This window comes from Microtus oregoni, unplaced genomic scaffold (genome assembly GCF_018167655.1).
Source record: "Microtus oregoni isolate MIOR12 unplaced genomic scaffold, Mior012 000035F_ref0000213, whole genome shotgun sequence".
NCBI lineage: Eukaryota > Metazoa > Chordata > Mammalia > Rodentia > Cricetidae > Microtus > Microtus oregoni.
Window position 1 is genome coordinate 11,237,576 of NW_024543094.1, and position 144,179 is coordinate 11,381,754.

Below are 144,179 nucleotides of genomic sequence, written 5' to 3' on the forward strand. Positions count from 1 at the left end.
CTCAGAAATATATGCTATCTAGTCTTTTACACTTCTAGAAAGACTAAATGGACAGACTTGAAATAGCAACGCAGTGTGATTTTCTTTCATGTTTTTAGCAGCAAAACTCACCAAGTGTTCCTCAAGATTCTTTCCGCTCACAAAACGTTATATATTTTCACAAAATTCAGCAACATCTCGTTTATCACATGTTTGAATATTTTAGAAAGATTAGATTCAAATTAAAACTCCTTTGATAAAATCATGTACAAATTCTTTTACAGAGATAGAATAAGTGGACACGAACACACACACACACACACACACACATACAAACAAACACACAGATCTCATACAATATTTTATGGAACGGGGAAGCCCATGAATTTACAACTTCATGATGCTCTCACATCTGACACTTCATTGCACAGCCCCTTTCGAACTCCTAATCCTTTGGGGGAGGTGACGGTTGCACACAGAGACAGGTTTAGCTAACCTTTGGGGAAAAGCCCACAAATCTAGTTTTTCATTTTTAATTTTCATGTGTTCTCTACATGACTGTGTTGAAGAGCCACCAGACTCACATTGTAATTTTGTTTTCCAGATGTTGTCTTATTAGAATGGCTTTGCTATTATTTGTGGATGTTCTTCACCCAAGTGGTCCTTGGATTGAGTTCCTATGACTCCCAAGGATGCAGAAAAATGGGTTTGTGCTATTTTAAATAAAATGTGCTTTCTTATCGCTTCTTTAGTGGTGAGTTTTTGAAGTGGAATTAGGGACATTTATTAAGTTTACAACAGTGTAATAACTGCTTTCCTTGGAAAGTTTAGCACATTTTATTGTGTAATCAGTCCCTTGAGGGTGACTTAATCTCATATCCTCCTTTCTCTTTCATTTCTTAGGCCATATCTGGGCTAAGGAAACATCATTAGGAAAATCAACTCTTTGGACTGTCCATTTGTCCTGCTACTGGGATAGCCATGTTATGATGAAATGCTGGCATTCAGAGGAGGAGATTAATGTCACTTTGTCAAGTAACCCATTGCTATGACTTGCGCAATACAAAATGTTGGATTATCAGATTTTTTAAGTTCAAAGTTGGTAGGTACTCCTTAATTCTCCAACAGAGATCTATTTGCGCCAATGCTTCAAATGTTGTATACACGCTGTGTTTCTCTCCTCCCAACTTATCCACAGGAATACTCAGGACAGTGCCAAGTTATTCTGATGACTATTACTAGCTGAAAAATCTTACAATAACATGTTCATTATTAGCAAAATTTCTTCTTCTTTCAGGCTACAGGCTTTCAGTGCCGTGTGCCTGAGCTGATTGGCACAGTGTGGAAATGCAACAAATTTTATGACTAGCATTCACCTTTTCCAGTTAATTTTCTTATTGTAAATAATGCTTCGAGGTAGGATGGCCTTACGTAGTCTTTTACCTTGTAATATCATACTGATCTTTAGCTTACTTTGAATTTGATAGAGATGAACCATAACTAGAAAGAATGGACAATTTCCCACTTTTAAGTATGTATGGGAGAGAGCAATCTTCTATGTAGAAAACACTGACTTATCATGTAACTTAAATGTATGCACTAGCTATGGTACTATTTTATCAACCTGTTTCTCTTATGCTTTCTATAATTTTAGCTATCTTGAGTCAATTGTGGTCCGGAAATGTTAAATAGAAAATTCTAGAAACAAATTATTAATGTATTATATAGTCAGGGTTCTCTAGAGGAAGAGAAATTATAGAATAAATACACATACATATATGTGGGATATATTAGAATGGCTGATACTGTGACCTAGCTAGTCCGACAATGACTGTTTATCAGCGGAAGGTCCAAGAATCCAGAACTTGTTCAGTCTGTGGGGCTGGCTGTCTCAGCTGGTCTTCAGTATATCCCAGAGTCCCAATCAAGTTGATTGTAATTCCAATGAAGGAATGAACTTACTAGCAAGATCAAGAACAAGCAGGCAGAGGAAGGGAGCGGGGAGGAGGTAGAGAGAGAGAGAGAGAGAGAGAGAGAGAGAGAGAGAGCACTTCCTTCTTCCATATCCTTTATATAGGATTCTAGCAGAAGGCATGACCTAGATTATAGATGGGTCTTCCCACCTCAAAAGATCTGAATTACAGGTGGGACCTCCTGCTTCAAATGATTTAATTAAGAAAAAAAATTCCTTTACGTGGTGTCCAGTCATTTGGGTTTCAGTTACTTATAGGTGTAACCATGGAGACAATCAAGAATAGTCATCACACATTTTTTATGGTTTTATATCATATGTGTGTGCATTTGTATGTCTGTATGTATATATGTATGTATGTGGTTCTTTATATACTATATATATATATATACTTTATATACTATATATATATAGTGGCTTAATATACTAAAGAGTCTTGAAACATCCTCACACATGGAGCAGAGTATGCATGATCTGACTATCTTTAAGCATTGTATAAGTTACTTAATAAAACATTTCTAAAAAGCCGATTGTAGAATTTGGATTGAGAATTTGAATGGCCGTGCCCCTGTTACCTCTTAAGACTCCATTATTTACCATGAATTTGCATCTTGGCCTGCACAGATGAACTGTAATTCCTTTTACAGCAAAGACCAGTATCTTGCACAAGGAATTCGTTGTTCAGCACTGTGCCTAGAGTGTGGAAGTGTGTAGTGGTTTTTAAACTTTCTCTTTAATTTAAAATTTCTATGTGCATATTTGTATACCTTCTTGTCTGTCTGTGCACCGCTTGTTTGCAGGTATGCAGGAAGCCAGAGGCAGGAATCAGATCCCTTGGAACTGGAGGTACAGGCCATTGTGAACTGCTCCATGTGGTGCTAAGAACAGATGGTCCTATGCAAACGTAACAAGTGCTTTTGACCTCTAGCTCTCCTTCTAGCCTGCAGAGCACTGTTCTGATACTCATGATGGTACCAAAATCATCCAGCAATGCACTGCTTTCCTAGTTAGGTTTAGAATGGAAAAGATAAAACATCAAGTGTTTCCTTTTCACAGTGTTTTTAAAATGGAACGTAATGAAGCCTCTTTGTCCAGCATGAGTTAATGATCTGAGGATTCATAAGTCTAAGCACATATTGTGTTTGTTTTGTGGATGGTTTTGGATCTCTGGTGTATTTCCCCTCCTGTACTTAATTGCATTTCCCATTTAAAATCCTGCTAAAAACTGTGCTCTTAAGGTAAAGGGAAGCTAAGTCTAAGCTCTGAACTAGCTTTATACAACTATTGAGTGATTCACAAATTTGGATTGTGTCCTCGGGATGTAAAACTCTCTCTCTGTGTGTGTGTACATGCATATGTGTATATGAAAGCCTAGATTGATGGAAAGTGGCTACCTGGGACATTAGTTGCCTCTCACTGATGTGGGATTTTCTTCTGTGTGCTGTGAATGTTTTATTACCATTAGTTAATAAAGAAACTGCTTAGGCCTATGGCAGGGCAGAAAATCTGAACAGAGATATCTATAGAGAGAGTAGGCAGAGTCAGAGAGGCTCCATGCAGCTTCCAAATGAGGACACTGCCAGAACATTACTAGTAGGCCACAGCCTCATCATGATACACAGATTAGTAGAAATGGGTTAGTTTAAGATGTAAAAGCTAGCCAGAAAGGCACCTAAGTCATTGGCCAAACAGTGTTGTAATTAATATAGTTTCTTTGTCATTATTCATGTCTGGGTAGCTGGGAAACACAAAACAAGTCTCTGCTTACAAAATCTCACCTTCATTATCGTTTCAACCTAGATTCTAGTTTTTACAGAACTCTTAGACCTTGATTACATAGGCTCTGTGTGCTTCAGAAAACAAACAGCGTTGGATCTTATTCAGAGTAAACGGCTACAGTTTAAAATAGGAATGACCCAATAGAAGTAAATCTTGGAGTAAATCCTTGCCTCTGCACCCTTTTGATATTGAGATGTTTGAAAAGGGATTGATCATCACCACACATCCTAAATTTGTTGAAGAAATGATTGTATGATATTTAACTGTGTCTCAGTTCTCAGAATGGCTGAAAGATCTTTCTTAAAACAGAGAATGACAGTTATTCTGACTTGAATTCCAGAGTTTTTTAAAAGCCTGCAAACTCCTTCTCTTACACATGTAAACCACATGCCACATCCATTGAGAATTTGAAATCCCACTTAAAAGCAAGATACAGAGATGGGCATGGTGTTACACACCTCTAATTCAACCACTGAGGCTGAAGAGGCAGGAGAAGGCTTCAAGCTTGAGACCACACACATCTACATAGTGGATTTAAGGCTAGCCAGGACTACATGGTGAAAACTCTGGAAAACAACCACAAACGAATAAACAAAAACAGTACAAGAGCAAGATACTGAAGACTTACATGTACATATAAATTTATTTAATAAATAAAATATTATTAACATACATGAAGTAGAAGACTTCTTTCTGTGGAGTGGTCCTGGCAGTTTCTTTGAAACATGGAAAGTAAGTTAGTTATAATATTTTGTGGGATGCTTGTGCTGAAGGACAATAAAATCAGAAAAAGTATTGCTCTTCTTGTTAATAATGGTCACATCTCTTTTCATGGCCTCCCAGTTTGATCAGAGGCCATGACTGCTAAGACTTTTGTTTCCTTGAGAAGAATGATTGAATTTATACCATTTGGTGGAAGAAAGCTATTATATAAATAACATATGTGATCTGATTGATTTGCTTGTATAAGAAACTTCATATCTATCTATTCATACCCCACTAATCTGAAAAAAATCCTGCCAAATATTTAATCACATTTTGATTCTAAATAATAATTTATATTTTTTTAGACAAACAAAGCAGCTGAATAACTCTGTTTAAGTCCCGTGGCCTTTGGGGGATCCTCCTGCCTCCTCATACCAGGCTCCTTCTTTTTTAATTGTTCAAAGAGCTATTGCATTTCTTGTGTTGATAATGTACTTAGGAGGAGTGTAAGTCTTGAGAACTTGTGTTTGAACAAATTTTGGTAAAGAGATCTCCATAGGGGGAAATACTTTGTGCCCACAGTGAAATTTGGGGAAATAAGAACAGGGTGAACTAACTACCTATGAGATGGAGCAGGGCCAGTATAAGCAGAGGATCTGGGGTCCTGGAAGCTACCTCTGTCTGTACTTGACATACAAGCATGGGGATCTCATTTTGATTCCCAGAACCCATAAAAAGCACCAACTACGGTGCTCAACTCTTGTATTTCCAATGTTGGACAGAGAGCGAAATGAAGATCCCTGGGTCTTGCTGGTCAGTCAGGCAGCCCAAATGAGTCCAAGACTCATTGAGAAACTGTCTCAAAGGTCTCAAAGGGTTATAAGCCCTCAAAAGGAACCAAAACCTGAGGTTATCCTCTATCCTGCATAAAAATTTGTGTTGTTGGAAAAAGGAAAAACTGCTATTCTATGGCCCCCTTAACATAAAGGAGTCTGGGAAACTAATCTTGAATGGCAGACAGAATTTTCAAACGAGATTTAAGGGAAAAAATGAAGTTACAATGAGTACAGAAAAAGTTTCTTCTAATCCCCGTGCTGCTTCTGGCGGTGGGCAGGATGTACTATCACATTCCAATCCTTGACTTCCGCTTTTGAGATTGACAATGTTTCTGTGTTTTCTTAAGATTTCCCAGAAGTGAACAGGCAGTGCTGGAAAAAGGAAGTTAAACAACGATTTGCTCAATTTGAAAGCATCACTTCATCACATGAGCCTAAACCTTTCCCAAATGAAACACTCCTGCCTTGAACCACCACCACCCTCCCAAATGAATTCATCCAGAGGAGCAGTAAAGTCATCATAATTAATCACCGATTCTTTATTATTATTGGCTGGCTCTGTGATAAAATGAGTGATTAGGTTTCTGAGGACAGATTGCTATCTGTGTTACTGGCTGTGGAGGTTTCCTTAATACGCTTTCAGGACCAGTAACAGGTTAGGTAAACCATGATGTCACCCGGTTATGCTGCCTTCCTGACATTACATTTTAACACAGAGGTAAGGTCACTTGACTTGATCCATTTGGGTTTTTATATTTTGCCCTTTAAGGATCATTCTTAGGAAAATTGGATTTTTTTTGACACTTCATTTCTGCTATTATTTACAGTAGAAGTTATATTTGCTTCTTAAATAAACATAAGGGACCAGAAAGAAGGTGAGAAGATACTGATGGTCACGTTTCACACACACACACACACATGCACATACACACACGCATCCACACGCACCCCTTTAACATTTGTTCTTGATTTTGAAACGTGTTAAAATTCTTCTGCAGGTTCTTTTGGTGGGCCTCAAGGAACAGAGTTCTTGGGAGCTGTTGAGGTTTCAGCTCTACCAAACTTGGCAATCCTCAGTAGTTACTCAAGCCCGAAATATTTCAATTGAGTTAATCTTTAACCAGCCCTAGTGACTAGTTTATACACTGTAAAACTTTGTGGAGTTCTTTGTATGAGCAAATAGGACAAGCCCAGAATCCTGGAGCCTGCATTGCCTTTGTTATTCAGACGTAACAGGGTGTTTTTCCTCTAAGTATTTCAGCCGTGTTCTTCTTACTTGAAAGCTTTGCCTGTTACCCAAGGACTTCTGTATCTAAAGTATGTTAAAGATACATAGAAAAGGAATGACATCATGGATTTTGTCAACAGGGCTTTGTGTTTAGCTAACGCTGATGAGTCACAGTCTTGTGAGCAGCCAGGCACCTTTCCAAGCAGAGGCTGTTAAGATCCTTGACAACAGAACCTGTGGATGTTTTGAAGAGGAGATTTCAACAAGTGACCTGCCTGCTTGGTCATACCAGGTTCTGTGGGCAGGAAAAAAAAAAAAAGAAAGAAATGTTCTTAGTCCGGATGAATAACAAAACACCGAGCAGGGACTGGAGTTAGTAAAGCTGACTCACTTCCTGGTTTCCAGATGAAAGGAGTCGTCCAAGAAATGACTCTCACAAGGAAATACTTCCTTCAGTTGACTAGCTGTCTTTTTCAAGCACGGCTGCCTATCAGAGTGCCTTGTCAGTCGTTTGGAATGTTGAAAAGTAAAATTAAATTATGAAATAATTCTGTGCATTAAGAGGCAGACTGCTCAATCTGTGAGAACTGCTGACTTCAGATACCCCTCCGAAGAAACAGCTGTGTTGAATAAGCACGGACAACCCCCACTTCCCATTTAGGGAAATACGGCATTAATGTAGGTGTCCTTATTATCGCTTTAAAAAGCAAGCCTTATTTGGCAATCCTGTAATTGTTAGCCTGCCGCCTGTTTATCCGAGAGCCTCAACTGTGTCTTTTTTTTTTTTTTTTTTTTTTTTTTTTTTTTTTTTGTTTTTCGAGACAGGGTTTCTCTGTGGTTTTGGAGCCTGTCCTGGAACTAGCTCTTGTAGACCAGGCTGGTCTCGAACTCACAGAGATCCGCCTGCCTCTGCCTCCCGAGTGCTGGGATTCTAAACCCAGCTCACCTGCAGGGTGAATGTGGACCCTGGAGGCTGTGCAAGAGGAAGCTCGGAAGGGCGTGCTGGAGGTACACTCACCGCTAGTATCCGGAGAGGAGAGAGGGGAGAGGCACACAGGGCTGTGAAGTTTTCCCTGTGTCACGTTGACAAACTGACTCAGCAGGAGGTGCCTATATGGGAAAGAGACTGTCCATCTTCACTGCAGCTCCCACAAGGTCATTATGGGAAATCAGGAAACTTCTGCCTCCCTGACTTGCTGTGGCTTGCTCTATTCCCCTGGGTACCGAGCAGGCTGCATTCCTCAGGGCTAGTTGGGAACATATTTATTTTTTTAAAAAAAAATACAGGAAGCCAAACATGTTGAGAGAAATCTATCTACTCAGTTCCTCTGATAATCATCAAAAGTCACTACTAGTTTCCTCCGAAACTCAGTATTTGTTGTTATGCCTTGCTGTGTTTTGTTCTTTTGAAACAGGGTCTATCTCTGTAGCTCCGGCTGGCCTAGAATGCCCCACGTTGACCAGGCTGAAGCTCACAGAGATTTGTCTGCCTCTGCCCTCCCCCACACCTATCCAATTGCTGGGATTAAAGTCACGTGGCCACACTGAACCTAAACTCTGTTTCAATAGCACTTTCTAAGAGTGATAGTAGAATTCCATGAATAAGAATACCCCACTTTCATTCACGTCTAAAGCTCTGGTTGCCCTTCCTTGGCTCTCTTCCTACTTGGTCTGTCTGCTTCTGAAACCTCCTGTAATTCGAATAGTTGTCCAATTCTTGTTATTGAGAAATCCCAAATTGTGAAACATATTAAGCAGGGCACATTCAAAAATAACCGTCCTTCCTGCTGTTTGGGTAAAGCCACTTGCTTGTTTGGGGTTGCTAATGGGAATAAGTGAGTATGTGTGATTACCTCTAGAGCCAGCTTGTTTGCTCAGAGGGAAAATTCAAGGAACAGCCACAGGCTGCATTCCAGAGCATTAGCCAACTGCTCTGCAGACTTCTGCAGCTGGGTCCCGGGACTGTCTGTTACCGTGCCTGGAGAGATGCGCCTGTAAGGCAGAGGTCCTTGACTAGAGCTCTAATTAACTGGTCTTGTTTTCAGTATTGTTGTTTTTGAGACCGTCTTGCTTTGTAATTCAGGCTTGCCTCAGATTCCCTATGTAGCCTGGGCTGGCTCGACCTCCTAATTGCTGGGACTGTAAGAGGATGTCATCACACATGGCAACTGGAGGATTTTTGTTGAGATGGGTTCCTATGTAGTGCAGAATGGCTTCAAACTCTTTATACAGTCCAGGGTGACCTTGAACTTCTAAGCCCTTTGTCTTCATCTCCCAATGCTGAAATTAAAGTACCACCGTACCTGGTTTATGCCATGTTGGGGATAGAACATACAGCATTGTAAATGTTAGGCAAGCATTCTACCGAGCTTCATTCCTAGTCTTCAACAAGACATCCTAAGTGATTCCTTGCTTCTCTTGGGTTCTTGATAGAAAGTTCCTGATATTTTTAGTTTCTGGAAGTTAATGGGCGTTTCTTTTTTAAAGAAAAATACTTCTGAGGCTGGAGACATGACTCTGGTTAAAAGTATCGCTGCTCTTCCAGAGGACCCAGGTTCAATTTCCAGCAAAGTATGGTAGCTTTCAACTGACTGCAACTCCAGCTTTAGGGGACCCAATAACCTATTCTGGCCTCTGTGGGCATCAGGCTTGCAAATAGTGCACAGACATGCATGCAGACAAAACATGTGTGTGTATGTGTGTGTGTGGTGTGTGTCTGTGTGTGTGCATAAATGATTTTTTAAAACACTACTAAGAAAGTACTTCTAAGCTTAGCAATTGATTCTGCCAGTGATCGTGAATCTGAATGTTACGTTGCAGGACGGCAGTTGAGGAATAATTGCAAATATAACAGAGCCCAGAATATGCTGCTTCTTATTTCCCTTAACGGCTCTGAGACCCAGGGGTGTGGTTCCACAGTTGGAATCTGAGTCTCATTGATCATCAGTGAATGTAGTAGCTGGCATCGCAGGAGAATGCTGCCCCTGTTTACCTCTCCCAGAGGTGTTTATAAATTGGACACCTGTAATTAGATCTGTGTCACAGAGGGAGCTTTCAGGTGAGAGTGCATTAGAAGAAAAACAGTCTCTTGATTAGGTTTGATGAGAACTCAAAATTCACACCCCGAGGCGCTCACCCCTGCTTATCTGGAGCTGGAAATGAAGTCTTTGGGGAGGCAGCAAAGTGAAGCTTAAATAAGGTTGTAAAAATGAAGCCTTGATCCAGTGGACGAAGAAGGGCTCTCTCTCTTCCTCCTTGTAAGCAGAGGAAAGGGCTTGCGAGGAAGAGAAGGCATCCACCCTGCTAGCAACATGACCCTCGAGATCAGCAATCTAGAACTGTGAGGAAATCAGTTTCTGTCAAGGCAGGCAAGCAAAGGAGGCATTTTAGAACCTTGGCGCCTCCGTTAGGATTTTGAGCTATATACTCCCATAATAATGCACTTGCCAACCTAGTTCCTTCACCTACAGATGTTATGCATACACACCCCTCTCCAAACAACACACCCAGGAATTTCAGAGCCCCTCAAGCCACATATGCATTTGGCTCTAAGCCAATGGTCCCCAACCTTGCTAATGCTATGACCCTTTAATGCAGTTCTTCATGTTGTGGGAACCCCAACTATAAAATGGTTTTTATTGTTGCTTCGTAAGTGTAGTTTTGCTGCTGTTATGAATCGTAATGTCCTCTGTGTTTTCTGATGGTCTTAGGCAATCCCTGTGAAAAGGTCATTCGACCCCAAAGGAGCTGTGACCCACAGGTTGAGAACCACTGCAAAGTAGTCTCATCTTTGAACAATAACATGACTTTCTCCATCTCTAGCAGCAATCAAATTTTGACAGTTTCTATTCAAGTGTATTTCTGACATATCTGGATACAAAGAGTAGAAAAGGGCCTGAGCCAGTTTGGGGGCCTGTGCAGTAAAGTCCAGCTGTGTCTTCTATGGACTTTCTGGGGAAAGCCCACTATTTGTCATCTTATGCTTAGGTATAATTGGGAGCGCACATGATTCTACATACACAGCAGAGAAGTGATTATGTAATCTATCAATCAAAAGAGAGAACCACCCAAACTATGTCCTTGGAGACCATCTCCTCTTTTTCTCAGACCCCATAAAAAGAGACCCTAGGCTGTAACTTGCTTGGGTTTTTGAGTATCTTATGTGGTTCCCTGTCAACTGACTGTTACCGCTCTCTGATCTGTACTATTGCTTTGTTCCACATAAAATTATCTTGCTTCATCTCAAAATCTGCTAACTTTTATTTTGATGTTAGAACTAAGAGACTAAGGAATGGAAACACTGGGATTAGACCCTGACCGCCTCTAACAGAGGCACCCCACTTGTGGCATTTCGTTACAGCATCTTAAATGAGGGTGGCTTCTCAACTCCCTTAACAAAAGGGAAGGATGTCTTCTTCCTCCTTGAGGCTCTTGACAATGCTATTCCTTCTCTGCCTGAGAGACTAGAAGCAGTTTGCAGTTAGAATTAAGGATGTATCTCTTCTACTTCCTCTGAGTTTTTGGCAAATTACGGGTATGAGAGATACTTTGCCGGTTTGTACCTGAGTGCTGAAAGACTTTGTTTCTGGTTTTCTTTCAGAATCAGCAGGAAAAAAAAAAATAAGAATGATGCATAATATCCTGGCTGTTTTGAGATAGGTGGGTGGTGTTTATTTTTCTCTGGAATGCTCGAACTAATTATCTCAGATCTGACCTTCAACTTTCAAATCAAGATAAAATGGAATACTGACCTTCAGCTTCTACGAGGAACTCTCTAATTTTCCTCAAATGGAAGGTGTTTATTAACTTCGAATTCAAATCCCATCAAGTTCTCTGACACTGGACCAGCCTTCTTCATCCTGCCCTCTTTATTTACAATAGTCTAATCTCTTCATAGTAAAAATGGAAAAAACAAAGCCATTGATCCAGAGGATGCATCTGTACTTTCACAGATCTCATTTTCTCAGAATGGGATAAATTTATGGGGGAAGAACAGCATTATTTTCTTCTGTCTTCAAGATTTAATTTGTAATTGGATTTTCCAGTCAAGGCTGCACTCAGTGAGAGACTTGGGATGTAGCTCAGTTGGGTGAGTACCTGCCAAACAAGCACAAAGCCCTGGCTTCCATTCCCAACCTGGAGCTGAGCTAGCACCTGCCTCTCTTTCTAGCACCTGAAAGATGGAGGCAGGGGAATCTGAAGTTCAAAGTTGCTTTGGCTGCAGAGTTTGAGGGCAGTCTGGGGTACATGAGATTTATCTCCACAAAAAGATAACAATTTCAATATGATCAGCAAATAATACTGCAAGAGATTAACACATGGTGGTTGTGCTCCTAGAAAGGATTTCTCTATTGTAGAACAATTCAAAGAATTTGTAATTTGTGTTTCTAACCAAAAATGGTCCCGTGTGATTAAATTAAGGTTCTTCCTGGAGGCAACTGGATCATGAATTACTGTTTCTACTAAACTGTAAAAGCATGTGTTAGTTCACACTATGCATATGAACATTTTATGCTGATTCAACATTAATGTTCAGAAATTTATTATGCAAATTATTATCTACTGAGTCTGAGTTTTGCAAAGATTTAATTTAGTTTCTGTTATCATTTTATTAAGCCATAATTAGGATTGAAAAAACTTTATGACAGACATCTAGAAGACCTTGGATCATTGAGCCGAGGACATAGAGCCAGTCTCTGAAAGCAAAATCAAGTAAATACATTTACTATATGGGGTGGGTTGCAGCTCCAGTTACAGAGAACTTGATCAACAGCCATAAAACCCCATCATGGAACACTGGACCCTTTGGCTCATTCCTAAGATCCCAACTCTTGGGAAAAAGATACTGGAGGATGAAGAATTCAATGTCAGTTTGCATAGTGAATATTAGGCCAACCTGAGCTAGAAGAGAGAGACCCTGTGAAAGAGAGAAAGAGAAAGTGTGTGTGTGTCAGAGAGAGAAAGAGAGGGAGAGACATTGACAAACAGAGAGAAATGGGGAAAAAATGAGCCATGATCTGGATAATTTGACCACTCCCTTCTTCCTCAGAAAACAAAAATCATTATTTGAATAGTAATAAAAATATTTAACATTGCAAAAGTTTAGTTTGGGTAGTTTATTTTGTTAATTACTTAGCCATGAAATGACTTGTTTGAAACTACTCTGCATTTAACAAAATTGGTAGTGCATTCAGACAAAGAACAGAACACTCAACTCATAGATGAACATACACATGCACACACACAAGAGAAAATAAGAAAGAGATATAAGATTTTAAGGATGGGGCTGGAGAGATGGCTCAGTGGTTAAGAGCATTGCCTGCCCGTCCAAAGGCCCTGAGTTCAATTCCCAGCAACCACATGGTGGCTCACAACCATCTGTAATGAGGTCTGGTGCCCTCTTCTGGCCTGCAGACATATGCACAGACAGAATATTGTATACATAATAAATAAGTAAATATTTAAAAAAAAAGATTTTAAGGATGTCTCCTCAAATATATACATTTCCTGTTCACAGTTTTGAATGGAGGAAAACATTTCAATAGTGCATCTGAAGGTACACATACAGGCACACCCACACAAGGATGTATACATACACACAAACACACACACACTACACACACACACACACACACACACACACACACACATATATATATATATATATAATTTAACTGAGGACATAGATAATAAAATGGCAAAAATAAGTCCAAAGATATATGTCAAATTACTGGGCATTGCTGGTTTAAGCCATTCATTTTGGAAGTAGAATAATCTTCAGTGTTGATTCTGAGATGAATTGCAAGATGACCAGATCCATGACATGGAGGAAGCACTCAAAGTCTACTGGAGGGATGGCTCAGCAGTTAAAGGAACTTAGGGTTATTGCAAGAATGTGGGTTCTGCTCCAAACATGCAGGGAGGCTCCCAACCACCTGAAATTCCAGTCTTAGGGAATATAACCTCCTTTCCTTACCTCTGTGGGTAAAGTGCTCACATGCCCAAACCCACATGATCTCATACATACACACATAATAATTTTTAGAAAAAATATCTAAAATAGTCTTGTGATTTGTATTTTTCTCAATTGCAGAACAAAAATACATAAACATTCCTTGCTAACAAGGGATAGCAATAGAGGACACACACAAACACACAGACATTCACATTGACACACACAAGAACCTTAGAGTTCATGTTTTAAATGTAGATTTCAGCTAACATACTTAAAAACTCAAAAACATGTATTGCCATAAGCTGTAAATGAATAGCAAATGGCTGACTTCTTTAAAACATGTCAAATATCTGAGCGTTTAAGGAACCAGAGGGTCTGGGGAGCTAGACTAATGGGTGAAGTAAATCCCAAGTGAATATGAGGATATGAACACCCATACAGATAAAGTCTGGGTGTGCTCATTTATCACCCCCTTGTTGGGGAAGTAGAGAGAAGGAGAGCCCTGGAACTCCCTGGCCAGCCACTCTAGCCAATGGATGAACTCCACGTTCAGACAGGGACTGTGTCTCAAAATAATAAAATGGTAGGGCTGGAGATATGGCTCAGCATTTAAGAGTTTATACTGCTCTTCCACAGGACCCCAGTTTGAAGCCTCTGATCTCCAGAGGTATCTTCACTCGCTTGCATCCCTCCAGATGCATAGTTTAACATAACCTTCCAAGTGGAGAATGACTGAGGAAGAAGCCTGACATAGACCTTTTGGCCTCTGCAGGCCTGTGCATTCATGTGCATGCACACCTGTGCATCTGAGCATGTACATTAACACACAAATAAAAATAGAATGAATCATAAATTAATAGACATTTTTGGATAATTTCTCAGTCAGATGTATCTCCTGCTCAAGGACTTAAAGGAGAGAAACATTTCAGTAATGTTAATGCTAGTAGTGCAATTGACCTTTGACATTCCCAGACCACCTCTTCTGTGCCAGGCATAACAATAAGTACTGCACTCACAATGCCAGGTGTAATTCCAACCATAGCTCTATGAGCTAAGTTTTATCATATGCTGATCTTACAAAGACGGGAATAGAATGGCAGAAGCAAACACATCTCTTAATTTGTCCAACATTGCGCAACTGGTCAGTGATACGGGTGTAATTTGACCTCTGGTTCCCTAGACAACACTTAACCAGGAGGCTGGCAAGTGAATTCAATGTTTTCATACTCCGTGAAAAAGAAATCATTCTCCCATTGAAGAGAGTTAGCTTTTGTCATTGTTACAAGTCTAACTTAACCTAGATTTGCAAAAGACCCAAGGGAATATATTAACAGAATATTCTTTCAAAGATTGAAGGTGTGAAAAAGAATGAAAGCAGCGTGTGTGCTATTTACTACCTGCTAGGCACAGGTTACACTGTCCTATGTGTTCGTATGTGCTTACTGTTTTTTTCTCTCACAGGAGTATAGAGGGAAATGGCCCTATTATTTTTTTTTAATAATGTATAGTTACTAGAAATAGCTACCAAGAAGTTTAAGCCCATGTTCATAGATGTGAAAAATAATGAATAGGGATTTTGACACAGATTGACAGGTTCCAGATGCTGTGTTCTCATGCATGGTGCCACCCTCTCCCCACCATTGTGTGCTTCCTAAGCAGGAGCCCCTAAGAAGAAGAGATGTGTACAGACCCATAGCTCATCCTTCCAGCAAGCATTAACCTGCCACGTGTTTCCACACTAATCCTTACATTGTTCCTATGAAGTAGTCTGAACATTTTCCCCTTCATAAGCATGTTTCTGAAATCCAGATCATCAATGCCCATGACTCTACTTAAGGAGGAAGCTGGGATTTGAAGGCAGTCATTCTAGTATGGAAGGGCACTCCCTATAATGGGCTAATGTTTACAGCTCTGATTATATGTAATATAACTTTTACATACATGATGTTTCAGGAAAGAAATTGCTCTATCCAGCTGATTACATAAAGCAACTGTGTACAATGCACTCTCATATTTTGAGAAAAGCAGCTATGCCTGGCCTCTTTCTAATACTCCTCTATCCAGAAGCAAGTAGTTTTAAACCTTTTAAGTACCCTCTTGGTACTTCTAACAGAGCTATATCCGCCACCCTGCTATTGCTATTTGGTTTCCAGTTTCCAGTTCTAGGAATCATCTCTTGATTTCCCAGATGGAAAATAAGGCAGTATTATCTATTTGGCCTCGTGTTTCTGTATCGATGTCCTTCCTATAATTTTCCTGTTCTGCTCACTATTTCCTAGGCAGCTGATAATTACGTTTGTTTCTATATCACTTAGCTTTTCACTGTCTGTCAGCAGTTAACCTCTACACTCTCCTTGGTTAGTCAGTCTTCTTTTGATAACGTTCAACCATATCAATGACTCCAGTCTTGTTCATCTTCTGAAGGACATCTGTCCTGGCCAATGTGCTCTTATCAGTTCTATTTTGTTCTGTTTTGTGAGACTTCTGTAGAAGCTTTGGCTGGAATGTTCCTTGATTCTCACCATCAGAAGAAAACGTTACACCCTATGTGTGCTATTCATTTCTGGATTCAAGCTTCCTTTATTTTTGCTCCATCCTTGCAGTCTAGAGGAGCCTACCTATGCCAGTCTAGGGTCTCAAAGAAACAGAAACCAAGAAATATAGCTAAAGAAACACCTATGAGAAAACATAGACCGGAGATTTTGAGAGCGTATGAGGTGAAAACCCAAGTGTGGACCTGAGTGAATGAGGAAATAAAGGAAGGTAAAGAGAAGGAAGAGAGTGGAGAGATAGGAAGAAGAGAGGACAGCAGTCTCATCCAGCTTTGGCTGAGAGCAGCCTCTCTAGTAACACAGCAATGGTGTTTCAGGTGCAGAGCTTGAGCTGCTGGTTGTTGCACAGAACCTGGAAGGTTTTCTTCTGCTGCTGTAAATGGCCCTCACTTGCTTACCCCAATATATGATGATTTGTCCTGGATGATACAGTGAAATGCAGTGAATGACGTAGATGTAGTAATAGTCCATTATGTATGGCTTACCTGACAGCAAATACTTCCGTATGACATTCACCACTGAAACTGAGATGGTCACTAAGTGACTTTTGGGAGGGTAGCACAGACAGAGTGGGTACGGTGTCCTCGATGGGATGTACATGAGCTACTCATCATCAGCAATCAAACAGTTATGAATCCCTTAATTCGGGAGTTTTTCATTTCATAGTTTTGGACTGTGATTTAACAATGGTATCTGGAAATGAAGAAAGTGAAATTGCGTATTAGGGGATGCAACATAGAATTAGTCATATTTCCGAAGCTTGAAGGTAAAGAAACCCATTTATTGTTGTTCAGAATGTAACAGTGGCAGAGGTTCAACACAGTTCTGACTAGTATCAAGGTACCTGGATCATAAATGTATGAAAACCTAGACAGTCTTTCTAGGAACAGATAGATACACAGCACAGACTGGCTTGAGTTCTCCTTTCTCTTCACTCAGCATCCTGGATGCTGAGATGACAGGCATGTGTCACCACACCCACCCACATCTGTTCTTCTTACTCCTTTCCTTTAAGAGGTTTTAAAAATAACTGTGGTTCAAAAAACAAAAACATGCTTTCCTCTGTAAAATTTCTCACCAGTTTTGCAAAAATCTGTAGTAGTAGTAATAAGTAAAATTGAATTTAAAATAGAAAAAAAAATTAATTAAGTGCATAGAACTGAGTATTTTTAATATAGTAAAATATGTTAATTTGTAGTTTGTCTTCCTGGAGAACACACACATGCCTGTGCACGTGTGTGCATGCACACACGCACACACACCCACACACACACACACACACACTTCTGCTCTCTTGCTTTTCGATGAAAAGACTTCTTCAAATCATCTTTAGAAATAAAGAATTATCTTTTTCTTGCTGTGTTTTCATTATGTACAAAGAAAAATAAGAAAGACTCAGTATATAACATACAAAGCACTGCATATATGTTATATATAAAGAATAAAGATTTATAAGTAAATTTAAGTTGGCATATTCCACCACTTTCCATATACTATGCTTTATCATAGTTGGCATAGTATAAAGCAAACAATTAAAATAAAAATCCCATTTTAATAGATAATTTCTGAGTAATTATCTTGTGCTTTGTTTCTCTGGATTATATAAGGAATGTAGTATTGTTATCTTTATTTGATAACTCACACCAGACATCTCAAGTTAACAATCCAGTGGCTAATACAGCAGTAATTTTAGATGATTGTATCAGTACCATGGTTCATTTTTGTCAAAAGTTGAATGTATGTCTACATCCCATGGCAACTTTGATTTGAATCTGAATCTGAATTTTTTAGAAAATTTCAGAAAATCCGAGTCCCAGGTCAACTCTGGGTTCCTTGTGTAAAATCACCCGGATGCTCTGCAGTGTCTTCCAGCCTTCAGGACCTGTGAATTAATTGTGTTTGTTTGAGTTATGGCCTACAGAGCATTGTTAGTGGTAGCTGGTGATTAATCTGTGGAATGTTGACACTGGTTAAGAAAAAGAGAAAGCAAGTGTGAGTCTGAAGTCAGAAGCCCGTCTGTCTTGTTTGATTAATTATTCTGAAAGTATTTTCTAAGGAAGAAATGCTCAGTTTCATTGCATCTTTGGAATTCTAAACTATGCAATTTAATTTCTTTCCTTTATTAATATTATTTTTCCTTTGGATAAATTTCATGAGTATATCCAATATGTTGTGACTGTGTTCCCCTAGATTTACCTTTGGGTACCCCATTCTTTTCTCACTGAAACCCTTCTTCTTAACTAGTCCCACGCAGTGCCTACATCATTAAAGGAAATGACTCTCCACATACACAACAATTAACAGACGGTAGCCCCACAGGAATGGATGAAACACTGAAGGGTCCCGTCTCATGAGGTATCCATAACTGTCGTATGTTCGTGACTGCAATAACAATGTTACACCTCAATGGTAGCATGTTATGACACCCTTCCCCAACCTGTAGCTCTTCAGTTCTTCCTTCTGCAATGTTTGCTTGGTAGCTGCCATTTATTTTGCAGCACTTTGACCAGAGGAGTCTTGGTATTAATCATTGCTCTCTGCAAAAAATCAACTTCCGTGCTCTAGGCTGAGAGTGGTCACAATCTATGTGTATGAATATCAATAATTAAATGTCAGTTTGAAACATGTCCATCTAGGGAAACAAAGGCAATATGTTCCCCTTTGGGCCCATGACCTCTCTAGCTACTGGATTTTGAGCAGCTTTATAGGATGTGATTGTATTTATCATTCAACTAAAAACTTAAAAGAAAGACATTTTAAATATACACACGCACAGAGCTCTGCTTCATAGTATCGAGCAGAACACAGTTTTGGATAGGAGATGTTTACATGATCAAGACCATCATTCCTATTATTTGCAGTGCGCTGTAATTTTGGTGCCCATTCGTTCACATTCAGCACCATGAGCCCACTCTGCTAGGGACAATGATGTTTTTACATAGTGGAAGTGAGATGAATTTTCCTCATTCTCATAAGAATATGAGTCAAAATATGAGTCACAAACCACACTGTAGTTGGTTTTTTTCTTTTTTACTCTTTTTAGGGCCCCACCATACAGCTCCCAAACAAAAGACTTATCTTAATTACGAATGCCTGGCCTTAGCTTGACTTGTTTCTAGCCGGCTTTTCTTTTTCTTTTTTTTTTTTTTTTTGGTTTTTTGAGACAGGGTTTCTCTGTGGCTTTGGAGCCTGTCCTGGAACTAGCTCTGTAGACCAGGCTGGTCTCGAACTCACAGAGATCCGCCTGCCTCTGCCTCCCGAGTGCTGGGATTAAAGGCGTGCGCCACCACCGCCCGGCTTAGCCGGCTTTTCTAACTTAAAATATCTTATTTCTTTTCTTCTCTGTTTTGCCTCTGGGTTTTTCTTTTCTTTTTTTTTTAATTTATTTATTTATTAAGGATTTCTGCCTCCTCCCCACAACCGCTTCCCATTTCCCTCCCCCTCCCCCGATCAAGTCCCCCTCCCTCATCTGCTCGAAGAGCAATCCGGGTTCCCTGACCTGTGGGAAGCCCAAGGACTGCCCACCTCTATCCAGGTCTCTTAAGGTGAGCATTCAAACTGCCTAGGCTCCCACAAAGCCAGTACGTGCAGTTGGGTTTTTCTTAAACCTTTCTTTATTCTATATGTCTTTCTTCCCTTCTTACTCTGTGGCTGGTTGTGTGGCTGGGTGGCTGCCCCCCTGTAATCCTCTCTCCTTCTTTTCTTGCTCCTTGCTCTCCGGCCTAGATTTCTCCTCTTATTTATTTTCTTGGCCTGGCGGCTCCACCCATCCTTCTCTCCTGACAAACTTTTGGCTGCTCAGCTTTTTATGAGACCAGTCAGGTGTTTTAGTCAGGCAAAGTTAAAGAGTTTAAGAGTTGAAAAAAATGCAACATAAAAGAATGCAACACATGTTTGCATCATTAAACAAATGTTCCACAGCATAAACAAATGTAGCACATCTTAAACTAATATTCCACAACACCATGCCATCTCTATTCCATTCATAAATGTCACAGGCAGAGATGTTCTGGGTCCTACAAGAATTCAGCTCCTCCCATCTGCCCCACCCTCACTATTCACATTCACTCCAACAGAATATCTGGAGCCATTGATATAGCCCTGGAGCCCCTCCACCTCCCCAGGAAGCAGATGAAGCAGCATCTCCTCCAGCTTCATCACTCTCCCTTATCCAGTGAAGGATTCCTGATCCCTTTCCTTCTCTTTCTCTTGACACTACATTGATCACAGTTGATACCTGGAGCATGTTTTGTGGATGGGAGAGCATCTGCCTTGCCTTTTCCTGTCTCTGTAAGGACAGGCTGAAGGAATGATTCCTTATATTTGCCATTTTCTAGGAATGTCAGTCAGTGGACAGATGGCAACCATGGCTTTTATTGTCCTATATCCACTCCAGGCTGGAAGGTCATATTAAGTGCAAATCCCGAAGAAGTTTATGTTATCATCATTGACTATTAGTAATTTTATCTTTAAGTGACAGTCATAGATATATGATTATGATTTTAGTACAAATTGTCCCTGTTCTCTGAGAAGCATTTCTTAGGCTGAAATTTTAGTATGTTTTACAAATTTATTTAATCTAATGGCCTGTAACACTATGATTTAAAAAATCTTATTTCCCAGGTCTTTTGAGAACTGGCTATAACCTGAGATTATTTCCATAATGGTCTCTTTATATAATGGTACTTCTTAAAAGCTAAAAGATACTTAGCACTTCATTTTGCATGTTGAGTGACATTTTTAGCTTGGTATTAATAACCTAGTGTTATAATAAAAATAATAATAGTAAGGATTTAAAAATCCATTACAAATCTCCTTAAACCCAGGTGAACTCATTAACTCTTAGATAAAAGAAATTGAAATTAAAAGAAAAAAGGACTTGAATTTATTCTAGCAAATAATGTGACTTTGAGAGGGAATTTTTCTTTTTCTAAGACTTACTGGTTTTGGATTATAGTGGCCATTTTAAGTATGCTTTTAGATTTTTAAAGGAAAGACAAAAGCCAGAACTTTTTTAGTGCTTTATTTCTGCCAATATACAAACAAAAAAGAAAGGATTATGATTTCTGCCTTTGTAATCTTAGGAACATAGAATGAGTAAAGAGAAGAAAGAAAAATTATTAAAGGAACTATTAAGCCAAAACATAGATACCAATTGTAATTTTTCAAGGAGCTTGAGCCCTGTTAACATGCTGTATCATGTTCATTATCTAGAACGTTAGCATCTCAGCCAGTGAGGGGTCTGGGAACTCAAGTCAGCCATTGGTAGGAATGAGGTGCATGTTCTGGATTGGAGACTTTATTAGACATTGGGGATGAGCTGTGCCTCATGCATATGTTGAAGCCCCAACTCTAGATGTCAAACAATGTGACCATGTTTGTGAACAGGGTGTTTTCTGAGAAGTTTAGTCTAAAATGAAGTCCTTGTGCAAGCTGTTATCCACCATGACTGGTGGTTATATAAAGCAGAAGACTAAGACAGAGGCATGTACATAGAAAGAACAAAACATGTGCTTATGAAAGAAGAGATGGCGATGTTTCACCTGCCAGCCATGGGGTGCTGAAGTCCTCCAGCCAAACTTCAGAAACGAGGAAAGAGCTATAACACAGTCTTCGTAGCCTGAGAGAGATCGATCTAACTCCAGTGGGCACCTTGCTCTGACTTCTATAATTCAGAGCTGTGAGACAATAAATGTACACCATTAATAGCATACAGTTTGTGGAACTTTGTTACAGTGATCCTAGCAAAAGAATGGACCAGATATTCAACAAATCAAAGCCATGTCCTCCATAACTGATAATAAAACCTTGTGTGTATTTAGTGAGCGATCCTATGAGGCCCACCACAGCAGGACAAAGCAAATCATGGACTGGAGGCTCTAAGAATTGTTCAAATGATCCAAGCAACTAGCATTCAGACAGAAGCAAAGGAATATAAACTGAGAACTTCCTGGCAAGATCCAGGTGCCAAAATATGAACCCCAAGAAGGTATGTTTGGTCAAGGCTGTGTCCTCTGTGACAGTAAGATGAGATGTGACCTGCAGGAATGTGTGTGTTCTTGAGTAGAGCAGACATGTGTGAGTAGGTCAGTATATGTGTATGGTAGGAGTGGATAGAGTAATCAGGCTCAAAACTTTCAGCCAGGTCAGTGTTTACTCTGCTTTACATCCAAACTTAAACAACGGAAAAGTACAATACAAAATTTTACCATTGACTCTCTTATAACTCAATAATTAGCATAGACATGTAAATGTTCCATGCATGAAAATACCTTTGGGGAACTTCTGTTTGGTAATGACTTCGGGCTTTAAAAGTCATATTGAGGACAATTGTATTTTATTCAGGAGGAGGAACAATTTGCATTTGTGGAGTTTAATGTCAAATGCATTTTCAATGTTCAATCACAAAATATAGTGAAGCATTACATTTAGTAATTGAATTAGAGTTCTTCAAATGGTCTTTACTCATTTGGGCCCCTTTTTTCTATGAACTGACTATCAGTGAGCATAAGCTGATTGTTCATATTTTCAGTGCCACACTTTAGTTGTCTGTTCTGTGTGTCTAGCAACTCACTCAACTCTAATCTGATGGGACACAGTTCATCACCATGGTTTTATTTTCCACAGAGGGAATTCACAACATGTAAGTTAAAACTTCATAGATAGTAAGATGAAGCAACAGTGTCATACCACAATGGAACTATTGCTCATTTAGAAATTTTGAACACTGCAATGTGACACTAAAAATAATTAGTGATCTGTAGTGCTTTGCATAATCTCTTGGTCATTAACAACGATGAGAGACACCAGAATTATTCATTGTTTATTAAGTCCCTCCGTTTATACTGAACAAATGGTACTTAGAATTCTAGGTGTGATGTGTATGATCCCTAGAATGCTTCCTACAGATTATGTGTAGGAATTTTATCCTATGGGTGATGTATTAGATCCTTAGGATGTCATCCTACAGGTGATGTGTAGGATCTCTTATGCTACGCTATGGGTGAGATGTAGGAGCACCCTACTTACTCTATCCCTTCCTCATTCTTTTTAGACTCACCAAGGATTGAGGAGCTCTTCTAGCCTGTGTTTACTCTCAAAGATGCCAATTCTATACCTTCTCTTATTAAATTAAAAATTGACAGAAGAGGGACTGTGGAGTTGGCTCAGCAGGTAAAATACTGGTATATGTGTGAGGAGCTAAGTTTGAATCCCTAGAATACATTTAAAAAAACACAGAAGGGAGTATATATAACCTCAAAGGGATAGGTGGAGACAAGAGCTAGGCAGACTAGTGAAATCAGAGTTCTGAGTCCAGTGAGAGACTTTGTCAGGAAAAGAAAGGTAGGAAGACTGATGAGGAGGCTCAGTGATTTAAAGCATTTAGTGAGTGATCTTGCAGAGGACCAGAGCTTGTGATACACTCATGTTTGAGCCTCCCAACTGCTGTAACTCCAGCTCCAGGATACCTGATACCTTACTCTTCCCTTCAAGAGCACCTGCACACACACACACACGCACGCACGCACGCACGCACGCACGCACACACTTAAAGCTAAAAATAAACCTAAAAGTAAAGGTATAATATGATTGACCAAGACATCTTATATTCACCTCTGTCTTCTACATCTGTGCAACTGCCTATCCATGTGCACACATCCATATGAATGAAGCACATGCATATAACACACAAACACACAGAGTTGTCGGAGTGTTTCTACCATGTTAATGGGATAATTTAAAATAAATAGAAAGGTTGATACCAAAATTGGCCTTCAAATTAACAAGCATCTAACAGTGCCCACAAGAAGCCCAACGCTGTTTTGATGAGCAGCAGCAAGCTGCCACCTATTCTACGCTATTTTCTCCAGCTTGGCGGTTTGCACCAATTGTTCTCACATGTCTCCACTGTGCACTGGGAACCTGATTGACACAAATGAATGACTGATAGACTTTTCATGGCAAGTGTCATGCTGAAGATTCTCATGTGTCTCAGAAACACAAGGCAAGTATCTTACTTAATTTGCATATGTATTTGCTCTTAGACAAGATCTCCATCTATAACTGCAGGTTGGTCCTGTATTTGCAATCTTATGGCATTAGACTTCCCAGGGCTGAAATTACAGACTTTGCCCTCTTACCTGATATACATATGCTCCATATTGTGATATATTTTTTGAAGATTGACTTGCTATAAGTGGTTCCTTAAATGATCTAGAATTGGAAGAGAGCCTCAAGACCTCTTCTCTGTGAACAGCAGAGAAAGGTGCTATCCTAGGTCCCAGGACAACCTTCTGAGTCTTTGGCTCAGGAATAATTTTCCCTTGGTTTTTGCTCTAAGCCATTCACCCTCAGTGGTGACTATACAGATATGCTTTGTCTCAAAGAAAGGATGCCTCTTATCTGTAATTTTGAAATAGTCTTCAAACCCATCTACTTTATCACATACCTTTTTTTTCTTTTCTTCCATTTTTTTCTTTTTTGTGAAACTCACTTGTAATCTGGGAAACTCAATTGGTTTCAGTTCCTGTAATGAGCAAGTGTCAGCTACAATTTTAACTTCACTCATGATCTATGGCAGAGTTCTCCAAATGGTTTCAGAAACTTACACTACCATAAAAAGTTCTTGCTCATCAACTTCAAAAGGCATTTTTATTCCTGTAGAAATTATGGATATCTGTATCTATAAAACAGAAGACTTGTAATATATCTTCTATTGTGTTCTGAACTTATGAAAGACACCCCAAAACATTAGCTCAATGAATCAAATCAAAATGTTTGTAAGATTTTAATATTTCCCCTTACATTCCAAAGGATCCCTCTGTTCAGATTTTGGAGAGCATGACACAATGTTTGAAGTCTTTGGTATGAGACCCGATGTGTTAATAGATTGCTTAGGGTGAGAATGACATTCCTTCCCCTTCTTATGACCCTGACTAAGTGAAGATGTTTCCTCTGTCTCAAAAAAAAAAATCAAACTAGCTAACAGTAACTTTTAAATATTCATTTGCATGCTTAATTTTAATGCTTATTGCTTAGTGAGCCTAAAGGATGGATGAGTTTCTTCTTGAGGCACCACAGTTACAAGAACAAATTTGTCATAGACAAGAAGAAGGGAAATGATAGCTAAGACCACAGAAGCAGCCATGAATCTCCTCTGCTTGGTGAAAAAAAAATCAAACAGGAAAAGATTTGATGATTACCTTCCTTTTGCCAGGCATGGTGCCAAGTGGTAAATATATGTTAAAGGAGTTAGAATTTCATATGCATGGCCCAATCTCTGTATCTATAAAACAGAAGACAATGCTTTATATGCAGCAAATAAGAGAGAGAGAGAGAGAGAGAGAGAGAGAGAATGCGTGTGTGCACTTCAGTTTTTCACAAAATGGCTGCCTATGGAGAGAGAACCTTGATTGAGAAATTGGTACCTTCAGATTGTTCTTGAGAGCATGTGTGTGGAGCTTGTTCTTACTTGATAACTGACACAAGAGGGTCCACCCTGCTGTGGGTGGTACATGCTTTAAGCAGATGGGCCTGGGCTACTTACTAAAGGTAACTGAACCAGCCAGAGGGAGCAAGTCAGTAAGCAGGCGTCTTCCATGTTTGCTGCTTGAGTTCCTACCCTGCCCTCTCTTGATGATGGACTAAGGTAAAATAAAGTCTTTACTACCCATGTTGCTTTGGGCCATGCTGCTCGGCATAGCAACAGAAAGCAAGCTGGACAATTATGCTTTGTATTTAATAGTAAAATAATCATCACGAGTTTTGTAGAATACTAATGCTACCTTCATATCAGGCAACTTTAATTTCTTGGTCACAGTTGCACTAGATCAATGGGTAGAATGGATATTTGATTTCATAGCTAAGCTTAGAATCTCTATTTATTAATTTATTTCACATTATTGCTTTTTAATAGTTCATGAGGAAATTTAGAGTACAGGCATCTCTCTCCCTGGTCAGTTGCTTCCATCACAGTTACACTGCCTGTCAAGCACAGTTATCTGCCAGCCCTTTAGATATTAGCATGGAATTGGAGAGTCTTCTATATGGCTTACCTGTGGCAAACAGATTCGTTGAGACAAAGTGATTAGGCTGAGAAGGAAGGACGAAGTCCTCAGGACATATAGAAAAGTCCTCAAATATCACACCCTATTTCTTCTGCCACATTCTACTTCTGAGAGGTAATTCATTTAGTTTAACCTACACTAAATGGAGAAGAATGAGACTTCACCTTTGGCAAATAGGGTTTCTGAGCCACCATGAAGAGGTTGTGAATACATTTTCAGTACATAGCCTCTGAAATAGTTCTTGTAAACGGAAAATAACTGGGCAAGATCTGATATTGCTTGTTGGCTTACATAGTTACATGGATGCTGAACCATGTTGTGAATACTTTTGTTCAAAGACAGATAGGACTCTATGACTTCAGCAACAACAGGCAGAGTGTCAGCAACTTCAGTTCCCCTACTCCTCTTTCCTGAGGCATGACTCAGAGAAGGTCAAATGACATTAATTTGCACATGCAAAGGGTCACATTTCAGAAGATGGGCTTGTGGCATAGGATGCAGTCCTTAATATTGGCAGTAAGTGCATCTGTCCTTTGCGTTGAGAAACATACTGTAAGTGTCCTCCAAGAGTGTTCACTTTATAGAAGATTAAAAAGGGTAGTCTGGAATGAAGAGGAAAATGTCTATCCCTACTGGTGAAATGAAAGATGGAGGGTGAATTCTTCAAGATATAAAAATACTGTTTTTTTTTATAAGAAGTGTAGATTCATCAATTGAGATGATAGATAAATGGACAGATACTTTGTAAGTTGATAGACATCTGCATAGACAGATAACTAGATTGTAAGTAGATGATAGAAAGGGATATGCAGATAGAATGATAAATCTTAGGTAGATGATAGGTAAAAGATTGATAATATATTGAATAGATAGATTATAGATGATAGGAAATGGATAGGTGAATAGATAGATAAATAGATCAGACATACATGCACACATAATTTTCATGACTTCACTCAGATGATTATGAAGCCTTTTTGAGTCAAAAATCTTCTAGAGAGGATGGGGACACGAAAGACACAGACATGAATAGTACTTTAAATGCAAACATAGGAAAAGACACTGCTGGGGAAGATCAAAGACTGTCTCTGGCCATTTCTTCTTGCTTTGAGAGGCCCATCCTTTTAATCTGTGCTCTTTCGCTGATTGGGATAGGTCTCTACTTGAATTATAAAGGATTTTATATTGTATCTAAAGGCCACCACCTTATATGCAAATCTCATTCCAAAGCATCTTATAGAAACATTGAAAATAATGTTTGATGATACATCTGAGCTCCACGGCCAGCCAATTTGAGACATAAAATTCATCATCTCCATGGTGACACAATTGCTTTCTTTTACTACCAAAACAAAATTGTATACTAAAAAGGCACTGTGGGGCCAGTAGCATGGCCCAGTGGGTAAAAACAAAAGTGTAAGTCTGGCCCTCTGAATTTGATTCCTCAGAATCCACATAAAACTTGAAAGAAAGAACCAACTCTGCAACATTTTCCTTGAGCTTAGGCCTTGGCGCATACGTGCTCCAGGACACACAGCCTCTATTTATTATAAAGTACTGTGTTCAGTTTTGAAGGCATTTATTTCTCTTACAAAGATATTTCTAAATTAAAGAGGATAATTTTGGTTAATACCCAATGCAATATTGGAGGTTCATGTTTTATAGTTTCAAAATGTTGCTTGGGAGGCTAACCCCAGGAAATAGAGTTAAATTGCCCTGAGGCAGGAGAAACCACTTCAGAACAGGTATTCCGGTGACTAAGAGCACAGTCATGCAGAGCAGGGTTCAGATCCCAATACCTAGATGCGGGAGCTCACGATACCTGTGCCTTAATCTGCAAGTGTCTGAGGTCCTCTACTGGCACTCACACACACCCGCATGTACATGTGCATATACATTCACATAGACATAAACATATGTACACATATTCTGTCTCTCCCTCAGACACACAGACAGATACAAATAAAAACAATATGTGCAGAAGAAAACTTTAATACTGACTTTTCAGCTACAAATCTCATAATTTGGTAAATTTTAAATTTATAAACCCAAGATACACATTTGCTAATTGAATAATTTGGAAAACATTTGACTTTGTGTTTATGTTATTCTTAAAAATGACAATAAATTTAATAGGATAATTAAAACTATTTTTCAATTAAAAATGGTTAAGTATTCATGGAAGAATACTGAAAAATGCGTATGTGCAGAAAGAAAAGCTGTCAAATAATCAGGCTCCTAATGACTACCTCTGTTAGGTGCTTTTATGAATTTAGTTTTGTCATTTTTCCTAAGCGTGTTCCATTTTTTCACATGGGCTTCAATAAAGTGTGTCCATGCGAACTATGTGTGAGTGTTCAGTTATCCCATTTAGAAAGCCTTTGCTATGTCATGTGAGAGTCACGAAACATTTAATAATGCATAAATATGTCAGTTCTCATTAACTACTTGCAATTTAATAATTTCTTCTTGTTTCTAGTTTTTGTAAATCATATAAATAAAAAATAGACTAAAATTTTAGTAGATTTAATTGTTTTACTTCCAAATTCATGTATTCAATCTCTAGGGTAGTGACATGAGGAAAGAAGTAGTTATGGTTAAAAGAAGCCATACATCCTGGCCCAAAAAGATTTGTGTCCTTAGTGACCCCAAAGAAGGAGTCTGCTCTCTCTCTCCTACCCTGTCACCTGAGGATAGAGCTGGAAGGTGGTAGTACACAATCAGAGCAGAGAGATGTCCTGGAAATCGACTCAACTCTTTCCCTGATGTTTGATGAACTTCCAGACTCCTGAACTGCACTAATACAGCCCTGAGGTTCAAATTACCTGGTCTGGTATTTAACTACATCTGCTTATATCACCTAGGATGACATCCTGGGGTATGAGGGTCCCTCCAGCATCTTCCCTTCCCCTCCTTGCCTTCACTTAAAAACACAAGTTCAGCAGGGTGATGGTGACACATGCCTTTAATTCCAGCATTCTGGAGGCAGAGGCAAGTGGATCTCTGTGAGTTTGAGGCCCTCCTAGTTTACAAGTGCTAGTTTCAGGACAGGCTCCAAAGCTACAGAGAAACCCTGTCCAAAACAAAACAAAACAAAACAAAAATCCAACCAACCAACCAACCAACCAACCAAACAAACAAAGCAACAAAAGCAAACCAAGCTCATTGGTGACTGGCACTGACTACAGAGAATGGTAGCTAGCCATAAGAACATGGGCTCCTGGGACCGCACAGGCCATTTGCTTAGGGAGTCAACAAGAATACAGGCAACTCCTGTATTCTGATTATGGGGTTTTCGGGCCCCTTTTGTCCAGTTGATGAGAGTTCTAGACATATGACAGATATTTAGTAAATGCCTCATATTTTTAAACATATGGTGACTCTGCATTATGGATAGCTAATGTCCTCTGAAGAGGAGCACGGTTTTGCTATTATAGTTTTCATTTGTGTGTGTGTGTGTGTGTGTGTGTGTGTGTGTGTGTCTCAGTGTGCTTGTGCAGAGGCAAGAAGACACAATCTTGAATATCAGTTTTTACCTTCCACCCTATTCAGACAGTCTCTCTCCTTAGCTGCTGTAGATAGCAGGCTACCTGTTCTAAGAGCTTTCAGGCCTTCTCCTTTCTCTGCCTCCCACATTGAAAGGAGAACTGTTATTACTGACATGCATTACCTGTTAGTATCCTGGCATCCCTTGGGAACCTGGCACATTCACCCCTCTGCTTATAGCAAGCAGGTCTCGGTTTGGGCCCAACCTGCTATGGGACACCGCAAAGGTCCCTCTCGTGCCACATCGTAACACTACCCACATCTGGCTTTGCATGGGTTCTGAGAAGCCACACGCAGGAACTCGTACTTAGAAATGTGGAAAGGTTTTATTTACCAAGCCACTCCTTAGCTTCCTATTTTAAATGTATATCTTCGTGTAAAATAATGACATATGTAGATCTGGCTGCCTAGAAGCATGAATTTGAACTTTTGACCCTCTTGCCTCCACCCCTAGACTGCCAGAATTTCAGTGTTCCGGGCAACGGTGCGGAATGAACTCAGGGCTGCATGCATGCTAACCAAGCACTCTGCTAACTGAGTTATATCCCTAGTTCTTTAATTAGTTTAAAGTTCAATAATTATTGGAAAATAACCGGAGAACCATAGACCTGTAAAAGCTGGAAGAAAACACAGTTTAGTAACATACTATTTTTGTATTTTTTTTTTTTAAGACAGTGGGATTAACACTTTGAAAAAAGTAGGGCAGGTCTTATGGGGGCCCAGAGTGGGCAGCGGCTCCAGAGCCAATCCCCTGCTTTCCCTCTTTTTAAAACATCATTTGAAAACCCATGGTCTCTCTCAGTCTTTGCATTTCAAAATTACTTTACTTTTAAATGGAGTTATTTAAGTAAATAGCACCAGGCTGTATTAAAGGATCAAAAAAAAAAAAAAAACTGACAGATTTCCAAGTCAAAAGTAACAAAACAGAAAAAAAATCTTAGATAAAAAAACATAAAGCTAAGAAACATATTGTGTTTAACCTGAAAGAGACATTTGTCAAGATGTTAGAAGACTCTGCGAAATAACAATTTAGGAGTCAGTGTGGCTTTCAGCTCCCAGAGGTCTATTAGGTCCTTCTCTGTGGGACTCTTAACAGTGGAGCTAAAACACAAAAGGATGAAAGAGACGGAGAGCTTGAGATGCTGAGATTCTGCCAGGTGGACTGGAACCTGTATCTTCATCTGGTTGTCAAGGCCACACACCAGCTTTCTTTCCTTCCTCTACGATGTTTCACTCAGATTACAGTGCCGACATTACCACCCTCACTTACCTTTTCAAATGAAACGAGTATTCGTGCACTCAGAAGTGTGCAGATGGACTCTATATTTATTAATGCCAAGGGATTAGGCAGAATCACGTTTGGCTGTTTTTATGTGCATTGCTGTATTACATATTGTGTTCTTTAGTAACTTTCTTCACTCTACAATGTGCGGCACCATTTTCTCGGTGATAGCTGTCTTGGCCACATCAGAAGATGAAAGGAAAACAAGAAATAATAATTACCTTTCAGCCAGACATGACTTACTCAGGGAATCAAAGTCTTAAATCACTACAAGGTCACATGCATTCCAACAATGATGCCATATATTCACAGTGTAAAAGGAAACCTCGGTTTTGTTTTAGAGGCCATTGTCTCAACCACTTGGCCACCTTGTCCTATCCTAATTTTTATTTTAATAACCCAGCTTCCAGCAGTGTAGTGTTTGTTAACTGTAGATTTTAAAAAGCTATTGCTTTATACTCTTGAATTTTATTTAAGTTAAGCTTATACTTTCTGCAATATTGCCCACTTTAGAATTAGTAGGAAAAATGATTTGGCTGATAAAATGTTATCAGACTCACGTTGAATGAGAAAGCTTTTCAGTGAATTTTCACATTAAGTATATCTCGGCTTTGGATCATTAACAAGAAGTCAGTAACTGACAAGTTACTAAAGAATCAAATGCCAAACCTTTGATTAAAACTCCTATCATGAGAAAAAGAATATAACAGTGTGCTGTCCTTTTATAAGAAAATATACTTTTCCTTGCTCTGCAGCCCCACGCTTTTCTTTTTCTTAGAATGGACGGGCAACTTTGCAAGGTTCCCCTTTCAGTATCTTTATTTACAACACTCCGTTTCCATAGATATGCAGAGACTGTTTCCATAGCAACATTCTGGGTTTCCTAAACAAATAGTATCAGAGCGTTAATCTCGTTTCAGTATTATTGAACTATGTTATTAGATACAAAATTTCAAAAAAAAAATAATTTAAGCAGGGCTTGAAACTAGGTGGGTTCGTTTTTTTCGCTTGGTGCTTTCAATATTAAATTTCAATCTTATATTAAAATATATACATCCATTTGAAAAATAGCAGGGATTTTTGCATAGTAAACATGATACCAATTTTATTCACCGGTTATAAAACACTGTAATTTAATAAGAGGATACTCTAATACATGCGCAGAATTCGGGGAGAGGATTGCTATCTTCAGATGAAATGACTGCTTCTCAGTGCACTTGGAGGGTTTAGCCTCCCCAGATCTCCAGAGTCATTTGTAACAACCTACCGCAATAGCTCCCTTTGCTCTTTTTGCATTTTAAATAATTTCTGCCATTTTTTTCCTTTGATTTTTTCCACTGCTGAGGCACAGCTGTGAAATAGACTTCAAGAAAATCTTCATGAATTCCTTGTTTGCCAGCTTGCAACAAAAGAGAAAAGCGATTCTAGAAGGTTTGGGAAGGATTTTTCTCTATAAGGTTGCTTATCATTACCACTGATTTCTTTTCTGGGGAGAAAAAAATCTCTTGGATGCTTTTATAAATGAACTAGAACCTTTCCCTGAGCTCTCAAGACCTGTCTGGTATAATAGCTTTGTTTAATTGAATTGATAGTATTTGACTTCTATGGGTGAGGGTTAGCTCAGCCAGGGAAAGAAGATTGGCAACACATAAGTGAGAGGAAATGTTGATAGTGCTTTTTCTTAGAGGAGGAAGGGGTGTGTTGCTTTTTTCCTGCAAGATGTTCAGACAAAGACCTCTCGGTGGAGTGAAACTTGTTCTTTATATTCTGCTTTCTGACCAGTTTAACTCGTGGTTTCGGAAGCTACTTTTTACTTCCCTTTTGGATGGGTCTTCCTTTAAGAATGTATTTGAACCGGGCCTTCCCTTACTACACTTAGCACTGAAAGGGACTGGGATGTGCACTTACTATACTAATTTGCATGCATACAAAAAATCTGCTTAAGGGAGAGGATCCAATAACTGACTTAAGTTGACATTCAAATTCACAACCACCTTTGTGCAAGAGTCTGAGCTTGGAGCAGGCAGGTAAGGCTGTGGCTCTCAGCTCTATAATTTATCAGATGCTCCTGATATGTGTTAAAAATTTCCCTGAGTTTCACTTTCCTGTTCTATGAAATAAAAAATAAAATACCAGCTACTCTCCACATTATTTGGAAAATTAGTTGGATCCTTCGACAATAAAGAATAACAGTCCCAAGCCATAGCTTTCTGTTACACTGTTCATGTTTTTGCTTCTTTTCTCGTTTGTTCCGTGGGTACGGGTTGAGCCTGGTTTTTCTGTTGTCCTGCACAGAACTGCGTCCACAGAAGTCTCACACCTGGCCAAGGCGCTTTGGCTCTCTGCCACACTGCCTAACATCAGCTGACACTTCGTAGCAGACAGTTTTAATTCTCTCTGCCCACAAGTGGTAAGCATTTGGAGTTCCCCCAAACTACACTTTTTATGTGGGTCCCCTAAACGCCTGGCCATGGTAAAATATAGAAAGCCCCAGTGAGAGAGAGGTACCAAGTTTCCATCCTCACTATATAAGCTAAGCCGAATGACTCTCAACCTCTTTTCTGTGGAATAATTATCCAGGGACCTTACTGCAAGGCAGGTCTTGGCTCAGCAGCTGTGGATGCATACCAAGTTTCTTCATGGCTGGTAGTAAGACATGCCAAAACTGCTAGTTCACCAAGCTCACCTTGATTAGGAAGGGTCAGTACCAACACAAATCATAGATTTTCCCAAACCTGTCAAGACTAGTGAGAGGACAGTGCCTGTAACAATGGTCCCCAGGCCACTTTGTCCTGGGCATATTCCAGATCTCTGATAATATAAAACGAGAAAGATCCTGTCTTATTGAACTTGGCTTTTTTGGGAGATGCATCACTAAGATCCCTTTGATGATTGGATGTGGCACAAAGGACAAATCATGGCAGACATAGAGCTGCGTTCATATGGTCAGTCACTGAATTTTGTTCAGTTATTCTGAGACCTCTGTGTCTTTGGAACAGTATGATTCATTTGCATAAGAAAAATGTATAACAAAATTAAAATTGATTATCCAAACAGGTTAATATTCACATTAGCAAGACAATGTTTGATCTATGAATGAGTTGAGAGGCTGCCTATATGATGTAATCTTTACTTCTGACAATGTAATTAATACTTTAAAATTCTCCAAGAAAGTATACTGTCATTTTCTTTTGTTATGTTAATGTATAAAAAGACACTGAAGTTCTCAACTTCCTTAGAACACTTTTGGCACTTTAATACTTGTTGTTACAGCAATATTTCTTACATGGAAATCTTTTATTGGCAAATGACTTTTGTCTGAGATCATAATTATAAAGAGAAACATATCTAAAAGTTCTAAAACAAATATTTAGGACTTTCTCGGGGATTTTGCCTGTGGGATTTTCTTGTTTATGATCTCATTGTCTAGAGAATTATATAATATTCCAAGAATGAAATGAGTTGTGGTTTCTAATAGCTTTATGGAAACTATTATTTTCATTTTTCTTCTAATGCTGAATATCTCTTCTCAACGAGTATTGACCTCATAATAAATTATGATGTCTTTATTCTTCTCTTGAATTTTAAGGAAGTTGTAAGAAAGTCTGTTCATTCTGGAGAAGAAGCTAGCCAGTTTTCTAATCATGGCTTGGTTACCATGGAAGAGACTTTCAACTAACGTTAAAAACTCATATAAACACATATCAAGGGTGTGGGTAAAAGTAATGCCACCCTCATATAGTAAACAAAAAGAACTAGCAAGCATGAACTATACAGGCTAGTACCAAGTTTATTCCTCAAGCTCAATAAATAATTGGTATATTACTCCTGGCAGTGGCATGTGGTTGTTTAGGACAAGTCATATTTCAAAGGTGTTAATCTTTATTAAGTTCTATGGATGTGACCCAACAGACAGACAGAATTTTCATAAATAATAGTGATGGAGGAGGGTCATCTTTCTATCTGTTGTTTCATTGGTTAAATAATAAAGAAACTGCTTGGCCTCTGATAGGACAAAAAATTAGGTAGGCGGAGTAGACAGAACAGAATGCTGGGAGAAAGAAGCTGAGTCAAGGAGTTGCCATGGTTCTCCCACTCCAGACAGATGCAGGTTAAGATCTTCCCTGATAAGCCACCTCGTGGGCTAAACAGATTATTAGAAATGGGTTAGATCAATATGTAAGAGATAGCCAATAAGAGGCTGGAACTAATGGGCCAAGCAGTGTTTAAAAGAATATAGTTTCCATGTAATTATTTCGGGTGTAAAGCTAGCCATGCAGGCAGCCGGGTGGCGGGAAGCAGCCCCGCCGCTCCTACAACATAATAGTTTTAGGTATTTGCAGAACAATGTTCACGGTGCATTGGAATATGTGTTTGAATTATTCTATACTGAACTCCCAGTGCAAAATTATAATCCTCAATGCGCTCTGCTCAATGAATAGTATATAGAGGATTGGGGCACCTCAATGAAGAATAAAAATAGTTGCACCCATCACAGACATTTACAAATGAATATATATACACACATATATATGTATATATATACATATATATGTATGTGTATATATATGAATATATTTCTCTCTGACTCATATTGACTAAAAATTGAGGCTCAGAAGATAGTTCAGTTGGTAAAGTGCTAGTCATGCAAGAATGAGGACCTGAGTTCAAACTGTAGAACCCATATGGAAAGCTTGGTGTGGCAGAACATACTTACAATTTCACATTGGTGAGCTGAAGACAGGCAGCTTTCTGGGCTTCACTAGCCTATTAGCCTTGTGAAATAGGCCAATGACAGACCCTGTCTCAAAAACAAAAGGTTCTTAGTCACTGAAGAATGATGCCTAATGTTTATCTGCACCCTTACAGGCATACACGTGCACATACAAGTACACATAGAGGCACCCACAAAGCTAATATTATCTCATAGTACAACTGATAGTGTTGAAGCCTTGGCATGAAAGCTGTGTTTCAAAGAACAATGAGAGAGAGAAAAATAGCAAAGTCGGTTTAAGGAAATTGAACTACTAGTTCAAATTGCCTAAGACACACATTGTCTAGATTAGATGGTTCCCCCTGGTACTGATGGTTTAGAGCACACTTGAAGGAAGAAGCAAAAGAGATTTCCCAGTTTTTTTAGATGATTTCCAGAGTTTATTCATGTAACATGGCATTCATAGTATCTTCCCTGCATAAAGATAAATTGTAGTACCATGATACCATATCATGTGTAGCAAAGATACACAGCAACAACAAAACAACCTAACAGCCCTCCTAGAGTCTGGGAGGAAGATTAAGAAGCTAACTAGAATGTCATACCCCTCAGCTGCAAACTCACACTCAATCCTTTTAAAATAGTTTGAGCTTCAGAAATTTGCTTAACTTCTCTGTGCCTTGCATTATTAGTTTATCATTTTTCTTCCCTCCCCTCCCACCCCACCTGAGAGCAGAGAGAATGTAGATCTATTCAGTAAAAGCTAGAAAGAACTCCCAAGAGCTGGAGAGGCTCCATGGGAGGAATGTTTTAAGTTATCCTGGCACTGAAGATATTATAATGTCCATTTCCAAGAAGCAAGTGATGGCTGGGGAGATGGTTCTTACGACACAGCCATAAGGACCCGAGTTTAATCCTCTAGAAGCCATGTAAAAATGAAGATAGATCAGAGCAAGCCTATGATCCTGCTGCTGGGGAGACAGAAACAGGAGGATGCCCAGAAACCTCTAAGCTAGCCATCCTAAGTCAAGTTGGTGACTCCATGTTCACTGAGAGACCATGTTCTAAAAAATTAAGGTGGAGAACAATCAAGAAAGACATCAACTCCTGTTCACTGACACAATCACATATATATGCACACACCTACACACACAGGATACTATAAGGGTAAGCATATGTAAGAGCGTATTTTATGCACAATAGTTTATAAATAGTAAAAACAATGAACTTTCATCAGGCGATGAAAGGAGACAGAGACAGAGACCCACATGGGAGCACCGGACAGAAATCTCAAGGTCCAAATCAGGAGCAGAAGGAGAGGGAGCACGAGCAAGGAACTCAGGACCACGAGGGGTGCACCCACACACTAAGACAATGGGGATGTTCTATTGGGATCTCACCAAGGCCAGCTGGCCTAGGACTGAAAAAGCATGGGATAAATCCGGACTAGCTGAACATAGTGGACAATAGGAATACTGAGAATTCAAGAACAATTGCAGTGGGTTTTTGATCCTACTGCACGTACTGGTTTTGTGGAAGCCTAGGCAGTTTGGATGCTCACCTTACGAGACCTGGATAGAGGTGGGCAGTCCTTGGGCTTCCCACAGGTCAGGGAACCCTGATTGCTCTTCGAGCAGATGAGGGAGGGGGACTTGATCGGGGGAGGGGGAGGGAAATGGGAAGCGGTTGTGGGGACGAGGCAGAAATCCTTAATAAATAAATAAATTTAAATAAATAAAAAAAGGAAGTATTATTCACTATAGTAAGCATTACAATCATTCTATGTGTTTTAATTTTATGAGTTGATTCTTTTATTTTTTAATCAAAATTGTACACTTAGTTGGTTTAATCTTATAATATTTGCAAATTTAGCTAGTCTAAATTTCCAATTTCATGCTAAGATTCCAGACTTTACAGAAGACTTAGTAATCAAAGCCAGGTAGCATCTGTTTGATAAGATTCGTGAAGATCAAGAATTTGAAGACAGTGTCTGTAAGAACTGGTTAGGAAACAATGTTTAAACATACGGTTTAGCCATATAAACAGAACTATGACAAAACTGTTTTCCAGTTATCCTAATAGAAGGCTTGATTGCCATAGCAAGACATCACAGGCTGGGTGTTTTAAACAAGAACAATTCATTTCTCACAGTTTTGGAGTTTGTAAATACAAGCTTAAAGTTTCCTTAAGGTTTCTGATGAGAGTGTTCTTCCTTCTTTATTAATAACTGCATTTGTTTTTGTTTTTTTGACAGGGTTTCTCTGTTTCATGACTGTCCTGGAACTCGCTCTGTAGTCCAGGCTGGCCTCAAACTCATAGAGATCTGCCTGCCTCTGCTTTCCAAGTGATGGGATTAAAGGCGTGTGCTGCCACCGCCAGGCTTAAAGACTGCATTCTTAAAAGTGTCTTCAACATGGAGGAGAAAAAACAAGCTCTCTCTTGTCTCTTTTTACAAGGACACTAATCATTAGATCTGGGCCCCACCCATGGGACCTCATTTAGCCTTTATTACAAAAATGTTTGTCTCCAAATACAGCTATATTGAGAATCAGGGCTCTGATAAATTAACTGAAGCATGACAAATATATTTATTTCACACTGTCAAACCTTAACATTTTCTTTCTTTCTTTCTTTCTTTCTTTCTTTCTTTCTTTCTTTTTATTCTTAAGAGGCATCTTTTGTCTCTAGAATGATGTTGATTCCATCTCTCTCCCCCTAAATCCTTTCCAATCTCATACTCCACCATTCCATAGTTCTCTAGATAATGTCTCTCCATCTCGGGTCATGCTTTACCTTAGGGAAGCGTCTGAAAACTTTACTTCTGCTTTTTCCCCCCTTTTTCCTGTTAATTTTAGCAGCAAACATTTAGATTTTGGTTTGGCTTTTTATAAGGACTTTCATGTTGCTTGCTATGCAGCTACGTTTTGCTTTGTAGAACTTTGCTATGACTCATGGGGGTGAGGTTCTATGATCTCAGTTTTCCCTTCTGCTTTCTTTCTGGGTTTTAATGATTCCATCCATCCCCTTTCTCCTGCAGAGGGAACTACTGTTTGAGTCACAACATACAAGTTTAGAGTTAATATTTATCTAGCATACATGGCCTTGTTCTGCATGTCCCCCATGGCTGTATGATACAGAGGGAAAAGTGAATCTTGGGAACACCAATCACATATAGTGTATGTACAATGGGCGATGAGAATCAGGAAACCAGCAAGGAGACAGAGGTTTGTGGACATGTATTAAGGTACAGCTATAAATTATCAAAAGAACTGAATAATGATGCAGCTGCCATGATAGACTGAGCTGACATCATGAAGAGCTCAGAAACCAGATTGGTATGTCTCTGGCATTACCAGACATGACAAAGGAACCACAGCTTAGCATCCTTGAATGAATTCAGATGCTTGATGGAGGAAGGTCATTGGTTAATTATAATAAAGAAACTGCTTGGCCCCCATAGGTTAAAACATAGGTGGGAGGAGTAAACAGAACAGAATGCTGGGAGGAAGAGGAAGTGAGCTCAGAGGCCATGCTTCCCTCTCCCGGGCAGATGCATTGAAGCAAGCTGCCAGGTCAGACATGCTGAATCTTTCCAGGTAAAACTGATGCTACACAGATTATTAGAGATGGGTTGATTGGGATATGAGAATTAGCCTGTAAGGGCTAGAGTTAATGGGCCAAGCAGTGTTTAAAAGAATACAGTTTGTGTGTTGTTATTTCGGGGCATAAGCTAGCTGGCGGCCGGGGTGCCGGGGACGCAGCCCTGCCGCTCTTATTACAACAGATGCTGGGGAAAATGGTTTGCTACAAATCAGGACATTTGGAGCCAAAATCCTGCCCTAGAGAATGGTTGTCCCCCAGTGTATGCTTACTAGTGTGCCACTCATTGAAGCAGGAAGTCAACAGGAAATTCACAGACTGCAAGCAGGAACTAGTGTCCCCTTTCAGTTTGCAGCATCTTTCTAGTATCCCCTGATTAGGAAGATTTTACTGGACGCAGTTTGCAGAGTCCTGCTTCTACCTTTGCAGAGCTGAAGATAAAAGGCGGGATGCAGTTCTGAGGCAGGAGGTTGATAACCAGCACAGCAAAGACCATTCCTGTCTGAGGCCAACTTCTCAAACACACAGAGATACTTTGCTTTCATAGGATTATATGACTCAATCATTGTTCGCCTTTCAAAACATTGGCTAAATAATTATGATAAATTAGGCTAGTCTGATATAGAATAAAAACTAGAATGTCACTTTTGTGTTAACTGGAATCAATTAATAGTGTTTTGACTAAGGGATGCGACTGTGGCTCATGGCTTAGAAAGACTGAAAGGGAGGCAGCACTATTGAAATAAAATGTGGCTTCAGAAGAATTTTTTTTTGTTGTTCATAGAACTGATTGTCTTACAAAAAAATCATGCTACTCCTTACAACAATTACTAAAACTTGGAGGTGTGATTCTAATGTGTAGGCATACTAAATATAGAGAAGTGGAGATTATCATAATGTTGGGGAATTCCAAATACATCAAGTCCAGGAAAGAGCAATGTGGAAACCACCAGGGTAGTGGACTGAAGGTGAGGGTAGGATCTCACTGGAGAACTGGAAACAGTGTTTGGAGCTGGTGCCTTGGGAAGGAAGCAAAACCGACTGAACTTGGCAGAGGTGCTGAGGAGCTGCTGGGAGCAGAAACCATGGGTGCATACTGTTGCTTAAAGGGAACATAGAATTGAGGATAGAAATGGAAAAATGCTCACAAGGAAAACAAACAAATAAGCAAAAACAAGGAAACAACAACAAAGAAACCATTAGGTAAAAAAGGGTCAGCAATAATGAGGATATGGAGAAGTCAATAGACTTCCCTGTCCCTGAGATAAAAATGTTTCTCCTGTGAAGGATGAAGACAGCAAAGTGCAAGGGAAAAGGAATGACGTCACAAGGAAAGGGGGATTAAAATCAACCTGTGGCTTTTCAGGAGAAAGCAGGGGATGAAATCAATGGGATATGTTTAGGGGGGGAAGTAAAAGTAGAACTCTCAAAGTTACAGTATTTTGTGAGTAAGTAAAGAAGGCAAGAAAAAGGAAGCCAACAGCATCTCTTTCATATATCTACAAGGTTGTCATGGTAATTTTCTTGAGACTCTTACACTTAGATAAATGGTATCAGATGGGCTGGACCATCTCATTTGTAAAATGACCTGCATTCAGGTCACGAGTGTGCCTGTGGTTCCAATGTGGGTGGAGGTGGGAAGTAGGTGGAAATCACAGGACCTCTGGGGCTTGCTGGCCAACCAGCCCAAATAAAGAAGTAAGCTCTGCATTTACTGGGTTTAGTGAGAGACCAAGGCTCACAAGAGAACAAATGGGAGAAGCAGGTGACATGGACTCCAGGCCTTCTCCACAAATATCTGTGTGTACATGTGTGTGCGTGCATGCACACACACACACACACACACACACACACACATACAACGATGCTGATAGTTTTATAGAGAAGACTGAATGCAAACTGTGTGTCTTTTAAAGGAAAGATTTCTTCCACGTAGTTCTGCTCCCTTTGAAGTTAATACGCCCAGTCAGATTATCTCCAATGAAATAATATCTCAGCATACTGTTTCTGAATCATTCGGGTCATTTAGTTCTCTAAAGATCTATTTTTTTCTTCTCACACCTAGGAACATTGAAGTGACCTTGACTCCTGTGCTTCTTCTCATCTTGTTTTTATTTTGAAGTAGGATCTCACTACGTAGCCTTAGCTGATCTGGAACTCAGGAAGAACAACCTACCTCTTCCTCTTGAGTGCTCGGATTAAAGGCGTACACACCACACCTTTGTTTGCTTGTTAGTCTTCTTATGGTTATAGGACTCTTTAGAGAAATGACCCAGCTCTGCAGGAGGCCCTGATGGGCTCATCTTTAGAAGATCTTTGAACTAGCCCAAGCAGACTGATCCTTGCAGGCAGATTAGGTTCTTTTCTGCAATTAAACATAGTTCAAAGAAACTTCTTCTCCAAGTTGCTGCCCATCTTCCTTATCTGTCTGGTACCCACTCAGAAGAAAAACACCACATGCATGAGACAGTCTGGATTCTGCTCATCCTTCTGCTTTCTTCTTTTGTTTGAAGCTACCCAACAATCAGTTTCCCTTGGAGAGATAGGAGAAGCTGAGCCAGGCCACCTTATATATATGACGGCCACATTATATGACCACATTCTTACAAATGGTGTCCATGCTACCCTCAGGTAAGCATGCATTCAACAGGTGGATTGCTATTTTGTTTGCTTGTTTGTTTGTTTTTGATTCATCCCCATGACATCAGCATCAACTCCTGATGTGATCATCCCGACTGCAGCCCAGTATCCTTCTCTGTCATTACAGTTTTCCTTTTGTATTAGAGGATGTCTGGGCAGAGCTCTACCTGAACTAATGATGACTTTTGTCTCTCTGCCTCTAAATTGATGGGAGTCATGCCCAAACCATCAAAAATTGCCCATGCCTCCAAACTGTCTTATCTCCATGCTTCCATTTTCTCTTAGCTTCTAGGAGTTTCTTGCCTTCATCACAAACACTTGCTGAGTGTTTTCCCTTCAAATTTATCTCCATGTAAGTTAGAACTTGTGTTTTTCTTAAATTACACTGGTCCTCTTTGTTCAGACATCCTAAAGAAGTCCTGAGATTCTCTCCTTATATTGATTAGGACAAAGTTGCCTTGAGCTGTCTGCTCTTAGGGAGACAGAAAGGTCACATTTGTAATTTCTTTGAAAGTGGAGAAACTTCCAGAAACTTAGAAAAAGGATTTTTGACCTTAGGGTCTGAACAGTTAATGGAGTTGTTTGTGGATGAGATAATGTTTTGTTAACTCGGAGTCTGGACCTGTTATCCCTTGGTAACTTGCTGAGGCAGTCTTTAACTGAAGGTGTGTGTTAGCACTGAGAACATTTCTGATTATAAAAACATTGATCTGATGTAAGGGAGGCATTTCTAATTTTTTCAGTGAATTCCTAGACCGAGTGAGTCAGTTAACATAAAACCAGGTGTCTTCGAGGACTTTTCCCTCTGCCTTTCCACCTCTTTCTGGGTTGTTCCTCTTACTGATTATACACACAAGAAAGTGATGAATTTCCAATGCTCTTTCTTTTAAAATTTCTGCTTTCAGATCAGCCAGCAGCCGCAGGGGTAGAGATAAATAGGTGACTTATTACTGACGTCACAGGGAGCTCCGTGCAGGCCTCAGATGAACCAGGACAGAATTCGAACACTAAGATATGGAGTACTGTGATTAAAAATGTAAATACCCTTCACTTGCTTTGAATGACAGATTCTGGCAACAGGTGAGGAATGAGAATACGTGCTGAGGGTTTCTTTTTGAGACACATAATTTGGGTTGAAAGTGACTCATGCAGACTGGCTGGTGTGTGTAATGACCTTCATGGGGGTGGAGGACACATCCCACTTTGCTTATCAGTAAAGGCCAGGCCTCATTCCAAGATGCCTCACCTCACTGAGGGGTGTACCTCTCCTCAACCCTAACTGGTTAAACCAGACAAACCATGAAATACCTGGGATTACTTGGTGGGAAGCCATTATTACCAGATCATTATCACAGCCCCAAAGGGCTTTGCTGAATGCAGCCTCACATTCATTGCGTTTGTTTTCCACCTTCTCCAGCCACTCCAAAGCCTTTGGAGTAGAAGGGGAAGTTCCAATGAAGCCTCAGACAGTCTTCTCTCTAGGAGAATTTCCTGGTCATGTTGAGTCCCAGATGCCAGTGTCAGGTTAGAACTGATGAAGCTTCAAAGCTTAAGGTTTTCCAGGCGTGAGCTAACCTTCCCCACATTCTTCTTGGCATCTGCCTATCACTTCTATTCTGACTTTTGATGACGTCAGTTCCTTTACCCACCAACTCTGCAGTCTGCACAATGGGACTCGACCAGTGACTGAACACAGACATAAACAGTCTTGTTACTCAAACCAAGCTTGAGTCATAAAACATTAGATGAGAAGGTTTGTAATGTAGGCAGAAGGGAAAGCTGACTGTGGGCAAGATCGTGTATGAACACGGGTGGACAGGAAGGTTCTATGTTTATCACTGTGTCTGCCATATATAGTGGCCTCTTCATAAACACATGTGACTAAATTAAGTGAATCAATTTGAACATCTGGTTATTCTGGGTACTTAACTAGTGGCATAGTTAGCCTGACATAAGTCCAATAGTAGTATTAAGATATGTTTGAGGCAGTAAAACAGTAGTTGCTGAATTTTTAGAGGGCATGTACAAAAATGTGGGTGTGGAAAACGTCATCACTGTGTCATCTTTCCCACTCATGTTTGGATCTTTACACCATTTTTATAATTGCAAATATCTACTTGCCAACTGCAAGAATGCCTTTGCTGTAAGCCTTCCCATTTCTCCTTTACTTCTGTACCCACAGCTCATCTTGCTGAAAATGCATAACAGAAGCAAATGACTGTACTTTCAGTGGTTTATATGAAAAGAGTTGGTTTGTATGTTTCAAACCTGCAATATGTAATTACAATAGAGAAAAATGCCAAAAACAATCTATGTATTATTAACACTGCTAGCGTTGCTTCTTTTTCCCTGCACATTGGCCAGCCCTGTGTACAAATACAACACGGATTGACAGATTCTATTTTCATCGCTTTATTTATTGTTATTTCTAAGATATTGGCAAAAACAGTGAGGAATCTCCCTTGGAATGTTTCAGTGTTAGAGTGTTTGCCCATCATGTGAAAGGTCCTGGATTTGGGGTCCAATCTCTAGCATCACCTCCAAAAATAGGTAAATAAGAGATAGAGAAAAAATAGGAAAAAGATTAAAATTGTCATTCTCTGAGTAAACCAGTATTTTCTTTCCATAATCAAACATAATCTTTCTGTCAGTAGGATTTAATTTTGTTTTATAGTGCTGTTTATTTTTGTGCACACTGTTCCCTTTGTTATCAGAAACATCGTGAATACATTGTTGTAAAAATAGCAGAACTCAGCTGCACATTTATTTCTTTGGGAGAGTCTGGGGTCACAGTGGCTCAGCTGATCTTCGATGAATATGACCGTCAATATGCATTTCTCTATACTCATCTATTGTCCAAACTCCCTTAATATTGTGGACTCTGGTGAGAGTGACAGGTATCAGTTTCATATTGATGCATTAATGATTTGAGAAATGTTTAGCAAGTTGTTGAGGGGAAGGTGGGGCAAAGGTCATTTTCATAGAAAGAAAGATGATATCAGAGGTCATTTCCCATAAATGATCAGGGCTCAACTTGAGCTTTCTGTTTTCTTATGACTTCTGTCTCTGATAGCCTCAGAACACCCACATTCCACACAACTGACTTCATTTTAGCGAACATGGCACCAACTCAGCTCCAACTCTTGCATGCTCAGCTCATGGCTTCTTTCTCATTTTAGGAGAATCCATGCCCACAAACAAATCTGAATCCACACTTGTCTTACAAACTCCACTATTGGTACTGGATATATTTCAGTGTAAATATGAGTTCATGTCCAAAACTGATCTTAATTCTACTGTTGTTGGTATGTCCATCTATCCTTCCTCCTTCTATCTCTTCTCTGTCTCTGTCTCTCTGTCTCGGCCTCTCTCTCTCTCTCTCTCTCTACCTCTTTCTTCATTGATTCAGGATCTTACAGAGCCTAGGCTATCCTTGAACTCCCTTTGTAGTTGAGGATAACTGTGAACTTCTGCTTCTCCTGTCTCCACCCATTACGGGTTGGCTTTATAAGAACACACTACACCCCCCCCCAACCCCATGTTTGTGCCTGCTGGTGCTTGCTGGAGAGCAGACGTAGAGTTTTCTGCGTTCTAGGCAAATAGTCTACCAACCCCCTTAATTCCCAAAATAAAGAATTTGTATTCACATCTAGAGTCTATCTCATCATTCAAATATCAGGAATTAAGTAAGATTGATTCCAAAGTTCCCCTATGCGAAAAGTAGACAGATTAAACCTTCACAGTACCTCATTCTCCCACAGCCCCCAGTACTCCCTGCAGTCTCCCTCACAAGGGCGATGCTCCTTCTGACTGCTCTTAGGTTACTTACCTGCATGCTCTTTAGACTCCTTTTACTTTCAGCATTCAAATCTCAGGGCATCATCTACTTGGTCTGTTTCAGCGTTTAAGTTTTCAGCCTCTCCTAGAACTAGTTCTCACTTGGAGAATTTCTGTAGAGACAGTCTAATTAAATTAAATGACTTCCCTTTAACTGGTGTCACAATTAAATATGATTCTTTTCAGTGTGTTACTCAGAGTGATCTGGTGTTATTGGCCTCACCTTTGACACCTAACAGATGACCTTGAATGTAAAAGTCAGTCCAGTTATAGTACATGGAGAACACTTGCCTGAGGCCTCATATTTTACAAAGTGTTTTGATGTATGGGTTTTTTTAGTTCTTAAGACAGTTACAAAGGGAGCTTTTATTATCTTTAGGTTATGAATGGAGAACTCAAGTTCAAGAAAGTTAGTAAGTTGCCCTGTGTCATACAGTTAGGGGGAGAACTTGAGTTAGAATCAGATCATCTGGATCATTCCAAAATAAGAGCTCGTGTCCTCATTATGTCTGCTTGTAACAGTTTAAAGCCCCATTGTTTTATTGTGAAGTCAAATAATCAGAGAGATCGATTGCCTGCCCACTAGACTGAGCTTTAAATACTATGAACATTCACTAGCAAAACAAAGAGAAGAAATTAAAAAAAATAATGTTTGTTGAGTCTGGAGGATTTTCAAAGGATTGCTTAAGTTTTCTTTTTTTAATGAAAAATGTTTTAATAACACCCCTCAAGTGTGTGTGTGTGTGTGTGTGTGTGTGTGTGTGTACAAATGTGCACGTGGAGGCCAGAGGTCAATCTCAGATGTCCTACCTCAGGAGATGTCTAACTTGTTTCTTTTCAATAAACCCCAGGGATCCACTTAACTTCCTTTTCCAAAGCTGGGATTGCAAGTGCAGTCTCTCACCATGACATTTTCTCATTGGTGCTGGGAATCACACTTGAGACTTCAAACTTGTAGAAGAGTACTTTACGGACCAAGGCAACTGCTTACCCCCTGTTCATCTCTACATCTGTGTAAAGCTTGGGGTTTCCAAAAGAAAGCAGCAATGGATAGTTTGTCCTTAGTCTGGGACAGACGGAGCTCAAATGCTCTGTCAGGGTCCTGATGAAAAGCACCAGTCCAGCTTCACCTGGATAGCTTTTGGGAGTGGCGTCTCAACAGCAGCTTCTACTCTTACCCTACTTGACCAGCATAGATGCATTAAGTTCATCTTCAACACCTATGGCATCCCAGTTCAAGACGACTTTAGTCGTCTCCACATAGACCATGTCCTACCAAGACCTGCTGCTATTCTGTGTTTCTTCTTGCTCCCAAGTAACCCAGACACTCCCCTTTTTTACGATGTTTCAGAAATACTAGTTGATGCGTTTATAGACCTCGTTTGCTATGGCTGTTTAGGAACACTATGCTTCGTTTCAGTTTCTGCTTTCTCCTAGGCTACTGTTTACACAGTGGAAAGCTTTCTCCGTGCACATGCAGCCACCTTAATCTTTGTGACACACCATAAAAACAGCAATGCTTCAAGTTTATAAAAGTATATGTGAGTCCGTTTTTGGTTCCCATAAGTGAGCGTAATAGCCTGAGTAGTTTAAAGAGTAAAGGGTTATTTGGCTTCTGGTTTGGAGATTGGGAAGGTCAAAGGACATAAAGCCTGCCTTTGCTTGGTGTCTCCTGAGGGGCTTCTTGTAGTCACCCTAGAGGCAGATGGCATTACAAATCGAGGGGAAGCAGGTTTACTAGCTTGGAACATTCTTCCTCATCTTTTACAGTCAGTGGTGACATCATGGGGAGCCTACCTTTTCTAACCCTAGTTACATCTGAAAGTCCCTGCCTCCAAATGCCATTTGGTTGTGACTTAAGGGAATTCAATGTCTACCACATGAACTTTTTGGTGGATACATTCAAACTACAGTAAAGGCCTTTTCTAGAATAGAATAAATATGAACACTGATGAATTTTAAAGACTGATAATATATGTTTTATAAAATCTATTCATGATAAAGGGAAAAAGAGATTCATATGCTGTCCCTAAACCTGTTAGATTGTGACATACTTTTTAGATTCAAATCAAACAATAAGAAATCGTATAATCAGTGATGTAAATTTTTTTCTGAAAACAAAATTTTTACCAGTCAAAGCTCTACTGAAGACAGCAAGTTAGGGTTTCCTTATTTTTATTTATTTATTTATTTGGTAGGTTCTCTCTATATAGCCTTGTGCTAAAGCTCACTATGTAGACCAGCTGGTCTCAAACCCACAAAAATAGACCTCCCTTTGCATCCTGAGTGAGAAAGAATGCTTTTACATAAATATCCTTTCTTGACTTCAAGGCACATAGATGCTTCAACCCAGTCACCCATTCCAACATTCAAATGTGTTTCTCTGTCAAGAACCAGTGCATTCTGTTTCGTTTTCTCTATCATGTATCTGAACTGAAGCTTTGCATTTGGCATTAGTAGGTCTTTTGTGAGAGCAGTCTCAACAAATGCTAAATGTCTTAAGAAGTAGGAATGGAAAAACAAGAAGTGAGAATGGGAATACTTGGAAATGTGGAAAGGAGTTTTTCTTTTCTTTTCTTTTTTTTTTTTTTTGTAAAACTACATCAAGTCTATGAAACCTTATGATTTCAGGGAATTAGATTAAAATAACCTTGGACTGTTGGTTTCTATTTATGCTGGAAGTTATAATTCTGATTATCCACTAGAAAAGAGAACTTTAAAAAAGGAATGGAAAGTAGTTAAACCTGATATTCTATAGATGAAGCAAAGGTCAAACTTTTAGAAGATAGTGGGATGTGATTACCTTTCATTTAGATTATCGCTGCTTGTCCTCTCCCGTCCTTTCTTTAATCATCCTAGCTTAGTGCTAGCCTAATTAGCATTCTCCTGTTTGACTTCCATCTCTTACTGTCCCTCTTTAAAGCCCTGTGTGTTGCTATAGGATCAAGGAAACTTAAATAAGGAACCCAAAGACTGACTTGAGATGACTTCTGGCAGAAGAAGCCATGCATTTGCCTGTGTCCTTTGCTCTCACAAAACCCTTCTGCAAAACAGCACTTGGCCTCACACGGTGAATCTAGAACAAGGTTCTCAGGAGTTTCATTCATTCATCAAATAGTAACTATTAAAAAGTCAGTCACTGGCTGGTGGCATAGTGCAGTAATGTGCTTGTGACAGAAGCATGAGAACTGGGCATAATCCTCAGAATGCATGGAATAAAAACTCTGGAAGTGGTGTGTGCTTCTAATACCAGCACTCATGAAGTAGAAGCAGATCTACAGGACTCTCCCTTCCTGCAGTGTGTGTGTGTGTGTGTGTGTGCGCGCGCGCGCGCACACGTGTTAAATATTTAACTAGTTTTGAAGTCAATGGTTTTGCTTCTAACTTAATGGCCAGATTATTAGATAATGGGGGAAAAATCAATTCCCAATAGTCAGTTCTTGAAATTCAATAGAAAAATAAGCACAGCAGATTGTGTTTTTCAAAGCTGGCTAGAGTGTCATCATCCATTCACCATGTTCTTCCTTAACTGTGCCCCGAATACTGTTTATTAAGTGAGGGAGCCTGTATACTACCCTAGGATGTAGGACACTGCATGTTGTTTCTGACACTAACATCAGATGGGAGAAGAGATCTCATGAGAGCCTGTCACACTAGGCTAGGAGAAGAGAGACAAGGGAGACATGGATCTCTAGAACCCTTACCCAGGAATCCTGAGCAGGTATGTCATGGTCCCACTGTCCTAAAACAGTGTATTAGGAGATCCCAAATTAGTGTATTTTGAGAAACTATGTCAGAGGTCTGTCTTAGTTATTTTTGCCTTGCTTTGTCAAAATACTAGCTGGTGGCAACTTAAAGAGGAAGGATTTATTTTTGTTCATGGTTTTCAGATGGTTGAATCCACTATGGTAGGGAAAGTTTGATAGAACATCTCAGTTAATATCATGATGGACTAAGAAACAGAGAGAGACAAGAAGCATATGGGGATACTAACTACAAAGGAGCTGTTGGTCTGAGCCCTCCTCCTCCAGCTAGGTTCCACCTCCCACCATTGTCACAATTTCTCAAAGTAGTGCCACTAGCTGTAGACCAAGCAGGCAAATGCACGAGCCTGTGTGGTATGCACATCTCATGTTTGAAACAGAATAAGATCCTAAGTCTACATGAAAGGAGATGAGGAGACCTAGACAGAGAGATACAGATAAGATCTGGAGAGGGGTGCTTACCAGTTCTCAGTTGTTCTTTCAAGGATCCTGTTTCATTTGTCACCTGAAGGCAGTAGATGAGAGACCAGTTTAGACCACCCGCATGCTTCCAAAGTAGGTTCCCCAGGGTCTCAGGGTTATTTCAGATGCTGAGTGTTGGGGCATTTTTCTTCAAGGCAATAGATATCGAGATCAATATATTTGCTGCCTTAAGAAAAACACTTGGGAACCTAGAAGTGCTTTTCCTGTTATAATCTGGCACATAAATGCTTTCCTTCCCATGCATTTTATTTGTTATTCATAAGAAAACCATATCTGTTAGGATATTTTTTTTGCAGAATTATCATGATTTATTTCCAGTGAAATAATGTATTCCTAAGAAAAATAAATATTAGTAGGCAATGAAACAGTATTTTAAATTTCTACAGAAGAGAGAATAGAATGGAATGAAGGTGTTTTAGTAGAGGATTCCAGAAAAAAAGAAATGAAAATAAATTGTGGACTGCCTTGAAGAGAAAAGGATATGCTATTCACTAGTCTATATGCTAAAAATGTGTAATTATATATTATTATTCTGTTATGATTATTTCTATTGCTATTTTTAAAAAATGAGAACTAACTTTCCAATCATCCTGTCGTGTTTTTATCCTGACTCCACCATGAAGTTAGGAAACTTACCTCCAGAGTTAACTATTTGATAGATGCTAGGTATGGGCACCTTTATGCTACCTCTAAGTTTTATTCTTCTCTTCATATTTCCATCCACTTTTCTTTGACTACATTTGCTATTCTTGTCTTTGAGCACGTGGCTCAGACTTATTTTTGTCTGTTTTTTTTTTTTCAAATGTGCAACCTGTAACTTGCATGCCCCGAGTTAATACAATTAAGGGTATTTTTTTTTACAGCACTTATTTCAATGTGTTTTTGTCCTTTGTTGACTTGGTTGTCAGCCTGATTAGAGTGTGACCCAGGGGGGAGCAGCGTGTATCTTCTGTCTCTGTATGGCACTGTGTCATGCTAAGATGGTAGAGAATGGGGGGGGGGGGAAGGACAGACGAATCAGCAGATGAGTGAATTACGTATTTGCGTTAAACCACAAATAATGCAAAGTTGAAAAGGGTTTGGGGCAAAATGCTTCTGAGATGCTTCTATAGCACATAAATTATCCTTTTCCAGTGACGAATATGTCAGCTTCCTTGATTTGCCATGAATTTAAAAGAGAAATTGAAAAGGTCTGGAATTCTAATGGAACAATTTGTCATTTTTTTTTCTAACTTTTTTCATCTCAAGACTGTGGAATCTCAAATTTATAATTTAAATCCTATCCATTTAACTAGAGGTGGATTTTCCATGAAACATGGACTTCTTGGGGATCCCTCTGTGAAAGTTCACATGGTTGTGTGCTGTGTGTATCTTCTCATAAAGGGCATAACCTTACATATTGAGACATAATTGACTTCAACATCCCCAAGGTACCGATGTCCTGTGTCAGCTGGTGGTGCAAGCTATGGGGATTTTTGAAGCTTGTCTAAGGGGAAGTTAAGTCAATGTCACACACTATAAAGGCAGTTTTGAAGGTCATTTTGGAATGTTTCAACAAAGTAAAAAATTCTAAGCTTCCGACTTTGTGAATATACATGCTATCTATTCTTTACATCTTCACATTATTTATAGCAGTGTAAGATAAAAATCAAATAAAAAGAAATGTAATGTGAAGGAAATACAATTAAGTACTATAAATGACCTCAAAATGAATTATTCCAACATGACAACTACATTGCATAACAATGGTTCATAATAGTAATTTACTGTAACAGGTGTTTCTTAAGGAAATATTAAGTAGCAATTTATTGCTAGTTATAAGAAGGTGCAGCATTCTGTGAGAAATTTGAAATATATATATATATACACACACACACACACACACACACATCTGGAAGAAATTGAGAAATATTTCACCAAATTTGATTAGAAAGCTGAAAAATATTGGTTGTCAACAAGAGGTGAGTCAGGAGGACATTTGTCCAGTCACAATAAAATAAATTTGGTGTCATGAGATAAAGGGAAGATTAAACTCTCTCTTTTTTGACTCTTAAGTAATCATGTTGCAAAGTCATTGTGGTGAGAAAGCAAAGATTAGTCAACCAACCAACAAACCAGCCAGCCAAACAAACAAACCAACAAAAAAAGAATCTTATAACAAGAATGTACAATTAGGTTTATGTTTTGTTTTATTTTGAGACAGAGTTTCCCTACATAAGCCTGGCTGTCCTGGAACTCACTCTATAGACTAGGCTGCCTTTGAGCCCACAGAGATCTTCCTACCTCTGCCTCCAGATGCTGAGATTAAAGGTGCGCACCTCCACTCCTGGCCTTGCTCAGATCATGTATAAAGCTAGTTAGTATTAACTATCAATTTGACAAAATCTAGAATCACCTCTTTAAAAGTCTTAATAAGGAGTTACACAAATGGAGATGGTTTATGGGCATGAAAGGCAGGGTCTGTCTTGATTTTTAATTGATGTAAAAAAAATCAGTCCATTGTGGGTGGCACCATTCATTAGGAAGGGAGTCCTGATTGGCATAAAAAAGGAGAAAGCTAGTAGAGAGAAACTAAGCAAACTATTGTTTTTGTCTCTCTTTGCTCTTGACTAAAGCATGATGTGACTATTACTTGAGTTCCTGTCTTCACTTTCCCACAATGGTAGAATTGTAAACTAAACAAACCATTCTCTGCTAAGCTGTTTTTTTTGGGGGGGGGGTTGATCAGGGGGATTTCATCAAAGCAAGAGAAATGAAAGTAGAACAAAGGATACATCAGACAGGTAATCAAATATTGTATAATTCTCTCAAGATTTGTATTGCATATGGTACTTGTCAGTTTTATAATATTTACAATTTATTTTTATTTCTTTCCCAATGAACCTTGGTTTTTCTATTTGTATGTTGTATTATTGTTCAAAAAGTGTGACCTACAAATCTTAGACCTAGCACTCCTTGTGTAATTATTTTACTCACACAGCTTATTTCAGATTTCCAGCATCTGCGCCTTACTGTGCCATCTAATAGCTGTAAACTTGAGAGACTGCGCCATAGTCTGCAGTTAATGCATTGTTCCTTTTCACTTAAGCTTCTGTGGAAATAGCTTCCAATCCTCTTGTAAAGATTTCCACTTTTATTTCCATTGACTAACATTTAGAGGATGGCAATGTTCAAGGAAGTATGAAAGAAGTGGAGGGGGGGTGACATTTGGAAATGAGGTTAGTCCGTTCTTAAAACAATGCATAAATTATAGGAAACCACAAATAGTGTTTCAACAGGATGGCCAGTAGCAATAACAAAGCAAAGACCTTGCAAAATATGCTGTTCCTTCGTTTATCTGCTTATTTGGCAGAAATGAGTCCTGGGGTAGAAGGACCTAGAAGATATTTTTGTGTGCATCAAGAATGAAGAATGCAGTGGCTATTGTTTTGGAAGCTTAGTTCTTAATTTAGAAGGTTGATTCACGGAGCTCTGTATAGTAAGTCTATTTCAAATGGAAGGTTTTGTCTTCAAAGAATAGAACTTTTTTTTACATTTACTCATGTGCTTTGCAGGTAAAAAATGACTTAATCATAGTGGGGGAATATAGACACTATTTCTATTTGAAGGGACAACTTGAACTAGATTCTTACTCACACTTCATCTATCATGTTCAAGTTTTTTGTGGTCTCTGTGGATACTTTCACTGAGTTCCTTTCCTGCTGTTGAGCTGATTTATTCATGTGTCATCCAAAAGACACTGTCTTCTTGTAGCCCTCCTGTTTTATCATGCACCGTTTTCCCAGTGCTGAAACACCACTGTGTTCTAGGACTATTTACTACTCATGATTGTAAATGTTACATAATGTTTATAACCCCAGGTTTTTAACTCTATCTGGGTCTTGTTCCCTGAACACTTGGTTTTCATGTACAGCTATCTTTCCAATCCTTCTCCTTTACATGCTAAATAGACAATTTTTTACATAATGTTTATAACCCCAGGTTTTTAACTCTATCTGGGTCTTGTTCCCTGAACACTTGGTTTTCATGTACAGCTATCTTTCCAATCCTTCTCCTTTACATGCTAAATAGACAATTTTTTACATAATGTTTATAACCCCAGGTTTTTAACTCTATCTGGGTCTTGTTCCCTGAACACTTGGTTTTCATGTACAGCTATCTTTCCAATCCTTCTCCTTTACATGCTAAATAGACAATTTTTTAAAAAAAGCAAAACAACTGAGAAACAGTTCTGGAATCTCATCCCTTTCCCTGTATCTAAACTGGTTCGAGTCACGGATTTTCTGCTTGCCCACAACTGCCAGTCTTTTGTTTCCAGCTGCTCTGTTTTACATTAGTTATTCACTACCTCATAACAACCATCCGAAACTTAGTGCTAGAAAGCAACATCATTTGTTATCTCACAGTCTCTGGGGATCTAAATCTGAGTTTATCTAAGCCAAGTACTTGTGGCACAAGTCACACTGAAGGTGTCTGCCTGTTGAGTTTTCAACTGGGAAAATTTCCTTCTAATTTTGCCTTCATGATTGGCAGGTATGTTATTATTCTTGCAGACTGATGGACTGAGGGCCTTTTGTTTTGTTATAAGCTCTTAGTTAGAGATGAGATTCAGTTACACATAGCTGTGTTTTCTCAGAGCCAAGTCAGCAAGACAGTAAGAGATATCAATGCCACTCTAGATAGAAACATGGGCTTGTGCTCCCTGTTCTCAGCTGAGTTCCCATTAGGCTTCAGTATTCAGCTGCTTAAGAACAAGTCGACTACTTTAGCATACGCTCAAAGAGATAATACCAACAAACAAAACAAGCATGGATACCAAGAGGTGGGGCCACTGAGGGCTATGTTGTATGCTGCCTCCCATGCTTTTTTATATTAAGATCTTAAATGATCAGCATTACATCACAATAAAGTGCAAATCAAATAATTGATATGGGATTCCCCTCTGTATGCTATGAATGTGTCTTATTGCCATTTGTTAATAAGAAGCTGCTTTGGCCTATAGCAGGGCAGAATATACCCAGGTTGGAAGAGATATATAAAGTAGGCAGAGTCAGAGAAATGCCATGTAGTTGCTTAAGGAGAAAGACTCAGAACAGAACCTTACCTGGAAAGCCACAGCCTCGTGGTGATACACAGATTCATAAAAATGGGTTAATTTAACATGCAAGGGTTGGTTAATAAGAAGCCTGAGCTAATAGGTCAAACAGTGTTGTAATTAATATCGTTTCTGTGTGATTGTCTGGGTGGCCGGGAAACAAAAGAGCAGTCTCCCACTACAAGTAATATTTCATACAATGGATGTTCAGAAGCTGTCCCATCTCTCTCAAAACTTGAACAGTCAAAGAGCCCTTCCTGCATGGGAGTAATCTCACCTGGTCCTCTCTCATTATTCCTCTAATTTTCTTTGCTGCAATGCCGTCTTAACATATTTCTGCTTGAGGACGTGCCTGTGTCTGAGTACTCACCCCTTGGAGACTCCTCCACATATTTGCTCCCTTTTTGCACCCCTATGTGCATATTATTTGCATCCAGGGCAAATAGTAGGAGTCACAGGACAAGGTGGGGCATCCCACATGCTTTGTGTCTGAATGATAGTGAAAATGGGGACATTTGTATCAATTCGTGTCTGTTCAAGAGCCTGCAGAGAAGAGGCATGCAGCACATTTGTTTGTTTGAGAAAGGCATACTGTCTTGGCTTCTCTTAGAGCTCTTGAATGGAGTTCAATTTCTAAATATGTGAAACTACACATTTTTGCTTGTTTTCGTGCATAAATGTTTTATTTCTTCAACTTTTCAAACCTGTGAAGCCAGTTCTTTATTATCATTTCCTTCTTTTACACATTAGAAGTGTGAGGCTCAGAGAGGGAGTGACATTTGCACAGTTGAGATCTGGTGATGCCAGCAGAGATACGCCTGTTGTCATCACAGCGATTCTCCTCCGCCTTTCCACTCTGCTCTTTGGAACTCATCAATGGGATGACGTCAGCATTCGGACCTGCTCCACTGATGAAGAAACTTCACCGGGGAGCTAGGAACAATATTGACACAATTAACGAGGCAAATATAAAATTGAATCAGAGTTATCTTATGCCTAATCAAAAAGTACTTAATTCGGACAGAGACAGAGCAGGATTGCTGAAGGAGAATTCAGGATGCACAGTTTAAGGGTTACCTCTGTCTCCAACATAAGCTGTACAACATTGCAGTTTGTCATTTTCCTTAATGAACCCGTGCTCCTTCTCTGTAAAAGAGACATACTTTACAAAAGTGATTATATACGAAAAGAATGAGAAAAAGTTGTCATAAGTTCTATCCCTATAGGAATACAAGGCATGACTTCTGTAACTATGGGAAATTATCATTTTGCTTGAAACGTGAACTGAAAGAAATGTAAATTTTTAAATGACTGTATGTAAAATCCACCTATGTGAAGTCTACATAGACTGTAAAAGGCATTTAATGACTGAGTTGTATAGAAATTATTATTAACTAAATGCAGCTTGCACTATTCTATTATGAAGGACACACTAGTTTCTTCATTGAGAACTAAAAAAATATACATCATGGACCCTTCCTCCATAAAAAACTTTTGGGTACAACATATAAAAATACTTAGATATAAACAGTAATCAACATATGAAAGAATAATTTTTTATTTTATTAATTAGTCTAGCCAACTCTTAATGCATGCATTTTAAAGTCTATCTAGAGTTCCAAAAGGCTGCCATCCACTCAAGAATGTGATCTTAGATACCTCAGTCCCTAAACTGTTTTGGTTAATGTACTTCCGCAAACACCGGACAGGCACACAGAGAGCACCTGGAACTTTGCTTTTGAACCCATAGTTTAGCAGCCAGCTTTGTCCTAGAGGTAGTATAACCATACAGTCTGTCTCAAGCATATTATTTCCTTTCCATAACTCATTTTAAAATGCGAGGTAGACATAATTAATTTACAACTTCAAAAAAAACCTACTGTTTTTGGGTTTTTAGACAAGGAAGGTCTCACTGTGGAGCTCAGGCTGGCCTTGAACTCACCGTGCATCCTTGGCTTTCCTCAGAGGAACGGCATCCTACATTTTCTTCTCAAGTGCTTGGGTGATAGGCAGTGACCATTACATGTTGCTTATACTTTTAGATAACTTTGAAAGATTTATTTTATTTTTAATTTGCTTGTGTAAATAGGGTGTACATATTGTTTGAAGGTGTGCTTGCCAATGTGATGTGCAGACTGGCTGACACAAGCCCCCAGGATCTTTCTGTCTTTGACCCCAGTGCTGAGGTCACACGCATGTGCTTCCACACTGGGCTCTTTATGTGTTGTGATGAATTGTGAGTTTGATTCAACCTAGAGTTACCTTGGAAGGGAGTTTCAATAAAGGATGGTCTACAATGGGTTGGAGTGTGAGCATGTCTACGGGGGGTTATCTTGATTAAATTAATTGATGTGGAAGATCAAGTACATACTAGAGGTCACGATTCCCTAGGAAGGGAATCCTGAACGATGTGAGTGAAAAAAATCACTCAAGATGAGTACAAATCTCACAAACAAATGAACATGCATGTGTCTGCTTCCTTCCTCTGCGGACTGGAGTGAGGTGACCAGCTGCTTGAAGTCCCACCACCTTGATTTTGTGCTATGCTGGATTGTAACCTGGAATTGTGGGCTAAAAGCAAAGTTTTTTTCCCCCAAACTGCCCGTTGTCAGGGCAATTCATCACAGCAACAGACATGAAACCAAAACATGTAGATATGGAGGTCAGAATCCAGGTCCTCACTTGACTCAGCAAGAACTTTTGACTCACCAAGTTTTCTCGCTAGCTGTTTAAAGTACTGTTTGAAATACTGTTTAAAGTAATGAATCATTGTTCATACCAAGACCCAGAGAGGAATTAAGGCACAATTTTATTAGGACTGTTCATGATGGTTGCCATATTCTAAGCATCCTAATGCTGAATAAAATTGCTGTGCAGAATCTGTACCCGTTTAGAATGAGCCGTTAGCAGCATAATGACGCTTTGTTTTTGTTGCTGTTTAATTAGGTTATTGCTCATGTGTTTCTTTTCTTTATGATTCTATATTTTTTAATTTTTTCCCATTATCTGTCATGCCCCCCTTGTTTCTGTGTTTTGAATTTGAAGAGTTATGAAGAGCTTCAAAAGCTATTCCAAGAACAACTGAACATTTTTTCTTGCTTTACTCATCTGTATATTGTAAATCATTCTCTATGTAAGTGTACTATTGAAGCCCTAAGGGGCTACCCAGGCAATGTGGACACAGAGGACTGGCTACTGTAGCCAGGATTCCATGAAGTTACTCTGAAAGTCCTCTCGCGGAAACTCCCCGACTGTTCATTTCCCCTGATTCTTTTCTGTCCTCTTCTGTTTCTCAGTAAAAAAGAACCAGAAAGAAAGGCTTTAATAACCACAGCAGCATGTGGCACATAGACCTTTTTATAATGACAGTTCCCCCATGATTAGCTAACTTGGAAATATTTAAAAGGCAGAACATGAATTTCTGATAAAATAATTAGTGACAATATACAGTAAATATTTTCTGCAGGATTTCTTAGCAAGGTATGAATGGCCCCTAGCTTCTGATTTATCTTTTGCTGGCAACTCAAACTTAGTTGAAAATAACTTTGAAAGAACATTGAGATCAAAGAGCTCATGATTCACAAGCAAGAGCAAAGAGATTTTAACCAAACAGATTAGATCTTCAGAGATGACTGTGTTCTGGCATTATCAGGAAGCACACAGAAGCTGTAACCAAAAGGAAGAGAAAGAAACCAAGTTTCTAAAGAAAAGTGAAGGCACAGACAAGTGAAAAACCAGAAAGCAATGCAAGCTACCTTAGTCACCCACAGAATCCACAGCACGTCAAATGGCCACAATGACAAATTTGGTTTAAGAAAGCAATGGAATCAACTTACTAATCTGAGAAGTATGCACTAGGTGATTCCTGTGTGGCAGGAACTAGGGATGTGGAAGTAAGCACACCATATAACAATTCCTATCATCCTTGAGAGGGGTAAGCTACTGAAGAAAACGGACCAAATCCACAAACTAAATAACGAGAGACACAAATGTGGGAGGTGGACACATACTAAGATAGTAAGGGCCGTGGTTGTGATCATGTCTGTTTGCTTCTTAGTCTCAGTTGTTGCCATGCTGAAGGAATTGTAGGGCTTTGGTAGAAAGAAGCAGGACTCTCAGTTGGGGTCACTATTGTGGTGGGCTTAGTAAGAGACAGTAGAGGCATATCATCAAATGGTAGCAGGAAGGGAGAGAGAAGTGATGAGATCCAGGATTGAGAAGACTTTCTAGTGAGCCTGTGTGTGAGACAGAAGTCAGTGATGTCCTCAGCAACTGGAGTTGGAGTTGGAGAGACAAAAGAAAGGACACAGTGAGAACACAGCAAGAATTTGGTAATGTCAATTGACATTTGAACTCGCTATTAGGATACAAGCAGAGGTGACTTGTAGACATTTGGCTACAAATAAAACAGTCATTTTGAGTGTTGGGTGAAAATAAAGTATGCAAATAAGAATAAACGTGAACTCAGATCAAGCACTGAAATGGGAAGTGCTTCACACGGTCATGAGATTGCAGTGTGGTTAACAAGCGTTTACTGACTTTCTGCTGTTCTTAAAACATTCTCTTGAGCAGTAGTAGAAGACACAGGGAATGTTGTAGGGGACACACCTGTAAACAATTTTAGTGGCCCATATGGTAAGATGTGGTTTACAATAACAGGAAGACAGAATCCAAAAGGACCTCCTAAGGTATGATGGGAACAAGCCAGAGAGCTAGGTAGAAGAAAGGACAGGTTATTGCAAATGCAGTCACTTTAATGCATGGGAGCATGCTTCAGGGAGGGCAGGTGGACTGGTAAGGTAGCCAAGCTGAACCTGAGGATATGCAGCCAGAGAGAAGTCAGGAGGACAGGGCTGAGCACACTATGGTGTCAGATGACGACTTCAGATTTAATATTTGAATATCATTGGTATTTAAAGATAACTTTATGATTCAGAAAACATTGGGCAACAATTAGATCATTGTTTCAGAATATTTATGGATAAAAGCAAGATACTGTGTGAAATACATTGGACATAGTGGCTTGATCTTACTTGGATGGTTGATAACAAAGACTGTGGATATTAAATGGGACATTCTTCATCTTTATCTGACCCAGAAACAGGAAAGACAGGAGATAGTTTCCAGCTGCAAGTAGCAATAAAGCCATGAGGTTTGCGTGAGTAAAAGAGTCATTAAGGAAGTCACAGTAACAATATAAAGTGTGTGTGGTGTTGAGAACAGAGGAGACAAAGAAACCTTCTGCAGCAGGGAAATCCCAGTCCTCTGAAATGGGATGGAGAGAAAATATTTGAGGGGATCAAGGTGAGTAGAAATCAAAGTTGCTATCATCCACCTCCCCTGTGGTGGTTTAACAACATTACATAAAGGACACATGTCGGTACCATAGCCTCATTCTTGAGAGAATATCAAATAAGGGAGAATAGAACACATTCAATATTCTTAAATCTATTGACGGAACCTTTTAAGGTGTGGTGCTTGCATTTTGCAGCTGCCCTCTTACCTTTCTTTTTCTTTGTGTCAAATAAATATTGGATGCAATTATATTTAGATAGGAATAGATTCAATTTGGTACTGACAGCTGTTCTTTCAAATTGTCGGTCTTTGTTTGTCCTCAGATCTTTTGTATATAAAATTATCAACTTGGTGATCATTTATGGCCCCTTGAGAATAGAAGTTATTAAAGGACCACACACTTTGAAAACACACATTGTCATGAGAACCTCTCAGCTGTGGGTGGAGTCTGTTATTTTGGATAAAAGGGCCACATTAGAATATTCTCTCTCTGTCTCTCTGTCTCTCTCTGTCTCTCTGTCTCTCTCTCTCTCCAAGCTATTCTTTATTGAGACTCATTCAGTTAGGGAAGAAATGGAAAAAGAAGAGAGGGAATGCAGAAAGATACATAAGAATGAAGGAAGCACCATAGGGGAAGTGATGATGGAGAGTGGTACTTAGAGAGAGGAATGTGGACAAGTCACAAGAGGGATTTGTGAGTATTTGCATGTGAAAACATTCCAATGATAGTTGTTGGAGTGAAAAGTAAGAAAGTGCATGCTGTTTCTAATGAGATAGTTCAGAGAAAGAGAGGGAGAGAGACAGGAGACACACGCACGTGCGTGCGCGCACACACACACACACACACAGAGAGAGAGAGAGAGAGAGAGAGAGAGAGAGAAAGAGAGAGAGAGAGATTATTACAAGTTATTTCCCCATAGCTTCTGATGAACATATGCGCATTCAGATCTATTCTTTTCAGAAAGACGTGAGTGCACAACAACAGAGCAACATCATGGGAGAAATGCTTGCTATTCTGCTAAGGAATTCGCCTTGGACAATTTGAACAAGCACAGTCAGTGTGCAGAAACACTATGGGCTTCCTGCATTCATTCTCTCCAACGACCCTTTTGTAGTAACCCTTGTGTGACAAGAGTCCTACTGCAATGGTGGTATGTTTTCTATATTTTGCCTCTCTCCCTTTGGCTAGCTTGTTCGACACAATGTGTTCAAATTTCGTGTGTTGTTAAATCAATCAGGGTCCTTGAAGGGAAGAAAATTCATGCTAGATTCCAACTAATTTATCTCAATGAAGGGACCAATCCTGGATGTACAGACGTGTTGAGCTGTCTGGTTAACTTCAGAAAGGCAATTAACTGGGTCAAATACATTTCTTTTTGTATTTGTTTCGTTACAAATATTTTTTTTCAAAGAAATTTTTTTCTAAGCAGTCAAACACCAGTGGAAATTAACTTTATTATGAAAACTTCTATCATCAATATTTAACTAGGACGAGGGAGTTCCCATGACAGAGAGAGAGAATTCTTTCCCAGATGTTCTTAGAATATGTTTGTGGTAATTCTATAATGAAGCTAAGGTCTGTCAGAGGCTTAACTGTACGAGAACCGATGTTGTGGTAGAGAAAGCATCGTGCTCCCTAAGCCCAGGAATTTTGTTCTCACTGTTCTTCATCAACCAGCAGTGTTTTCTAACAACAGCGTAACAAGGAATGGCAGGATGGTGGGAGTCTCTAGAAGGTGATGGGACCATGAGACATCATTTCTTTGTTATTTTGTCAAAAGGATTACCACTAAGCAAATTAAATGACTAAATAATTTTTATTTATACTTTTGGTCAATACCGCCGTTCAAAGCCACTAAATTTGGGAATAATTTGTTATATAGTACTGGTGGTTTTAGCTTTATTGTGACTTAATAAAATTCGTCAGTGGTATGGGCATGTATTTTTCAAAGGCATAACTAATACAAGCATTCCTCATTGAATTGGAACACTGTTACCACCCCACCAATTTCCTTCAGCCCTATCCCCTAGACCAGAGTAACCATCACTCATGAAGTTTTTGCTTAAGCAAATTTGTATAGATTATTATAACCTGAAGATGAGGACTAGAAAAATTCACTTATATCGTGATTTTGCCATCATCATTAGAGTCTAGAAGGCTAGTGTGTTTTTCTTTCCATTCATTCTCTAATTACTATGTTAAGCAATTTTATCCCATTGGTTTTCTTATTTCCCATGAATTGAAGACTGAAAATAAAACATCTGAGTTCTCAACTGTAATCAAAGAGAGTGACAGCAACCCACAAAGGTCTACTCGACAGTTTTGATCCAAGTCCTTTGGGCAATGAAATGAATCAATGGAAAATAATAGTGTATTTCACAAGAGTAGCGTTTCCTAGGGATTCCCATCATTATTCTTCCACTTCTTATTATTTTGATATTTAAAAAAATAATGTTGAACATAATTTCTGGGTAATAATAGGTGATGACATTATCACTGGGATTATGAAATACCAAAACATCTCAAAATACATGAGCATAATATAGCTAAGATCCTAAAATAAAAATTGAATTTGTAAAAATAGCCAATGGAATGTTTCACATTTACACAAAATAATATTTGTTTTTATTAACATGTATTTTTTTCCCTTTGTCCTTTGGAAGAACTTAAAGAAAAAATATCTCATAAGATAACATTTAAAGTACTCTTTTAAACTAAAATCTAAAACTGTGTGCAGTGACTGTACACAAAACAAGACTTGAGACACTCACTCAGAATTAGCAATACAGAGAAATAGCCACATTTCAGATCAGGAGGACAATATGAAGAATGTGCTTTTGGGAAGGAGCTCAGAGATGAATAACAATGCAGCGAAGGCAGCTGAGATGCACTGTAATTCAGGAGGAATCCAACTACTGGCTTGGGGTTGTTATTTGCTTATTTGTTTTTATTTGTTCAGTACTGGAGATTGAACTCAAGACTTCATGCCATCAGCTGTACTAAAAAACCTCTGAGCCCCAACCCTTGTTTGCAATCATATATATTTTGGTCACATTTGCAAAGTAATCCATATGAAAACACACCATTCTTTGAAGCTAGTGAGGAAGATTAACCCTAAATTAACCATGATAGAGAGATCAGGAAAGAATCAACAATTCACCTGAGTCTTTAAGGATTTTGGGCATTGCATGGGATGACAAGATGGCTCAGTGAGCAATGACACTGTGGTCAAACCCGATGACCTAATTTTGATTCCTTGGGCCCACATATTGAGCTAAAGAATACTCATGAAAGTTGTTCCCTAACTTCCATATAGATACCATGGAATTCACACACACATACAGGCTAAAAATATATGTAATAAAAATAAATAGCATCATAAAATTTAATGGCTTGAATAATAAAGGTCCTAGGTCAGACAAAATGGGCCATATTTGGGTCTTACCCCATAGTGTGTGATTAACTCTCGGTTCAAGCCCTGGCTGCAGAATGTTTGTCATGGTTTGTTAGACGTATTAGAGTGTCAACAATGGTGTCTTGCCTGCAAGATATGCTGGTGCAATGATGGCAAAAGGATTGTAGGAATAACCAAGCAATATCTGATTTGACTTAAAACCCATTCCATGAGATAGAGGTCATACTCAACACTCTTGGGCTACCAAGAACCTGAGACTAGAAAACTCAGAGACCTAGGGCAAATCCAGATACTATTGTTTTATAAAAAACCAAAACCTAGTAGCAAAAAAAATGGGCTTCCTAATATTATTCTGCTGTACTCATTGATCAGTGTTTTGTCCAGCCATCATCAGAGAAGCTTCCTCCAGCAACAGATAGGAACAACTACAGAGACCTAGAGACAGTCGCTATGCAGAGAATGAGAGACCTTGAAATATTTAGCCATAAGTAGCCATTAAATCCCTCCCCTTAGGGCTCAGTGAACCCTGTAAAAGAGGAAGCAGAAAAAGTATAGGAGCCATAGGTCATGGAGGACACCAAGGAAGCAAGGCCCATTAAATCAACCTGAGCAAAGCACATATGAACTTAGAGAGAGTGAGGCGGCATGCACAAGGCTGCACAGGTCTACATCAAGCCCTTTGGGTACAGATTATGACTTCCAGCGTAGCGTTTTTTGTGAGATTGCTAGGAGTGCCAACAAGTGTGTCTCTGTTTCTTAAGCTTTGTCTTGGGCTCTGTTTCTTCTGTTTTTTTTTTTTTTATTCCAAAGTGTTAGGTTTTGCTTTATCTTTTTACATTACTTTTATTTTATTATTATTCTTTAAAAAATCATTGAGAAATTCTTGAACAGCAGCTTATGATAATCACATGCTATGCTGCCTGAATGACAGCAACACTACCATACACCCTGCTGGATCATAAACAACCCAGACACTTGTCAACTGTTGATCCAGATGTTAGTTCCTAACCGCATTTTATACACTTTAAAATGTGAAATTCAGGTGTAGCTGTCACAACATAAATGAACACTAGAATGTACCACATTTTCAATGAATTCTTTAAGATCTTAGGAAATTATTCAACAATATACAATTTTTAGTTTATAAATTTTGTTTAAAATAAATGTAGGTTTAGGGATATCTTAGAGCATTTGTTGTCAGATCCAGTATTATACAATTTATTTATTGAACCAAATCCAAAAGAACACACAGCTTTAACACAGCTGTAGTTGCCTAGAATGCTCTGTATACTTTATATTAAAAATGCTCTGCATTTCTTTCAGTACAAAAACAAATTATTTACATGTTTTCGAAAATACTCCACAGGGAAAAAATATTGATATTAGGAACTAAAACGACATGACTTTGGATTAAAGATTTAAAAAAAAAAAGAAATCTTAGCGTTTATCAGGAAAGAGGCTCTTTGATTATCAGAAAGCTTCCTTTAGTGGTAGGCACATATTGATATTAAATAAAGAAGTTAACTTAGCCGAGAAGGAGTATCAATCAATCATGCCATATTCAGAGATCTGTAACAATCATCTTGATAATTCTGAGCCACAAACCTGGTCCTTAGCAAGTGATTCTTTTAGTTTTAGATGCTCCACGTTGCTAGGCAGATTCCTTTAAATCACCATTTACATTCATTTTACTTTCAGAAGCCAAGGCTAAACACACTGTGCTATGTTCTATCATCTTATCCTAAATGGTAATCAGTTTATTTCTGAATGATCAGATTGACCTGAAATTGTTGTCCAGTGTAGCTTCAAACAAAAATATTAATTTTCACACCACAGAAATCGCTTCAATAGTATTGATTGCAATTCCTTCCTAGTTCTGCTTTCCATTCGGGATTCTGCAGGCCTCTTCCATCTCTGGCTTCATACACTGTGGCAAGTTATGAGACAACTGACTTGGTAAATGCCTCCAATATTGGAAGACTCTCTCTCCTGTCTATTCTGTGTCAAATACACATAAAACTGTAGGAGAAAAAAAAACATACTTCAATACAGAATTTTCATTATGCATTAGATGCCTGTAAAATTCTTTACTAAGTGCCATAATTGCACATATGCAGTTTGTCACCTGGCATATGTAAACATGAAATTATTTGATATTATTGCGTAGTTACATCAAAATGCCAAGCAGGAAAAAAAAATGGCATCCAATATTCACCCCGAGTTTAGACACGAGGCTTTTGTTTGATGGGCCAGCATTTATAATTCTATCACGAAACGTCTTTTTCCATAGTGCTCACAGATTGCCAGTAAAAGATAATTCTTCCCTTGTGAACGTGCTTTATATCATATGCTGTCCACGTGCTGATGAGATCTTTGCATGGGCGATGCCAAGAGAGTAGTTTATCTGTGCAGGGAGAGACGCCCATAAGTGATAATGAGCCATGTGTGTCTTCCAGCACTGGAAATAAGTTGCTGCAATTGAGGTTAATTTTGACTAGATCAAAAAAAAAAAATGGAGAATGACCAGTTCCTGGCTTAATTCTAAACTCAGAGAGACAGCTCAGTGGGTAAAGGCACTTCCAGCCAAGTCCAGCAATCGGAGTTCCACCCCTGGAAGTCACAGGAGAGAAGGTAGGAAGAGAGAAGCAATTCCTGCAAGCTGTCCTCTGACTTCCAGATGCATACCATGTCATAAATATGCCCATCCTCCTACAAAATAGATATATAAATGTTAAAAAGGCTATAAAATCAAACATTGCTTAATTGCATTTTATTTTACTCATTCTATTTTGTAGCCCCTTGGCTTACCCTCTGTGCCTGTGTTCAATGAGCTCTTTGGAAGTCTGATTCTCTCTATTTTAGGGGCTATGTTCATACTTCATTTGCTTTCCTCTGCTTCAAGACTATTTATCTCACTGTTGCCTTGCCCTCTGTTTTTTCTTGGTATGGAATAACCTGTGAGGAAATGCTGAAAGGGAGAGGAGGGAGCAGATTTTATAGGTGATGTGATGTTTGCCTTCTCTCAGCCAACTCCAGGAACTGCTTTAAATTGAGAGATAAACCACACCAACTCAAAGCATTTCCTTATGAATTCATGACCTTTCTGTGACTGAGCAAACGAACCAAGATGGATAGCTGAGTCATATTTCTTATTTTCCCTAAAAGTTTTGATTCTTCCTGATTAACTAACCAAAGATGATGACCTGAGTCAAGGGTTTTGGTGTTGCAACTGTTGCCTATGTACATGCGCAGTAGATATTGCAGTGGAGCCTGGTGGCAGTTGAGAGCTCTTTAGGGAGCTTCTCAGATGGCTTCTCTTGGTTGAGACCTTTCGTTTCTCTATTTCTTGACCTCCATTGGAAAGAGTCACAATGGCAGGTCTGCTGCTGCCTTTTATTCTCAAGGTTCTTTGGCTGCAGGAAGAAGCTTCCATTATCCCTGCATTCAAAAGATTCTCCTGAAAAGCAATGAGTCAAACCTTTAAAAAAAATGAAAAGGAAATTGATTTATTCTACCCCTCCCCACTACCTTTTAAAAAATCAAGAGCCTGGAGTTCTTGGAGAAAGAAAAGAGAGAGAAATAGAAATAAGATAAAGAGAAAGAAGAGTAGGATATGGGAGGGAGAGAGAGGGAGATTTAGAAGGGAAGAGAGAGAGAAAGAGAGAGAGGGAGAGAGAGAGAGAGAGAGCTCATTTGTGCCAGTTCTTGCCTGAACAGTGGCAGACAGGGACAGGCATGAATTGCTGGGAAGAGTCGGGGCTTCCAGTCATATCTCTGAGAAAGCTTTCTACCCACTAGTTTCTGTTTCCAGGACTTGTTTGTCTTTCATGTTCTGTTCTACAACAGGGGCAACACAAGATGCTGAGGGATTTTATCTGACTTACGTTGGTCCTCCCAGCCTCCAGCCTGCCATTTACTTCTTAGTTCTCAGAGGACATGTGGTCTTCAAGGGAAAAGACTGAGCCAACAGGTAAGTATAATTTTACCATTGAAACAAACACACGTGGACTCTGGGTCAATACACAAAAATAAAAATGCAAGGAAAGAACTTGGTTGGTGAAGATCCTGGAAGAACTGGGGATCAAAGAGGAAACTAACTAACGGAGTTGTAAGTGAAGTGCCCTGTAGAAGCAGTATACACAGGGGTGAAGTCAAAAGGACAGTCACAGACTCAGAGGTGGGGCTTCTTCAACAGGCTGCCTTTGTCAGAAGAGAGTGTATGGTGCTGATTGTTCTCTCTTCACCAACCTTGAAAAATGATGTACAGAAACCTCAGTTTTCCCAGAGAGATCTGCAAAACTGATGATGACCAGTGGTTGAGCAATAGACCACAAAAGCACCATAGCTTGAGAGTCAGAACACCCTGCCCTTGAGGAGCCTGAACTGGCTCTGACCTTCTCCCCTCTCCAAAGGACTGACAAGGAGGAAATAAGACAACATGAAGACTTTGTTAGACAGATTCTAGAAGAACCTTTAACCATTTGTACTAGAGCATTTAGCCGAATAATTCCTTAGAGGCAGAAACTTGAATTGAAGAATAGTAGGGTGTGCTTAAGATCTTGACGTCTTGAACAGTTTATCTAAGAAGAGGGTGCCATAAAGAATAAGGAGTGACAATCTGTAATAAATATACTAGCTGGAATTTAACACTTATAGATGCCAGGTACTGCAGTGTGAAAAAAAAAACTACTGTCATAACTTATAGAATCTTCTTAATGCAAGTTCCAGCATTTATTATTATTATCATGTCTTGTACATGAAGAACCTGAGAAATTCAAGGTTAGAGTCCTTCTTCAGTGTCAGATTATTGATGTATTAATGTAGAATTTACAGAGGAACCCGAAGAAGAGTAATGATATTGTTAGAACACAAAAGGAATTAGGAACCCATCATAACTCACTATTTATAGCTAGGCTTCTCTTCACCTACTATACAAGTATGGCTGTGAAATGTATCTACTCGATTGATTCACTCGTTATGTATCAAATTAGGAATATTGATGCTAGCCTAACACTATTTCATATTCACAATAGTGTGTTAGAATGTTTACTGGCAACAGATATCCAACATCTTCTGCCTAAAATCTAGAGTCTGCCAACTTTTAATTGAGACTTCAGTTTCCTTGGTCACATGGAAAAATCTCTATTGGTGTTCCCTCTGAAGAGGTAGCCCTGAATCCAAAGGCTAAGGAGAACGATACAGAGAAGGTTTGCACACGTGAGAGCAAAGATTCAGATCAAGAGTTTCTGGAGAAGCTTCCTATTTCTTCTGGCTTCTCTTCTATTGAGCCATAGCCTCCCATTGAGAAATACCTGAAGATGGGTTCAGACAAGACACAGGAATGGCTTGCAAGGTTCAGTCAAGCCTCACTTTCATTCCTGGCTGATAAGTCTCATCATTTAGCCATGCCCTGAGTCTACTTTGCTTTGGTTTGCTGGCTTCATCTCTTGTTTAGACTGCACCCATTGTTAAGTTAGAGTCTTTCTGTGTACTGTGCTCTTCTGAAACCTTGTTCCCTCTAACTACTCCTGAAGGTGACTCCTTATCATCTCTGTCTCACTGAAGTGACACCTTCTTGACTGTCAGTGTGATGTTATTGACAATTATCATGGAAACAAACCTTGGGGTATGTTTGTAAGAGATCTTCTACATTAGGTTTATTGAGGTGGGAGAACTCACCCCAAATGTGCTTGGCACCAGGCATGTGCTGTGGTCCTAGACTGAATAAAAGAGAGAAAGGCACCTAATTACCAGCATTCATCTCTCGCTCCTTTTCACTGTGGCTGCAATGTGACCAGCTGCTTCATTCTGACTCTATGCCTTGCCAGCCATGATTGACTGTACTCACAATTGTTTTTGTCAGGTGTTGTTTCCCAGGAGCCCCAAAATTAAATAACTGATAAACCTCTTCAGGGCCTTTTTCTAAGATGCAAAAATAATTTCTTTTAACTGGGTTACACTAATGCTTTATTCTTTTTGCTTCTGATTGCATTTTGAAGTCAAAAAAGAGCATCTACCTCAAGCCACAGAATCACCAACCCCATCGGATTTCTGATTCAAGTCACTCTGTGACATCTTCATGGTTGCCTTTCCCTTACTCTTTCACACAGATGTGTGCTCTGGGCATGGACACAGGTCATTGTATACAACAAAAGCCAATTCACTGCCTTCATCTGTGTCCTGGCTGCCTGGTCTCCTTACCTCTGATAAGCTTTACTCTGATTTTTCTAGCAAGGAATCCACCTGATACAGTCAATGAAGCTTAGTTCCTAGCCATGAACATGCTGGTCACCTTCCTCCTTGTTGCCCACAGCACCAAGAGGGAATTTATGGAGGCTCTGAAGAGCTTCTGTGTCTTAGGCTCAAGTGTAGGGTGTCTACACTTCACCTTGGCTAAATGCTTTGGTTGAAAAAAAGATATGAACTTTCTGCATGGATTCAGAGGAAAGGCACATTGCAGTAGGAGGAAGCTTAAGATTATGTGTCATAAAATATAGAAGCTCGGTGCTGTAGACACGGTTCAGCAGCTGAAAGCACTAGGAGCACTGGATATTCTGTCTGAGGTCCCAGGTTTAATTCCATGCACCCCCAGAGTATCTCATAACCATCTGTAAATTCAGTCCCTCTGGATCTAACCCTCCACCCCTTCCATCATTCATGGGTGAGAGGCATGCACATGGTACACATACATGCAAGCAGACAAAGCAACTATATACATAAAATTAATTAGTTAATAAATACAGATTCTGAAGGAAAGACTACTTCATTTTTATAGTCTAAAAGTAGGTCACAATACAAGATTCCTTCCTATGAGCTAATGATCTGATATCATCACTTTACTTATTTATGATCTACTACACTATTAGGGTTCTTGTGCAATGTTGACTAAATACCTGACAATAGCAACTTAAGTAGGAAAGGTTTGTGTTGATCTATGGCTGCAGAGGGATTTTACCAGTGTCTCCACTACAGAAGTTGTGGACATATAAAGAGATTCTATCCATGATGGAAAGAGCAAGACGTAGTGGCTGTGACACCAAACAGATCAGGAAACAGAAAAGAGGTGGGACTCAGAGATTCACCTTGTGGCCTAGTTCCATTAGCCTCACTCCATCTCCTAAAGATTCCCCAGTCTTCAAAATAGATCCCCAACTTGGGAGTTTACCATTAAAAGCTTTGCATTCATGTGTATGTGCATGCATATATGCATGCTTGTGGGGGGGATGTGGGTGTCTCACAGTTAAACCATGCACCTTCCGTTGAAATTGAAGCTTCAGGAAAGCAAACATTTTTCTTGTAGCTAGTCCATCCCTAAGGTTAAGAATGGGGTTTATTGACTAAATAAACTGTAGACCTTAAGAAAATGAATGACTGAACTGGTTGAAGAGGCTCTAGCTTAAAAATAATACATGGACGAGTGTACTGAGTGGAAACCTAGGAAGGTTCTGCTTAGTACTGTTCACCACTTTCTGTTGTGTTGTCTTATAACAGCCATTGATAGCATTAATGTGCCACGATGAGAGAGTTTACACTACGGAACACAGCCAATGCCATAAAAAAATGTGTTTAAATTTTTGTAGTTTAGAGGCTATTAAGTTAGAGTGAAGCAAAGAGGTGACTTGAGATTTCCAACATAGTCACACAATTGACACTTAGTAGGTATTTAGGATACAAGAGTATTAGGAGTGTAAAGCATTTCCAGTTTGTGACACAGTGTTTTAAGTACCACACGTAGATGATGTCTTTCATCTTCGCGAGCACTCAGAGAGTTAATATATTTTCCTAATTTTATGGCTGAGATCCTGTGACTCAGAGAGGAACTCGACTTGTACATCTCCTTGTGGTGAGCAGGGAATATGCCTGGAACTCTTGGGAAGCCTTGACCCAGGTCTAGATGGTCTAGATTTCTTAACTTTCATGAAGCTTAGATGTCAATCATGTAATCCTAACCCCTACCTGGAAGCTATGTGATTTGACTCAGTCTTCTGAATCCACAGCGTATGAAATCCTAATTGACAGGAAAATTTCTTCTTGGGAAACAGTCCAGCATGGTGAGAAGCCATGGAAGAGCTGGAGGTTCCCATCTGTATTTTATTACTTATTTTCCATTTTACACTGAGTGGTTTTGGGCAGGCATTTCAACCTCCTGGCAGCCTCCACTTTCTCTCATTTGTTATATGAAAATAATGTTGGTTTCTTTCTTCAAGGATTGATGTGGGAGCGATCGATAATATTAACAGTATCGGTCTCACACTAATTTCTAAATAAACGAGAACTCTTACAGAGAGTTAGGAAACTTGTTTTGTAACTGTGGTGTGTTCTTGGGCCACCATCTTAAGAACATTCTCTCCTAAAATAAAAATGATGCAGATTAATGGTTTCACTTATCTCTATTGCACCAGAAACCCCAACTGAGATTTGTTTGCTTTCCATATAAAACCAGGAACCACTTCAGAGGCACATTTGATGTCAGATGCATGTTATCATCCACAAAAATATTTTTTATGAAAATTCTGTTGGAAAATTATATTGGAAACACTCCAATATTTTCCAGTTTAACTAAATTCCAAGATTCCAAACAGAATTAATATGTGAGCAAACTTTCCATTACAAATTACCTTAAAATTTTAAGCTATAGGAGGAAAAATACAATTGAATCACAGCTTCAGACATCTCAGCCCATGGTCCTTTGACTCCACTGATTCTGGACCTTTGTTAGAAGAACATCCTGGGAGAAGTTTATCTCATGAAAACCAGGAGAGGAAGGGACTAGAAGAGAGATGGAAGATGAAAGACAGAGAATCGGTTAAAATATAACCTTCAAGGGCAGACCCCAATAATAGTTTTCTTCCAACTAGGTCCCACATTCTACAGTATCTGTCACCACTCAGTAGTCTATCAAGTTATATTTTATATTAGTCAAAAAGTCAAAATGAGTACCCATTAAATTATGAATCCATAAATGGATTAATCCATTCATGATGTGAAAGCTCTCGTGATAAGATTACATTCCCAAAGTCCCACTCCCAAACACTGTTGTTTTGGGGATCAAGCTTTAATACAACAGTTTTCAGTGGATGTTTCAAATTCTTTTGCCCCTTTTGCTCACTTTTAAGGGATAAGATGAAAATTTGCTCAGCATATTAACCCTTTTCCACATCCAAAGAACCAGCTACTAAGTTCATCTGCCTCCTACCAATGAAGCAGAATGAAACAAAAGTCCATGTCCAGTGCCTCATGGCTATACAACAATGAAATAACTGTGATCTTTCATTACTTCCAGCCCATATTTGGATCTATCTTCTGAAAATTATCTCTTACATTCCTTTATGGCAGGAAACTAGAAGACTAAAGAAGCGGTGTGTATATTGTGTCTCTCTTTGGATCTCATGCATTATTCTTTCCTAATAGTTGTTAAGAAGCTGTCCTGTGGCTAGAGAAGCGGCTCAGCTCTTACCAGCCCCTACTCCTCTTCTGGTGGACTCGAGTTTGGTTCCCCACATTCACATTGGCTCAGAGAGCTCACGGCTACATGCAGCTTTAACTCTCGGGAATCTAAGCCTCTTCTGGCTTGTGAAGTCACCTATACATATATGCTCCCCTCCCCACACACAGAGACATTCATACACATGTACATGCAAAGAAAAGAACAACCTTATTTTTCTCCACTGTCTTTATTTAGCAAGTTTTAAATGCTAATGAATAAGGTATAAAACCACATTTCTAAAAATTTGGTCTGGGGTGTAGCTTGGTTGGTTAAATGCTTGCATAATGTGCACATAAAGTCCTTGATTCAGTCCTCAGCAACATATGCACTGATATCACAAGATATACTTCCAATCTCAGAAATAGAAAGGAGGATCCAGAATTAAAGGGCATTCTTGAGAACATAGTAAGTCAGAAGTTTTAAAGTTTTGAAGGGAGGGAAAGCGAGGGGAAGAGGGAAAGTGAGAAAACAAAATATTGAGGCGAAGCTATGCTTTATTTTTATACTTGATGATCTTTGGGAAACTATCACTTTTATTTCTAGTTTAAAATCTCAAGAAAACTAACCAGGTTGCTATGTGAGCTGCGCAGAAGGCTTGTGTGCACTTGTCTTCGAATGTATGCGTTCCTCCCGAGTAGTCTGCTTAACCCGTACTTGTGGAAATCCACAAGTCCCTGGTCAATGTTGGTTTCTCCTTTCAAATTCCGTCCTTCCCCTTGACTTCCAAACATTTAGTTTCATTTCCAACAAGAGAAAATCCTGGAAATAGCAGCATTGTTTGTTGTTCTTTCTCACTAGCCTCCCCTGGCTTTTCAGAAATCCCTCTGCCTCATTCTAAACAGGAAGTTTCAGCAGGCAGTTGTACAAATGGCACTGTATTATGTGGGATGTCACCTATTGTTACTGGAACAAAGGTATCCTGAAATAAGGACAAAGACTTCAAATCCGCTATAGTCTGGGACCCTTCAGTAGCCTCTCATTGTATCTGGGGAGTGATTGAGTGAATTGGGTCACTCCAAGAATATACTTAAGCTTTGGAAGCTCTGCTATTATCAGGCTGCCAGAATGGAGCTACACACAGAATATGTAAATGACATTTGCAGTAAGCCTGCTCACCAATCTGCTTTGCATACACGTGAAGCAGGAACTTTCTAAATACATGTGTTTATCCATATCTGAACACACACATTAAAAGAGAAAAGGTGTAGAGAGTAGCCCATAGCTCAGTCCTCTGTGGTTTTGTTTCTGAGCCTGGGTTTTACAGTGTTGATAAGAATGATGTCAAATTTATATCCTGCCTTTTGTCTACCAAGTGCTAGGATTACAGGTGTGTGCTACCGTGCCTGGACATAACTCAGTTCTCTGCAGAAGTTCTAGGAAAAGCAAACTATGGGTTAATCACAGATACTACTAAATTTCCTCTTTTGCAATGCTGCCTATGAATCACATACTTCTGAAACTTTTAAGATCTAAATATGCAAGAGTATGTATGCATGTATATGCATAGATACGTATAGATACATATATACATGTATAATGTTATAAAGAAATTCTTTGCTAGGCTAGATTAACCAGCATTATCAGAAGATAAGCTGTTTAAAGACTCCCATTTAGCTGCAAGCAGTTTCACAGATGGCTCCTCATCTCAAAGAACTCTGAGTGAAGGGAAGTGTTTATAAAGTGCCCTGGTGCTCCATCTCCCGACATCGCCTGTAGCAACGCAACACTTTAATAGCAATTAGTAAGTCACTTCAATATTGCTACCTGGGATGATGATGCTACAAAGTTCATGTCCTCCATGTAAATTCTCTTCCTTTTTATGGTCATGTTGGACATTTCTCTACAATGAGCTGTTTTCTATATGACCATCCCACTTCCTCGATCTATCCTACCCTCCTGGGAATCTCGGTCATATGTACATTTCCATGTGTTTAGTTACCTGCTGGAGCTTTTGCTTCACGAATTTGCGTGTCATCCTTGCGCAGGGGCCATGCTAATCTTCTCTGTATCGTTCCAATTTTAGTATATGTGCTGCCGAAGCGAGCACCTGCTGGAGCTTTTGAATCATATTTTGATGTACAAAATGGCACAACAAGGTTTATAGAGAATTTCTTTTTAGTGGTTTTAATCAATACTGCCATTTCCCCCCTTTCTTTTCTCTTATCTTGGTAAGACCTTGTTCTTCTCTGGCCACACAATTCCTGCATTCTGTTTTCCTGATTCCACCTTCCTATTTTCTTAGCTTCTATGTGAGAGGAGGTCTTCTAACTCTGCCCACAGCCCTTTTCCACCAAGGTATTTGCAGCAGCTTCCAGATGATTTTATCTTCTAGTAGTGCTCTTTAGAAACCTTCACTTGAGATAGGTTGATCCCCCCACCCCTTTTTACACGGAATAATCTCTTGTTTCTGTGAAAATAAGCTGCTTGTCAGGGTTGGCATCCACCTGGGCATGGGAGACACACCTGTAGTCCTATCCCACTGGTGGCCAAGGAGAGGAGGATCATTCTTGGAGGTTCAGCCTCATCCTCAGTTGCATATTAAGTTGGAGACCAGCCTGGGATACATGAGATTCTGTTTCAAAACGAGAGCATAAAATAAAAACAACAGCAACAAAAACTCAATCAAACAAAAAACATAACCAACCAAATCAACAAAACAAAATCAAAACCTCAGACACCATTCTGGATGTCACAACATTCATATGTATAGATGCCACCTGTGAATTATAGAATATGATAGTTCTACCCTACAAATTTAGAGGTCCCATGCTGTATTTTTACTTAAAAAAGAAAACTCTAGATTTTCTGTCTAATTTTAAAAAAATTAATGCTTTAAAATGCATATCGACTTCTTGACAAATCAATGTGTTTCTGGCATTTTAATTAAACTGTATAATGATTTAATTAGAAGGCCCCCCTACAAGAACTCAAAGATATTTTAGAAAACAGGGCACTGATTTCCTGTGTGTGTGAATTTAAGGAGTAGTAAATGGATAAGAGGCCATTTTTGCATGATTGATATTGACCTTCTGTGAAAATAGCCTGCAGTTTTTGTTATTATGTGATTTCTACAACATGCTGTTTCATAAAAAAATCGTGGGGTGCTAATTGTAGGTCTTGGAGCTATGTGATAGAAATGCAGCTTAAACTAGAATAAATCAAAAAAGAACCGTTTGTGCCTTGTTAAAGAAGTGACTCTAGGAGTGGCGCATCCCCAGAGTCACAGAGCTAGCTACAGACGTTCAGCCACGTTAGAGTCACTTTCCCTGTATGAATTGCTGAATTCTGCTCTGTGGAACACAGGCTTTGCTGCCAAGTGTGATTTCTCTGTCAGTTGAAAAGGACGAGTGTGTTGTGCTTCCAGTCCCTCGGGAAAAGGTATTTCATACTTTCTTGTCAATTCTGACCCCTTGTACAGCTAATATTCCTTCACTGTGGGTCATAGGTTCACTTGTGGCTATATAGCTGACTGGAGGGGTGGGTGGCATACCCTTGACTGGCCATGATGCTTCACAAGCTTATCTTTATATCTAAGCAATGCTGTTGCTCATCTTTACTAGACCAAATAGAAGATGATCAGGTTCCAGAAGTTGAAAGTTGTTATTTTTAAAGGTCATGGGAACTTTAGTGTCCATCTTAGTTCTGCTATTTGTTTATTGGGAACTCTTGAAATTGTTATTCTGAGATGTGACATGGCATGGTCTCAGTGTGTATAGACCCTGTCCCTGATATCATCGTTCTGTGCTTGGTTATTCAGGATTTAGAGAGAGCACAGCCATTGCAGATTATTTTAGTCTTATCTAAATAAGAAAAGGAGAAGTTGAGAGAATTGGCCAAGACCCCAAACAGCAAACACAGTCATCTGTCATGGGTTCTTGAGGCATGTATGAGAGGAAGCTGCAGAGAAAGTGCATTTTTCTTTCTGATCAGCTCACTGGACTCAGGCCAAAATTCATCCCCTGATGAGCTGTCCTAGGCTCATGTTAACATTTAGGACCTACCTCCTCCCCTTTTATCCTCATTTCTTTCTTGAAATCTTGTCCTCATCTTCAGATATGAGAAAATGTCAACAAATTTTCTCCAAGAAATTCAGTTTGTCATATTCTTCCAGCCAAAGCTTCAGTGTCTAGGACCATGCGTGTCTAGCTGTTCCTTTGCCTGTCACTTCACTGTGTTGTTGTTGTTGTTGTTTTCTGAAGCAAAAAGACACAGCAGACAGACTAGATTCTGGCTAGATAGGATTGTGCCACCAATTGCACCCAGCTATCTCAGCTATGTCAAAAAGACAAAGTTATTCATCCAAATCAGTGACCTCAAAAAGGACTTTCAGAAACACATGGGACAATTAGATGTCTCTCAAAGTCACAGTTTAGTCCTTCTGATTTATCCAGGTCAAAGCATGGCTTGCCTTTGGGAAGTAGCCAGGTTCCTTAGCATTTATGGGTCAGAACAAATGGAATTATGTAGTATCTGTTGCATATGTATAAAATGATTGTACATTTCTACAGAGGTTAATTTACGAACAAACTTGTCTTTCTATGGGAGAAAGGTTTCCCAGGTCCCTGAGTTGTCAATGGTATGTAGGTTCTTGACTCTTGTTTATGGTGTAATAATAACTCAAGTGCTAGGATTACTGATACATGCCGCTAGGCCTGCCTGGCTATAGCTCAGATTTAGGTGTTAGGAAAAATAAAATATGTATTAATAATACCAATTTTTTGAAATGAATCTTATAAATCACATATTTCTCAAACTTGTAAGTTTTCATCTGCAAGACTGTGTGTTGGTGGAGACTGCTCTTTTGTTTCCCAGCCACTCACACCCAAAATAATCACACAGGAACTGTATTAATTACAACACTGCTTGACCTATTTGCTTATGCATATTCCTGGCTTCCTATTTCTATAAATCTGTGTATCGCCACATGGTTGTGGCCTATTGATAAGGTTCTGTCCGGCTTCCTGCTGTGGCTACATGGCATCTCTTTGACTTCACCTATTCTCTCCTCCTCCATCTACTTGGAACTCCTGCCTTGCCCTATTCTGCACTGCAATAGGCCCAAAGCAGCATCTTTATTAACCAATGATATTCACAGTATACAGAGGGGAATCTCACATTATCTTTGTGTTTGCGTGTGTGTGTATGAATAAAATATGCAGTATTATAGAGAAATACATTCTTAATGTCATATATTAAACTACAATATTGTAAATGCATAGGATTTCTTTAGTGGCATGACCTAAATGCCAAATGAAAACAGGTTATGTTTTTCACTTTAATGTGAAATTAGCTGGAATAAATTGACCTTTATGGTTTCCTCTTTCTGTTGAATTATCCTCCCTTCTATGTACACAAGGCTTGGTTTTCCGTAGCATAATCCTCAGTGTTGAATATGCAAATGGTCTACAGTTTCAGATTTTGAGGCAAAATTCCATAAATAGGGGTCTCTGAGAACAGGACTGCAAAGGAATTGTAAGTATCTGGGTGTGGAGCCGGGTGGAACTCGGCCAGAGTGATAGGAGTGGCTTTTAGTTTTGAGAATGTGGCATCCAGATGGGCCACATACTTGAGAAGTCACAAAGGTCTGAAAACCTAAGAAGGGGGTGGTAGTGGTGGGGTGGCTTGGACGCAGCAGGGTGCCTGGAATGCCCTGGGTTCTTGCCACTCAAGAGCTGGGGACAGACAGCTGCTGCACAGAGGACTTCAAGGGAAAGAAGGGAGTGAGTTCTGTGGAGGAAGCCAGCAAAAAGGGATTCTGAGTTCATTTATATGACTCCAGGGCTTCTCTTGGTGCCAAGAATTATGATATCGGTCAAAACTGAATCATAATTTGCATAAGTGGTTTTCTTATGAAATGGGTGGTTTTGTATAGTTTAATTACTTATCTCCATATTTTATTTGTTTTCATATCTATGAGTAGGTCTGAATTTTCATTCTTGCTTTGTGAGCCCTCTGGGAAGTTTCATGAATGGAAAAGAAATCTGGAAAGTGTTATGAAATGATTATAAATATGAATATACAAAGCAGTAGCTGGTAGTAGAATATGTTTTGAAATACCTGTACTGGTTTCTACAGCTTATCTTTTGCCCCCAAACCTTGTTAAATCTCAAATTATGAAGCAAAGAGGCTACTATTATGCCTGCTATTTTTGAAGAGAATTCTAGTTTTTTTACTACCAGACTGCTTTGTGACTTTTACCTGAATTCTTTATTTTTGGTTCCCAGGTATCTCTAGGAAGCGAGTATGGCTCTAACTATGAGTGGAAGATGGCTCTGCTGCTGTACAAAAATCATAATTCCCATCTCAAAATTCTGTATTCTGAGCAACAAGATGGTTCACTCACCTTCTTTTTAACAAAGAAAAAGATCTGAAGAGATTGATAGCCAAAGGATCATTAGCAGATTTAAGTGAGGAAATTGAAAATGTTGACAAACTGACATAATTGTGTCAAATAGTATGTGGTATTTTAAAAAAGATAGAACCTTCCTGAAATAATGAACCCTTGGGGCTTGAGAGACCGCTTAGCAGTTACGAGTGTTCACTGCCTTGTCGAGGATCAGAATTCAGTCTAAACACCCATGTTGGGATTTCAAAACCACCTGTAACTTTAGATTCAGGAATCTGACACTCTCTTTTCTCCTCTTTGGTCATCTTCACTTTTGCACACATAGAAACACGTACGCACACACACACACACACACACACAAACATAATATAAAATAAGTATAAATCTTTTTAAAAATTTAATTATCTCATCCTTCTGTTGCACTTTTCTGAAGTGTTCCCACACGAGGGGCTTCATTTGAAGAGAATGAAGATCTCATAAGATGTACTAAGTTCTTGTGACTGAAGCCATTAGAAAAGTCCTCAATTTTTTTAGTTCTGGGAATGCAATAAGGTTCCCAGGAAGCAATTGTTTCTTAAGATTAATTCCTCATTAAAATCTTGAAGGTACACCAGTGAGCATTTTCCTCCATTTGAGCATCTTTGAGCATCTTCCTGTTTTTCTTTTCTTTTTTTCTTTCCTTTCTTTTTTTCCACTCAGACAGGGTTTCTCTGTAGCTTTGGATCTGTTCTAGAACTAGCTCTAGCAGACCAGGATGACCCTAAACTCAAAGAGATCCACCTGCGTCTGCCTCCCAAGTGCTGGAATTAAAGGTGTGTGCCACCATCACCTGGCCTATTTTGCTTTTCAAAGTTTTTTTTTTTTTTTTGATAAAAAGAAAATTCAACTCGAAAAATTGAAGGTGCTCTGAGGATGAGATTGTCAAAAGGGTGACCACGACTTGGTGAAGCTTTAGTCTTTGTTTCCTGCAAGCGTTTTGCAAGTGATGACACCACAATGATGACTATAATTTTGGTGTGCTTGTCCCCCAAACTATATAACTACTCAGTGATAAGAACCTATTGAAAAGCCGGGTAATGGTGGCACACACCTTTAATCCCAGCACTCAGGAGGTAGAGGCAGGCGGATCTCTGTGAGTTCAAGGCCAGCCTGGTCTACAAGAGCTAGTTCCAGGACAGGCTCCCAAGCTACATAGAAACCCTGTCTCAAAAAAAAAAAAAAAAAAAATTAAAAACTACCGATTGAAGTGCTTTCAATGTGTTGTGATTCCTATTACACTGGAAACGGGGAGTCCTGCCTACCACATCCCTTTGTGAAGATGCTAAGGACCTCTCCATCAGCATAAACCATCTAAACCCGATGTGGCTTCTTCGCATCACACAACAATTTGCAAGTGAAATGGAGATAATGGTGGCGCTTGTCTAAAAAATAGTAAAAGGATGTTAAAATACTCGCATAAAACTTTGAGAACTTTATATGATTGGCAAAATGAAAGTAAACTCTATACATTTATCTATTGATCAAAGTCCAGAAAAAGTCATAACATAGTTATTTTTAAATCTCGGTTTTGTGTTTTCAATATAGAGTTAAAGACAAAAGTTGTTATTGATTGTACTAAGATAAATTCTGACATTTTTAACAATTAAGAATATGCACTGGCTGCTTGCTATTGCTGAGGACCTGAGTTCAATTCCCAGCACCCACATAGCAGCTCACACCATCTTTAACTCCAGTTTGAGGGTGTCTGACACCTGCTTTTGGCCTCTACAGATAACTAAGGGGAAAAAAAGAAACAAAAAGAAGGATAGAACTATAAAATGACCTCTCTTAAGACTCTTCCGAGATCTCCTGTAGTGCATGAGAAAGCAGCACACTAGAGCTGACCCAGCTTGTGGGGCTCAGGTGAGCCAACCCTGAGAGGCTGAGATCAGGAGAGCTGACACACCCTACAATAATCATAAGAGAGGGCCCTGCACCTTGCCTGGGCAAAAGAAAAGTGCTGGTCCTGGTGATGAGTTAGGGGGCCCCAGATCTGAGGGCCCAAGAGCAAGAGAACTGGTGGTACTTCTTGCTGTAGGCTGCATTGGGTGACCTAGCTGAGGCAGTGCTGGAGAGCTCACCTGGATGGTGATGATGAGGGACTTTCCTCAGCTACAGAACTGACCAATCCAGCTACCATCCAGGCCCAGAACCAGCGCTATGAGTTGGCCCAACCCAGCATCCACTGAATCTATGACCTGCTGGAACATGTGAAAGGGACAAACCTACAAATCTAGAAGAACAGGATCTTCATGACACAGCACAACAACCTGATATCCAAGAGGTGCCCCAGAGAAAGCCCATTAGCAGTGGTGTGGCAGAAACCAAAGGCCTCGAACCCGACCAATGACTCATAACAATGAACACTTACAAGTAATGATGTCTGAACTAAAAGGGACACTGTGTGACTCACTGGGCCACATTACAGCTTCCATGCATGACAAGATTTTTTTTTTTTAATTTTTGTGTTGGTTCTTTGTTTAGTTTGGTCTTTGGTTTTTCTTTTAAATTTGATTTTGTTTAGGGGGACGTAGCAAGGGCAGAGGGTACGAGCAGAGAGGGAGATGAGTGGGATCAGAAAGCATGATGTGAAATCCACAAAGAATCAATAAAGGTAAAAAAACGACTCTGCCTCTCAAAAGTATCAAACATTTACTATTTATTGAATTGTTTTTTCAGAAAATAAATACATACTTTACTGTTTTTGTGCCTACTTATATATATATGCATTGTGTAACCTTTTCAGTTTGTCAGTCCTTGCTTAGAACCCATCTTTATGTAACCTGATATGGCCTTTATATATCCAACCAAAAGCCATTTCTATGCTTGTGCTGCTATGCCAGGTACATTTTCTGTAGTTCCTATAATCCATTCGTTAGCACTCAAAGAAGAAAGTTTTGTTTTACTTTAACATCGGTTCTTTTAAGCTTTTGAATAAGTTTAAATGGAAGAAATAGTAACATGTGTGCATGTGTAAAATGTATACCACCTTCAAGGACAAAAGTAGCAATTCCATTAAATTAAAACAATCAAAAAGAAGCAATCAAAGTTCCTTACAGCAAAAGCAAGATTACTAGATGCATATTTCCAACTTTCAATAATTGTTCTGCATAACACTATATACTTGAGTGTAATTAGACTCCTTATGTATGTCACACATAATTATACATGCTTTAAAGATTTTTTCACAGTGTCCTTTAAATACATAATGCAATTCCCATCTCTTGACTTCTTCATGCTTCCTCTGCAAAGTATCTTGTGGATAACACATAAAAAAACATTGTGATTCTTGAAGATGTTATTCTAAGTGAAGAGAAAAAAATACTCACAGAAAAATACCAATCATGAATAATAAATACAGAGAGTGCCTTGCTAGCCATCAGATTTTTTTTTTTACAATTTGTAGGTTCACAAATAAATATGAAAGACCTATTTTCCTTCAAGAGGCTTCAGAGTAAAATGACCACTGAAAAAATATTGTCAAGATAATGTGCATACAAGAAGAAAAAAAAAAAGATGTTTACTCTAGAAGAACCTGAAAAGGACTCCCTTGAACTTGCAATGTTTGCTGAAAGCCACAAAGGTTGAGTGGCATCTTAGTATTTATATCAACAGAAGGACATCAGCGCTCTAGAGGAATGGGCAGTTCAGCTGATGACATACAGCTGAAATTCCAATAGCTTGGAGGTAGAAATGGAAGAAAAGATTAAAGGTTCAAAGTTATACTTTAATAAAGGATGGTCAGAAGCAAACTGGAACTATGAGAGGTCTTCTGTTAAAAAAACAAATGAACACACAAACAAACAAAAAACAGGCTGAAGTAAACGGAGGCACGAATTATAAGGCAGGTATGACATTGCTACTGGGGAGCAGAATGATGGCGATGAGGGAGGGAAGGCCTTGTGCTCAACTGCAGAGGCACTTCAATAGCCCATTCATACTTTTCACCAGAAAATTCACTCATATTCCTAAGCATATGTGGTCCCCCACCCCCTTGACTTGGCTCTTATCAAGAGACAAATGAGTTGCTATCTTCAGAGAGTCTTCTCTGAGATTGTGATGTAGCTCTTCTTGGGCTTTTCTTCTACATACAAAAACCTAAATCAGAATCATCTGCACATGGTATTTACCAGCATCCTGAGGAATTAGATCTGCTCCATGGGGCCAACACAAGGACTCTGAGATGTCTGCAACCAGGAACTGCATGGGATTTAGACTTGAAGTGGGCACATGGCATTCAAACTCTGCAGACTGTGCCATGTCACTGTGCAATGGGAATAATAATAACACCTATTCCATAGGGCTGATGTTTTGATTCATGCATCAAGGGTATACAGACAGCGAATGTCCATTATTCTCTTTGCCTACATGTCACTGACACAGGTAATTGCAGGCCTGCCTTGAGACTTATCATAAGTCCTTACTTGGTATTGTCTTATTATGAGTTATAATTTCCTGATCTATTAAAAAAAATTCAACCCTCATAGACTATTGGCAAGATGGGTGGCTTAAATATGGCACTGTTGGAAAGGTAACCAGGACACAGTAGATACCCACAGAGAAGTTAGACTTGACCATGTTGCCAGGAAACAAGATTCAAGGTATTATATATTCAACAGACTGAATCCTTTAGACATTGGTTCCAGCTCAGAGCATATATCTTCCCCTTTTGCATTTTGTCAGATGAAATGGAGTTACTTTCTAAGTGTCATTAATGTTCTCTGTTCTCCTACCCTGGCTTAGGTAGAGGTGGCACATTGTGACTGGGATTACACTCTTGTTATGCTCATTGCCTTTACCCCTATCAAAGGCCATCAAGGCAATAAGAGCAAGGGAGGCGGACTACATGTAAAGTCTAGGAATTAAATCAAAAGCAGATAATAGACCCAAATTCATCCTTCAGACAGCCAATAAAACACCTGCTTCATAATGCTCCCTCACAGCTGTGAGGCATGCCTTCTATGACCTTTGAAAATACCCAACTTTGCAAATTCAATTGTAATATATAATTTTCCCCTAAAATGCAATAAAATGTAAGTGACCTCTTCACATCATTAATGCTTTTATGCGAAAGGAAGAAAGTCATTTATAAAGCTGGGAAAATACGACCTTGCCGGAGCCTTGCTGAAACTCTCCACAAATCACTGTCATTGGTTTGAGCTGCTACCTGCCTACCAATGATCTGAGTCTTACAGTGGAGCCACTGTGGAACTCAACAGCTCATTCTCCACTCCTCATCTTTCTTCTGTCTAAACTAGCGTGTTATCTCAAAATTTACAGTGGGAAGATATGATTATCTTGAAATTACAAGCTCAGAGAGCAAATTGTTTTCCAGCAGCTTCCCAGCCCCCAGCACTGACCTATAGACAAAAGCTCCTACAGGCTCCCTACGCTGGCACACCTGTCTGTGAAGCAGGGTCCATACACCTGTGTGAGGCTCTGCTTTCCTACAAAAGACACTAACTAGTACTTCCTGGAAGTTTAAGAAAGTAGGGAGGTGGCTGGGTGGTGAAAGTGCAGTCTGTGCAAGCAGAGCTTGTGTTTGGATCACTAGGACCCATGCGAACTCAGAGCATGGGGGATACATCTGTAGCCCCAGAGCTTGGAATAGGGGGAGGTGGCAACAGAAGACCCAGGGGTCATCTAGGCCAGTCAGTCTAGTTAAAATGGCAAGTGCCATGTATAGTGAGAAGACTGTCTCCAACATTAAAAAAAAAAGTGAGAGAAGAAGATACTGAGCATTGACCTGTGGCTTCTTCATGTGCACACATGAGCTAGAGCACCCTCACACAAATGTGAAGAGAGAGAGAGAGAGAGAGAGAGAGAGAGAGAGAGAGAGAGAAGGGGGGATCTCATTACTCACTTGGATGTTCAGGAGAAACAAGAGAAGAAGTACGGGGAGGAGCCAGGAGAAGAAGAACACAGTCCAGGAAAGAGACAACTCTTAGAAGAATGGGGGTTGGGAAGTTACAGAGTTGTTAATTCTGATTCTACATAGATTGGGAAGGGGAAGTAGAATCTGACACAATTCCTGATAGAATAGATAGGTGCTGTAAGAGATGGGGTAAGGGGAGGAGAGGAGGGCTCATGACTAATTTTTGGCTGGAGGCATCCTGCGAATTGTCCAGGAGTTGGTATAAAGATCCTCATTTGACAGTTTACATTTTGGAGGCTCACACGGGATATACAATTTTCTCAAAGTGACAAGTCTTGCAAACACAGAAGAACATGAGCCCAGGTTTCTCTGGTTCCCAAACCTAAGTTATTTCTCTGTGTAACTTTTCTTCATTTTCAAGTTTGTTGCAAGACAAATATGGCAGTTAACTTTCTCTTTCATTTCCCAAGATGTGCTGTGCAACACTGGAGGACCACTAAAAAAAGTTCCTAAAAAGTCCCTTTGGAACTTTGATCTTGGGTCAGCCAAATTCTCTGTGGTTCCCATGCTCTGGGGTTGGACAGAGAGAATATAAACATAGGTACCAGTACATATTTGCCACATACTTGCACGTGGCCCATACTCGCAGGCCCACGGCTCTGGAGAACAAGTCACAGACTGCATCCTGCAGACTATGTCCAGATGCCGTTCTCTGGCCTTTGGCACTCTACATATCCCTCTCTATTCTTCTCAGCTTTACTTCCTAGCATTCAGTTTCAAATGTACACTCTCTCTTCTCATTATACAGAAGAGGTAGAATTCTTTTACAAGATAACTTCCACACCAGGATGGTTTCCTTCTGCAAATTTTCATTATTAATCACTTAATTGCTGTTAACTCCCTTTAACTCAGTGTCTACAGGAAATGTTTCTTCTTTTAACCTTGAAGTATTTAGCTGGAAAGCACACTGTCCTAGAAGCTCTCAAGTTATTAGTTCTCTCTGATCACGGTCTCTAAAAGTTTCTTCATTGAGCATATTGAAGTCTATGATCTATCTATCTATCTATCTATCTATCTATCTATCTATCTATCATCATCTATCTATCTATCTGCCTATCAAACATCTATTATCTACCATCTCTCACATATCTACCAATCATCTATTTACCTAACATCTATCTATCTATCTATCTATCTATCTATCTATCTTCCATCTGTCTTTCTATTACTCATCTGTTTATCTACTATCTATCATCTATTTACTAATCATTTCATTATGTATTAATCATCTATGTTATATCTCAACTATTATCTACTGATTTATCAATAGAGTTATATTCTCATCTATCAATATGTATTGATAATTTGATCTATTATTTATCTTTTTAATCATTATATGTGTATGTTCATATTTATATGTTTAGATTTATCTGTATGAAATTATTTTTGTTGACTCTTCATAATGTAATTTTGCTGCTGTCATGATAATATGAATATCTGACACTCAGGATATCTGATGTGCAACCCCTGGGAAAGGGTTGTTGAACTCCCCCAAAGGGGTTGTAACCCACAGGTTGAGAACCACTGTCCTAGAGCTTTATAAAGTTACACATCGTGGCACAGACCTGATTCTAGCACTTAAAGAATCAGAAGTTCAAGGTGATCTTAGACTGTATACAAAGTTCAAAGGGCTATGAAAGACCATTTTAAAATAAAAAAAAAATTGCAAGAAAAAAATCAACAAACAAGAACTCTAAACAAAGTCAAAACAAAGTATCCCTCTCTTCGTCCATGGACACAAATATCATAGCATCGACTGGACTCAGGATGTCACACCACAGCATCTCTTGCTGATTGCTCATTCATTCAACAGATGCTTACTGAAGCTCTGTTCAATATTAGGCACAGTGCTAGGACTTGAGAATTCAAAAGTGAATCCATTTTAGGACCTTGAAGAAGCCACGATTAGTTAGTTGAGGTGAAACATGAGTTTTTAAAATATAACGAGAACTAATTGCCAATTCTGAAAATTCTGACGGCCTTCCAGGCTCCATTCCAGGAAACCTATTATCTGCTGAGTAAGTGTTTATTCTCTGGTCTCTGGTGTCCAGATCACATTTTCTAGAACTTCTCCTTTATAGAAAATAACAGTCTCTAGGAACATGAATTATAAGCTCAATGTCCTAAATAAGAAGGTGAATCCAAAGACAAACACATAGGCATCCTCAGGAATATTAACCTTCATCAGGCGATGAAAGGAGACAGAGACAGAGACCCACACGGGAGCACCGGACAGAAATCTCAAGGTCCAAATCAGGAGCAGAAGGAGACGGAGCACGAGCAAGGAACTCAGGACCACGAGGGGTGTACCCACACACTAAGACAATGGGGATGTTCTATTGGGATCTCACCAAGGCCAGCTGGCCTAGGTCTGAAAAAGCATGGGATAAATCCGGACTAGCTGAACATAGTGGACAATGAGGAATACTGAGAATTCAAGAACAATTGCAGTGGGTTTTTGATCCTACTGCATGTACTGGCTTTGTGGGAGCCTAGGCAGTTTGAATGCTCACCTTACTAGACCTGGATAGAGGTGGGCAGTCCTTGGGCTTCCCACAGGTCAGGGAACCCTGATTGCTCTTCGAGCAGATGAGGGAGGGGGACTTGATCGGGGGAGGGGGAGGGAAATGGGAAGCGGTTGTGGGGACGAGGCAGAAATCCTTAATAAATAAATAAATTAAAAAAAAAGAAAATAACAGTCTCAAAGGGATTATCCTGTGTGTATATTTGTGCTTTTCAGTGTAGGCAATAGCACTATGTGGCTCTGTGATATAAACACTGATCTACAGATCATGTGATTTGGCCTGCTCAGAACCACAGCATTGTCATAGCAACAGTCTTGACAGTAGGATAAATAAACAGGTTTATAAACTTTATCTGAAGCAGCAAACACCAGGAACATCTTTCATATTCTAGCTGTAGTTGTAGATTAACTTGGCATAATCAGTTCAAAAGAGCCACAAGTTTACAGTGAGTCCCAGAGTGTTTTCAGCTTAAGTTGGCACTGAAGCATACTGATCCCATGTCCTGGGTTTAGTCTACAGGTTGTTAGGTCAAATCGATTATTGAATGGCATGATTCTATTTCTCCACCCAATGTGGCCAGAATCACATTTTGTAGAGGATACCAGAAGAATTTTACCTACAGATTTAACTGCCCCTGAGTTGAGCAGTAACAATAGCTCAACTCTCATTTGAAAAAAACAACCAAAGCAAGCTTGGGAAAACCCTTCCTTGCCCAAAGAGCGTGTGTTCCAGAACATGAGCCCCAGCAGACTGGCTGCATTCTTCTACAGTTGACATTCTTTCCCTGCTGACTTATTTTTACTTTCTGTTTGAGTTGGCTTGGCTTTATTTTTCCCTAAACGGTCTCTTCAGTCCTTCCTCCCCGGTAGGGTTTCCAGAGTGAAAGTCCTTTCTGCCCACACTTCGCAGAACTCAATGCGGACTCTTGTCCAGAGTCACTTGACGTCAAGGCTGACTTTTAAGTTTGCCAGAAAGACGTTCTTTGGGGAGCGGTTGACACCATCACTTTCTCCCTTTAGAATACAGCCGCAGGCTGGGGCAAATTATAGCCTACAAATTTCATTTCTAAGCTTAATTTAATAGAGGTAAGACAAGGGAAGGCTTCAAACACTGACAACTCTAAAAAAAAAACTTGTAACATCAACATGCTTTAATTCATTACTCATTTTCCTTCCTTCTCTCCTCGAGTTTTAAAATGCTTTTTACATATCATTGCTTTTAGAAAGCATACTTAAAATTCATTTGTTTCCATCCCCTAGGACCATTCTATATTATTTATCTTGTATGCCTGAATGAGCTGCCCCTTAGATCATAACAAAAATTACTTGCTTGTGTTTTGCTTATTTATACTTTTAGTTTGAGCCTGTGGTAATCTCTAAAGGTTTATAATCATTTAACAGTGATGTTCTTGACTCTGCTCTCTGATATAAAAAAAAAACACTCTTGAAACATTTCTATTTCCCCCTTCTTTTTAGTGTATCTCATTCCACCTTTTCCCCTCCTCCCTTCATTTTTTTAACAGCCTGTCAAGGAGTATTTGTTTACCAAATGTTACTTTTCTTGGATCAAATCTATTTTTGAGTCATGCAAAAGCAAACAACTGTTTGAAGCTGTCAGGCTTTGCCTTTATTTATTCATGAATAACATAAATAACTTGAAAATGACCTGAGCCTGTTTTTCTCGGATTTAGATAGAAAAAAAAATGCTTCCGGGAACATTTATGCCAAACTCTTCATGCCAACTTTCCAGTTTTGGTGCCAACTGGCATTTACAGCCAAGTTGTAAACCTTTGGTAAACATGACCTGTAATGAAAAGGCCAAGACAACCTGAACCAGGGCACCAGGGGATGGGTGTAAGTTTACTCTAGGAACAAAATTCTAACAGGAACAGGACGGGGAAATCAGCCAGCTATAAAGTGTTCTTTCCACCCACTGTAGCATAGAAAATACACAAATGATGGGGTTTGGCTGTTAGATCCTATTAGACCCATTTAGGCATTTTACTGATTTCCTTTGCTATTGCTTCAGAGACATCCAGTGCTAAATTTGAAGTACCATCCTTTTTATCTCCTAGTATTTCTTTTTTTTTTTTCCAGGATGTAAGCTCTAACTGGGAGAGGAGAAGAACCTTATCCTTGAAATTTCGATCTGATGGTATGTTTACAAGTATTGGCCAAAGTGCTTGTGAAAGAATCAAATAAGTCTTCTTAAAATCAATTCAGAAATAGCCATCCATGCCTGCATTCTCTTCAAGTATGCTGTACTCAGCAAGTAGTTTGTAAAACTAAAAGAAATGCTCTTTCCTTATTATGATTCTATTTATTCTCTTTTTCATGTGCATGCACGCAAGCACGTGTGTATGGGTGCACGCCTACATGCATGTGCATTTGGATATAAGCACAAGTGTGTGTATGTCTATGTGTCTATATGAGCACAGGGAGACCAGAAGTCTTTGTTGGGTGTCTTCTTGGCTACTCTTCCTTTATTGTTGGGAGACAGGGTCTCTCACTGAACGTGGAACTAGACTGACTGTCCAGAAAGCCCCAGAGATCCTCCTGCCTCAACCCTCCCAATGTTGGGGTTACAGACCCAAACAACCATGACTTTCTTTGTGGGTTCTGGATATCTAATACATGTCCTCATGCTTGAGGAAAGTGCTTTGCCCACTGATCCATTCATTTCCTCAGAGCCTTGTTTATGATTCTGTCTAAGTTGTCTTTTTCTTGGAGTGAGGCCCAGGCTTCTAATTCACCTCCAAAATTCAGCAAGTACATCTTCTGTTTATCAACTCCTCATCTCTCACTCCTTGCTGGATTCTAGGTCCTGTGACCTGGTTCACAGGTCCTGAGTTGATGGTTCTGGTCCTGGATACAAAGTTCTGGAACTGTATCCAATGTCAGTTTCTGGAACCTGGTCATGAGTCCCGGCCAGTGACCTGACTAGTTCTCAATCCTGGTCCTGCCCCTAGCCCATGGGTTCTGTTCTGTTCCTTGTATCCTGTCTAGTTTCTGGTCCTGTGTCTTGGTCCAGAAACTGTTCCTGTGTTCTGGACTTATTTCTGGCCCAGTGTCCTGCTTCTGTTTCTGGGTGCTCATCTGATTCTGATCTTGGGTTCTAGTTCCTAGTCCTGCGTCCCAGATACTGTACACCTGGATTCTGTCACCAGCCTTATCTGTCAAGACCTATCCCCTCACTCTTCTGCTCCTTCCAGCAGCTGGACAGAGCTACATAGGCTGCCTCTGCTCATGTGCCCTTTCTACTTCAAGTTCTATCCATCCTTCCACCGAGATGGAAATTTCTCCTTTCCCCGGCTTCATCTGTGTGGACTCATGAGTATTGCTATTGTATCATGTCTGTAGTCCTCAGTTAATCTGTGTAGAAAAAAAAATCCTAGCCATTTGATTCTTCACCACCTGGGGATTTTCACTCTGAAAAGACAGGATCAGCTTTTGCCTCTTTATTTCAGCTCTTCAGTCACCACATTCAGTGAACGCTGCCTGCTGTCCAGTGTGATGACCCTCTTGGTTCAAATTAGAGCCTGGCTCGTAATCTGTAGATCGGGACTCCAGGTGTCCTGGGTGAGAATGTAGAAGCGGTCTCCTTTGTTGCTAAAATATGACACAGTATGAGAAAAATGAAACAGTAAGGGGCTGATCTTTGGAGGTTCAATTGCCCTTTCTTGCTCAGAGTGGCATGGAAGTGACCTTATTTGCCCCTGAGTCCAAACAGCTGAGGGACAAAGAAAGCTGTGAGAGGCCTGTCATTGTTCATCCCACCCAGATTGGTCGGCGTTCTTCCTGTTGGAAAGTTTGGGGTTTACATACTACAGTGATAGATTATGAAGACACTTTCCTAGCAGTTCCGGAATGAGGAACAAATAGAATTGGTTGGCAAAGTGGCAACCCAGCAGACAAAAGTTGTGTGAGGGCCCAGGACTCCCTTCATTATAGGAACAAAGCGTGCAGTGCCCAGGACTCACTGCTGAAAAGCCCGATTTCCTTATCAACACAATGAAGTCTATGAGACAGCATGTATGTCCATGCTGTGCTCTGAGCTTCAGTGGGATTAGTGACCTATTTCAAACACGGAAATCATTTCAGAGGAACCCCGCAGCTGGCCCACCGAGGAGCGGATATATATGAATATAGAACAAAACAAAACAAACACATCTAATTTCTATTCACACTAATCCTTGTTTTTTTGTTTGTTGTTGTTGTTTTTTGTTTTAATTATCAGTAGCTTTAACTAGAGAGATGGCTTAGCTGTTAAAGGTTAGCTAGGCTCAGAACAAAAAATATATAATCAGTATCTTCATCTCTGTTTACCAACCTTCTCAACATGAAAAATAATTCTTAGGTATAAATCCTTTAGAGAATACATTTTCCTTTTGGTTGACATTTAGAAATGTTTTCTTATTGTAATGTCTACACATAGTAAAATAGTAATCAGTCTGACTAATGAAGGGAATTTTGTCATTTGTGATGACATTGGAGAGTCTTATCATTATGCAAGAGAAACAGGTCATGCATAGGGAGACAAATTCCAATTGGTTTTAGTCACATATTGAACTTAGCTTTCTAGAAATGAATCCATAGAAGCAGAATATAGAATGGTGGCTATCAAGATTTGGAAGGGGCGGATGGGGAGATGCTGATCACTAGGTAGGCATTTTAATTATAGGAAAAATATGTTGCAGAGTACTAATGTTCATGATACTGACCCTGGTGAATAATAGTATATGGGGGCCAGAGGAATGGCTCAGCGGGCAAAGGACATGCTGCACAAGTCTAATGACTTGAGCTTGATCCCAACATCCACTCCCACTGTGGGAGGAGAGAACCTACTCCCTAACGTTGCCCTCTGACCTCCATAAACATGCCCACACTCACACACATATATTAAACACTTCTTATAATAAAAACGAGCAAATACTATATGTTGTTCATGAAGTTTGCTAAAAGGCTGGATTTTAAGTGTTCTTGCTTTACACACAGATGCACACACACATTTGCGTGTGCCTCCACACAACATTAATAATATAGAACAACAGATGTATTTATTAGCTTGATTGCCTTAATCATTTCATGTGTGTATGCATACATATATATATCATAATATATATTGTGACTACATATAATTTCCATTAATTATATCTCAATAAAGATGAAAATGCAATAAATATTACTATCTTATACAGCTGGGTGCATTAATATTGTAACCCTGTAACCCAGCACTTGAGCGACTGAGACAGGAGAGTAGCAACTTTGAAGCCAGCCCAGGTCTGCTTTAACTTCAGTGGCGGGTGAAGGCAGCTAGAAAGTTTGACAAGATGGATGAGCGTTAGATGAAATGTCCTTAAGGATATGCAGCCCGAAGATGCAGCTGTCACTGTAATAAGGGAACTTTGCTGCTTTTTTTTTTTAAAACAAGAAGCAATCTTTCCATTTCTCTGCTGTATGTATCTCATAGTATGATACTGCCCCGTTAGTTCCAGGCTATGGAGGTGCTGGAGTGACTGATGCATATGTCCAAGAACAGAAAGACTTCAAAGGCAGAATGCTGATTCAGTCGGCAACAGACAGATGCTTCGCATGCCCTTTGCTGAGCTACTCGGAGTTTGAAGTCTCTGGGGCTGATTTAAAAGCTAGTTCCTGCGGAAAGAATCCAGCCGGAAAGTTCTCTGAAAACAGTAGTGGGAGCTAATCTCTAATAAAACAAAATGTTGCCATTCATCTGGAAAGATTTCATACATCAAATACAAGTTAAATAAAAGAGACAATGTGATTAACTGATGCTGATTTCTTTTTTAGTATTGACTTTGAAAAGAGTTCACAGCAATAAAAAGGCCCAGCACAAACTTGAAAGACCCAGACTCTAAAGATAGAACCGTCAATGCATTTACAAGGGCGATGCGTGTAATAAACATGTTTATAAAAATAAAATGAATGATTGTCCATGAATTTTAAATGCTAAATAGAGCAAAGGCACAATAAAGAGGACAATAAATTCAAGGTCCAAATTCCAGCATTGTGCATTCCTTGTAGCATTCATTAACAACTCATACAGGCCTGGCCATGTGGAGGGCGCTTTCCCTCTCTCTTCTAACTCTGCTTCTGAGGCATTTTTTTTGTTATATATAGTTTTGTTTTTTCTAGCTTCTGAGGCTCTGATAGGCTGCTCCTGCTCCATGTCTCTTCTCAGACCCAGGGACCCTCACAGCTGCACATCCTTCCTGTGCTCAGCATGTTGACCAATTTTGCCACGTTCATCTTATAGCTTCAGAAATGCTGGCAGGGCTGGGAATGTACAGGCCTTCACATTCAACGTGACATGCTTTGTAAGTTCACCAACTTCTTGCTCATCTTTAGGGAAATGTTGAGCACATACTAAACTCCTTCCTTCAGCTAAAGATGCTGGACAGGTGGGGGTGGGAGTATGCCAGAGCAACCCACCTCCTGGGGTGTTTATCTTCTAGGGAAGGGAGAGTAGAAAGAACAAACAGGAACTCTGGCAGGCATACATCTGCACAGATATGAAGCCTGTCCCGTTGTCCAGCAGAGAGGAATACCAGTGATTCAGAGTAAGGCAGAAAAGTATAGATAAGATGTGTGGTTTGACAATACTCAACTTTATGTGGAGAACCAAAAAACTCAGGATAGCCAAAACAATCCTGTACAATAAAGGAATTTCTGGGGGCATAACCATCCTGACACTGAGTTCTCCTATAGAGCTATAGTAATGAAAACAGCTTGGTATTGGCACAAAAATAGACAGGTGGACCAGCGGAATCAGATTGACGACCCTGATATTAATCCACACACCTATGAAGACCTGATGTTTGACAAAGAAGCTGAAATTATACAAAATAAAAAGCAAAAGCATCTTCAGCAAATGTTTCTGGTATAACTGGATGTCAACATGTAGAAAAATGCAAACAGATCCATATCTACCCCCATGCACAAAGCTCATGTTCAAATGGATCAAAGACCTCAATATAAATCCAACTACTCTGAACCTTACAGAACAGAAAGTGGGAAGTAGCCTTGAACACATTGGCACAGGAGACCACTTCCTGAATATAACACCAGTAGTTCAGACACTGAGAGAAATAATAAATGGGACTTCCTGAAACTGCGAAGTTTCTGTGAGGCAAAGGACACAATTAACAAGAAAAGGCAACCTACAGAATAGGAGACCTTACCAAACCCAGTGTGAGGCAATCCAGACCCAGAAAGACAAACACGACAGATACTCACTCATCAGTGGATATTAGACATAAAGCAAAGTATAACCAGCCTACCATCCACAACCCCAAAGAAGCCAGGAAACAAGGAGGACCCTAAGAGAGACATACATGAATGCCCCTGGGAAGGAAAGATAGACAAGATCTCCTGAGTAAAGTGGGAGAATAGGAGGAGGGGAGATGTTGAAAGAGGAGAGGAGAGGAAAGAAGGGAAGGGGGGGGAGAAGAAATGAGGGATTAGAAATGTTGAGTTGGGGTAAGGACAGAGAAGGAGAGCAATGTAAGGGATATCTTGATATAGGAAACCATTATGGGATAAGCAAGAAACCTGGCACTAATAAAATTCCTAGCAATCTGCAAGAGTAACCCCAGCTAAGAATCTAAGCAGTAATGAGGAAGGTGCCTTAAGTGCCCTCCCCTTGTAAGCAGATTGATTACCACTTTAATTGTCATCATAGAACCTTCATCCAATTACTGATGTAAGCAGACGCAGAGATCTACAGCCAAGCACTGAGCCGAGCTCTTGGAGTCCAATAGTAGAGAGGGTAGAGTGATAATATGAGCAAAAGTGTTAAGACCATGTTGGGCAAATCCACAGAAACAGCTGACCCAAGTTAGTGGGAGCTCACTGACTCTGGACTGACAGCTGGGGAACTTGCATAGGACTGAATTAGGCCCTCTGAATGTGGGTGACAGTCATGTGGCTTTGGCAATTTGTGGAGCCACTGTCAGTGGAACCATTGTTTATCACTATAACGTGAACTGGCTTTTTTGGAGCCCATTCACTATGGAGGAATACCTTGATCAGCCTAGCTACAGGGAGGAAGGACTTCTTCCTGCCTCAACTGATGTGCCAGACTTTGTTGACTCCCCATGGGGGCCTCACCCTCTCTGAGGAATGAATTGTGGTTAGGGTGGGGAGAAGGTGGGGCAGTGGGAGGAGCAGAGGAAGAAAGAACTAGGATTGGTATGCAACATAAAAAGGACTGTTTAAAAAATTTTAAAAAATACCTAAAAAAACCCCAACAAGATGTGTGGGTTGTTTACTGTGACTTTAGAATTCATAAAACTGTGTGAAATTTGAGCACTGAAACTTAGAAAGGAGGGTAAGTCAGGGAAATTAACTTTCTAGGACTGAAAACCGTGAAAGGAAGAAAATTGAAGAGAAGAAAAGGCATGGAAATGACAGGAAATGACAGATACGTGTAACAGATATGAAACCTGCAGGCTTGCAAAAGAGTATGGCTCTAGTGTCAGAACTCTGAAAAGCAGTGTGTTGGCAGCACGTGACTGAGAATAGGGACCCCTCAGTTGGAGTGGAAAACAGATGAGACAGAAACTCTGTCTGAAGCTTCTAATAGAAATTAAGACCACAAAGACAACTGGGAAACTAAGGAGTGGTCAGGGTAATGAAATTTCACAAAGCTGAAGTGTTTTATGAAAGAGATAGCTCCTGTCCTGTGAACCCAAGAACCAAAGAGTCACCAGTGGGTATATCACTAACTGAGGCTTGCCTGGGCTATGGAATGAGTTCAAATGTAAATGAAGAGTCCCTGCCATAGTAAAAACTGAACAGAGAGTTGCAGGTGTATCACTGGGGCAGGGTATGTACAAGGCCCTGGGATCAATCCCCAGGAGCATCATAAAGAAGTAAATTAAATAATTCATTGATTTAAAAAGAAAGAACCAGGCAAATGAAACAAACTTTTGTAGAGAGGCTGACTAAACTCAGGATAGAGATGCGGTCCTGGAAACTAGAAGCATGCTTTCTAGCTAAGAACACTTCCTGTCTGCCAGTGGGTATCAATTGTAGAAAGCTTCTTAGGGTGGGACCCCATGTCCATTTCCCTCTCTCAATGCTGGAACCCTTCAGTAGACTTTTTTGAGATAACTTATTGACCTCAGAACCCATTAAAAATGAATAGAATTAACTTATTTCAACAATATAGCCACTTTCCTGCCTGATCCCACCATTTACTATCTCTTTATGGGGATAAAATTTCACTTGAAATTTTATATGAGTTCCAAAGAAGGCCAAATGAGCCAACCATTTCAGACCACACCATAATAGGGGGGTTTTATTTTTGTGAAGATAGTACCAGTTATTTCATCTTAGTGAAACGCAGACAGTGATACAATGGAGTATAATCCCAAACAAATATTTCAATTTGCTCATCAAGTGTGAGGCTGGTTAGTCAGGTGTGTTGTGTATATGCATTCACTTTGGAAATGGCCCTTGAGAAAACTAGGCAAGAGCAGCATACATATATTTTATTCAGTAATAAGAGAACAGAGAGAATGTGACAAAACACTAATCTCACCTGAAAGTCCATCATCAGAGTTATGTGTTTCCTCAAAGTGATGATATTCTTTCAGCAGCGTGCTGAGACCCAGAAAAGAGTTTATTAGAAATAAATAGACTCATGACTCTTGACAGGATTTCATGTGAACTCAGAAAGGCCGAGTGTAGAAGGATCATTTTCTCCAAGCTGATGTGGTTTTAAAAGGGAAGGAATTTGAGATTCATGTCTGTCTGCAAATATCTGAAAACTGCAGTCAATCTCATCATGAATGCATGCAGTCAACCACTTTAGAGACATTTATGGAGTTCTAAATACTCCATTAATCCCCAAATCAGTTAATATGAGACTCCTCACCTCTATTTCTTAAGAGATGTCTCAGGTTAGTCAAACAGATGATTTCAACCTTATTCTTCAGACAGTAGCCAAGTCCTTGCTGAAAATACTTGCTGCAACAGTTGATATCAAAGTCAAACAGGTTCTCAGGTATCCAAGAGAAACACACAGACAATGTGTCTAACGCGTATGTGTATACTAGAGCTACTTGGTTGGGTCATACAAATGTCACAGTGTCAGTGGCTTATGATAGAACCTGACTCTGGGTCATGGAGGATGGAACAGATAGAAAAATATGCAGTTCACCCAACAACTGATTTATATTTTGGTTATTGTAGAGGTTTTAAACTGATGCATAATTCAAGTTAAAGGTTTTTAATTCTCTTGACTGGAAAGACTTGACTTCCCTTGCCTCTGAGAAGAAATGAGAGAAAGGTGCTCCTTTGAGTAGCAACAAACTTCAGACAACATTTTGGGGTAGGTTTTTCCTGCATTTACTCATTAGATTTATTTTGAACCTCTACTATCACTGTAGTTTCTAACTTGGGAGAAAAAGTTCTATCTATCAAGCAAGTCACTGTAGAATAGAAATATACATAATTAATATTAAGGCTGTTTGGTTTCCGTAGTGACCACAAACCAACTGAACCAGGCTTTTGTCTAAGTTGGTTTTAGTCCAAAATGCCAGTTGCAACATTGTGTGGATTCTCTCATTAAAGGCACATTGGTTTTTTAAAAAAAAGCATATATTGTTAACATAGTGGATTTCAAAATTGTCTGTTAAAAATGAACTAAAACATCAAGTATTAAGATATGTACATTATATAACATAACTGAACAGGTTGAAATGAAATAGAAAATATGAGAGAATATAATTTGTATTAATAATGTATGTAAGAGAGGATCTGTGAACAATGTATATAGTTAAAGTTCTTAATAGAGGCTGGAGATAGCTTATATTATAAATTATCTTATATATTATTTTATAAGACAATTTGAATTTCCCCCATCCTTTCTTCTTCCCTCCCTTCCTACTTTCTTATGTCTCTCTTTTCCTCTCTTCTTCCATTTCTTCCTCCTTCCCTCCTTCCCAATATTTGAAATATAGATTCAAATAGACTTTCATTTAGTTAGAAAAAACATTTTTAGCTTCAAAACTTCCAATTCCCTATCCTTAGCATCTACTACCTTTATCAATCACCCACTGTTCGTATTTGCAGTTATATCTTTCCCTGACAAACACTAATTACCTTTTTACATGAACACCAGGTATCCTAATGCAACTTACTGACCTGTGAACTGAATTAGAGTAAGGATTGAATTGAGAAACCAAAGGGACGAGTGTCAAATACCCATTTATCAACGGACTCTGTACCACAGAAGGGGATAGAGGAACAATAGAACAAACACTGGCAAAGTTCTTGCCCTTGAGGTGTCAGAGATTAGAAAGGAAGGTGACATTGAAGGAAGATAAACTATTTGTATGGGAGCTGGATGCTGACACTTGGAAAATCTGGGCATAAACTTTGAGGGGGGGGGAATGAGTCACAAGTCACAATTTACATTTTTCTGTGAACCCACAACTGTTTTGAAAAACGTGTATCAAACAAACAAACCCCCAGCAGCAATAACAAAACTTGCCCAGCTCTGACACAGAGAAAGTTCTTTTTGGGTCACAGGGCTGGTTGTTGTTTTGCTGATCCAAACTCTTATTTTCTGTAAGAGCTAAGTTGTAAACAAAAAGCTAGTTTTTATAAGGCAGGTAGGCCTGTGGTCTGAAAAGCAGAGAGAACAAGAGCCTACTTGTGGAAAAAAGAAGAATTAGGTACTCTAGAGTATAAACAAACCCTTCAAGTGAATTTGAAACAAGACGTAGAAAGCCAGGAAGTTGGTAGGAAATGCAACAGCGATTCCTTTTCCTTTCCTGCATTCTATTTAATGAGGAATAATTTATAGGGAAATGAAAAAAATCAGTGAATTTGACCTGTAACAACCAGGTACCTTCAGCACTTGAAACAGTCTCAGTCACCCCAAGCCCTGTAGTCAACAGCCCCTCTGTATCTCTCTGTAGCTGACCACTGTGCTTATATCTGCTTCATGGATGGGTACTTGGAGAACAAACCACTGAAGTCTGCACCAGCATGATGAATCTCAAAAATGAATCGGCGTGATACTCCGCAATGGATAATATATGACTACTGTGATAGTTTGACTCTAAAGCTGTTCCTGAGGAATTCCGTGCTAGCTGGTGAGAATTTCAAGGTGAATGGAAGTCCATAAGGCCTCTAATTTCATCGATGGATTGGTCCATTGAATTCATTGTTGAATGTTTATTCTCATGGATTAATCCATTGATGACTTCCTATACCTATGCTCTCTTAGGTGGTAGAACCTGGTTGAGGGGAGTAGGTCACTGGAAGGATGACCTTGAAGGATTAATCTTGTCCTTGGCTCCCATCTCTCTATTTGTGTCCTATCTGTCAAGAGTCAAGCCACCCTGATGTTCTGACACATTGTATAGGGGTTCATAAGCAATGAGGTCAAACAATCATTGACTAAAACTTCCGAAGCAGCAAGCCAAAACAACCCCTTTTTCCTGTCTCATTCACAGTTCTATTGCTGTGAAGAGTTACTATAACAGAGACAACTCTTATAAAAGACAGTATTGAACTGGAGGCTTGCTTATATAGTTTCAGAGGCTTTGTCCATTATCATCATGTCAGGGATCATGGTGCTGGAGCAGTAACAAAGAATTACATCAGAATTTGCAGGCAGAGACACTGGGCCTAGTATGGACTTTTCAAGCCTCAAAGCCTGCACCCCCCCCCCCCCAGTGACATCTTTATTCCAACAAGGCCACATTTCCTAATCCTTCTAATCCTTTCAAATAGTTCTATTCCCTGGTGACTAAGCATTCAAATATACGAGTTTATGGGGTCCACTCTTATGCAACCCTCTACATTCCCTTAAGTCATTTTCTCAGGTGCAGCATCACAATGAAAAAGTGACTCACATACTCTATTACCTTGAAGCAAAAGTTTCCTGTTTCAAGCAATTCTTTTAGCTTCATTGTGAAGTATGGGCCAGAGAGAGGCTGAGAACTTAACCAAGTGATGGAGAGAAATCTTTCTTATTACGGAGCAATAAATGGGGGAGAATGAATAGGGCACCTGCAGGATGGGAGTACACTCTCTGGAGCTTGCTTTCTCAGTGTAATTCCTCATCTTGATCATGTCAAGTCTGTGAACTGAGGAGTCTTATTGACACTTGCTCTATCTTAGCACCCCCTGCCATAAATTAAAAATACAGATCCATTTGTGGTTTGCTATAAAGGATAAGTGAGGTGATGCAAGTAAAATACTTGTGATCATGTGGCACATGCCACCCAAGCAATTTCTTATGACTACCTTGGAGAGTAACCAATTGTATACCATATACCACATGTTTTGAAGCTTACAAAGGGAGCAGTTTCCACTGCCACAAAGTCTGAACAGAATTCGGTAAACAACCATGTAGAGAAATTCATCATAAAGATTTCAGGAACTAGAAATCTAAGAAGAAAAAAAATACATTAAAAAATTATCTTAAATGTTGAAAGGCAGTTTTCCAGCAAAGCAATTGTTGAATAAATGTAATCTACACTTTGAATGGCCGTAAAATAACTTGGTTTGTGATGTTTTCTTCCTCTAATGATAGAAGCTTTTATAATTGCTATCGCTATTGCCTGGCACACAAAATTAAACACCTTTATGTAGGAAAAAAAAGTCTCCAGCTGTTCTTTCTTTTAGATAGTGTAGGAATTTTCAAAAGACCATATCTTGTTAAATGCTTTAAGAGGACATACTGAGAAAGAATTTGTCAAATACAAATTATGATTTTGTGATTGTTTTGTTTTGCTTTTTTAAGATTATGAGGCAATTGTACATATATGAACTCTGGCAGGCTGCTGGTGGGATTTCTCTCTGACTAAATGATGAAATCCTATTTTGGGATCTCCCTCTTCCCTCTATCTATTTTTATAACTTAAAAAAAAAAAGAGAGGAAAAGGTGGGGGGTGTAGCTGCCTGCCAGCACAGCATTCTAGTTTTAAAGAGGAATCAGAAATTCAGGCCAGACAGAAAAGGACTCTTTGATTTCTTCAGCAGATCACAGTGTGAAGCATTTGGTGTGAACTCTGCACCTCCGGGTATTGGAGAGTCACAGTTCTGCTGCTGTGGATTCCAGAGCCTGGCATTGTGGGTGAGATCTCTTTAAGTGCCTTGTCTTCTGAACCTGCCTTTCCGTGTGGTCTTTCCACCCTTATGTTTTATTCTTTACAGGATACATGCCACATCCAACAAACATTAGGGAAGCTGAGGATAGGATAAGAAATAAAATCAATCCAAGAAGGAAAAGTAAGGCAAACACCAAAAAGCAAAAGGACCATGCCTCTCTTTTTATAGATTGTGAGGGTCCTCCTATATGTCTGTCTTTCTAGAATAAAATGCAGGTTAGGAAGTTTTTTTTATCAGTGAAAGGGACGGAATCATTGCTGTAGCTTTAAATCTTGCTAATAAGCTCCCCTCCATCTGTGACCCCAGGCTTTGTCATGCAAATAGCGAGGCATTTATTAGAAAGTGCAGAGTGAAGAATGCTGGAGAATCGAAAGCACATGGGCTGCATCCCTTCCTCCAGAGCTGATAGGGATCATGCTGTCCAGGCAGCATCTATGAATTGAGGCCTTAAGACAGCCCTGCCTCTTCCTGCCCGCCCCCCCCCCCCCCCCGCAGCTGCACATACTGGCTCCCCTCCCCACCCCTGCTTCTCTAAATCAGTGTGGAATCCCACTGATCTTCACAGACCCCCAATGTTTTCACAGATCCCTGTCACTGTCTTTTCAGCTCTTGTATTTCTCTGCATCTCTTCTCTCGTTCCATGTACATTTTGACCAGTGTGTCTCACTCAGCTTTCTGGGTTCATTTGGGATGCTTTCTAGGTCCTGTCGAGATGCTTTGGATGGTAGAAAGGGACAATAGTGCTTATTAAGCAAGATACCTGATGTTTATACTATCTGTGAGTTTTTGCTTTCTTGTTTGTGTTTTTATTTTTGTTTTAAAATACTTTTTTTCTAAAATAATTACCTCACTGTTTTTTTTTTTTTTTTTTTTTTTGGTTTTTCGAGACAGGGTTTCTCTTACCTCACTGTTTTTATCGTGAGCAGTCATGAATCTTATTACAATTGAGAAGGCCCCACAATTTCTTTCTGCCCACATTTCTTTTTCTTATTATTTTATTATTTTTCTCAAGACTGTCAGCTGGTAGGGGATGAGAGATGCAGTTCAGTAGGTGGAATGCTTACCTAGCTTACCAAAGTCCTGGGATACAACACTGGGATCCCATAAACTGGTCTTGTGTTGTGTGCCCATCATTTCAGCAGTGATGAGGAAGAGGTAGGTGCATCAGAAGTTCAAGGTCATACTGTGCTGCACAGAGAATTAGAAGCTAGCCTCAGATGCTTGAGACTCTGCATCACATTACAGTATAGAGGCTATTAGGATTGGCTTAAATGTACATGTAGCCTCAAGAAGGGAAGTGTTGTTCATCAAACCAAGGAATCAGGGGAGGTTGAGGAGATATTAGAAAACTTCTCTAGCACAGAAATTCACTTCAGAGATGACCTGAATCTACAGGCCAAGCTGACCTATGGACTAGTATCCTGCTGTTTTAGTTCTGCTCTAACTGTATTTAAGCATCGTGTCTGCTCAGGCAATGTGCTACATTCTCTTGGCGCTGACTTCAGATGTCTCATTCTGCTTGTACTGATTACCTCAAGTAAAAAGCGGCTCAAGTCAGCAAATGCCATTTTGTGTATCAGCAATGTCATCTAGTCGCCCAAATCTTAAATGATTGTTTGCAGCCCAGAGATATTGAGAGGTAGAAGAAACTTCTAGATGGCTGGCCTAGTGAGAGGTTTTTGGAGTCGGTGGTCTGTGCTTCCATGAAATTGAGACTTTTGTCTCTTCTTATCTCTCTCTCTCTTGCCCAACCTGGCCACATGGTGAGTGATTGAGGCCTGTACTGCTGATATCACGTGTTGCCTCACCACAGACTCCAAAGCAAAGGAGCTGAGAAATCCTGAACTAAAATCTCCAATGCAGAAACAGATCATCAGAAACCTCGTCTGAATGGACTTTGTGTGATTCATAAGTGAGAAGGCAGACTGACTTGATTTTCCACTTCACACACAGAAGTTCTCTCAGAAATGAAAGTTTTGGTCAGAATATTTCATAATCCAATTTTGTGTAAAGATGCCAAAATTTTTTTCCAAACTAAAGCAAGCAGTGAAAGATAAACTTTGCAGATGGCAGACTCAATAAATATTATTCATAGTTAGATTAGAATATTAATTTTTAATTTTTTCTTTTATAGAAAATAGATTTTTATATAATCTATTCTGATTATAGTTTTCCCTCTTTCCATTCCTCCCTAATTTCTTCTCTCCCCTCTATTTATGTGGTTCCATCCCTTTCTGTCTCTTGTTAGAAAATAAATAGGCATGTAAGGAATAATTTAAAGAAAATTATTCTTTTTAATAATAAGAGAAAAGAAAAACTAATAAGTCAGAGTAGAACAAAACAAAATGACAGAAGAAAGAGAACCCATGAAAAGGCACAAGGCACAGATATAGATACAGAGACATACTCGATCACACATTCAGAAATCCCATAAAAACACAAATCTGGAAGCTATATTATATATACAAAACCAACATTGATCTTAGCCTTCCCTTTAATGCTTTCAGACTCAATAGTGATTAATAATTTAGGCTCAATTTTAATTATATAGAAAACTGACATAGTTATTACAAAATTCTGTCTTTCTATAGGTATTGCTATGACAGATAAGTCATATATATATATATATAAACTGCATATTAACTACTTAATAATTAGAGATTTAACATTTTTCTGAAGGTGGAAAGATGGGTAGGTTAGTCCAGTATTTGGCAGCCTATAATCGCACTATGTGAGAAGCAAAAAGACAGGTGGATCTACAGGGTTTGCTGCCTGGCTAGTCTAGCTGAATTAGTGCTGAGTTCAGTTAGTTCAGTTAATGAATCTCTCAAAACTGAGGCTGGAGAAGGGATTGGGGGAAGATTCTAGACATCAGTCTCTAACCTTTGCCCATGTAGTGCACACATGCACATGTGAGACAGTACTCTTCAATTGGGTTCTTGGCATGCCTTCCCAAGAAGAGAGTGAGGACATAAAATAAACCAAAACCAAAACAAACAAACAAACAGTCCCCAAGAATACAAGTGAACGTTTGATTTGCTATATGGAAGACATTTTAAAAGGAGTGTGGAAGCTTGAATGGGAAAGTAGAAATGAGATGCCCATTGCAATAGTTTGGTGGTGTTACAACGGTAAGTTCTCAGTAGGTTTCGGGGAGCCCTGCTGAGGAGCTGCAAAGACCACAGCTATAGAGAAGGGCAGACCCTGGCAGAGGGAGCCTGTGGATTTGTGGAAGGAAGGGTGGCAAGTCTCCTGTCTCTGTCATGTCTCCATGAAGGCTGGAGAAATCTGATGTGTGCAGCTGAATCGGATGCTCATGAACACTGAAGAAAAAATAGTGGCTCTCCAGGTGGGAGTAGTGGGCCCTCAATGAGCAAATTCCCTATCTGGGAAGCAGGAATGGCATATCTCAGTAAAAGAAGAGCATGAACCAAGTTACTGAGCCAAGAAGTTTTAGAGATTTCATTCACTTTAGGGACCAGCTCCACAACCTTGTTTTATGGTCTTTAAAAAAAAAAAATCAATCCTACAACATGACCTCAGGTGTTTTGAACATAACTTACCCATGAATCCCAGTTTTATGTTTTATAACTTAATCGGTTGTCCATACTTGCAACGTTTTAAACCAACAACTTATAAATACAAAATGTTCAGCTGTCTCTAGCCTTTTATTGTGTACTTTCAATAAATGTGTGCTCCAAGTTCAAGCACCCACAGAAGTGTTTTCTTAGGAGGGTCTGACACAAAGCGATTACATGTAGTGTTAATTTACATTTAATTTGGTGGTGTATGCAAAGTCATTTACTTCTAAGCAGTGCCTCTTTTTCCCTCTGTAGACTTTACTTCTTTAATATATGACTCCATAAAGATGTCAGTGGAATTCTTCACCTTTCTACTAGAGGTCTTTAAGTAATTTTCAGAAGCATATTTTATTTCTGAGGTTATGAGCATAGAACACAAACTGGAGACACAGACGCCTTCTGTCAGTGCTCAGGGACACAGAGAAACAGCAGCAGCTCCTGGTCTGCATGACAGCCTGGCCCCCTCAGGAGTACCTTCTTCTAATTGTTCAGCAAAGGCAGCTAATTTTACAATTTTGCCTTTAGAAAGTAATTGTTATTGTTATTTGAGGTGGAATAGACTGGATTATAATATACAAAATTTCTTTCTCAGCAATTCAGCCTCAAATTCTTCCCAAGTTAAGGATAATAGAATAATTAACACTCTTTTTTCTCATTTTTGCTGTACAAACTGAGGCATTTTCATGTGACCTTGGAAATTATTAGTTGGTCTATAGCAAAGGCTTAATGCTTTTTTCCTTTTTCTTTTATGGAAGCTATTCCATAGCATTATGTGTTCTCAGGAATTCAATGTAGTGTCTAATCAGGTCTTTATAATTATTCTTAAAATTAGAAAACTATGATCCATTTTATCCAAATGTACAACTGCATCTGACAAACCCTTGATAGACATACATTTTACTTCCTCCAGAAATCAATCCCAGAGTTAGATAATATTTTGTGCCTCCGTGGTCTAAGTCACTATTTGAAAGAGCAAATGAGCAAACATTCATTTATTCACATACGTATGTATGCATGTCCTTATATGAATATGAACATTGCGTGTATGAACATTGTGTGTATGTGTGTGTATTACCCCAACTAATCATTGCTGGGAAAATTCTTTGTCACTTCTGGAGCTGAAGTAAATGACCTCTTCATTCTACAGTATAAGTAACTTACAGGAGATTGGATTGTACCTCTGGGCTCATTTATAGGAGTTAAGAACTTGGTGACAGGTATGGATATTGATTCATTACCTGTATTTTGTTTCTACGTAAATTATATCTTGTTATGTTTTATAAAATTCTTAAATACTATCCCCTTTCTTCATTGATATTCAATTTCAGAGTCAGAGCTGAGTGGCAACTGAGGAGCCTCATGAAACAGCTGATGGCCTTGGTCTAGTCTATAGCATCTTCTTTCCTGGCTAAACTATATGCAAAATATCAGATTTTGCTGATCTGATGACTTTGATTCAGAAGTGAATTCTGCTTCATCCATTCAGATCCTGACATTGCACAGGCTATGTAGTGGACTGTGACATTTCACCCTTGGGGGACCTGGGATGCCCATAATACTCAGGAAGATAACTGGAACACACATGGCTGGAATTGGCTGGAACTGACTCTCTGACAAGAGGCAGCAGGTCCCTCCCAAGCAGAGAAACACAGCAACACTGGCTGGAGATAGAAGTCTCCCCTGAGGAACTTGCCTGCAAGCTAAGAACAGAGCTCCAGGAATGCAGCTTTCACTGGGTCAACCCCATACTAAGATGAACTTCTCGGTGTTACAGCTGCCTTGGGATCACTCAAGTTCCAATAAGACCATGAGCTCACCAATAGAGACTGGGATGGAATTGTTCCTTTGGTCTGTGGTCACTTCCCTATTGGGGATGAATGAATGTATTCAGTGTGTCCCAGAAACAGTCACCTAATATCAGGCTTTTAAATAAATGTAGCCTCACTTTCAACTGTTCCTGGAATAATTCAAGGAGATGACTTTGTGTTCCTGATGTAGGATTCCTCTTTGTATTCTATGAATGTTTTATTGCCATTGGTTAATAAAGAAGTTGCTTTCAGCCAATGGCTTAACAGAATATAGCCAGGTTGGAATATATATATATATATATATATATATATATATATATATACTCTCTCTCCATATATATATATATATATGGAGAGAGAGAGAGAGAGAGAGAGAGAGAGAGAGAGAGAGAATAGGCAGAGTCAGAGAGATGCCTTGTAGCCTTCAAAGGAGACAAACACCGGAAAACTTACCAGCAGGCCACAACCATGAGGTGATACAGAGATTAATAGAAATGGGTTAATTTAAGATATGCATTACTTAATAAGAAGCCTACGATATTGGATAATCAAAGCTGTAATTAATATAATTTCTGCATAATTATTTTGGGTCTGGGCAGCCAGGAAATGATCAAACAGTATTTGTCTACATGTTCCTATAGCTTTGGGTCAATTTTAGAAGAGAATACTATTGAAATAGTGGAAGCCAACTAAAATTATCAGTTGGCTTCTTTTTGGTCACTGTGACAACACACCTTGAAGAAGCTAGTAGAGGGAGGATAATTTATTTTAACTAATAGTTTCAGGAAATGTTAGTCCATTATGACTGTGTGGGATGGAGGAGTGGTGGTGGAAGCAGGTTGTTTTACATCTTGGAAGATCAGGAAGCAGCTAGAGAGACAGGGATTGGAAGTGGGCTATAACTCAAGGCTCTCCCATTATTGTGTTTTATAAGCCTCATGTCCCAGTGGTCAGTGATTTCACAACCTCTCGGACTATCAGTACATGCTGGAGATCTAGTGAATGATCACAGGAGCCTGTGCGAGACATTTAACATCCAAACTGTGGCAAGGACTTTCATGCCTGCTACACTATGTGCAGTTGGGATTTTGTGGACAACAGGTTGCAACATTCACTAAGGCCTAAGTCTACCTTGGTGCAGGGCTTTAACTTAGACCCCAGCTTTCAAAAGGAGGGGCTTGTTGGGAGAGGTTTGTGGCATCCAGCAGAGCGAACCAGTTTTTACTTGTCTCTCACAGCACACTATTTCCTGGAGGAAAGTTATAGTTGTGACAGTTTGTCACTTGTTTTAAATGGATGATGATAGAGGCATTCATGAAGCTACTCACAGCTTCTACATTTCGCTCCACTTTGAAATAAGTTATGACCCAAACATTGCATCCCTGTCCCAAGACTTGATACAGTGGGCAATCTGTGGCAAAGATTTGAATTGTTTCTAATAGCCAGTCGACATTGGCGTTACTGTCAGCATCTCAGTCAGTTCTTGTACATTCCTTTCAGTAGCTAGGCAGTAAACTTGAATTATACTAACAATGGATTTATGAACTCTAGATGAGCATTTCTTGCTCTGAGATATAACCCCTGCCACCAGTGGAGACCAGTTACTTTGGCCTTTATTATTTTATAAATAAAAGCACAAGTGTGTGGATGGTGTGTGTGTGTGTGTGTTTGTGTTTATGTGTGTATGTGTACGTGCTTGTGGAAGCCAGAGGACTAAATTGGCTATCATTCTTCAGGTTCTGTGCTCCTCGGTTTTTGAGATAGGATTTCTCCCTAGCCTGGAATTTCCCAGTAAGCAGGGCGGGCTGTATTTCCAGTGAATCCAAGGGATCCAGCTGTTTCCACCTCTTCAACATTAGGATTGCAATTGCAAGACTAGGGCCAGCCTTTTTTCAGGATAGGTACTGAGGATTAACTCAAGGTCTTCTGCCTGCAGTTCAAGTGTTTCACCAGGCTTCAGCATTGGTCTTTAACTCAAACCATCCCCCACCTCTTCCTCTGTACCTGGTTAGGGTGGCAGCCAAAGGGATTCAACCTTTAATTACTTAAAGCACATGTAAATTAAAGTACAGCGAATTAGTTGGTTCTTTCCTGGTAAGCCCTTTTCAAAGGGTTTTAGTTTAAAAATTCTTTAGCTACACCCTATTTAGCCATACTGACCAAAGACTTATGACAATTTGGAGTTTGATTTATCTGGGTACAAAAAAATTTATATTAAACTATAAAAATGAGCATAATTACAGTTAAAATTTTCAAGATATTATTGTTGTATACACGCAATTTTGCACATGTAAAGCACCTTCTAAACCACTAAATGCAAGCCTTCATGTCTTCTCATAGGAACTGGTGATCAAAACCTAGTCCATAAGTGTTATCGTTCTGATTCTAGAAAATATTGCAATACTTAAACTAGCAATTTGAAGTCACATGACTCACATTGATAATGTTCCCTTTTTTTTTTCTCTCCAGAAAAACTTCATTTCTTTTTTTTCTTTTCTTTATTGCATTGTTTATTTCTAAATGTATATGTTTGGTTGTTTTGGATGTTTGTGCATGCATATATTCCTGATGCCAGTGGAGGCCAGAAGAGGTCATTGGATCCCCTCTAACTGGAGTTAATGAACATTGTGAGCCACCAAGTAAGTGCTGGGAATCAAACTCAAGACTTCCGCAAAAGTAGCCACTGTTCTTAACTGCTGAGCCAACTTTCCTACCCAACTTCATTTTCTTATTTCTGTTCAGAAGTCTGAGGTGTTTTTCACTTCCATCCTCCCAGGCTTGGAGACTACATTCGGTTGTGTTCCACTATGCTGCCCAAGGCCTCCTCATTTCATATGGGAATTATCTCCTCCCAGAACCACTCCAAAAGAATACAGACCATCTTGGAGTCAACAAAATGTTTCCATAATAATGAAGGCTTGCCCGAGTTCACCCTATATACCACAAAGTTCTTACAGACAGCCCCTTCCTCCACTGTATCTGGATTCCAGTTTATTCTTGTAGGTTTTATTACCCAGTGACATTAGATTTACACTTCCTTTATAAATGGTCTAATTTGGATTCAAATTCTTTTGGAGAGCATGCCTTTGGCATTTGTGAGAAAGCAAACTTTGCATCTGGAGAAGGAATTTAGAAGGAAACGAAAACATATGATGGGCATTAATTTTTATATAATTATTATTTCATTTGTCATTAAATCAAACATTAGCTCCTGAGCATTCAGATCAAATATTTAGAGTTAGTTCTAGGAGGGGTTTTATTTTGAGTTTTTTCTTTGGTCTCAAGTAAGGGATGCAATAATACCTTCCCCTCAACAGAACTGGGAAACAGAAGTGATAGATTCACAGCTGGTCTTGTTTTATCCAGCTTCCCCATACTTCCTGTTGTCCCCCAAGAAATGAATGTGCTTCTGTCTAATCCATGCACATCTGAACAAATAATATTTCATTAAGAATTCTTCAGGACTGAAATCTCAAGGTCCAAATCAGGAGCAGAAGGAGAGAGAGCACGAGCAAGGAACTCAGGACCGCGAGGGGTGCACCCACACACTTAGACAATGGGGATGTTCTACTGGGAACTCACCAAGACCAGCTGGCCTGGGTCTGGAAAAGCCTGGGATAAAACCGGACTCTCTGAACATAGCGGACAATGAGGACTACTGAGAACTCAAGAACAATGGCAATGGGTTTCTGATCCTACTGCACACACTGACTTTGTGGGAGCCTAGGCAGTTCGGATGCTCAACTTACTAGACCTGGATGGAGGTGGGGATTCCTTGGACTTCCCACAGGACAGGGAACCCTGATTGCTTTTCGGGATGGGGGGGAACTTAATTGGGGGAGGGGGAGGGGGAGGGGGAGGGGGAGGGAAATGGGAGGCGGTGGCGGGGAAGAGACAGAAATCTTTAATAAATAAATAAATTAAAAAATTAAAAAAAACAAACAAACAAAAAAAAAAAGAATTCTTCAGAGCCATTATCTATAAAGGGCTGTCATCTTGCCTCAACTGGAGAAAATGCCATTTGCTGGACATACCCCTCCCTCTTCTTGCAGAGTAGGCTTCTCGTCTCCGACTGCATGTTCTCACATATGGGAGTATAACCTGATTTGGTCTTCCCAATGCTCAAAGACAACCATGCTGTGAACAGTTTGAGGTATTTATGTCTTCTATGGTCTTGTGACCGAGTTAGGCTTTCAAGGTTATCACTAGAAATCACCACAGTACATTTTAACCTTATAATATTTATTTTCAGCAGACACTGCTATGAATAATCATGGATCTTTCCACTTTTTTATATATAAATTTGAGTCGATGATTAAAAATGGCATATATTGAACTCCTTTAATGAAAGGTTATCAAATAAATCATTCAATATCTATAGTGATGATAAGTAGCTGGTAGTACTACTACCCTTGTTCGAAAATTGAGACACAGAATTCAATCAGCTTGACAATGAGGCCTTGCCCCTGAGAGGAATGCCATTCAGGAACTGAGACCTATCCTATTTCCATGGCAACATTCTGCTTTCTAAGTAATGGGCTCTGAATTGGATAACACACCATATCATAGAGCTTTGTAATTCACAGTTTCTGGTTGCTCAGATCCTGCAGAGAAATCTGATTCATGTTAGCTGCATTTTATAAGAGATCAATTAAATCACAAGGGAAAGAATAGAGACACTGTTTCATCAGAATCCACAGCTCTGTGGCTGCTAATCAATTCTCTCTCTCTCTCTCTCTCTCTCTCTCTCTCTCTCTCCTTTTTTTAAGTTGGTGACAAAGCTAATTCTTTAATCAAAAATTTCTCTGGGAACCATAATTGGTTTTTGTGTAGAATAAAATTTAGAAACACTCTAAAAACAAACAAATCCTGGAGATTGTCATCTGCTATGACAGGTGGAAAGCTAGCCAACTCTGTAGAATTGTCTGAGTTTTAAATCCTGACATTGACATCAGTTTCCTGTGATATTTGAGTATGCCCTCCTCTTTTGTCTGATGGATGATAATATTTGTACTGAAACAAATGCATCTGCCCATTGATGTATTTACTTCGAGAAGGTTGGTCAGCAAGCTTCTGGCACAAAATAGGTCCCAAAGGGGACGTTCCTGGGAAGATTCTGAAATGAACATTTTCTCCAGAGTTCCATCAAGAATAATACAGGTAAGGTGTGTGCGAGGTGTCAGTCATGGTCAGAGGTTGAGTTGATATTAAATATACCAGCAGGATAAGCCAGAGCTTGCCTCAGAGGCTATCTGGCACTTGGGTTGCTTGTTAGGATCAGTTACTTGTTTAATGGTCCTTGGAGAGTTTCTTGTGCCTTGGGTGAGGTCACTCCCTGGAATGAGAACAGCTACAACAGAGGGACCTCAGCTATCAGCCTTGAACTGGCTTTATTCCTGGGAGATGAAAGCGTTGTCGTGATGAGAAGTGACCTGACAGTATATGACACTATCTCTTCCTCTAACTAGTCTACATGTGTTAAGAATGATCATCTGTACTACCCATTTTTCAATGATGGTTTGTTTCATTACAGGAACAAGCAAGCACTTCCTAACCATGTCATTCTTGACTCATTGGAGGACACAGCGTCATCTCATTACAGAACGAGAAATGAGCTAACCAAGGCTTACTGCTTTTGATACTCTGATGGTTGGCTTCAATTTCTAAAATCTATCCGAGCCTCTGACTACATGGTGCAGCGTGCTTTGAGTACTCTGGGCTATCACTGTGGGCTGTTTTTTTGATCAGGACAATATCATTCTATTGAAGAAGTGGATTAAACTTGAGACCTGGTAGCTCCATCTCAGTTTTGACCTTGCCACCAACAAAGGCCTTGCCATCAATAAAAGCTCATAGTTTCTACCTTCTTTTTTTTTCTCATACAGTTGAATTGATAATTCATTGTTTCTTAGAGGCAGTAACATATATTTCCCAGTTACATTTTATTTTCTTGATTTCTAACCATTTTTAATTTGTACATCATTATTTTATTTGATACAAGTGCCTCTCCTTACCTTCAGCTGGTGTGTGTGTCAGACATTGTAATCCCACCCAACAGTCTTCACTGAAGGGCCTTATTTTAATTTTCATGTTTTTCCCAATAGAAGCTACCACCAAGCTTGTGTATTTCTTTCCTTTTACAGTACATTTTGAAAGTGCCTTCTATGTGCCAGAGACTCTTCTGCTTTATTGCTGACAATTAAAACTAAGCTTTCTTACTATCTTGTTTTTGGGTTTTCATTGATCCACACATCAATCTTCCATTGATACAGATCTAAACTCCTTTTTAACCCACCTCCATAAAGCACAATGTTGCCTGTATATCTTTGTCTTTGTTCAGATCCCAGGATACAGTGCAGAGGAGAGCTGTCAGGAAGGTGTGATCCACGAGAGTAGGCTTGCTTGTACACTTTTCTATTATTGGTCTCTGAACATACTAAATAAGAATGTGTTAGTTACCTTTAAGAAAATGTTAAAGCAATATGACTGAGCTATTTTATGTCAATAATAAAAGGATTGGCTTTTTTATAGTTAGGATGAGTCTTACAATTTTATTTTGTTGTTCATTTTTTATTGTGTTTTAGCAGGAACATTTAAAGCAAGTTGACAACTGGATAAGACCTGAGGTGCTCCAGATCAGCATGCCCTCTTTGCTTTGGCAACAAAGTTATGTTTGAAAAGACCTTGGATACAGAAAAAGGATGTTTTCACATCCACTCTGTTAGTCAGTGTCCTTTTATTGGGGATTTGAGATCATACATGTTGAGAGATATCAATGATCAATGATGTTTGATTTGATTACTGTTATTTTGTTTTTATTGTTAGTGGTGGTGGTTGTGTGTGTGTCTTTGTATGTATATACATGTGTATTTGTATATATATATACATATATCTCTGTATGTATGTTTGTTTGTTTTATTTGTATGTGTATATGTATCTCTCTCTCTCTCTCTCTCTCTCTCTCTCTCTCTCTCTCTCTCTGTAGGGCTGTTATGGCAATCAGGATTGGATTAGGGGCTATCTCTCCAGTATCTTATATTGCTCTTGCATTTTGATGCAAAAGGCAAGAAAAATACTGTGACATAGATGGAGAGGATTTTCAATGGTATAGCAATATTTGTTCATAGAAACATTTTTTTGTTAGAAGTGTGAGTCTGCCCATGCGCCAGTGGACAGCTCCACATCTCTATATGCATGTACATTCGAACTGTACAAATTAGAGTCACTGGAGTATTGAAAGAAAAAATAGAGGACATGAAAGCTAGAGAAAGATGTGGTGAGGGGTTTGGGGAAAATAGGAAGAAACTGGGGTAGATATGATCAAGACACATTGTATTACCCCATCCCTGCCACCCTCTCATTATTTTTCACAGTTCTCTTTTCTTGCTATTCTTTCTCTTCTTGCTATTTTCTATTGTCTTTTCTCGTTTCTGCCTGCTATTTTCTCTGATCCAAAGAGATAGCCTTTGCCACAGCCAGTTTCTTTTTCTCTTTGTTTTGGACTATTTCAGATACTTCTTTCTTCTCTCTCTTACCTACAAAAATATCCCCTCAGAAGATACATTTATGAAAATATCAAGTAATAAATAAAGTGTTTTATCCTTAAATGTTTTAATGCAATATATTTTTTATTGTATTCTTTTCCTTCCCCAAACCCCTCACAGATCCTTTCCACCTCCCTACCCATCCAACTTTGTATTTTATCTCTCCATATCTCAAAGGTAGAAAAAAAAAGAAAATGAAAACTAACAAACAAAAAACCCCAATAAGACAAAGGATAACAAAACAAACAATACAAGGAGCACACAATAAACACATGCATTCCAAAACCAAAAACAACAAATTCCAAAACCATGGAGTCCATTTTGTTTTGGCCAACTGTTCCTGGGATGGGGCCTGCAGTGAAGCATGGTTGACATACCTAGTGATACTCCATTGATGAATACTACTTTTCCCTTTTCCAGTAGGTCTCCTTTGCAAATAGCTTATTTGTCAGGGTGGGACCTTAAGCCCACTTCTTTCCAGGATTGGGATTTTATCAGGTTTGGACCTGTGCATGTCTTATGTGTGCTGTCATAGTCTCTGTGAGTTTGGATGTGCATCAGTCTTCTTGTGTCTGGAAGAGACTATTTTCCTTGTAGTCATCATTACCTATGCTCGTTACAATCCTTCCACCTCCTTTTCTGCATAGACCCCAGAGCACTGAGGAGCGTGGTTTGATGAAGACATCCCATAGTATTGAGTGCTCCAAAGTGTTTCACTCTTCACATTGTTCCCGTTGTGGAACTTTGTTGTAGTTATCATGTACTGCAAGAAGAAGCTTCTCCGATGGAAATTTAATGAAGCTCTGATTTATGGTATACCAGTATGTCATTAGGAGTCAAACATAATAATTGTGGTAAGTTTTCCCCGTGAGGCCCATGACCTCAGGTTCTTGGCCACTTTAGAAGTGTCCTTGTCCTGTATGAGTTCCAACCCACAAAGTGAACTTTAAATCCAATCAAAAAGTTGTCAGTTACTCTCATAATATTTTTGCCACTATTGCACTAATGTACCTTAAAGACAGGCAACTGTAGTAGTATCAGAGCTTGGGTCTGGGTGATATTGATGGCTATTTTTCTCCTATGGTAGTCTGCAAAGTTTCTTTCAAGTCTCTGAATGCTAGTCAGTAAGGGTAAAGCTTCTAACAGGGAACCAGCTTAAACTCTCCATATTTGGTGATGTAAATCAATTGTGTCTTCAGCAATAGGGCCTTACCATTAGGTTGTGGAGGATAAACAATTCTCTTGGCAATAACCTATGGAGTTAGGGGTGTATGTTTCTATTTTGAACAGCTGCTCAATAAGATGTAGCCAGTTTCTGACATTGAAGGCTTTACTTGATGTCACAAGATGTCTAGTTGTGCCACTGTTTTTTAACATTCTTTAAAAAGCAATAAATATTAGAATAATTTTACCTGTTATGTCATTTTTATATTTGGTTTCTCATTTTTTCTTAAGAACATGTGAGAAGTTAAATACCGTTATCTAGAAATTAGTCCATATGTGTGCTTTCATGTATGTATTCCTAAAACGTATACCAAGCCTATGAAATTTTAGATCCATCTCTCTGTGTTCATGAGAGTGTGAACACTGATGGTATAAGGAGCCACACAAGTGAAGCATTCCATTTGTGATATCTGTAGAGTCTGATATGAAATGGTTGGGTTCTTGATTGGGTTTTCTTCACCTGTCTTCTCGTTTGGTCCATGATAGCATGACTCCTGTTTTCATAATGAAACTTCAAGAGTGTGTGTTTCTACACCCATAACAATGGAAATCTAACTACAAATTAACACTCTAATGTTAACCACCTCCATTAAGCCAATGGATTCAATAGAGTTGCTATGGATTAATTATTATTCTACATTTTGGTGACTGAAGTCCACCAGAGTTATTTTTAGTAATAAAGTTAAAAAAAAAGCGTGGCCATTTTTGAATAGTCCGTTAAAAAACATGTTTTCTTAAAGTACTCACTACATGTAATTAAATAATAAGTCTGTTTGCTTTGAATTCTGTAGATACTTGTTCAAATACATGCTTCAGTTCTGTAGGCAACATATTCCTCAAACCTATACTACAGTGGAAGAGTAATAGTCGGTACACTGGATAGCGATGATCTCTCTAACATTAGGTTTATTTGTTCACTTGAAATGAGATTTTTCTGCCTTTATAAAGGTACCTGATGATTCTGAGTGGGATAATATGGGAAAACAGAGAAAAGGGGAAACAAATTTTGGCTTTCTCTTTTCTAACAATGATGGGTTTTGTACGGCCAGGAGTGAAATCCGGTGAATGGTTAGGAAGTGAAGAAAGGAAGGGAGGTGGTCTTCTCAGGAAGAGGTCACTTCATTATTGAAAGTGTGTACAATTGGCAGCAAATAAGGGAATTAAAATAGTCTGCCTTTTAAGTTGGAGTTATTACTATTTTAAATAATCTATAGCTCATGTATTTTTTTTTATTTCCTGGCCTAACACATATCTTTTCCTTGCCTTGTATGTCCTTAGTCTTCCACTGAGATATGGCTGTTTGGTCTTCAATATGTAAGTAAGAAATAAGCGACAGACTTTGCAGGATCATTGACAGTTTTATAAGCTAGAAAAAACCATTAGGTTGCCCTTGACTTGGCAGTGTGTGTCACATCTTTGTTAGGGTTAAAGGGTTCAAGTGAATTTTATGTCTTCTCATTATTTTGTTAGGGTGAGGATAATATTTTTAGCACTTTCTCTAATGATTAAATAAATGTGACATTTTTATGCACAGAGTTTCTTACCACTGGCCTGCTTTGAAATAAGTTTTAATCTTACGAATTTTCTTGTTGCCTTTCTGGATTCTTCATCCTTGCAAGGACTGTTTAAGGCTTGAAGAGGATATAAATGATAAGTTGGAGGTTCTATGAAAAATATTTTCTGAATAAACGCTCAATACTTGATCATGGCTATGACTAAACATTTTAAAAGTCTATTTTGGAAAACTGTGGCTCTTTCTGGGCTTAGCACTCTCCCTACATGTGTAATATAAAAAAATTGTATAATCAATGAAACTTTTTGTTGAAAATGAATTGAAACATAAGTGGTCATATTCAGCTGCAGATTCTGCACCATCTGCCATACTCTTTGGGAGTACCTAAACCTCATGACACCTATATTTAATTGTCCTGTGTGTCCCCAAACTGCACAAAGAAGAGTTCAGTTTTCTATCTCCCATACCCATGCCATAATCTCTGCCTTTCTCTTCTGCAAGGTAGCTCTGAGGAGAGCTATTGACTCTTTTCTCCACTGAGAAATCCATCTCAGGGTTGAAAGCATGGTAGGCAAAGACTTGACCCTTCAGCTGAGTATTTAGTCCTTGAGAACATCTGTTTAGTATTCTCCCAGGTGCTTTCCACAGATTAGGAATAAACCTGAAATAAAACTCCCGGCTTTCTTGGTGTTAACTCTGGATTTTAGGTCAGATTTCATTTCAATAAATTCTTATTGTGTTTTGGTATAGATTGACCATTTACACCTGCAGGTCATAGATAGAAATACTACCTAAATCCCTCCAATAATGCTTTCTGCCTGGAAATAAAATTAAAACAACAACAACAACACTTAGAAATTTCCTAAAGAAAATGGGTCTAGCTAAGTAAGACAATAAAATCCAAGACTCAGTGTTCATGCCTCTGGATTCTATGCATTGAAAAATAATCTAAGTAAGACAATCTCAGCCAGGCCAAGGCAATTCATCCATTGAAAAACAAAAACTAAAATAATCTCTGTGCTAGCAACTATACCATAACTTTTTATAGAATATTTGAAGCTATTGATATCTGTAATACAGATCCTTGCTTTTTATTTTCAATGAATTGATTATATATTTTTTCTTCCTTAAAAACTGGACAGCATGTTTGCTGTGACTAGCATTTCCCCACTTGGTTGCATAGGCTTCTTAATAAGATCATTGGTAGACACTCAGGGAAAGAAGTTTGCCCTTAAGATAGAATAGCTAAGGTTGACTATTTTCAGGATAAGATTACTCTTTCAAATAGGACTTCTCATCACAAACCTGCTTCTAATTTAACATGGTACCAAGTCCTCGTTTTCTTGGAGTTCAGATTCTACTAAGAAAAGGCACAGTCAGTGATAAACAAAACCACTTCCTCTAGAGAGTTGATGTAAATAAATCATAAATCACTCAGCAGCTTGTTCTACTAAAGCTGGTCTCAAGTCCAGAGTCTGCAGGACTGAATTTCTGAGCTTTCCAGAATGTTCTGTTTCAGGGGGTTATTGTATAACAGAAGGGGGAAATTCCAAAGAAACAATAGAAGAATTTTCTTTCACTGGCAAGAAGTTAGATATCCAAGAGGTTCACTGACACCACTTTCAAGGTGATCCACACAAAAGAAAAGAGAATACAATCAAAATAAAGCATGGCCCACTGAGAGAACGTATGTTCTATTTACTCAGGCAGATCTTTAAACCTCCATTGCTCCTTAAAGAAAAAAAGAAAAAACAAAATAGGGGACTTGATCAGGGGAGGGGGAGGGAAATGGGAAGCGGTTGCGGGGAGGAGGCAGAAATCCTTAATAAATAAATAAATTAAAAAAAATTAGGAGAAATAATCTGTAAAGAAAAAAAAACCTAATAAAACAGCTTTATAATTGTCCTCTGCCCATCAAACTGATTACAGCCTGGGGTTGGTGGTATGTATTTGATGTGTGCAGCTTTCTGAAAAACAAGGAAATCCTGTTTTAGTAAGAAATTTCCAGTAGCTGCAATTCTAAGAAATCAGGCAGCATTGTCTAAATCAATTCTGTATCACCTACTAAAGACCTACTTAAGATTTTTTAAAACTGTGTTTTTAAGAACCTTAGTCTTATTTATTTCTTAAATTCTAGACCAATGCTCAATATTTTTTAAAGATCTGTTTCGACTTTTTTGGATTTCTTCATAATCCTACCAGTTAATTTTTGTTAATATGTAGCTAAAGACCATATATTAATATATTACCAAAGGCAAGTTAGGCAACCAAAATGTAAGGAAATAATTTTATGCTTAACAAAACATAAAAACAAGAAAGATTTATTTTAGACGATCTTAGCTCTTTTCCTCTGAGAGTGATGGTGGCAGCAACTAAAGGAGTCAGAGAATGACTTTCCCGTTTCATGGTAAAATTAATTAAACTTTATCTTTTAATCTAGTAATAAATGTCACAAATACCCCCTTTTCAAATCTGAAAGTAGTTCACTCTGTATCTCCTACAGTTTTAGCTCACAATGAAACTAGGGGGCTTATCAAGCTAATATCTAGGTTTTCAGCACAACTGTAACCAAGATCATGGCATTGTCCTTGATTAAAGTTTTGCTAACAAGCTAAGTTTTCAACTCATGCAACACGAGTCCCTTTCAAAAGTGTGAGTCCATTTGTAAAAGTGACTCCTACTGATTTTTCCAGTATCATTCTGCTTCTCAATATGAAAAAGCTTAATAAAACCATCTTTCCATTTGCAATTTACTGAGTAGTTTGTCTAAGGAGCTATGCTTGTGTTTTTGTTTTTGCTTTTTTAATGTCAGATTTTTAGGGGAGGAAAATGTTTTCTGCCTAGTGTGATAGTTCTCTGGATAGATAATTAAATCCCATAAGTTAAAAACCAGAAAGTCTCCGACTGGGGATGTGGCTCCACTATTAAAATTAAGCAAACAAGTACTGTATTCATATGTGATAATTTTTGTGAGAAGCAAACATCTGATTTGTAGGATATTGAGCTTGTAGGGTAGCCAGAGTAGGTTTGTGTGACAATTCAAAATAAAGGAATAATAGTGACCAAGAGGATTCCAGGGGGTTTCTGGTCAACCAGTTTAGCCAATAAGTGACCTCGAAGTTTAGAGAGAGACTCTTTCTCAAAACTAAAGAGTGGTTGAAAATGACAATCAACACTGAATTCTGGCCTAAATATGCACACACATGGATGCACACACATACACACACACACACACACACACACACACACACACACACACAGACGATACTCTACTATTTGCCCTCACCACCACCACAACATCATCACCAAAAAGTGATCTATGGCAGGAAGAAAGACTTTGTAAGAGAATGAATGTTGGTGGTAAGTTTGTGGAAATAAAGGGATATCATAAAAATACGTAAAATGGTAATTTACAAGAAATAAGGAACCGGAGTATTTATAGCATGAAGAAGATAAAACAGAAGTTGAATTTGTGATTTTTCACATGATTGTCTCGTGTTTTGAAAAACTCATTAGTACTCTTTTCCCTCCCCTATCTCCTTTCTTGATCTTTCATCCACCCTCACTATCTATCAATGGCCATCCCTATGTTGGTTGCTTGAGGAAAGAAAGAATATCTCAAAGCAGGCAAGATACAGGTCTTTCGGTTAGGTAGGTTTGATTTGACAATGTCAGACTGGTTATGTCAGATGCTCCAGTGATAAGAAGACTGATTTTTTTTAAATATTTATTTATTTTTTATTTATACAATATTCTGTCTGTGGGTATGCCTGAAGGCCAGAAGAGGGCACCGGACCTCATTACAGATGGTTGTAAGCCACCATGTGATTGCTGAGAATTGAACTCAGGACCTTTGGAAGAGCAGGCAATGCTGCTCTTAACCTCTGAGCCATCTTTGCAGCCCAAGACTGATTCTTTTATAGAGAGAGGAAGGAGCAGAGTTGTAAGGAAAAACCCTGAGTTCTGGGACAGGACTCCTAATGCGTGTGGCAGAGTGTCTCTCTTAGACAGGCTATTAACCTGAATTCCATTGAATTATTTCCTGTAAGGGATGACTTACTGTCTGGGTTGTGGAACCCCAAGGGGTAGGTTTGGAAAGGGCAAGACAACCAAATCATGGTCCCTGAGCACAAAACCCAGTCATATTTTCTTTCCCAACCCACCAAAAGTGGAGCATTTGTAAAGAGTAAATAACTATTCAGAGACAATTTTCTCTTAAAGCTTATTTTTTTTCTCATTTTTTTTTTCTGTTTGTCAAGACTTCTTCTATGCTTCCCATCTTTTCTTAGAGGAAAACCATAAGCGGCTCCTGATGTAGCGCTTCAGAGAGTTTTCATCTCCTTGTCTTTGCAGCATTTGAAGAAAAGAATAGCTCATAATTTATCCGAAAGAAGGCAGGTCAGCCCTCCTGTGGGGCTGTCATGCTGCTAAGAATGCAAGTCGCAGCTTTCCCTTTCTACTCTCAACCCTTCATCATAGAGCGAGACACCCTCCACACTGGGTACACCTGGGGAGCAGAACTACTGTAGAGTTTTAGCTTGAAGTCTTGGAATGATTTCTTTTCAATAACAAATCACAATGGGGGATACTTTTACTCCTTGCTTCCTGCAGCTTGATTTGAATTTGCTTGACTAAACTCTGCCATGTATTCTTGCTGTTCATCTGCCGGGTCCATGAATTGGATCTTTGAGGGAAACTGTTATTCACCCTCTGGCTCCTCTCATGGCTGTGTTTCTGTTTCTCATTCCTTGGCTCCATTGGGGGTCTTTCTTCCTAGGAAGCTTTCCCTCACTGGTCCTTCTCATTTCTATGACATGGATTTTCTCTTCTGTTACTGTTCTAAAACCTAGAATTTTTCTGGTATGGTTAGTCCTCACCAGACATAACTACTTGGGCATGTATTAACTACTTTAAGCGACACTTGCCTAAGAGGGGACTAGATATCATTGCATCCTATCGTCTTCCTGCCTGAAGCCCCTACAGAGGCATCCTGAATGAATATAATGGATGGTTAGGCTGGTGGATGGATACTATTGCAGACAGAGAGACACAGAGATGAGCAAATTATGATAACATTGTTTTGTACTTTGAATATAGTTTGTTCTTGCAGAAGCTTATGTGGAAATTTAATACATACTAAGAAGATGTTAGAGCTCTGGATTCATGGGTTCATAATACGTGTTAAATATAGGCATGTTATTAAAACTATCTTGCTTATGTCTCTCACCTTGTCCCTGTATCTTGCTAAATGATGACCTGTATGATCATAGAACTTCTTTGATGAAAGGCCGTTAGACGTGATCCCACAGGCATGGATTAGAAAGAAACCAAAATAAAGACATCACAAGATGGAATGATCTCCTAACTTTGATTAATAGAATCAATATGTACATGACTACTGTACATATAACACCATGTAGATTCAATGTAATTCTTGTGAAAATAGAGAGGACAATCATGAAGTTTGCATGGAAGCACAAATGACTCCAGACAGCCAAGGAAACTCGGAGAACAAAGAGTAATACTTTCATCTCAGCTACACGTTCAGATTAACATGATCTTGCTCAGGCTTCTGTCCCAGAATTCCTTGGAAAATATTCTTATTTGTGTGTTTCATATTGCTGAATCCAATATTCACTTCTCCAGCTATTTTCAGTTATTTTGTTTGGACTTTGAGGGGCTTCTGTGACAGCTGACCATACATTTACTCTTAAGACCCCTTATTATTTCTGGATTTTCCTTCTGCTTCACTGGATTCCTCGCCCACTTTGCTTTTATGGTTCTTTCTTGTCTTCTCAAACTACATGTCAGAGAGAGGTTCATGACCTTCTTTCCTTTTCTGACAGCTCTGCCTTCCCAGTGAGCCTCATTCAAATGCTCTTCTCTGAAAAGCCCGTATGAAGATGACTAATGGTTTATATTTGTAGTTTGGACTTCTCTCATAAGCTGAAGATTATGTTTCAGCTACACATTTGACATCTTCACTGAGTCACCTCATCAATGGCACTAGCTTAGTGTAGACAAAAGGAAGCTCATACAACATAAGTCAAAAGATGTCAATGAACAAACGGAGTAATAGCATTTTGCATTCTCTCCCTCAATGAGCAGCATCCCCTTCCTGTCGGACTTCAATGTTGAACCTTCAAGCAACTCCAAATTCCTCGTTTTCCTTTATTCCTCACACAGAACCCACTACATTCCGCTAAGGATTTTATCCAACACACATTCTCCCTCATTGGGCACTACAGTCTAAGACACTGTGATGATCTCTGTTTAGAACAGAGAGCCAATAAGGCAGCTCAGCAGATCAAAGGACTTAGTGGTCAAACCTGACAACCTGAGTTAAATCCTCAGATGCCATGGAGAAAGGAGAGAATGGACTCCCTCAAGCTTTCCTCTTATTTCCACATTCTTGCCTTGCATACACGGAGTGTATATCACACACACAATAATAATGATGATGAATATGTAATAGTTAAACATGACCCAATAGCATTTTAACTTTCCAAGTAGTAACTTGAGGCATCAACTACTTGATTTATTAATTCACACAGTCTACATTTATAGGGTGAACATTTCATTTTTGATCCTATAAAATTTTATGAAAACTTGAGTCTTTCTTAAAGTGACTGTAGTATATGAAGTCACCAATAAGCAAGAATGACCTAGTGTACACTGGGGTATTGATGGGACACCAGACACATACAAAAATGGGAAAGAAGAGCCGGGCGGTGGTGGCGCACACCTTTAATCCCAGCACTCGGGAGGCAGAGGCAGAGGCAGGCGGATCTCTGTGAGTTCGAGACCAGCCTGGTCTACAAGAGCTAGTTCCAGGACAGGCTCCAAAACCACAGAGAAACCCTGTCTCGAAAAACCAAAAAAAAAAAAAAAAAAAGGAAAAGAAGGACAGATAGTGATAGATTAAATGCTGGGACTTGGATATATGTGTGGAGAAGACACTGAAGAATTTCTGAAGATAAAATAAAAGACAGAGACCCACAGTCATGCAGAGAATGACAGTTCTGAGTAAGGACCATAATGCATGTTTTTATTCTTCAAGCAGAACTCTCTTCCAACTAAGCACTGCATGAAAAATTTTGAGCCTATCTTGAAAAGGTCAGTTGGACGGCGGGTAAAGAACATTTCATTCTGTTCATTGTTTCTGCTAAGCACAGTGTAGCCCAAAGGCATTTTTTTTCTTCCTGTAATATAACACATGTGCCAACTGCCAAACCTTTACGTGGGCTCTGCTCTGGGTTCTAATACTGTCTCTCTCCCATTTTCTTCCTCTGCTCATCTTCTCTGTTCTGAAACACCTTTGTCAGTCCTTCAGTCATGAAACCAAGATGCTGTTTTCCATTTATTATTTATGTTTTTGCATCATTCTTGTTTACCTCTCTCTTAGGATGTAAACATGACTATTTGATTTTTTTTTTAAAAAAATGTTGCTAATGCTGTCTATTCTTCCAAATCTAGTGAGTTGAAAGATGATCAGTCTTGATATGACAAATCAAATATGAGGAATACTCTTGGTGGCAATTTTGAAATTGGTTTCTAGCCATAAATAAAGGACATTGAGCTTATAATTCATGTTCCTAGAGAAGCTAAATAAGAAGGTGAATCCAAAGACAAACACATAGGCATCCTCCTGAATATTAACCTTCATCAGGCGATGAAAGGAGACAAAGACAGAGACCCACATTGGAGCACCGGACAGAAATCTCAAGGTCCAAATCAGGAGCAGAAGGAGAGGGAGCACGAGCAAGGAACTCAGGACCGCGAGGGGTGCACCCACACACTGAGACAATGGGGATGTTCTATCGGGAACTCACCAAGGCCAGCTGGCCTGGGTCTGAAAAAGCATGGGATAAATCCGGACTTGCTGAACATAGAGGAATACTGAGAACTCAAGAACAATGGCAATGGGTTTTTGATCCTACTGCACGTACTGGCTTTGTGGGAGCCTAGGCAGTTTGGATGCTCACCTTACTAGACCTGGATAGAGGTGGGCGGTCCTTGGGCTTCCCACAGGTCAGGGAACCCTGATTGCTCTTCAAGCAGATGAGGGAGGGGGACTTGATCGGGGGAGGGGGAGGGAAATGGGAGGTGGTGGCTGGGAGGAGGCAGAAATCCTTAATAAATAAATAAGTTAAAAAAAAAGAAAATGGTTTCATATTGGTATTCCTTATATTTTTCCTCTAGGTAGATCAGAAGAGATACAGAATAGAGAACACAGGAAAGGCCATGTGAAGAAGAGGGTAAAGTTGGGGGCACACTAGAGCATTACAGCTTTGTGGTGGCATGCTTGGGAGCTCTTAGGAGAGGTCCCCGAAGTTTTATTCTCTGGATACCATGAGCTCTGTTTCCTCATATCTCCACTTTTCTGTGATCCTGAGTGGAGCTACACACACATAGAAATACACTTGTCTATTTCTCTTACATGACAGTCTTTGTTCAGGATCTTGCATCACTCACTCTCTCAGCAAAAGATGAGCATTTTCTGAGGCTGAAGTGTAGGTGCATATTGATAGCTCCAGAGGCTCACAGTCATATAAAGCACATGATCAATACATGCTGCAGCACATTCAGTCAGCCTGCTTTGCCTGCATCTTCTTTCTCCTCCTATGGCTTCCCATTGCTCCGTTCTTCCTTGCTAATGGGAGAGAAAATTGATAGCAAGCGTAGGAGTGACCTGAAGACCTGCCACTTCTACCCCGGCATCTTTCTCATCCATAAACCTGCCTTGTTCAGGCAAGTGTGGGTCAAAGAGATCACATGATTTAGAATGGCAGTCTTATTTGAGGAATCTGCAAAGATCAACTGCTTCACCCTAATCTCTAAGTCTTCTTTTAATGGTCTTTGTTCCTGTTTTATTTGTGTTTTATATATGCGGCTACTTCAGATAATTTTTGGAAGCAGATGTGGTAAAAGTAAACAATAGAATATTTGAGGCCATTTAGCAACTACAGCAGTGTAAAATCATTGTGAGCTTGTCAATTCCTTTTCTAAACAAAGGCTATATCAAATGTAATGTTCTATCATTTTAGTTACCATTAAACCACAAATTGTGTGCCTTAAAAGCAAATGAAAATTCACGGTAGATTCTTTAGCAGCTTTGCTCAGATGTGAGATGTGCTTTGGCAGCAAATGGTGCCTGCCCTTCAACAAGCACCTTGAAAGGAAGTAATTTTCTTAGAATAATTTCAGCAGGAAAAAAATGCGCTAATTGTTGGCATTTTTTTTAAGTAGAAAGTAGAAACAACTAGAAATATTTTTATGACATCTTTCATCCATCTCTGTGTTATGAATCATATCAAACATCCAAGATTGAAAGTGCTATTGCAGGAAACATACATATCATGTAGATCATCTATATTTAGTTTAATACAGATTATTTCCACCCCAACTATAATCACCATTTACGACATACATTTTTCATGCATAGCTCCTTTTAATAATCAGAATATCAGGCAATAAACACCAGCAGTTTTCCTTAATTACTATCCTATATTTTGAATGAGTTCCTATTAAGAAAAAGCTTTTGTGTGTTGAAAGATCTATAAGATTTGTTGAACTTAAGTGGTGGGAATAATAACAGTTTTAATTTTAATTCTCAGGGAAAAACAAAACAATAAATGTCCACAATCACTATGGCTAGTAATTGACCAGTTGGGTTTTGGGGGATAGATTTCAATTATTCTTCCTTCCAGTGTTCCTAATTGTGTTTTGTGGTTTTGAGTTTTATGTATGTATGTATATTTGTATGCATGTATGTATGTGTAATATGTATTATGTGAGTGAACATTGGGCAGGAGCCCATGCTGAGAGTTTTGGAATGAAAATAGAAGATGCTCTGTGTCTCAGCTGTAGGCTGAGGGAAGGAAGAGGGTGTGGAGTTGGCCAGAAACAAACCAAACTAGAGGAAGAGCCATAGGAAGTCGCCATGGGGCCACCCTTTACAAGATGGGGCAGCGGGGGGTGGGGTCGGAGGTTCCCACACATGCTGTTATGGGTAGGTGGGTGGTCTGGGGTCTGCGTAGCCAGTGTTGGATTTTCTTTTTGAGGGGGTGCAAAGGGGAGAGAACTGAGAGCTGGGTGGGCTCTCCTCCCTGACTCTTGTCTGTCCATCTCTCTGTCTGTGGTGGGTTTCTGTTTTCAGGGAGATGTGGTGGAACTCTAAGTCATTCCCATCCCCTTCCAGGCCTCCTACTATATTTAGGGGGCCTGTCTGATTTGGCTAGAGTCCCACAAGAATGTGGGACCTCTTAATAAAGGACAGGAAACAGGGAGCTTGTGACTGCTTGGGTTTTAGTAGAGATACAGGTTGCATGAATAAAATGTATCTTTTTTAAAAAAGGAAAAGTACATGACTGGTCCTAGGTATGCAGAAGGGGAAAGTCTATTATAGCTATGTGGAAGAGCATAGTCACAGGCAGGGACATCTGGGAGAGTCCAGCGTCAACAGGACCCTGAGCCAAGTGAGGTGTTGGGGGGAACTAGGTGCAGCAGCCAGGAAGGCCCAAAGATACAAAAAATAAGTAACCAAATTACTAGATTATATAGGAAAGAGCAGCCCAGCTCCATGGGCTGGAGTGTTCAGGGCAGGAGATGGATATGCTATCCTGGAGAGCCCCTTTTCAGGTAGGGATGGTGGGATATAAGGAGAACCTGGCAGCCACTGGGCCAGTGTCTTCTTTGATATGTTAAATAGGTACCTCAGCCATTTGTCTGAGGTTTGAAGTAATCTAACAGTTTGAATTTGGATGTTGGATCTTGAGCCTTTATTTTTGGACCAACTCCATTTGTATTGCAGATAAAGAGCCAGGGAAGTGTTCTGCTCCCATGTACTTAACAGCCCTTAGAACACTCTGGAGGGAAGAGCCCTGGCCAGACTGTGCAGCCTAGACTGCCCTAAGACAAAACAGTCGAAGGGGGGGGGGGGCAGGGACACTTCAGGCCCGATTTATGCAAAACTGGAAGCCTTTTTAGCGTCTCAAGGAGACTGTGGACAGAAAATCAGAGTGAGCTGAATTAATCTTTAAGAACTGCAGCAGGGGTCAGGAGCTCTTCAGGCTGAATTGCAGAGCTACCGCATTGCAGCAATCAAGGTGGCAAGTGGCTGGTAGATATCCCTGTCAACTGGCCTAAGGACAGGTGCCTGAGATATATATCTGAAATGGCCAGCAGTCCTGCCCTTGTGGACTGCAGAGGAAGCTACCACCATATTTTATTATTCCTTACTGCCAGTGCTTAGTGATGGAAAAACTGTAACATTGTCTGAAAAGGTGTCTGCAGGGATTCTACAGGCACAGGAGATGCATGGACAGCTTCTGCCCTGAACACGCAGTCTCTCTGACCCATACCCCCTACTGATGGCCTTTTGATGGTTGAAAAGCATCAGTAGATGCACACCTAGGCTGATGGCATTCCCCAGCCGTTGGGAAGAGGGAAGCAATGAAGGTGGGAGTGCAAGGATCTCTGCAGTAGGTGCACATTCCTTTGAAGTTGTGCCCAGATGGGACATACGGTGTTCTTTTTTTATTTTTTGAAGACCTTCTCAATTAATTGCAAAGTGGCTACACTAGTTTGCACACTGATCAAGAGTGTGCAAGGTCCCGCCTTTTCCAATAATGATGCCAGGAGTGGGATGCCTGTTGGCTATGAATGAGACTCTCTTTAAAGAAAGCTTTTACTAGTCATCTTTATTTCTTTTGCGAGCTCCCTGTTTAGTAGTATAGCCTATGTCTTAATTGAATAGTTGGGCTTTCTTCATTTTTAGTGTTCTGAATTCCTTGTATACTGCTGTCATTAATTTTCTGTTGGCAATATAGCCATAAAAGATTTTCTCCTGTTCTGTGGTATGTGTCTTCACAATTTTGAATTTTGTTTGATATACAAAAGCATTTAGTTCATGAGAATTCATTTTTTGATTCTTGGTGTTATTTCCTATCCTATTAGAGTCCTATTTAACAAGTCTTTATTGATACCTCTATGTTGAAATATAATTCTCACTTTTTTCTCTAATAAATATGGAGTATTAGGTATTGTGTTGAGATCCTTAATCTACATAGAACTGAGTTTTGTTCAAGGTGAGAGATAGGATCTAATCATTCTTTTACACCAATCTTTGAAAATGCTAACTTTGCTTCAGTATGCATTTTGGCCTCTTTGTCAAAAATTTTAGCTTTAGTTCTCTATTCTAGTCTGTGTCTGCACGTGTCAGTTCCATGTCCTTTTTATTATTATTGCACTGTAGTGTAAAGTGACACCAGAAAATGTGACGTCTTCAGCAGTCTGCTTTCTAAAAGTTCAGGATTGCTTGGCTGTCCTTGTTCTCCTGTGCTCCAGCTCAGATCCTCTGGATTTTCACCTTGAGTTCACGGTGTCTTCAGCAATAGGACTTTTCTACCTTTGGAAGGTAACCACTGACACCAGAAGTCTCTGATAATCCAGACCAGAACTCAAAAGTGGGTTTCTCTTGCCAATGTTGTAGTACCATTTCTCGTCTTTTCCTTTTTCTCTTTCTTTTCTTTTTTTCTTCTCCTCTCCTCTCCTCTCCTCTCCTCTCCTCTCCTCTCCTCTCCTCTCCTCTCCTCTCCTCTCCTCTCCTCTCCTCTCCTCTTCCCTTCCCTTCCCTTCCCTTCCCTCCCCTCCCCTCCCTTCCTCCCCCTCCCCTCCCCTCCCTCCCTCCCTCCCTCCCTCCCTCCCTCCCTCCCTCCCTCTCTTTTTTGTGAAGCAGGGTTTTTCATTAGCTATGGCACCAGTCTTGAAATTCACTCTGTACAGCAGGCTGGCCTCAAACTCACAGAAGTCCTTCCTAGTGTTGTAATTAAAGGCATGTGCCACTACTGCCCAACTGCAATTTATTTTCAAAAGATTTGTTCAAAGGTTCAAAGTACCCTCATTATCCTCCTTTATTTCCTTTTTCCCCCCACCAAACTTCTTTCTAGCTACCCCTCCTTTTTCATGTAGTGTGTGTGTGTGTGTGTGTGTGTGTGTGTGACAGAGAGAGAGAGAGAGAGAGAGAGAGAGAGAGAGAGAGAGACTGGGGAGTCAACTGCATGTAATAATATTTTGTTTATATTGGTATGAGTGGAAGTTATATATACAAATACTAAAATTAATTATTCAGAAAAGGATGTAACTCATGATAATAAATGTATAGAGCCCCCTTATGTTTATCTCTTTAATGTTTTCACTGAAAAAATACTGACAATCTGACTCAATTCTGCTTCTTTGGAAGCTATACTTCAAATTTAGAGAGTACTATCGAGTTAAAATAAAAATCCTTTCATAGAATTTGTGTAAAATACTGATATAATCAATTAGAAACTGCTTAATTTTAAAAGCATTTTTGTACCACCATTTCTAAATAGGGTGCTGTACAAGAGAACTCAAACACTGAAACTGAGATCTCTCTTTGCTTCATGTTATTGATTTGAGTAATAGGCATTTGCATATAAATGTATGACTGAATATAAAGGTCATGTTAAGAGTGTAGAGTAGCTTGTTACTGAATATGTTCACCAACATAAATGGAAAGTTTCATAAAAATGTGTGAATTGAAAATGTTTCTTGTAAATCCTGTCAGTATTGTTGTCATTACTTCAGTCCTGGACATAATCTTTTTGTCAACAGTATTTAATCACTTAAGGCCCTTCTTTTCAACTTTTTCAACTCTTTTCTGGAAGAGATGGAACAATAGATGTGTAGAATAAAGGTCAGTCCAAAAAGTCAGGCACATAAGACAAGACAAGATAACTAGACATCTAATTGTAATAAAGTCATCCAGCTTTAACACACACATTATCTCATCTTGTGGCATTTTAAACAAGACCATTAACAACATGGCCTGGGGTAAATCCAGGATCTAATCTTGATCCTCTATCAAGTGTTATTCTTTGCTGCTGTAAAAGTAAAACCTCTCTTGGGTAATGTCTTGCTCACTCAATTTTCAACATTGTTAAAAAGCTATGATATTCATCTATGGAGAAAAATGAGACATGAAAAATTAGAACACAAGCTGATAACAATAATTTTACCTAATTGCTCTGTGCCTAGGTTCAATATATTAACCACTAAACCATACCTTCTCTTTTGACATGGTTAGTTTAAATGGTAATACCCACTTCCCTTAGTATACTTATTTCAACATGTTTGCCAGAGATACCTTGTCCCATACAGGTCATAGAGAGCTTGAGTAGTACCCAAGGATGTCTAGGCTATGCACCTGAGACAGCCACATCTGAGATCAAAACTTATATCAAACATTCATAAACACATCATAGTCTCCTTACTAAATCATGCTTGTTTTACTAGAACACTAATGTTTTAAATCATTTAGTAGCTGAAATCGAACCAAACTCCCCAAATTCACATCAACTTTCTTCTTTTATGTTACATGTCTCATGTCTTTATAACAGTACCAAGAACTTCCCAGGTTTGGGTATGCTTCTTTATTTATAAAATGATCAAAATTATTTTTGAGGGTCTTGATTCTAGAAAGTCTGATTTCAATTTTGGGAGTCAAAAAGCATAATTATCATTTATAGATCTTTATGCATGTGATATATAAATGCCTTCAACTGCATGTAAAAGCTGAGCCAGAGAAAGAGGACACAACGGTGATTATGGTTTCTAAAATCGGATTTATATTTCCAGACTTCTGTTGCTATGGCAATGACAAAGGTATTCTTGTAATTCATCAAAAATGTATTTCATTCATAGAGTACTTACATTTCAGGACTGTGTGCGAAGATGAAAGGAGTTGAAGCATGGAAAACCCTTAGCACAGGTCCCACAGAAGAAATACATAATGAATGCAAATGCTCATAATACTGATGCCACTTTAATTCACCAAGGACCAACGGAACACTTCGGCACAGTGCATAGTAGTTTGAACAATGCCAAAAGAGAAAACAAAATTATACAGCACATTCGCTGATGGAATTTGCTCTTTTGTTAGTGATCAAGCAGAAAACATGAAAAAGTAAGACAACAAAACAAGAGAATAATGGGAAATTATTATTTGCCACTACCAGGAAATGGCAAATGGCTTTGTATCTTAATAGTCATTGAGGCCTAATGGTGCTGCAAACACCAAGCTGAGCAGAGTATGCGTTTTCTTGTGTAAATTCCACAGCAGTCCTTTCCGCAGATAGGGAAAGGGAGGAATAGGAAGTGGTTTGTTGTACACCGAGTGTTGGGAGCATAGGCATACCAGCATGTCTTCGAGCTTATATCCCGTGACCTCACACATTCACTTTGCAAAGTGATGAATGAGAACCATTCTCACAAGGGCTCAAAGGCCGTTGATTAACAGTGCAGTTTTTCAATGCCTTGTTCCCTTGAACTGTACCACATGCATAAACAGTTCCCGTACTCTGGAGTTCTGAGCCAGGTTATCTGAACAATAGCAAGCCGTGCTCGGGTGGGGTGGAGATGCTCTGGGGCTGAGGTTATCTAAGTCCACTGGAGGAAATAATACTTGGTCTTTCTGCATTCCACAGTAATAAAGTTAAATTCATTTTAGAAGGTAATTGATGTTGTTCTCTAGCTACTGAAATTAATTTGAACCAGATGCCCAGATTTAATATTTCCAGTGTTTGCTACATTGGGTCATGTTCTCTGCATAGTCATGATCTGCTTTGAAAAGTCTACCTGGAATTAGCATATTGCTTTAACATTTACTTCAGTATTTAAGCTCTACTAACAAAATTTACCTTTTGATAATAGCATATGAAACAAAGAATAGGATCTAATGCTTAAAATGACATTACATCATCATTGAATGTTTGGTTGCCTTCTGACCTGGGTTCCATCCTTGCTTGCATTTCTCATCTCTGGAACAAAAACAGATATCTGGAGAGTTTTTGTTTGTTTGTTTGTTTGTTTCTTTTGTCTAAGGCAAGGTCACATTTTGTAGCATAGAATTCACTTTGTATCCTAAACTTCCTGTTTCAGTTCCCTATTTTCTTGTATTACTGGAATGAGCTACTCTACAGCTACTCATAAGAGTTTTGAAATAATATGAGTTATAACTATGCTCAGGTTTTGTAATTTTAATTATTAATATTCTATGTGTCTGGGTGTATGAGGCATGTGGATGGAGGTCATAGGCCACTGTTTGAGAGGTCTTCTTTCTTTCTTTTGAAGCAGAGTCTCTAGTTGTTTTCATAATGCTACACACTGCAGGCTTTTGCCATACACCACAGATTTCTGAGCAGTCTTCCTGTCTCTGCCTGTAATCTCTACCGGAATGTAGGGGTGAGAGATGCATGCTTCCGCATCTGACTTTTTGACATGGACTCGTGCCAATCTCAGGTCCTAAGGCTTTTGCTGAACGTTCTTATACCTGCTGAGCCATTTTAGCAGCTCCTGTTCCCAGGTTTCTTGAATATGGCCCAGTTTCCTGTTTTTTTAGCTCTTCTGTTTTCTTGCCTCTAATAAGCATCCATTTTTCAATTTCTATCAAGAGTGTCAAATTTGAATTCAAACTTTTCTTGATCCTTTTTTATGACCTATATTTTAAAAGTCTCTATCTAAATACATTCATAGTATATATTCAGACAATTCTGAAGATTAAAACTAAAATTCACATAAAATGCCCAACACAAGTCATGTTTGCTGGCTCATACTTGTAATCTCAGTGAAATAAACAAGCAACTCTATCACAGTCTCTGAGAAAACAACAAGTCGGCCATGCCCGCGGCTTTATTGGAAGGTTATCATACTGACAAGAATTTCTATAAATTGGTGAGATGGCTTTCTGTATACAGGATTTGCCACTGCCCAAGCATGAAGATTTGGGAACAAATGTCCGTAAGATAAAAAAAGGTGGATATTACATCTGAAATTCCAGTTCTCCTACTGGAAGATGGGAGTCAATGCTGGAATTTCACTGGAAGCTTTCAGGGAAGCTAGTCTGATATACATAGATACAAACAAAAGACTGCCTCAGACATGGGCGAGGTCAATGGCTGATGCCTGAAGTTGTCCTCTGACCTACATATGTGTTCTGTGGCACATGTGCATATGTACTCACACACGGACATGCATAGACACACATGATGTACACACAGACATACAAGGTTTCTTTCTTTCCCTCCCTCCCTCCCTCCCTCCCTCCCTCCCTCCCTCCCTTTCTCTCTCTCTCCCTCCCTTCCTCCTCTTCCCCCTCTTCTTTTGAGACAGGATTTCTCTATATACTAGTTATGACTGTCCTGGAACTCACTTGGTAGATCAGGCTGGCCTTGAATGCACAGAGATTTGCAAATCCTGGGACTAAAGCTGTGTGCCACCATCCCCTAGCAATTTTTTTTTTAAAGAACAGCTTTTCATACTGAACACCACCTAATTTTGTTGACAGTACATTTCCCTTTTAGTTCTACTTTGTTTCGAACTTGAAGGCTCTAATTGCTCAAGATTATGAATGCTTTATGTATCATATCTTATTTAACAAAAAAGAATCATCAGTCCTCGGAGACAGGTACAATTGTTTCCACTGTTTAGATAAGAACACTGAGACAGGGTGAGGCTAAATAACTTTCTGAGTTTCTCATAGTCTATACAAAATCATGGTGAAGACACGAATATCCAATAAATATGTGTTAATCACATACAGCTTCCTCTGAGAAAACTTTATGCTCACTGTATGTAACTAATGCTGTTCTATTGAGCTACAAATGTACAGGACAGTTACATTATGCTTAGATTCCAATTCAACAAATGCATTCCCATATCTATTATTCTGCTTTAATTAAATTACTAGTAAAGCTAAATCCATACATCATTATAGTTTGTATCAAATGATAATTAGATGTGAACAAAACTTTATCATGACATAAATATCTTTCTTTCTTAAACTTGACATCCAAATGACTTTACAACATTAAAAAGTTATAGTGACAATTCATAGTCACTTTTTCTGCCCAACTCTCCTTACTTTGGGTGGATTCTTATCTCAGCTGCTGGATTCTAGTCTCTGTCTAGGCAACTGGACCAACAGCAAGTAGAAAACAAATGCTGGGAAGGGATAGGACTGAAGCTGGTCCAGTGGGGCAACTCATTATGTGGATTTGGTGGACAGTACCAAGATAAGGATGGTAAACTTTCAAAATGCATCCTTGATCAATGCCAAAGTCCTGAGAACTCTCTACATTCTGCTTCTAGTTTCCTATCTTAAAATGTTGGAAAAACAGTCAGGGTTCCCTGCCCTGTGGGAAGTCCAAGGTCCTCCCCGCTCCATCCAGTCCAGGAAGGTGAGCATCCAAACAGGCTAGGCTTCCACAAAGCCAGTTCATGCAGTAGGGTCAAAACCCAGTGCCATTGTCCTTGGCTTCTCATCAGCCCTCATTGTCCACCATGTTCAGAGAGTCCTGTTTTATCCCATGGGGGAGGGAGAGAGGAGTGGGGGGAGGGGGAGTGGAGTGGGGGAGGGGGAGTGGAGTGGGGGGAGGGCAATGGGAGGTGGGGAGGAGGCAGAAATTTTTTCAATAAAAAATAAATAAATAAATTTGGAAGAAAATGTGAATGACATGCAGTTTTGACTTGTGGGATATTTGGACAAATTACTGTTGTAAATTTATAATGAAGGCTATTTAATTATTAAAGTAATAGACATGTTAGAGAATGTCAAGTTTAATGGTGTTTGGCTCTACCTCACTTATTTTGTCTTTATAAAGTTGGAGTTCCTGTTCCTCTACCTCCCCCTCAGTTCTTTCTCCTTATATATTTACAAATCCAATCTCCCTACCATCCATCATCTATTTATCTATCTATCTATCTATCTATCTATCTATCTATCTATCTATCCATCCATTATCTATCTATCTATACTTCTATCTATCTATTATCTATTGATCTATCTATGTTGAGGAGTATATATTTTCTAGTGTTGGGGACTGAGCCTAAGGCCTCATCATGCATACTATATCAGTGCCCTATTATTGCCCTATGCCTAGTTCTTTTTTACTAACTCTTCCTTAAATGTTCTCCTATTATTTGACTAAATGTTAGTTCAACAACCAAAACACTTTTTTAATTCACAAAAGAATCTTTTTGTATATGAGATGAGCCTGTGTTCTCAGAGATCCAAAGTGTAATTCAACACAATAGGTACACAGAAAAGTTTAATGCTCAAAAACAAAAATAATGAGACTTAGTTGATGCCATATTAAAAGCTTTCTGAGCAATGACTATTTTTATAGGGAAATTAGTGTATTTCTTAAGAGTACTTCAGAGAAACAAAATCAGAAGGACATATACAGAAGGAATATGAAAGGAAGTATATCATAAGAATTGGTGAACAGTTATGAGAACTAAGGTGTGGTTCAATTTATTGTCTAATAGCCTGAGATTCCTGAAGTGAGATAGCTCAGTTTTGGTCCACTTGGCAGCCAATCTGAAAGTGGAAAGGATGGACATATCAATTCATTCTGTCTCTTCTTTTTGATATACTTAGATTTACAACGTAGCTGATGACACCCACCCACATGGATAAGAAGAATATTTTTCACTCAGCCAACCAATTTGAAGAGTCATCAGCTCCTGGCTTCTCATTATGCTGTCACTGACTTCCTAATAGATTGCCCCTTGCCTGCATTGTGGCCATCTTCAGTGACTAGAACAAAAGCAAATCTATTGTTGAGGCCTATACAGGCACCCTCATGTAGCCACTGTAAATTTGTTGTATTTATGTTGAGTTTCTTCCTTCTGGGGAAGTGTTCAGGCAACAAGTAAGCCACTACGAGGCAGGTGAGGCATAATGAGGAGCCAAGTGGATGCTGGCATAGTAAAGATACAGAAATATGATGGTGAAGAAACTCAACACATATCTTAAAATACCTTTCACCAGCTATTTGGACTCTCTTTAACCCAGGACTGTGGACACAGAAAACTAACAAACACAAAGTTGTAGACCAATAGCACTTTAGCTAGAAAGAGGACTAAATACAAATAGCATGAGTAGCACAACATCAAGGGAATCTCTTGGTACTACTCATGTCTGGGAAAACAGGAGGCAAGGATCAGGATATCAGCAGCTGATACCTGAGAGACTTGTGGTTCAACATAAATACAAGAAATGTGGTTTCTTTCTCCTTTTCAAACATGAATGTGCCTACGTGTCCCAATTGTGACTATCAAATCCCTAAACTTAGCTTTTCATCTCTCTTAAAACCTGTTGTTGTGCAGGGGCTTCCAACCACTTCTGTCATATTTATTTTTAACTGGACACAACACTCAAGGGCTTCCCATATTGTTCCTGTTTACTTGTAGCAGCAGGCTGAAAACAAGGGCAAGTTCCTGGGGAGAAACATCGGAAGTTGGTTTTTGTTTGTTTTGAAGACATGGTCTCTGCTTTCAGCAGAGACTTATGATCTTTACAGTTTACAGTGTTTGCTACTGTGAACCTGGAAGAAAAATTGATTTAGTGATCCAGGTAGACAGTATGGCGATATGAGCAGCATCTGTGGCAGTAGATCATGATGATCCAAGATCGATGTTCAGATTCTTCAACAGACGATTGATTCAGATCACGACTCCAATAAAACTCATTGGTTCACCAAGTTGGTCATTGGTGGTATCCATACTATGTTCTGTTACGGGATCCCTATCTGGAGTGAGTAGGTGTGTGTGTGTGGGTGTGTGTGTGTGTGTGTGTGTGTGTGTGTGTGTGTGTGTGTGTCTGTGTGTGTGTTGAGTCTCCCCAGGAAAAGGTTTGTCATACAACAGTCCTCTTTCTGTGCATGTTCAGCAATGAGGTCATTCGCTTCTCTAAATCCAAAGTGCTTACTCGTTTGATTCCTGGGGGAGGGAGACACAATTTATAATGTTACTTTGAGTCTTATGTATGCACTCTGCCCACTGAAATGGATGACTCACCCATTGAGACTAGCAAGTATCTGTTGTTGTAGTTGTTGTCTTTTGACTTGCTACAGTGTTCAGCAGACAGTAGCAATCAATGTCTATAAACTGATGTGATATTCAAAACTGAAGAGCTCTGATGTCTCAGTAGAGTTAGTAAAGCCCACACTTTTAGGTCAAGGCTTCACGGTAATGCACAGATGATTGATAGGCAACTCGAGCTTACTATTTTTAACAATTCCAAAGGTCTTTGGTTAAACTCCTTAAATATATTCATTGAAGCTTTGCCACTAAAATTATCTGATTTTCATCATAAAACAAAAGTAGATATGAATGAACAAGTCATTTGACAGCTGCTATACACTTTCTACTTTGACATGGCCTAATAATTGACACAAGTTGATTAGAAAGCCCTTCACTCCTGCTTCAATCACAAAGAGGAAATAAACAACAACCTTCTCCACACACCACACTATTTTATCACCTACACACACACACACACACACACACACACCACACAAACACACACTGTTCCCCCCACAGTGTACCAGCACACACACACATACACACGCACACAGTTTCCCCACACAGTGTACTAGCACACACATACTGTTCCCCACACACTGTGCTAGCACACACACACACAAACACACACACGCAGACACCCAGTGTTTTCCCACACAGTGTACCAGTACACACACACACACACACACACACACACACACACACACATCGTTCCTCCACACAGTGTGCTAGCACACACATACACACACACAGTTTCAACACACACACTGCACTATTTCACACACTCTGAACATAACCCACACATCACCAACATATACATACATACACACTGCACCAATAGATACACACGGCACCAGTGTGTACACATACCCCCCACTGCACCAATACACATGCAGATACATACACTGTACTATCAGAAACTACAGCAACATATGCACATTGTAACTTACACACATTTCACCAACACACATGCACTGTAAGAACACACACACTGCATCCCCCACTTCACTTCCCAATGTACCATCACACACACCCAAATGCACCAACATAGAGCAGATACATACAATACACCAATACATCTAAACTTCACCAACACACATACACACACTGTATTCTCCACACTGCACTGGCACACGTATATTACACTGTACCAGCATAATACTGTCTTCCCGCAACACACTGCACTACCCAATGAACCAACACACACATACTGCAACAACACAAACACACGCACTTTACTCCCCACTGGATCAACACATACATACAAACATACTGTATCAACACTCCCTCACAATCCCCCACACTGAAGTTGTCACAGCCATTTTCTGATCCATCTGTCTCTGCTCGTTTTATTTAGGTATATCCCAGTTTATTTCTTTCTCTATCTCCATTTTGTCCGTTCCAAATGTAAAATTCTTTGGCTTAAAGCACTCTGTTAAGATGTCTTATAAGGGAATTAATGACTTAATACTTTTCAAAAACATGCAACCGGGAGTCCTCGGTACAGGGGAAGAATACTGCATGGGCCAGCGTACAAAGATGACCAGGAGGTATCGGCAGCCAGAGAAAGGCATCTCTCTGTTAGCTCAACTGATGGCCTCCCAGGCACAACACCACCTTTGCCCCTGTTTTCTCTTCCCGATGCTGGGTTATTCATCTTTTGCTTTTGTGCCTGCAGTCCTCATGCATTTTCTGCCCCAGCAGCTTGACCAGGCTGACCTTAGAAAGAGAGGTGACATTTCTGGAATAAGACAAGCAAGTTACAAGACAGACTTGGTAGAGGACTTAAAGTGTGAGCCCCAGGAGGTCTAGCATCTTCTCCTCTCTGAAGCTGAGCCAATGGAATGTGTTCTGAGAGCTTCAGTTATTACGAATGAGCACAGCAGATTTTCTTTCTCCTCTGACTGTGTAGGGTTTTAGTTTCTGGCATTCATTTTACAGCTATGCAATATGTCTTGCCAGACAGTGCATCCTAATAAGAACAAAGTACAGCATTCAGGTAAAGCGCACTTGTTGGTAGAGACCTGACATCGAAGTAGGTATCTTGGCTGTTTGCTTTGCTGGGAGTAGTTCTCATATAAACATCTCCTTTATGTTTCTACAATGGAGAGGTTAAGAGAATGAAGGACAGTCATACATAGTGTCACTCTGGGGTGCCATGTTTCGTATATGCCCCTTTGGTATTTGTCATGTGCTGTACAGTTGGAAATTCACTTATATGTCACTGTTGATTGGAACCTGACCCAGATGACTGGGACCCAACTGTTATCTGTCTCACCTACCTCTGCTGGGAATTCATTTAGCTCTGAGCTCTGGGAGGGTTCACAAAAGTCTCCTCAGCCAAATCGCTCACAGGGTCTCCTTCATATGTTTATTCTGGTTCTGTCTCAAGGTTTAAGAGTAATGAGGCATTTTAGCTTATAAAATCTTTGCCTCCCCTGTGGTCAGAGAAGTGTCAGAAAAATTAAAGAATACTTAGAACACAAGGGAAAGTAAAATTTTATACTGCCTTTGTATCTTATTTAGTTCAGAAAGCATTAGAAGATAATATCCCATGCATAACGATTATCTAATTTGGAATTTTAATGTCTGACTCATTCAATTAAATAAGTGAATAAAATATGACAATAAGGAATAAGGTGTTCCTGTTCCGAAAGTGGCTTCTTTAATAGCTTTCTTTTCTTTCTAAATTACATGAACATAGATCCCTGTCTCTGTGCATGTGTGCCCATACCTAGAGAGGCCAGGGTTATGGATCCTCTGGAGCTGGAGTTACAGGTGTTTGTGAGCTTTGAGACTAGATGCTGGGCACATCAATAAGATTCTCTGAAAGAGGAGTATAAATTCTTGACTGCTGATCGGATCCATATTTCCAGCCCTGGTGGGTTTCTTTAAAAAAATAAAATCTTCCCACCATGAAAATCTTTCTTTTTCTGTCATCTTATCAATATGTTGGTTGCTTGGTTGGTTGGACAAGTTTGTAAAACTCTACAACCAAGCTGTTCTGTTTTGTTATTCCTAATAGCCCCACCACAGTTACAGTAAGAAGTGTTGATCCAGGTGAAAGGATTTCCTGGAAAACCTTGGCTCAACTCTGATCAAGGGGCTGGGTTATCACGCACTCTGTCAGCAGCTTTGGGAGAGCCCTGTCTGGTGTAACATTCATTTCTTTCCAGATGCTTTGACCAGAGCCAGTGAGAATGGGAAGTTAATCACACATGGAATCCAGCAATTTTTCCCCTTTATCACTTTATAGTATGTATTATAAATCAGAATATGTATTACAAATTATCTCTGATCATTATTATCTTTTTGCATCACCAAAGAGCAATAACAAAATACCTCTAGCAATACACTGTGCTTTTAACTATGATCAAGAGAAAAAAAAGCTTAGGTTTGTAATTTAAATCTTCTAAAGCACAGAATGTCTTCCTCCATAACTGTGGTCAGAGTATTCTTTTCTCATTTCCTTTATTCCTGGCAATGTGTTCCGTATGGCCCTTGTTCCTGCAGTATTTCACTGTGATTACTGTCTGTGCATTCGTAATGAGATTTTACCAACAAAACAAAATGTCTCCTGCATTTGCTTCAGGGCAATTTGATCACTCTCTTATTCCAAAACCAACCCTTGGTGTGTATATCAGTACTACCCATTCCATTTTTTTCATATTAAAAAGTATTTTCTAAACTTCTATTCTGAGTGGCACATGACCTAAAATCTGTGTGTAGATTAGTGGAAGGCAGGCCACAGGTCAAAGTGATAATGACCACCTACTGCGATAATGCCCTGTGCTAGGGGCTAAGTAATGTTCAGAACAACTTCAAGACATTTGTTAATAGAGTTTTTTTTTTTCTTTACTCCTTTTTTTTTTAAGAAACTACTTTTCTCTGGAAATGGGACACACTCTCACTCATTTTAATCATATATACTGATATTTTATTTAACATTTTTTACATTTTGGGGGAGTGGCATTTGTTTTATTTAGGATTTTTATTGCTGTGAAGATGCATGGCATGAGCATATAAAGCCCACTTTCATGGTGACACACTTCCTCAAACAAGACCACACCTACTCCAAGAAGGCCACACTTCCTAACAGTGCCACTCTCTTTGGGGGCCATTGTTTTTTCAAATAACCACAGTATTTTACTTGTGGTGACAAGGAAAGAAGAATTTATGTTGTAGCTCACAGCTTGATGGGGTACAGTCTATCACTGCAGGAAAAGCATGGCGGTAGGAGTTCAAGCACTGTTAACATTTCGCCCTCAGGCAAGAAACAGAGATGGGAGTGGGAAGAGAGAAGAGAGAGAGAGAGAGAGAGAGAGAGAGAGAGAGAGAGAGAGAGGAGAGAATGAATCAATACTGCTCCCCCCCAACCCTTTCCATTCGTTCTGGTTTTCCAGTTTTTGGGGGTGATGTGATCCACACTTAATGGTCTTCCCTACTCAGTTAAAGCTTTCTGGAACTCCCTCAAAGACAAACTGAGAGGGATTTCCTAGGTGATTTAGTCAAGTTGACAATTAAAATCAACCATCATGACAGGTGTGGTAGTACACACCTTTAATCCCAGCATCCAGGAGTCAGAGACAGGAGATCTCTGTGAATTTGGGGCCAGTTTGGTCTACATAATGAATTCCAGTCCAGCCATGGCAACAGAGGGAGACTTTATTGGGTATCAGTTACATATATAGCCCAAACTGCTGCTTTTATGAAAGAGAGATGTGTAATTTATTTCTTACATTTGATGATTCATAAATATTTTGTGTCTGGAAGCACACACACATAGTCACACAGACACACTTACCTATTTGTAGCTGCTCATGTAAGATCCCCACCAACTTGTCAAAAACAAAGACAGTATAACTTTGCAAAGTAGACTAAGATCAATGGTAGTGAGGACAGACATTTAAAAAAAGACCTTTAAGAGAAAGTGGTATTTCAACTGCCCTTGAAATAAGGTTAAGAGTTAAACACTTAGAAGCAAGTCTGTGTTTCACTTACATTGAACATTTTAGATATGTTCAAAATCTTCTATATGGTTCACATCTCCTTCATCATCCTACAGTGAAAAATGCCTCTTCCCCCATTAATGTATGTTAGGATTAAAAGACAATATTCTCAAGGGAATACACTAATCCTGGTTTCCCATCTCTTAGTTTATTGATTTTTCTTTTACTAAAAATAACATTCACAACTATAGCTAATCATCCTGAAATAAAAGCACAAGAAAACTTCAGGCATTTGAATACCTACAATGTAATACAACACGGCACTTCTTATAAAGTTAATAGTGAATTTCTTTAACTTTTAGGCAAGGTCATTGCAGGTTATTCAAAATTTACCAAATTGCATTCTATCAATAAATGACAGATATATCTGGAATATTGTTA

The 144,179-nt window shown here is 39.4% G+C and overlaps 1 non-coding gene across 1 annotated transcript; it reads right to left on the reverse strand.

Moving 5' to 3' along the window:
* Window positions 1-75,172: 75,172 nt before the first annotated feature.
* Window positions 75,173-75,279, reverse strand: LOC121432764. The gene has a single exon (XR_005972220.1). It is a non-coding gene; the product is annotated as a U6 spliceosomal RNA (small nuclear RNA).
* Between the last annotated feature and the right edge of the window lie 68,900 nt (window positions 75,280-144,179).